The sequence below is a fragment of the Sus scrofa genome, chromosome 2, assembly GCF_000003025.6.
Source record: "Sus scrofa isolate TJ Tabasco breed Duroc chromosome 2, Sscrofa11.1, whole genome shotgun sequence".
NCBI lineage: Eukaryota > Metazoa > Chordata > Mammalia > Artiodactyla > Suidae > Sus > Sus scrofa.
The window spans coordinates 54464760-54608938 of NC_010444.4; the positions used below are offsets into that span (position 1 = coordinate 54464760).

General features: G+C 35.4%; 2 protein-coding genes and 3 pseudogenes across 2 annotated transcripts; 3 read left to right on the forward strand and 2 right to left on the reverse strand.

Annotated features, from left to right (window-relative positions):
• LOC110259593 lies at positions 15461-16425 on the forward strand (annotated as a pseudogene).
• Positions 22176-23466, reverse strand: LOC110259746 (annotated as a pseudogene).
• LOC100624443 lies at positions 30637-31636 on the forward strand (annotated as a pseudogene).
• Positions 40911-41870, forward strand: LOC110259747 (olfactory receptor 2T11-like). Its single transcript, XM_021085486.1, has one exon. It carries the CDS (start codon positions 40911-40913, stop codon positions 41868-41870), a length of 960 nt encoding a protein of 319 aa, XP_020941145.1.
• Positions 53471-83275, reverse strand: LOC110259594 (olfactory receptor 2H2-like). Its single transcript, XM_021085071.1, has 2 exons — positions 82460-83275; positions 53471-53602 (listed from the first exon to the last, which is right to left on the reverse strand). The coding sequence occupies exons 1-2, from the start codon at positions 83273-83275 to the stop codon at positions 53471-53473; spliced, it is 948 nt and encodes a 315-aa protein (XP_020940730.1).

The following is a 144179-nucleotide window of genomic DNA, read 5'->3' on the forward strand; positions in this document are numbered from 1 at the left end:
AAAGTCTGTCTTTTTCCCATTTTATATTCGTGCCTCTTTTGTCAAAGATGAATTGACTTGAGGTGTCTGAGTTTATTTCTGGGTTCCCTATTTTTCTCCTTTGATCCGTATATCAGTTTGGGTACCTATACCAGGCTGTATCTTTCTAGTATTGCCTGAAGTCTGGGAGACCTATGTCTCCTGCTTGGTTTATATTCCTCGGTATTACTTTGGCAATTCTGGGTCATTTTTGGCTCCATATAAATTTTGGATTGTTCTAGTTCTGTGAAAAATATCATGGGTTATTTGCCAAAGATTGAATCTACAGATTGCTTTGAGTAGTATGGCCATTTTAACAATGTTAATTCTTCCAACCCAAAAGCATGGAATGTCTTTCCATCTCTATGAATCCTCTTTAATTTCCTTGATTATGTTTTGTTATTATTTAAGTCTTTCATCTCTTTGGTCAGGTTTATTCCAAGGTATTTATTTTTTGGGGGGTGTGATTTTAAAAAGTGTTGTATTTTCATATTCATCCTCTTATAATTCATTGTTACTATACAAAAATGCAACAAATCTCTGAATGTTAATCTTGTACCCTGCTACTTTGCCAAATTCATTGATCAGTTCATGTAGTTTTTGTGTGGAGTTCCTAAGGTTTTCTATATATAGTATCATGTGCTCTGCATACAGTTACAATTTTGTATTCCTATCAATTTCTCCTATTAGTATTTGTTGTATACCTGGGTGCTCCTATATTAGGGGCATATAATTGACAATTGTAATATCCTCTTCTGCAAATGATCCTTTTACCATTAAATAGTGTCTTTCTCTGTCTTTCTTTATGGCCTTCATTTTGAAGTCGATTTTGTCTGATGTGAGTATTGCAACTCCTGCTTTCCTGTCTCTTTCATTGGCATGAAATATCTTTTCACATCCCTTTGATTCAATTTATATTTGTCCTTTGCCCTAAGGTGAGTCTCTTGTAGAAAGCTTATTGTAGGGTCTTGCTTTTTTTATTTTATTTTATTTTATTTTATTTTATTTTATTTTTTTCCTTTTCTAGGGCTGCTCCAGTGGCATATGGAGGTTCCTGGGCTAGGGGTCTAATTGGAGCTGTAGCTGCCAGTCTACTCCAGAGCCACAGCAATGTGGGATTTGAGCTGTGTCTGCGACCTACACCACAGCTCACGGCAATGCCAGATCCTTAATCCACTGAGCAAGGCCAGGGATTGAGCCCACAGCCTCATGGTTCCTAGTCAGATTCTTTAACCACTGGACCGCAATGGGAACTCCTTTAGGCTCTTGCTTTTTAATCCAATCTGTCACTCTCTGTCTTTTGATTAGGGCTTTCAGTCCATTGACGTTTAAGGAAAGTATTGATAATTATGTATTTATTGCCATTGTAGAGCTTCTTTTCCAGCTTATTCTGTTTCTCACTTGTGCCTTTCTTTCTCTGGTTGTTTGATTTCCTTTTATTTTATGATTATGCCCTTTTCTTTTTAGTTTTTGCGAATGTAATGTTAGTTTTTGATTTGTCATTGCAGTGTTTTTCATGTATGTTAACTCCTTCCTATATCTTCTTTCTTTAGCCTGATAGTCATGTAGGTTCAAACACATTCTAAAAACAAAAACAAAAACAAAAAAAAAAAGTCTAGATTTTCTTTCTTTCCTTCCCATTTTATGATTTTGAACTCTTTTTTAACAATTTCATTTTTTGTCCTTTTTCTGTTCCTTGTGTTGATCATCACATTTACACTTTTTTTCCTTTTAGATCTGTATACTGTCTAATTTAAGTGATTGTTCTCCAATTGTGATTTCCTCCATCCTATTTCTTCATACTTCTTTTTTATTTAGAGAAGCCCTTTAGTATTTCCTTTAGAATGAGTTTAGTATTTATTTGTTAGAGAATTTTTTCTTTTTTTGTCTTTTTAGGGCCACACCTGTGGCATATGGAAGTTCCTAGGCTGGGGTCAAATTTGAGCTACAGCTGCCACCTTATTCCACAGCCAAAGCAATGCAGGGTTGAGCCACATCTGTGACCTACACCACAGCTCAGGGTAATGCTGGATCCTTAACCCACTGAGTGATGCCAAGGATTGAACCTGCATCCCTATGGATACTAGTCAGATCTGTTTCCACTTAGCTATGATGGGAACAACTCTCCCTCTATTTTAAATGATATTCTTGCTGGGTAGAGTATTATAGGCTGCAAATTTTTCTCTGTTAGAACTTGGAATATATATTCTCACTGTCTTCTGGCCTGTAGCATTTCTGTAGAGAAATCAGCTGATTGTCTTATGGGGGTTCCCTTAAAATTAATACTTTTTTTTTTTACCTTGCTATCTTTTGAATCCTATCTTTATCTTTAACTTTTGCCATTTTTATTATAAAAAAATGTTTAGGTTCAACTTTTTTGGGGCCCTCTCTGCTTCTTTTATCTTGATGTCTGTTTCCTTTAGATTTGAAATGTTTTCAGCTGTAATTCCTTCAAATATATTTTCTACTGGGACCAGCTCAGCAGGTGAGGGCTGAAGAATGGGTGTTGTGGAACTTGAGAAAAAGTTAACATAAAACAAGACACAGAGACATTTATCTTAATTAAAGTTGGGAACTGCAGGACTCAAGGTCTCAGGGGCCAAGAGTGCCACCTCAAGAAACCATACTGTTTTTATTGTGCTCTTTTAGATTATGTCAAGTGAGGAGGGGGTTGTAGGTGCAGGTTTAGTTCTTTTTATTATTTTTAAAAGTTCTTTTATTATTTTAAAAGTCACATAGCTGGTAGATGGTTAAGCTTTTACTCTGACCTTTAGGCATTTAACAATCATTAGCATTGTGTCAGCTGACACAATCATTAGCATTGTGTCAGCTATTTATGCATAACATATAGAGAATCATTGTGCTTCTGCAAAAGGCATGCCTATCTGTGGCAACCCCTTTGCTTTGGTTTGCATCTCGTTTCTCCTTTCTGACACATATCCTGCTAACGACCCCTCATGGGACATGAGCCTCATCTTCCTCTTATTCTTAAGAGGACATATGCTGTGCAAACAGTGTGCCAAACTGCATAGGTCCAACATGCCTAGACCATCACATTATGTCCTCATCCAAGTGTCCATATGAGTAAGTTATGCCTTTAGGTCTTTGTTCTTAAGGTTAAGTCATTTGCCAGCACTGTGACTCTTTTTCAAGCAGGAATTTTGGGTGAAGTAAAGCAGGACACGATGGAGTTTTTAGCATAGAAAATAGAAACAAAGAGGCTAAGAAAAGATTGTAGAAACATGTCTCCTGACAATTTTTAATACACTTTTTTTCTTCTCCTTATGGAATCCCTATTTTGCTTAGAATGACCTGCTTTGTATTATCCCATAGTTCTCTTATATTGTTTTTTCATTTGTATTTCTGTCTGTTGTCCAAATTGGGTGATTTCCATTATTCTGTCTGCATTACTGTTTATATCTGCTCTTAATTCCATTATATTCACCTTTAATTTTTTCAGTATTTTCACTATCTCCTTTTTGTTTGTTTGTTTGTTTTTTGTCTTTTTGAGGGTCTCACTCACAGCATATAGAGGTTTCCAGGCTAGGGGTCTAATCAGAGTTATAGCCACTGGCCTACACCACAGCCACAGCAACACCAGATACAACCTGTGTATGCAAACTATACCACAGCTCATGGCAACACTGGATCCTTAACTCACTGAGTGAGGCCAGGGATCAAACTTGCCAACTCATGGTTCCTAGTCAGATTTGTTTCCACTGCACCATTATGGGAACTCCACTATCTCCTTTCTGAATTCAGTGTCTATTAGACTGCAAAGATCTGTTTCATTGTTTGCTCTTCAGCTGAGTTATTCTGTTCTTTTAACTGGGAATGATTCCCGAGCTTCTTCATTTTACTTATGTTTTTCTTATTCTTGAGTTTAGAAAGACCCACTACTGTAGTCTTGGATGGCTATTTCCATGCAATAGCACTCTTTTATATTTTGTGGGCAGTTGCTATTAGTTTTTGGCATTGGAGTTTGGATATTTGCTGTTTCTTTCTTCAATGTGAGCAGGCTGTTATCCCCTTGATTGGGTACTCAGTGTGTTTCCAGGGAGAAGGAGACAATGAGCAGGGCTAGTATTCAGTGCCTGGAAGATGGACTCTTTAGAGTAGCAAAGACCTGCAGGAAGGTGGTGCATGCTACTCCTAGTTGCAGGGCCTTGGGAAATGGTAATGAGACTCAGGAAGATTTAAGCAGTGACTAGAGCATTTGGTAGTGGCAGTGGCAGGGTGTGTGAGTTCCCAGGGGAGTGAGAACAACAATGGGTGATGCTCTGTTGCAGGGACCTCTTTTTATGCCAACCTCTAAGGTGACTAGAACTACAGGTGGAGCCTCTTCATAGACCCCTAGTGGTGGTGGGACACACACCCCCCTCTGGTTTCTGAGACAACTGTTGCAGTTTGTCCCATTACCTGTGGATCACGCCAGAAGGGCCACTTCATATTTAACACCCTGCTGCCCTTAGGCCACACAAGAGTTGCCCAACCACCTGTACCCCCCAAAGAGGCTTCCACCTCTTGGAGCCCAAGCAAGTGGTGTCTTACCACCCATAGCTTGCACCAGAGGTATCCCACCCTGTGAGAGCCTGCATGTCCACAGGGAAAGATGTTCCCAAGTGGTCCACCCCTCCCCTCTCACCATCCACTACAAATGGTGCCTTTCTTCTCCTGCTGGTCCAGACTCCTCCCAGGTTACCATAACTGTGGCATTCAGCTCCCCAGCCCTTGGTATAATCCTCTCTAACTCCCTCAGGTTGTCTCCACAGAGCCAACCCTGGTCATATCCATGGAATTGCCCCTGGACCCTAGTCTCAGCTCCCAGCCCCAACCCAAGCATCTCAGGCTGTGGCGACTGGGGCAGTGGTACAGATGATCTTTGTGGCTCTCACATTGCTTTGCCCTCCTCAGTCCAGCTGCTGTGCTTTTCATGACAACTTTGAGATCCCTCTGTCTGGGCTGATCCCCCCCATCAGTAAGGTGGCTTCCCAGTGCATGTATTCATTTTCTCTTTAACTTCTCCCTCTCAGGAGTTATAGTCCCATCCTGTTTCCCCCCCCCCCGCGCCTCTCTCTCTCTTTTCTTTTGTTCTACCCAGTTATGTGAAGGGTTTCATGCCTTTTTTGGAGGTTAATTTCTTCTTCCAGTGTTCAGTAGATGTTCTCTACAACTTGTTCTATATTTAGATGTGGTTTTTTGATGTGTTTATGGGAGAAGGTGAGTGCAATGTCTTACTGCTCCTCCATCTTAATCTTTCTCCATCAATTCAAGTTCATTCCTTTTAATTCATTTGAATCTCTGCCACTAATACTACTTCCTCCTCTATGCCTTTGTTAGCACCTCTCCTCATCTCTCTAGCCACAAAATCTTTCACTTCATAATTCCCATTGCCCTCCTATCCTGGACATGAGTGTCTTCTTTGCCATTTCCTCTGAGTTGCTTCTGCCAGACTTGAGTTGCCATATGGTTTTTGTTCTTACATTTCCAAGATGAATCATCTGTATGTTTAACAAGGATATTTAACATAAGTAGTTTGTAAATAAGTATTTTTAAAACAACCTCTAAGGGAGATTCATTTGCTTCCTAGAGACATCATAATCATGTCATGAGTTAATGATTGGGGCATCAAAAACAGGACTTTGTGATTAGCAGATACAAACTATTGCATTTAGAATAGATAAGCAATGAGGTCCTACTGTAAACCACAGGGAAATATAACTAGTCTCTTCTATAATGGAAGATAATGAGAAAATAAAAATTATATATATATATGTATATATGACTGAGTTACTATGCTCTGCAGCAGAAATTGACACAACACTGTAAATCAGCTAGAATTTAATTTAAAAAATTAAAAGAGGCAAAAAGAAGAGTCTATTCTGCATCTTACGGTTTATTGCATGGGTGTGTTCATTTTGTGATGATTTATCTTGCCACTTGTGATGTTTATACTTGTCTATTTCTGCTCTATTTTAATATGATTTAAAAAATTAAATAACATCATAAATAGTGCACATCCTCTCCTATCACTCAGGAGACACATCCTATTTTATAAGAATGACCAGGGATTTTTTTCTCAGTTATGGTACCAAATTCATATGAGAAAATTTGTGGTCATCACATATTGATATTTATTAACAATAGTATTTATTAATTCAAGAATGAAAATAAATTGTAATAATTTAAAATTAATTTAAAATACCAATTGTATTCTTTCAAGATGTCAGTTTCTACTCTTGATTATAGGGAGAAGCCTGGGCCATTTGGAAAGCATATTCAATTGTATCATCTGATTTTGATTCTCATCTTCAAAAAGTTCTACCAAGTATTTTTAGAAGGAATTTGTTTCATGGGAGATAGAGAAGTTAATATCCAGAGCAAAAAATTGCCTCTCCTAAGCCAAAAAAAAAAAAAAAAAAAAAAAAAAAAAGTGGCATAAAAAGCCTCAGGACCATGGTTTGAGATTTCTGGTCTTGTGATTTTATGCCATATTTTGTTATTAATTGATGGACAATTTTCAAAGGAGGGAACCATGTGGCACAATATGCAGCTGCCAGCTTGTTAATCCTGGTAATGACCTGGGGGAAAAAGTCCCTCTGAGAGTAACATGCTGATAAAAATCTATGTTCATTTTCTGTTGTATGCCAGCTAGGCTGATCTACCAAGGACCTGACTTTCCACATTGAGAGGCAGTTAGGTCCACTCTGAGGTCTCTCTACAGGTGAGGGATATATGCCTAAAATTAACTAAACCATTTCTTCCAAACATTTATTTCACTTACATAATAAATGAAAATTTATGTGTATACAATATAAAATTATAATAATGGATAATACAAAGTCTACTTGTTAAATGTTTTGTTAAATCATTTGTTGAATATTGAGAAAGGTTTCAGACTTAAAGGAATGATAGTATATACTGAAAATATTTAGATAATTATTTAGTGTGGAAAAGAGAATGCAAACCTCTATTGCCTAGAAAGTGACAGCACATCCTAGACAAGTAAAACTACTCAAAGAGGACAAAGTCCTACTAACAGCTCTGATAACTATGTGAGAGGAACACATTTAAAACTTCAGGTGATCTATAAAGAAGTGATTTACAAAAGGCAGAACAATTGTAATAATGAATAATTTAATAGCATTTAAAGGTAATTTAACTGAAAGGACAGGCAGATCCACATGTTTTTACCTACCACCACAAGTATTTGTATAATTTCTTCTCCCACCACCACCCCAGTGGCACTTTGTTAAAGAGAGGTCTGATTAAATCCCCATGCCTATCAAGGTCTTGCCAAATATTTATTAAACATCCAGTGAGTGCTTCCTTAAAAACCCAGAAAATTAAATTTAAAGAAAATATGTAAGGTTTCTGTTCTACTATATTACCTTGGTTTACATAATTAGATAAGAATATAATAAATAAATAAACATCTGTAGCTAAACTGTTGGTTTTACAATTTTGTTTAAATCCTTTTATTTAATTCAATTTTCAGGTTTATACCATTGCATTAGATTTTATTCATCATTAAGCAAGGACAGGGATCATTATATTGTTCTCTGATGCATCACAAGTACCAAGAAATTTTCATCATATAAAATAGTTTGACTAAATGAATGGCATTTCATTTTAGAAGAGATCACACTTGAAAAAAAATATTTTAATGTTTATCTAATTCTTCATTTTTTTTGGCCTGGGAAATCAGGTCTGAAGAGTTAAAGTGCAAATTGAAAATCAAAGACACGTAATTTTCATTGGCACACAGAATTGCCTGTCAAGGGTAAAGAATGATCTTTAAATTTGTTCCAACTTCCCTAATTCTGATATCACTCATATTTAAGCATTTAAAAGAGTGGTTCCTGCAAAGAAAAATTATTGATTTTTGCTAGATTTGTCACAGATATCCGATATCCGTTCCTCTTCAGAACAAGTAAGAGGTAAGTGTCACAGGTAGGTGTAGAAAGAGAAAGTTTTTTTTTGTTTTTTTTTGTTTTTTTTTTTTTGTTTGTTTGTTTTTTTTTAGCATTGTCTGAAAACCCAGATTTTTTAAAGCAAGGCTTAGGATTCTGTATATCTATTGACATTATTTTGTACCTTTCCTGAATTTCTATGGTGTTTACCTGAAATGAGCATTGATTTTAATCAGTAGCAAATAACCTTAAGAAGATAAAATAAAGAACCACACTAGAACATAGTTAATCCTTGTCTCTGGACCTCACCTTCTGTAGAGTAGGTGAAGTTGCCACAGAGACAGCTGTTTTTCTGCATCCCTGGAAAAAACTGTAGGAAAACATCTATGAAAGAAAGATGAACATAAATGTGGTGTATTTCAGGGCTCCCTGAAAATAATAGATCTTTTGTAATTTGAGAGATCGTGAAAATCTTTATCTCTGAGTAGTTTTAAGAACAATATTACAACATTTGCTGTGCATAAATTAAGTTGATTTAATCTCAAGATAGACTACTTGGGGTTCTTGTCATGGCTCAGTGGCTAATGATCCCAACTAGCATGCATGAGGATGAGGGTTTGATCTACGGCCTTGCTCAAAGGGTTAAGGATCCAGTGTTGCTATGACCTGTGGTGCAGGTCACAGACATGGCCCAGATCCCATGATGCTGTGGCTGTGGAGTAGGCTGACCATGGTCAAATTTAGAAACTAATACCATTTTCTCATTCTAGAGCCTGTCTTGTTTCTACAGTTACCACAATAAGGAATTATTTATTTTGAGTGAAGGAAGATCCTAAACATTTTCATAACATTACCAGATACCAAGTTACAATCATGAGGGCCTTTGACAAAAATCCTCCCAATAACTTTGAAAATAGAGGTTGCTCTGATAACATTTTGGCTAAACGCAATCCTGGAAGAGTGACTTTCCCAGGGTCATATGGCTATTCGGCAGGCCCTGGATTTTCACCAGGGCACAGAGATACAGATTCTACAGAGGAATCTGATTAAACTGTGTGAGGAGCAAAGGGTCAATTGACATCTTAGAATCTGAAGGGAATGTAGAAAACTGGGACATTCACACTAGCAAAATAGAGTTGTTTACAATAGTTAAGTGTTTATCACTTATGGGCATTTTTTGTATGTATTTCTCCCCGCTTAGCTAAAAAAGTATTTTACTTTTCTGATATGTTATATCTTTAAAAATTCATATTTTCTGATTTTTTTTGATGTGTGCTTGTGAGTGAATTCCTTCAAATTTATCTATGGAGTGCATTATCTTACTCTAGTGCATATCATAAGAAGAGAAGTACTTACTTCAGGTGACATCTTATGGTATGGAGGCTTAAGAGTCAGAATGAATCAGACAAATTCTGTTCTAGATTGCAGGAGCAGATGTGGACAGGATTCTGGTGTAAACTTTTGCCAGCCTAGGCATCCTACTGATATTTAAAGACTGAGGTGTGAAAAATTATATGTATTTATCATCCAAGTTGTGAATCTGAGATGTATTCTTTGACTGGAAATTAAATTATTTGCAAACATATAATCTATAATTTTATGAAGAGAGAAAATGGAGTCAAGAACTGATGTCCCTTGAAACTCCACCATTAGTAAAACTTTGATAACTTCATAATTACATATATATATATATGCATGTATACACTTATATATGCACATACATATATGTGCATACATATGCACATTAATTTATATATATGTATATTTGTGCATATACATTCTTACCAAATATATGTTAGTGATACATATATCCCTGCCATATAATCTATAATAATAATATATATCATATCACTATATACATATATGTGAGGAGATTATATCTATGCCATATATTTTGCTTGAGAATCCAATGAAACTGGAGTTCCCGTCGTGGTGCAGTGGTTAACGAATCCGACTAGGAACCATGAGGTTGCGGGTTCGGTCCCTGCCCTTGCTCAGTGGGTTGACAATCCGGTGTTGCCGTGAGCTGTGGTGTAGGTCGCAGACGCGGCTCGGATCCCGCGTTGCTATGGCTCTGGCGTAGGCTGGTGGCTACAGCTCCGATTCAACCCCTAGCCTGGGAACCTCCATATGCCGCGGAAGCGGCCCAAGAGATAGCAACAACAACAACAAAAGACAAAAGACAAAAAAAAAAAAAAAAAAAAAAAAAAGAATCCAATGAAACTGTCCTACAATAGTGATTATAGATCCATCTAATATCCTAAATGATGCATGGTGTTGGTGGCATAATGGTAAGCATAGCTGCCTTCCTAAATGACACATGGGATTCTGTTCCTATTTCTAATATTAAAGCTGAAATTATTTTGTATGTGTCCAATAGCAGATGCTAAAGTCACTTGGCTTTCTGACTATTGCAAACAATGACAAAGGAATAATTATTCAAATTGGCTCACTTATTTCTTAATTTCTATATAAAATTTCCTAGGATTGGAAGTTTATACACATTATTTTTAGAGTCCCAATATTAGCTTGTTGCACTAACAAATGTAGTACCAAGTCCAAATCCCACCAACAATGTATGACAGCCTTCCCAGACACTCAGTGTTGATACACCCCAGCTCCCAACTAGATATTCAAGTTGAGTAAGTTGGGCAGGTCAAGCCCCATTTCTTACTCCATGGCCTGTGCAGCAGAAAAGTAACAGTGCTCTCCAGTATCTAACTTTTTGAGGAAGCTAAGATGTAGAGCAAGTTAATCTGAGGCTCCAAAATTTTAACTTTGGACGTACAATCAGATTAACAGCTCCACATTTCATCGCATCTCATTGCCTCACACAGCACATGGATTAGAGGAAAGTGGCACCAAGTGTTGAGTGTTTCATTCATGTTCAGAGGAGAAAGTTGTGGAAGGTGTCTTTATAAAATCTTCCAGCAAAATCCAGAGGGGACTACCTGGTTGGAAATGAAGTTTGGGGACACCTTCATTTTCGAATATTATTTAATAACTTATTCTGATCCAGGTTAAATAGGGAATAATTGTATTGAAAACATCTGGTCCTACATTACCACTTCTAGGTGCAAAATTCTCAATGTACCACCACATGTAAGGAGGATTTGTTTTAAGAGAGTGATGCGTTGTGTTTCAACAACAAAACTAGACAAAACCGTAAGAATAATGAGTTCTGACTGCAGAGTTAGCATTTTACTGAGTCCTTTTAAAAATGCTGTCTTAAAAAAGACTCTTCCCTCCTCTCCATTTGGGAGCATTGGTATCTAGGTAAATACAGTAGAGAGGGGCTGTATATTTTAAAATGTTTGATAATTTAATCTATGTGTATAGATTTATAAATCACTGACGATTGCCCTAGGAATATTTCAGTTTATTTCACAAGTCTTAAGGTGTCAGTGTTTTGATGTGCTTTTACTGTTTATTCTTTACTCAACTTTAATAAAGTGGTTATTTATTCTAGAGTGAACTCTGCCACTTCCCCCTGACACACATTACAGAGCACTTTATTCAAACCTGGATTCAAAAAGGAAATATGGTACCATCTTTATGGGGCTGCTTATGTAATAGTGCTTATATTTGTGAAAGACAGAGAAGGACTTTTGGATGGGGCATTATTATGTCTCTTGGAGATAAGAAGTTGCCCTCAGCAGTGGATTTCGGCAATGAGATATGTGTCTTGTATTTGTAGGCTCTCTCTCATGGTACCTTTGGTGAGGACTTTTCTTTCTGTGGACCTCAATAGGAATCCAGGTATCTGCATGTAGGTATATGATTTTTAGAGGTTGTCCAGAAGTTAGAGTGCATTTTGAATTTCTGAAAATAATTCAATTCATTTTCCTAATTTGTGATTTTGTTGATAAGTTTTGACTAGAAATTCAAAAAATTTTTTGCATCCTATATCTATTTGCCTTGTTGTAGCTGGTTGTAAACTTAACCCATATCCTTAAAAGGACATTATGCATTTCTTAGTTGACTGTAGCTGTGGAGACTATGGAAAACAAAACCTAATCTTTGATCTGACACAGCTTTACCACTTTCCCTCTCTGCTACAATTTATCTAACAATAAGAAGGTAATAATCACAGTAATTTTCCCCAGAGAAGTCTTGTGAAGAGTGATTACATCAAAACATTAGAGCATGTGCATGTGGAAAGATACCTGGCACAGAATAACCATTGCATTGGTGTTTGCTAATTTATTATTAGAATCATACCTCAATTAGCTTATGCTGATAATCTAATGATGTAAGGTTTATTAACTTCTTTGTCTACTATTCAAATACCACAAATTTAGTGCCTTACACTGACACAAATTTATTAACTTATAGTTTAGGATGCCACACATTAGAAGATGGTCATGCTTGGATGAAATTAAGATGTCAAGAGGGATATATTTTTCTGAATGTGTTATGGTAGATTCCATTTCCTAGCCATTTTTGGATTCTAGAGAACACTCAATTCTTTGCCTCATGGTCAAAACCAGCATTTGAATTGCTGGACCTCTGTTAGGCATACCACAACTCATTTTCAGATCCCTGCCTCCCTCTTTCCTGACTCCCACTTATAAGGGCCCTTATATTTACATTGTGCACAAATGGGACATTTCAGTTAATCTCCTCATCTCATCATTCCTAACTTAATCACAATTTCAAAGTAACTTTTGATAATAAATGAACATATTTATAGGCTGGAAATTAGGATGTAGGTATTTTCAAGTTGTGGTGGGAACATTATATTGCCTTACACAATTATTTTGACACTAAGTTAAATCTATTATAGATTCCTTAATTTAATTAGATACCAAATTAATAGTAACATTTTTAATACAGAATTTTTTTGATAATATGTGGAAACTTTCTGATGGGAGAAATCATGTAAAATGATTTTCTGTACTTTTACCTTTGTAACAAAAGGGAAGTTCAAACTATATTATTAATACGTAATACAATCTCTTGGTGATTAATAACATCTGAAGCTGCAGTTAATTGTTACATAATGACTGAATATCTGTCACAACACACCAGATTCAGAAGAGAGATAAAGTAACAAATTCTTTTTTTGAAAAGAGAGTTGATTTCAGGTCACAGAGAGTGACTGTCTCGAATTTATATACACAAAAGCTCAATGATTGAGACGCAAAATTTGTGTTGCTGTTGGAACTTAGATAGTTTTGATATTTTCTGTTTCTCAGAACCAGTTCTTATTAGAAAATATAGGTAGGAGTTCCTGTCGTGGCGCAGTGGTTAACGAATCCGACTAGGAACCATGAGGTTGCGGGTTCGGTCCCTGCCCTTGCTCAGTGGGTTGACGATCCGGTGTTGCCATGAGCTGTGATGCAGGTTGCAGACGCTGCTCGGATCCCGCATTGCTGTGGCTCTGGTGTAGGCTGGTGGCTACGGCTCCGATTAGACCCCTAGCCTGGGAATCTCCATATGCCGTGGAAGCGGCCCAAGAAATAGCAAAAAAAAAAAAAAAAAAAAGAAAAAGAAAATATAGGTAGATCTTGTTTTATGATGATGTTACTTTAGATTGAAGATAAATACAAGGGCAGGGCATTTACATTTTATTTCATTTTATAGAACATATTTACATGCACTTTAAAGAAATCTACTAAAAATTCATCTTATTTATTTATTTATTTATTTATTTACTTTCTTTTTAGTGCTGAACCAACAGCATGTGGAATTTCCCTGGCTAGGCGTTGAATCCAAGCTACAGCCACAGGCTTACACCATCAACACAGCAATGCAGTATCAGAGACACGTGCAACCTACACCACAGCTCATGGCTCCAGGATCCTTAACCAACACTGAGTAAAGCAAGGGATTGAACCCTCGACCTCATGGTTCCTAACAGGTTCGTTAACCACTGAGCCATGAAGGGAACTTCAAAAATGCGTCATCTTAAAAAGCAAAAATGTATTTGATGGACTGCATATTTTTATTAATCATTCATTTAAATACTTAACAAAAGTTACCATGTGTTATATTTTACTTTATATTTTGGAAATGCAGAGTAAACAAAATAGGCAAACCTTCTTGCACATATTGATCTTTTTGTCCAGTGGGTAGAGAGTAACCCGAAATAAAATGATTAAGTATGACAGGTAGTATTAAGGAATATGAAAATATAAAGGTGTCAAATTCTAAATGAGTAGATATTTCTGATAAGTTGAATTTTGAAAAAAGACCTGAAAGACATGAGAGGATGACCCCGTGCAGGTGTGAGGAGGAAACCCAGGCCTGGTTACAGTGGAAGCAAGGACTCCCATAGAGTCAGGGAAAGGAGGCCATGAGAGCTGCAGCACCAGAGAAAATGCACTGGAAGCAAAGGAAATGACTTCAGAGGGTGAAAGTGTCACAATAAGATGGGCCTTGAAGTGGGATATGAAGGGCTACATCAGAGTTTTGAGCTTAAAATGACCTAGTCTGATGTAGGCTTCTCAAGATCATTCCATTCTGCTTAGATTGGACTAAAAGCATACAGAAAAGAAAAAGCAGATAATGGGAAAGCTCCTGGAATAACAATGAGAGAGCCTAAGAATTTTATTTGTGATGCTCTAAACAATTTTTTCTCATACCTCAATATATTGTGATGTGTAGCAAGAAATACATATATACATATGTATGTGTGTGTATGTATGTATATATATAATCTTTGTTCCCATTCCTGGCACAGAGGTCCTAAAACCCTGCAGAAGTTCCTAAATGAAAAGAGCCTTGCAGGGTTTTTGTTGTTCATCCAACTGCACCAGAGGTTATGCATTTATAGTTACTTAAGGGAAGCCTTAAGGATGGGGCCAGTAGCCAGAAAACTAACCCTATGATGAGGGGTTTGGAAGTTTTATATTCCCATCCCCTAGATTTCTAAGGAGAAGAGAAGCCTAAGGGGTTTAGTTAATCACAAAGACTAATGGCCTCTTCCTATATATTTGCATTTTGACTTATATATCTTTTCCACCTGGATGTTCCTGAGTTATATACTAGCCAGTTTAACAAGAAAAATATTTTACTGAGTTCTAGAAAACATTCTAGAAAATTAATTGAATTCATGGAGCAGGGCATGAGAAATTTCAATATAGAGCCAGTAGTTTAGAAGCACAGGTAATAACCTATACTTGCTTTTGGCATCTGAGGTAGGGTCAGACTTATAGGACTGAACCCTTAAGCTGTTGGATAAATAGGCTACTTCCAGGCAGATAGCATGCAAATGGAATTAAGTTGTAAGATTCCAAGGTAGAGACTGGAGAGTTGGAGATTGCTTGATACAGGGGAGAAACCACTACTTATTTGGAAACTGAGAGTGTCAGAAATGGATGTATTGGAGTTTCTGTTGTGGTTCAGATGAAACAGAACTGACTAGTGTCCATGAGGAGGCACATTTGAACCCTTGATCTGCTCAGTGTATTAAGGATCTGACATTGCCATATAGAAAAACTTTTGTCTTTCTTTGTCTTTCTTTTTCTTTTTTTTTTTTTAAATGGTGTTTGTGATTTCCTGCTGTCCTGGAGCTATCATAGAAGATGTCAGTGGAGAAGAGAAACTCATCCTCTGACTTTATCCTCCTGGGACTTCTGGTAAACAGTAAAGCTACAGACGTTGTCATTGCAGATATTTTTGCTATTTTTGTGGTGGCTGTAACTACAAATTTGGTCATGATATTCTTGTTGATATTCAGGTTGACTTTCTCCTCCACACACCCATGTACTTTCTGCTCAACCAGCTGTCCATCATGGACACCCTTTTCATTTGCACCACTGTCCCAAAGCTCCTGGTAGACATGGTTTCTAAAGAGAAGACCATTTTCTTTGTAGCCTGTGGCATCCAGATCTTTCTCTACTTGACCATGATTGGCTCAGAGTTCTTCCTACTGGGCCTCATGGCCTATGATTGCTATGTGGACTTCTGCAGACCACTTAGGTACCCAGTCCTGATGAATCGCAGAGTGTGTCTTCTTCTGGCTGCTGGTGCCTGGTTTGGTGGATCCCTGGATGGCTTTCTGCTCACCCCTGTCACCATGACTTTCCCCTACTGTGGTTCCTGAAGTATCAACAATTTCTTCTGTGAGATCCCTGCAGTTCTCAGATTAGCCTGTGCTGACACATCCTTGTATGAAACCTTGATGTATATCTGCTGTGTACTCATGGTGCTCATCCCTATCTCTATTATCTCAACCTCCTACACCCTCATCTTGTTAACCGTCCACCGCATGCGCTCAGCTGAGGGCCAGAGAAAGGCCTTTGCCTCTTGTTCTTCACACTTGACTGTGGTCAGCATTTTCTATGGGGCTGCCTTCTACAATTATGTGCTGCCCCAGTTATTTCACACCCCTGAGCAGGACAAGGTGGTATCAGCTTTCTATACCGTGGTCACACCCATGCTCAATCCTCTCATCTACAGCCTCAGAAATAAGGATGTCCTGGGGGCATTTAAAAAGGTACTTGCACAATACTTATCAATTCAGAAAGTATCCATCAGCATTGCTTAGAGATTGTAAAAGCTGGGCATAGGTTTTCCAAATAACATCCTCTGTAGGTCCTGTTTCACAAGAGACTATCTGATCAGATATCAGTGATTATTTATAGCTGGCAATTAAGTGGATTTATTTAGCTGGTTTCTTCCTCCCAAATGAAGGAAATCAAAAATGTTTCATTAGTTATCCAGAGACCTTTTGGCTATCAAAAACAATGTATTATTAAGTAAGTTAAAGAATTCCTCTAATCCTACTTCTTCTCTCTTGGGTGAAAAAAATCAGTTATTAGAGTTGAATGAAACTCATTTTTTCCCATTTGCATTTGCTTCATGATGAACCAAACCAAAAAACCTTCTAGCGTTACAAAATTTTGGTGCCAAAATCTGTGATTATTTAAGTATAATTAAAAAATACCAATTCACAAGTGAATAATATAAATCATAATTTTAATTCTGTTTTTAATTATTGAACTAGCAACAGTGTACAATAAACTGTATGATTGGAGTTCCAGTCATGGCACAGCAGAAACTAATCCAGCTAGGAACCATGAGATTTTAGGTTAGATCCCTGGCCTTGCTCAGTGAGTTAAGGATCTGGCATTGCTGTGAGCTGTTGTGTAGGTCACAGATGCTGCTCAGATCTGGTGTTGCTGCAGCTCTGGCATAGGCTGGCAGCTGTATCTCTGATTAGACCCTTAGCCTGGGTGCAGCCCTGAAAAGACAATAAAAAACAAAAAAATAAAAAAATAAACTCTATGATCACTTTCATATCACTTGTGCTAAAACTGTAACTTTCAAATACTGGCCACAGTGAAGAGTAGATGAGTGGAGCTATACTGAGTATGAATTTATGAATGTATGAGGGTTATACACCTACTGAAAGTGAATAGAGTCTAATATTTAACATCAAAGAGTTCTACTGTGCTTCCTATCATACACACACACACACACACACGTTTGTATTTTCTAGAGCTGCACCCGTGACATATGGAGGTTCCCAGGCTAGGGCTCTAATAAGAGCTGTTGCTTCTGGCCTTTACCACAGCCACAGCAATGCCAGTCTGAGCTGCATCTGAGAACTACATCACAGCTCATGGCAATGCCGGATCCTTAACCCACTGAGCAAGGCCAGGGATCGAACCCACAAACTTATGGTTCCTAGTTGGATTCAATAACCACTGAGCCACAATGGGATCTCCTACTTCCTGTCATATTTTAACAGTGAAGTTCTATGAAGGATGAAATCTGTGAGAAGAAAATATACAGTGACAAATTTGTGCAATTCAACAAAAGTACTTGAGGACATTTTTAGTTTTGCTCATATTGATATGGAAAGATCTTGAAATTTCTGTGGAAGTTTAACTTGGGAAGACATACATTTTTAGAAGGATGACTATGTCTATAGTTTGAGTAGGGCAGAGAAATGAATTGGGTACAGAAGACAACTTAGGATGTTTCAAATGAGAGAAAAAGGTAGAATGATTAAGGTAGTGGCAATTCAGGTTTAAGCTCATGGAAAAAATGACTGCTAGAAAAGAATATGGAATGAAAAATTAACTCAGTTGTTTTGGCTCTAGTGTAAGGAAAATGAATTTTCTATTTACTGAGATTTGAAAACTTCTAGAGTAGTAGGTTACAATTGGAGAAATCAAGAATTCAGTTGTTGTTCATACTCTTCAACGGCCTGTTAGATATGTGAAGACAATTTGAGTTTGCATTAGAGTTTCAGACTGAAGGTTTAAATCTGGTAGGCTTCAGAGTAGAATAATATTTAAAGATATAAAATGAGTTGAAATCAGTTTGATAAATTTTTGAGACTGAGACTTAAATCACCTGTGTTCAGTTGAGAAGCACGTGGGACAAGCAAGATATTATTTCTTACTCCATTAATAGGCACAGATGAATACATGGTTCAATGATGGAGAATATATTCAAAATCAACACGTAATTTTGTGTTAGATTATAAAAACTGAGAGTTGATCATTATAACTGACAAAAAGAATATCTCTTTTGGATGTAATAATACAATTTTAATGAATTTGTGCTAGAAAAAAAATCAAGGTAAATTAGAGGGAAATTAAGTGGACAAGATGAGTAGAGTTCATCTTTTTTGGGGAGAGGGGAATGAGATCAGAGAGATGGACCAGTAGCTAGAAGGATGTATGATTTCAATGTGACTTCTTGTTGTGAGATATTTCAGTTATGTTTAACGAAACAATCCTATACAAAGATGAAATTGATGATTATTGAAAAATAAAGAAAGTTTTTCCAGAGGGGTGGTCTTTGAGAGTGACAGAGAGCATAGAAAGCAATTTGGAAGTGAAGTTAATCTTTCCTGTGATCATGGCCCATTCATTGACTGTAGCAGGGGATAAAGCAGAGAAAATGTGATACAAGTAAATTTTCTTTTGATAGCTTCTATTTTCTCAGTGCATTTAAAATTGAGGAGAGTTTCTGTTTGTGAAGAACAAGGAAGATTGTTAAAAATTTGAGAAGAAATGAAAGACATTTGGGGAAGCCAACCATTAAATGAACAAGTAGAGGAGTTCCCATTGTGGCTCAGTGGTTAACAAACCCGATTAGTATCCATGAAGATGTGGTTTCAATCCCTGGCCTCACTCAGTGGGTTAAGGATCTGGCATTGCTGTGAGCTGCGGTGTAGGTCACAGATGAGTCTCAGATCCTGTGTTGCTGTGGTATAGGCCAGCAGCTACAGCTCCCATTCAACCCTTAGCCCAGGAACATCCATATGCCATGGGCGCAACCCTAAAAAGCCAAAAAAAAAAAAAAAAGTAGGATTTCCCTAGATGAACAAAGTAGAAATATTAAGATTGTAGGGAAGCCACAAGACCCATTCTCAGGATTGAATTTAAATTAAACATAAGCATATTTTTCAGGTTGTCCACTAGGTGTAATTCACATGGAGCACCTGTATAAATCAGCAGGCAGTATGTTACATACAAATAATTGTGACAACAATAATGACAAGAATGACAGGAAGAACAACTATTATCATTATTTCTACAGACTTAACATCTATTATGTAAGAAAATACAATGTAAGTTTTTCATGCCTGGAATTTGCAGCACAAAAAAGTTCTTCATAGTTTATTTCAATGGATTGTTCTCTGTGAAATTAAAGCCTGTTTAACATATAGTATTTCCTAGGTGGAGCTTATTGTATGACATGATGTGATTTGGAATCATAAAGTATCATCTTGTCCCTTCAACATGATAATTATTTAAGAGTTAATAACACTCCCCCAAGAAAACACACATACCCAAGCTTTATACTGGCCTTTATGATGACTTCTCTGATGACAAGACTAATTCCAACTTAAGGTGACATAGGATCACTAAGTTAAACCCTAAGACTTTCTGATTTTTTTGAATGACATTTGGTGCTCTCTAAAACATTGAGACTCTAAGAGATCTTATATATTTGGTCCTGTCCAAAATGTCCATTGGGATACTTGGTCCATGACAAAAAGTCTTTGAAAGCCATCGAGCCCATGATCTGCTGAATAAAACAAACATTTAAATTTTTCTCACATTATCATCCAATATGTGGATGAAGTTCCCTGTGCTATACAGCTGTATCTAACTGCTTATCCACTCCAAATGCAATAGTTTGCATCTATTAACCCCAGACTCCCAGACAATTCCACTCCATCACCCCAATCAAAAAGATTTGAGGCAATGTTAAAGCTTACACTTTAGAATAATCTGTGGAGTCTAATCTGAATGTTTGTGTGAAATTAAACCCTTTGGCTCATATTTTGATTGTAAAGCAACTTTTAGAATATAGGAATTTTTCAGAATATTTAGCTATTTCAGTTCTTCAGTTTATTTTAAAAATGACAATTAGGACTTGATCTGATAGTGTCAGTAAGTGACATATAAAATCTCTATGGTGTGTAACTGGAAAATAAAAAGATCATTGGTTAAAGCAAAGTTATTGTCTATCTGCATGAATATTTTATATCCAACCAGCTATTGCAGGGCCCTATAAATATAATTTTAATGGCAATATTTTAAATTTAGTTTCTTTGTTTCTGATTAAGAGCTGTGGCTGAAAGAATTAAAACTTCACATATTAAAGAAAGGCAGAATTAGTTAACTTTCATCAAGTTTGTTGAGAGCCAATACTTGATATTTAGGTAGGTTTTATTAAGCATACAGGCATTTGCTTTTCTCCCCATCAACTGATAAGTTATATTAAGTTTAAGTTTTAACGCCGACCAACATAAAATTGCTTTTTTTTTTTTTTTTTTTTGCCTTCTGGAATTTTACTTATCTAGAATATAACTCATCATTAAGTCCATCTTTGAATGACAGTCAGAAGAGAAGTTTATTGTTGCTGTTTTGCTTCAGCATAAAAGAGGATTTTTTTTCTTGATATTTAAAGACTATATATTTGAATACGCATTGCTAGGAAATACATTATATGGAACTATATTACTTCAGTAATTCAGTCACTGAAACAGGGAGTGATAAACTACAAATAAATAATAAGAATAATAAATTAATCTTTCAATGACCCTGAACATATCTAAGAATGTAGTAGATTTATGTTTCTCCAGATTAAAAAGTATAAAAATTTCATTCCATTTATTCAAGGGAATTTTAATATTACTGTATATTTCCCCCCTACATTCAGGAATCTCTTCTGTCTGGAGTTTCTTTTACAGATTAACATAAAGGATTGTTGATAAGGTAGAACAATAAATGAGGAAGTCTTTTAAAGGCAACTAGCAATGAATTCCTAGAACATTTTTTATAACATTTTGATAACTTCAAAATGTCAGAGAAACTCTCTTAATGTTTGACTGAACAATAATTTAAGAGTGACTTATGTCACCATGAAATGATATGAGGCCATCCTAAGTCATAAAATCTCAACCCACACAGTGGTGTCAATCAGAAAGGCCACCCTGGTGATGAAACCAAAGCCTTGCTTGTGTAATAAAGTTAAGGTGGTCCACATCTGAGATTTATAAACTGAAATGATCCTATGAGAAAAACAAATCCAAGTCCACATTGTGAACTGTGCCTTAAACTTGAGCTTCCTTGGTAGGACATCATGTGACCACAGACCAGTGTATCCTGACTCTTAATTAAATTTGTAGTACTTCCTTATAAATCCTGCTGGTCCAACCATTTGCAGAGCAGCTTAATAACAACAGAATCCAAAAAAGATGAAACTTATCTATACTTTTTGGCTTCATGTGTATTTTTAATCAACTTATGAAATCACAGATGAAGGAGATGAATGCCTTTATATTACATTTTGGCTTATTCATACACTCAAAAAACTTCTGTATTTGGAGGTCTTAGAACAATCATGTGATCTGAACATGGGGCATTTCACCAGAACTGTACTGACTTCTTCCTCTTGGGCCTCATTCCACATCCTTTATTCCCAGGGATCATCTTTAGAGTGGTCTTATCCATCATTTTGGTGGCTGTAACAGCCAATGTGGTCATGATTCTACTCATACACATAGAAACCTGCCTTCATACACCCATGTACTTCTTGCTCAGCAAACTCTCCATCATGGACACTGTCTACATTTACATCACTGTCCCCAAGATGCTGCAAGACCTCTTCTCCAAGGAAAAGACCATCTCTTTCCTGGGCTGTGCAGTTCTCTAGGTTGAGATATTTTACTGGCAAATTTTGTCTCTTGTTAGTGGGTGTAAACGCATGTACACTGCAACTGGTTGAAAGGCAGCCTTCACATCTGAGTATTCTAGTGTTTATAAATTTTAATTCAAATTTTAAAATGAGGGAACTTCAACATTATTTCACTACTTTTTTCATTCTTTGAACAATTATTTTTTGTGAGGTATGGTGCAGAAACATTTTAATAAGAGTTTGTGAATAACAGATTTTAGCAATCAACAGTTTGATTTATTGGTGGCTGCTTCATAAATAATCCCAAAGTTTGGAGATCCATAAGTATTCCAAAGTAAAATAGAAATGAGATATAGATATGTGTACATAACCTCCTTCAAGGAAATTTTGTATAAAAACCTTGTAACTCTGTATAGCTTTGAACTTTTGGGCGAATCAATGTAACCTTAATCACTGTTTAAAGCAACACACTGACCCATACATTTTCTGAGAGCTCCCTTGACCTCACTGTTCCTCAGACTGTAGATGAGGGGGTTCAGCACTGGGGTGAAGATAGTATAGATTGCTGACACAATCTTATCATGGTTTGCTGATCTGTATGATTTGGGTCTCATGTAGGTAAAAATGGCTGCTCCAAAAAAGAGTCCCACCACAGATAGATGAGAGGAGCAGGTGGCAAAAGCCTTCTTGCGGGCTTCATTAGAGCGCATCTGGAGAACTGTAGTAAGAATGAGACTATAGGAAATCAGGATGAGGGAGATGGGGACCAGGAGCATTAACACACAGCATATGTACATGACAGACTCAAAGAGAGACGTGTCAGCACAAGCCAAACGCACCAGAGATGGGGCTTCACAAAAGAAATGATTGATCTCATGTGAACTGCAGTATGAGAAGGTCAGGGTAGCAGCAGCCTGCATGAGTGCATCAGCTGCACCCAGGAACCAAGACCCCCAAATCATTCTCAGGCATATTTGCCAGCTCATGAGGACTGGGTATCTCAGTGGGTGGCAAATAGCGACATAGCGGTCATAGGACATGGCTGCTAAGAGGAAGCACTCACCCCCTCCCAAGGTGAGGAAGAAAAAGATCTGCAACCCACAGCCAGCAGGGGAGATGGAATTCCTGCCAGTCAAGCAGTCAGCAGCCATTTGGGTACCACTGTGGAAACCAGCATCATGTCCATGAGGGAGAGTTGGCTCAGTAGGAAGTACATGGGCCTGTGGAGTTGGGGGTCCAGGAGAATCAGGAGAAGCATGAAAGCATTGCCCACTAAGGAGGCGAAGGCTGTTGTCAGAACCATCATAAAGAGTAATAGATTTGCTCCTGTGTGGTTAAGGAGTCCTAGGAGAATGAAATCTGAAGTGAGATTCTAGTTTTCCATGATTTCAAACAAGAGTGACACTGAAAATGGAGAAATAGATGAGGATTACACATACATAACATACCAAAATTTATTAAATTTATTAAAATGCTTTAAAATTGGATAAATTTGTTGACATGCATTAATCCATGGAGGTATTATTATGTTCTAAACAACAAGAGGACTTAACTCTTTCTTCCTCCCCCCACATGAAGCATGTGTAAATTCCCAGGCCAGTGACAAAACTAGCACCACAGCAGGAACCCAAGCCACTGCAGTGACAATCTTTGATCCTTAACCTGCTGCACTACTAAGGAATTTCTTAAGCCTAGTAGCTGGAAGTATTGAGGCTGCTGGTAGAAATATAACTTACTTTGAAATTGTTAATGCATTTCATTTAAACTTGCCAAGCTATACATTGAGAATAAAAATGACCTTCTTAGAATACCCCCCAATGTAACGTTATGGTGCAAACTTTTATTAACCATAAAAGGCATTTTGTATAGAGAGAAGGTTTTCCTGCAAAGTAAGAGAAATACAGCTTTTATTGGGTAAAGAGGAAAAAAAATAAAACTCTTTATTTCTTCACCCAACCGTAGAGATAATAAACTAATCTCTTCTTTATTTCCAAGAAGTACTCAGTCCTTAGAGGCATTTTCAGCTCTGATATCCTGGAGTCAAAACTGTTCTAGTTTGTTAAATAAATACAACCATAGATGCAGAGATAAGATTATTAATTCACTCTCAAAGGTATGATATGATTCAATGAAGGTACATGGCAGAAGGAGTCCACCTCTTCCATGGTCACTCCCTTTACTACCACTTATTACATCCATCCCACACTAGACTGTCAATTAAGAATTAGATGAATCTTTGCTTATACCATGTAAGAGAGGTTTACATTTTTAGATAAAATTATAATTTACATAAATTTTCAGTTTACAAAATATTTTCTTAACATGAAATTTCTACTTGTGTTTTTCAAGTATTTTAAAATAGATTAAATCATTATCTCTTAACATTTCAACTGATGTAACTGTGCACTGGTTTTTTAGGTGAAAATAAATGTATGAAAAACAAGCAGTTCATCATGAATATAAATGACTAGTCAGCATTCTAATAGGATTTAGATTATTTAATGGAAATATTAGCTAAATAGGTCAATTAAACAAAATGAGTGGGAGATGATTTTATTTTCCTAAAATATGATAGGATTTTATTATTTGTCTGATTACAATTGCTATCTATCTTTCCACGTTACTTAAGTGAAACAGTTTGTCACTATTTAGAATGTTTGGAAACCTATGCAAAGAGGATTCTGAGGGAAAATTTCTACCAAAATTAATTATGATACAAAGTGTGGTGAAACTTTTAAAAGAGTAATTAACTCATCTTGAAAGTTAAATAATGAAAGCAACATTAGGTAGAAGTGTAAAAGCTCACTTCTATCTTATTAGAATGGGAGTAGGAATACTTAATACAGTAAAAATGAATATTTTCTACTTTCTTCACTATGGTTTCAGAACACTAGATATCTTCTATCTTTTCTTCTGTCTCTATAGTTGTTCACATAGGATGATGCTGAAATTGTGATATTTTTACTTTAAATTACAAACTCATCTCTTTTGCAATGCTACCAGAAGGTGTAAATATAACCCCTCTTTTTTTTTTCCACAGAGTAATCATAAGACTATTTAAAACTATCTATACTTTTTCTTTCTATATTTTTCTGATCCTTTTTTCCCTCACAATGAAAACTATAAATTTCCCCCCCAAATACTGAGATAATTAATCAACCTATTCTATAAAAAAAGAGACAAATCACTTATTTGATGGAATTGGCAAGTTATTACAAGTGTTTTAACCTGATGACTTGGTCAGCCAACTTTTATTTAAATCCTTCAGATTGCAGAATAGATAGTCCAATGGATTTTACTTGGAGGAAAATACAGAGGAAATGGTATAAATATGGACTTTCTAGAGTTCAAACACCATAAGCAAAACTAATAAATATTAAAAGATTAGTACAACTTACATAAGATGATGAACTCCAATAACTTGGATGTGAATCCCCTCTGTAGGACATCCTCCTAATGTGCCTCTGAGTGCACGAAGGCTCTTCTGGTCTTTCAGCCTCTGGTTTGCTCATATGAGTGTCTGCAGCGACCTCTTAAGGGGTGTGGCCTTTTGCCATGTTGTTCTAAAATTACTATCCTATTAAATGTCAGACCTGCATCAGCATGACTCTTTGGATTTCAGGGGTATTTAACTTTCAGGGATTTTTACAGATTCTTAACACTTCAAAATACAGCATTTCCGAATGTAATGATTCATTAAAAAAAGAGAATTATTTACAAAAAATGTAAATAAATATTTGGAAAGAGATGATGTTGTAAAAATACACTAAGGAGGGGTCTAATCTGATTCTGGCCTTAGTTGCTTAAACTTTGATAAGGGTTAAAAGTGTTGAAAGACAACATATTGTCAAATCCAGGTAGAATTCAGCTATTATTTTTCCTTTTTGAACTTTTTGAGAGAATTATTATATGTTATAAGTTTCAATTAGTTTGCATCTATATTTTATAATTTTATATGTATATATTTATTTGTGCTTATATAATAAAATGCATAAATAATAGCAAGGACTGTTATAGCAGAATATGTTTTCTTATACCAATAACTTTGTAATTTTATTCTATCTGGGATATTTTTCATGATTTTATTATTATTTTGCTTTACCTTTTCACAGTCCAGGAAAAGCATGTTTCTTTGGCTCTATTTTCTCACTCCTCTGACCTTGTCTAAGAGTAAACATAGGATCACCTTCCACAACTCTAAAATTATATATATCTTTCTCATGGAATAGTTAGTGGGAAAATGTGCCTCTATAAAAACATGAAATATTGTAATTACTTAATGCAAGTGAGATGTAGTGTAGTAATTATTATTTTGATTGTTTTTATTTTAGAAAGGGAGCACATCCTAGGATGTTGATTCTTATCAGAGTGTCAAATAATAATCTGATTTAGAACATAATTGGCCACCTGATGTTATCTATATTTAAAGGCAAGCTATATTATTTCCTGTGCAAAACCTCAGTCACCTAGCTAAGTACAAGCAGTACATCATGGAGAGGTAATATATCAGGTTTCAAATAATACCTTCAGCAACAGCTTTCAATAGACTGTCATACATCCTTTTTGAATATTGCTTTGATTTAGTCTCAGATTTCCCAAAATGATGGCCTACTAACACATGGTTGCCACTGTCAGGTGTTGTAAATAGAATTTAAGCAGTGTAGATCAAATGTTCTGTGGTTTGCCAGGGGTTATGCCAATCATCAGCAATACACATCCTATATAACTGGCAAAAATGGACATACCTCTCAGAAATCCATCATGAAACTGAAATTGCATTGAACCTCATTGTCATAATTGAGAGTAATATAGGACTACTTATAAATAGGTGGAAATAAACTAGGGAAGCCAAAGAAAAATTTATACCAGACCTTCATTTAGTAAGAACAGAATTTTTTCCCCACCTCCTCTCCAGGAGATATGTAGAAATGGAAGACTTTTCAAATTTCACAAAAACAGGCTATTTTGAAAAGGACATCTAACAGGTGCTCAAACTTGACTAGAGTGCACAGTAAAGAAGTCACACATGAGCAGGAAGGAAGTAAGGGAAATGAATATCACTCTTCTGTTGCCCTATCAACTCCCAGGGTTAAGGAGACACACTTGGTAAGTTGTGGGACATAGAGTCTGAGACAGAGATTGGCATGAAGTGAGTTTATTGTGGTGTGCCTTTAGGATTAACTCACTTTGAAATAAAGGAAACAGAATTGGGTAAGCATGATGTTGAACCATGATACAATCACAAGTTCTCAGCTAACCCAGGAGGAATTCAGACATGCCCTTATCAAGTCTCCTGCAGTAGGGTACATGGTCCCCTTGGTGTACTCACAGGAGCATTATTTGAATGTGACCTAACCCCAGGAAGGGAACATAGCTTTGGGCTAGATAGTTTTTCTCAACCAAGAGCAATGCAATGAGATGGAGCAGCTGATAATGTCTGATGCTAGCACTCCTAGGACCTAGAGAACAAATACTTCAGTACTGAAAGGGGACAGAGGGGGTAATCAATGGAATAATCCATAAGCCACACTGAATAATAATTCTAAGTGATTGCCACTCATAGAGGTTGGTTTCCTACAGCATATACCAGGTGAATCATATGATGGGGCTCACAGAACATACCTAACAAGTTGATGAGCTCAATAAAAATATAGTTTCCTTCCAGTATAAAATTTCACAGTAGTTTGCAACCTGCCCACAAGGAGCATGCTGGAATGAGGAGTTCAAAGCATCATCTGGCAGGCCTTGCTTTTGATTTAGAGAGACTGCTATGTTCCTCTGATAAGTACATCAGTCCTAAACTGGGAACCTGGAATACTATCCTACAGAGATTAAAGTAAACTTAATAGAAAGTACCAATTGTAGTGAGTCAGTAGCAAGGGACTGCATTTCATTATAACAGCACATTTTAGGGCTAATTAGACTGTAAACAATCGCTATCAAAATGTATGAGGATTTTGCTTACCCTAGAGTGTCCATTCTCTGTGCTATGGCTTGGATTTCATTACTATATTGGATATCCTAAACCCAAAACTTACCATAAAGATAGGTCTTTGATCTAAGAAGAAGGAAACCAGAGTTCACCCTTTCTCTCTCTTCACCAACATTAAGGAAAGACAATGTGAGGAAATAGAGAGAAGGAATGCTTCTATAAACTAAGAAGAGGTCTTACTGAGAACAAAGTTACCTAGCATGTTGGTCTTAGATTTGCAAACATCCAGAAGTCTGAGAAAATAAATATCTGTTTGCTTGTTTTTTTAATCTACCCTGTCTATGATATTTTGTTAAGTAACAAGCTAAAAAGCTGAAAAATCCACTCTGGTGTATGGCCATATTTTCTTTGAGAAGGATCAATATACAGTGAGCATATGAAATTATTGTTGAATTTTGACCCCTTTCTTCAGGTGAACTGGCACATCAGAAATGAATCTGACTAGTAACCATGAGGTTGTGGGTTCAATCCCTGGCCTCACTCAGTGGGTTAAGGATCTGGTGTTGACATGAGCTCTGGTGTAATTTGCAGACCCGGCTCAGACCATGCACTGCTATGGCTGTGGTGTAGGCCAGCAGCTGTAGCTCTGAATCCACCCTTAGCCTGGGAAACTCCAAGGGTGTAGCTGTGGGTGCAGCCCTAAAAAGCAAATAAAATGAAATAAAATAAAATAAAATAAAATAAAATAAAATAAAATAAAATAAAATAAAATAAAGAAAAATAAAGAAAGGCAGAAGTAGCTAACTTTCATCAAGCTTGTTGAGAGCCAATATTTGATATTCAGGTAGATTTTATTAAGCATGCAGGCATTTGTTTTTCTCCCCCTCAACTGAGTAAATTAAAGTTTCAGCATAGCCCAACATAAAATTGCTTTTTATTTTCCCCTTATGGAATTTTACTTATCTAGAATATTACTCATAGTTTGACTCCATGTTTGAATAACTCACTGGAGAAAAATGTCTATTATTCCTAACAGTTTTGCTTCAGCAAAAATGAGGGTTTATTTGTTCTTGATACTTCAATGACTATATATTTGAATATACCTTGGTAGGGAATGGATTTTATGAAAATATATTACTTTAGTAATTCAGTCACTGAAACAAGGAGAGAGATTAAATTAGAAAATAATAAACAATAAAATAATAATAATAATAATAAATTCATCCTTCAATGTCCCTGAATATATCAAATTAATGGACATTAAATTTCTCAAGAATAAAAATTATAAGAAGTATTTCAATTTATTGAAGGGAATTTTAATATTAATGTATTTTTCCCCTCTACATTAAGGAATCTCTTTTCCATCTGGAGTTACCTTTACTGATTAAATAAAGAATAAGTAACAAGGTAGAACAATAAATAAGGAATATTTAAAAGCAAACTAACAATGAATTCCTAGGACTTTATAACATTTTGATAACTTCATAATGTCAGAGAAACTCTCTTAATGTTTGGCTGAACAATTATTTATGAGTAGCTTAAGTTACCATGAAATGATTTGAGGCCATACTAAGTCATAAAATCTCAACCTACTCAATGGTGTCAATCAGAAAGACCACCATTATGAAGAACCCAAAGCCTTGTTTGTATAATAAAGTTAAGGTGGTCCTCATACGAGATTTATAACCACAAATTATCCTGTGAGAAAAATAAATCCAAGTCCACATTGTGAGCTGTGCCTTAAACTTGAGATTTCTTGGTAGAACAACATGTTTCCATAGGCCAGTATATCCTGCTCCTTAATTAAAGTTTGCAGTACTGCTTTGTTAATCTCTGATAGTCCAACCATTTGCAGAGCAGCTTAATAACAGAAGTCAAAAAAGATTAAATTTATCTATGTTTATTGGCTTTATGTTTCTTTTCTTTTTTAATATATTTTAATTTAATTTAATTTAATTTTTTATTTAATTTTGTTTGATTTGATTTGATTTGATTTGATTTGTCTTTTGGCTCCTTAGGGCTGCACCTATGGCATATGGAGGTTCCCAGTCTAGGGGTCAAATTGGAGCTGGACCTGCTGGCCTATACCACAGCCACAGCAACATGGGATCCGAGCCGCATGTGCAGTTTACACCACAGCTCAGGGCAACACTGGATCCCCGACCCACTGAGCAAGGCCAGGGATTGAACCTGTGTCCTTATGGATGCTACTCACGTTAATTTGCATTGACCCATGGCAGGAACTCCTCCTCATGTTTATTTTCCATCAGCTAATGAAATAACAGATGAATGCCTATGTATTATATTTTGGTTTCTTCTTTTTTTTTTTTTTATCATTTTCCCTTTTCTAGGGCTGCTCCCATGGCATATGGCATATGGAGTTTCCCAGGCTAGGGATCTAATTGGAGCTATAGATGCCAGCCTATGCCAGAGCCACAGCAATGCAGGATCCAAGCCATGTCTGCAACCTACACCACAGCTCAAGGCAACGCCAGATCCTTAACCCACTGAGCGAGGCCAGGGACAGAACCTGCAACCTCATGGTTCCTAGTTGGATTTGTAAACCACTGAGCGATGACAGGAACTCCTATTTTGGCTTATTCATTAACTCCACAACTTTCTGTCTTTGCAGCTCTAGAGCTAACACGTGATGTGAACATGGCAGTATTTCACCAGAACTCCACTGACTTCATCCTCTTGGGCCTCATCACACATCCTACATTCCCAGGGCCTATCTTTGCAGTACTCTTCTCCATCTTTTTGGTGGCTGTAACAGCCAATGTGGTCATGATGCTACTCATACACATAGAAACCTGCCTTCACACACCCATGTACTTCTTGCTCAGCAAACTCTCCATCATGGACACTGTCTACATTTACATCACTGTCCCCAAGATGCTGCAAGACCTCTTCTCCAAGGAAAAGACCATCTCTTTCCTAAGCTGGGCATTTCAGGTCTTCCTCTACCTGGCCCTAATTGGAGAGGAATTCTTCCTCCTTAGGCTCATGGTCTATGACCAGTACATGGCTGTGTGCAACCTTCTTCCATACTCTCTCCTCATGAGCCACAGGATTTGCTTGTTTATGGTTGTGGGCTCCTAGGTTGGCAGTTCTCTATATGGATTCATGCTGACTCACTTTACTATGCTTCTCCTACTGTGGGTTCCCAAAAATCAATTTTTCTGTGAGATACCAGTAGTACTGAAGCTATCATGAGTTGACACATTGTTCTACAGCAACCCTTTTATATGCCTGCTGTGTGCTGATGCTGCTCATCCCTATATCCATCATCTCTGTCTCTGACACTCTCATCCTGCTCACTGTGCATCAGATAAACTCTCTGAGGGCTGGTACAAAGCCTTTGCAAACTGTTTCCCCATATTATGTTGGTGATGATATTCTATGGGCAGCCTTCTACACCAACTCACTGCCCCATTCATATCACACACCAGAGAAAGACAAACTTTTATCTGACTTCTATGCCATCCTCACCCCAATGCTCAACTCTCTCACCTACAGCTTAAAAAGTAAAGATGTGACCACAGCTCTAAGGAGAGGAATGGGGAGATATTTTTCCTCCCGGATAATCAGTGGAGGATGTGCACAGGAAGTACAAAAGGAGATCAGGTACAAACATCCTTTATGCTCTGAGCAATGACACAAATTCATTCCAGAGAAGATGTTCTTAGTTCTCAAATATAATAATTTTGACAATCCTGAATTACATCAGGCAAAATTATCTGTCAGCATCATTTAAGAACTATAGCTGAAGACAGACAGCATCTGAGGATCAGCCAACTTGCTTGTCTGGATTCATTGGCAGACAACTCCCAGAAAGCATTTTCTTCAAGTAGCACACTTTAAATTATCCCAGGCCTGGAGTTCTCTGGTGGCCTAGCAGGTAAGAACTCAGTGTAGTCACTGTCATGGCTCTAGTTACTACTGTGGCTTAGGTTTGATCTCTGGTCCGGGAAACTTCTGCATGTTGCAAGGCATGGCCAAAAAATATCCCAGGCAGGCCAAACATACCTTTGAATATTCTAGGTAGATATGTTTTATATGTTACATGAGTTCATGTACCTTTTGTGCCTGCATTACTAACAAATTTTTGAACAGAAAGTGCAAAGAATAACTCATGTCCTTGCTGATGTAATGTCAGACATCCAAAAAATTAATTTTTTTGTCTAATGATAATAGTAGAATACCTTTATACTCAATTCAATTGAGTTTGGGTTCTGTATTTTTATTTACATGTTATGTAAGCCTGAGTCCTCTAACCTCTGAAAATAAACCATAGATAATTTTTTACATGGAGTCCACTATTTGCCTGGAAATCAGTAAATATGTACTGACTGATTAAAACTGACATATTATTAAGATAGTAGCATTGCTGCAATCCTTAAATAACTTCAATTTTTTCCATAATAAGATGAATATAGATGAACAGAGAATTAATAAGCCGAGAGCTTTCATTAGTTAACTCAACTCTCTTGGTCAATTCTCCTGTCCTCCAACACTCCATCAAGTAGACTGGTAGACAAATATTTTTTCTCTTAATTAGCTTTTGGTTAACTCTGATGAAAGAATATTTACTAAACAAAGACTGCACTCACTGAGGATTCTCTATCTAGTTTTAACTTCATACTGTGTGTAAGATATTGTAATATGACAAAGAAGTTTTGATTCACTTGAAATTTATTTTGTCTTTCATTGGAGTTAGAATATGTTGGATTCACTTTTTAGTGGTTTTGCAGTTGACAAAAGATTATGAAAAGTTCATCCACCGTTGCATTTTTCAAGAATCAACACAGAGTGAAAAATGTTTCCACCATAGATATTGATGCACATCAAACATCCTCTCATCCAGATGTTAATCACAAGATTAGTTTTGCCTGGGAAGGCTCCCCTAAACATGATCTCACCTTAAAACAAATAGAAAATAGATGGAAGAATGACTGGTATGAATTGATCTCCCCAAGTAGAGTAACTAGCCAGGATTCATTTGTAAAATACCCACAATATTGCAATTCAAATTTCATACTCTTAATTCCTTTGAATTTCTGCTACTCATACTTACTACTTTCTCCTCCCTGTCTTTGTTAGCACTTTTCCTCATCTCTCTATCCTCAAAAACTTTCACTTAATAATTCCCATTTCCTTTCCACACTGAGCACAGGTTTCTCCTTTTTCATTTCCTCTGAGTCAGTCCTGCCAGACCTGGATTGCAATTTGGCTTTTGTTGTTACATTTCAAAGATGAATCAGGAGTTCCTGTCATGGCGCAGTGGTTAAGGAATCCGACTAGGAACCATAAAGTTGCGGGTTCGGTCCCTGGCCTTGCTCAGTGGGTTAAGGATCAGGCGTTGCTGTGAGCTGTGGTGTAGGGTGCAGACGCGGCTCGGATCCCAAGTTGCTGTGGCTCTGGCATAGGCTGGCGGCTACAGCTCCGATTAGACCCCTAGCCTGGGAACCTCCATATGCCACTGGAGCGGCCCAAGAAATGGCAAAAAGACAAAAAAAAAAAAAAAAAAGATGAATCATCTTTAACAAGGACATTTAATGTGGGTTATTGGTAAAGAAGTATTTGAAAAACAACATGTAATGGAGATGTATTTGCTTCCTAGAGATATCATAAAAGTTAGGGATTGGGGCATAGGAAACTTTGAGTTTACATTTAGAATGGATAAGCAATGAGGTTCTACTATAAAGCACAAGGAACTATATCCAGTCTCTTGGGATAGACGATGATGCAAGATAGTATGAGAAAAATTACATATATATATATATATATATATATATATAACTGGGTCACTATGCTCTACAGCAGAAATTGGTACAGCATTGTAAATCAACTATACTTTAAAAGAAAATAATTAAAAGAGGCCAAAACATAGTCTATTCCACATATTAGTGGTTGTTGCATGGGTATGTTCATTTTGTGATGATTTATCTCACCACCTGTTGTGTGTGTACTTGGCTATAGTACACTATACTTTAATACAATTTAAACAATTAAATCACACCATACATATGATGTCCTCACTTCTCACTCAGGAGACACATCCTATTCTATAAAAATGACCAGGGTTTTTTTTTCTCAGTAATGGCACCAAATTCATATAAAAGAAAATTTTTGGTCATCACATTTTGATCTTTATTAAAATAAATGTATCAATTTGAGAAAGCAAATAATAAATTCTAATAATTTAAAATACCAATTGTACACTTGCAGGATGTCAGGTACTATTCTTGATTATACAGGAAAGTCATTTTGCAAAGTATGTTCAAATGCCTTATCTCATTTGGATTCAGATCTTCAAAAAGTTCTACAAAGTACTTTGAGAAGGAATTAGCTTCATGGAAGTTAGAGAAGTTGATATTTAGAACAAAATTGCCTATCCCAAGCAAGAAACAGGCTGATGAAAACCTCAGACCCATGCCTTCAGATTCCTCGTCTTGTGCTTTTCTGCCAAAACTTGCTATTAATTAATAGACAATTTCCAGAGGAGGGAAGGATGTGGCACAATATGCAGCTGCCAACTTGTTAATTCTGGTAGTGACCTGGGGAAAAAAGTCCCTCTGAGAGTAACAAGCTGATAAAATCTATGTTCATTTTCTGTTGTATGCCAGCTAGGCTGGTCAACCAAGGATCTAACTTTCCACATTGAGGGGCAGTTAGACCCCCTCTGGGGTGTCTCTGAAGGTGAGGTATATATGCATAGAGTTAATTGAACCATTTCTTCTAAACATTTATTTCACTTACCTAATAAATTGAAAAATATATGTAAATATAAAATTATAATAGGGATGATATAAATTATACTTGTTAAATATTTATTAACTATTTATTGAATATCAAGTAAAGTTTTAGACATAAAGGAATGTTAGTCAATAATGAAAATATTTAAAATATTATTTAGTGTGAAGGAGACTATGAAGATCTGTATTGTCTAGAAGTGACAGCACATCCTAGACAAGTAAAACTACTCAAATAGGAAAAAGTCCTGCTAACGGCTTCGATAACTGTGTGAAAATAAAACATGTAAATCTTCAGATACTCTATATAGAAGTGACTTATATAAGGCAGGATAATCGTAATAATGAATAATATCATGATATCAAAAGGTAATATAACTAAAATGATTGGCTGATTCATATATAATTAATAACTCCAGAAGCAATTCTTTGTGTTTTTTGGTTATTTTGTTTTACTTTGTTTTGTATTGTTTTATTTTCAGGTTGCATTTTTTGAAGATAGCTCTGATTAAATCCCCAGGCCTAGCAAGGTTTTCCAAAATATTTACCAAACATCCAGTAAGTACTTCTTCAAAAATCCCAGAGAATTAAATTTCAAGAAAATATTTGAGGTTTATTTTCCACTATATTGCCTTTATTTACATAATTAGATAAAAATATTATTTGATAAATAAATATCTATATCATAAATTGTTGGTTTTTAATTTCACTTATATCCTTTTATTTAATTAGATTTTGATGTTTATTCCATAACCTTAGATTTTACTCATCATGTAAACAAGGTCATGGATCTTGATTTTTTTTTCCCTGATGCCTCTCAAGTACCAATAATTTTTAATCATGTAAAATAGCATAAGTTTTTAATAAATGAATGGCATTTCATTTTAGAAGACCTCTTCATTTTTTTTTTCCCCTGGCAAATATGGGAAAAACTGAAAATCAAAGAAATGAGGTAACTTTCATAAGCTCATACAGAATTTCCTGTTAAGGGTGAAGCTGGGACCAAAAGAATCATCCTTAAATTCTTTCCAATTGCACCAATTCTGATTTTATTCCAATTTAAGTATTTAAAATGGTGCTTTTCCTGCAAAGAAAAATTATTGATTTTTGCTAGCTTGTCACAGATATCCATTCTTCTTTGGAGCAAATAAGAGGTAAGTGTCACAGGTAGGTCTTTGCTCAGGTGTAGAAAGAAAGATTTATTTTTTTTCATAATGAGTAAAAACTTCATTATTAAAACAAGGCTTAGGATTATATATACCTGTTGATATTGTTTTGTACCTTTTCTGAATCTATGGTGATTAACTGCAAAGGGCACTGATTTTTATCATTAGCCAATAAACTTAAGAAAATAACTAAGGAAGCATATTTGAGCATCAATCCTTGTCTCTGGACCTCACCTTCTGCAGAGTGGATGAAGTTGCCACAGGGTCAGCTGCTTCTCTGCATCCCTGAAAAAACTGTGGGAAAACTCCCATGAAAGAAAGATGAACATAAATTTGGTGTACCTCAGAGCTCCCTGAATATAATATGTCTTTTCTAATTTGAAAGATTGGAAAAATACTTTCTCTCTGAGTAAAGAACAAGATTACAACATATGCTGTGCATATAATAAATTGTTTCAGTCTCAAAACAGAGAACTAGTCAGTGCTATTTTTAATAAAAAATAAATGCTTTTATAATCTTAATTTATAATCTAAAAATTATAAATTTTATAATTGTTCTTACTATCATGTTTGCTTTAAATATAGGGAAAATTTGCTAAAGGGATTAAAGTAACTAAAACAAATTTATACGTGCTGACCATGTTCAAATTCAGAAACTAATACCATTTTCTCATTCTGGAGCTTGTCCTACTTCCACAGTTAGCAAAGTAAAGAGTTACTTTCTTGAGTGAGGGAAGATGCTTAAACATTTTGATAACATTATTGGGTACCAGGTTACAATAATAAGGGCCTTCGGAGAAAATTCTCCCAATAACTTTGAAGAAGCGGTTGCTCTGATAACATTTTTGGCAATAACACATTTGGAAGAGTGACTTTTCCAGGGTCATACTATTTGGCCAGCCCTGGATTTTCACCAGGGCACAGAGATGCAGATTCTAAAGAATCTGATTAAACTGTGTGGGGAGCAAAGGGTAAAGTGACATCTTAGAATTCAAAGGGAATGTAGAAAACTGGGACATTCACTTTAGCAAAATAGAGTTGTTTACAACAATAGGTAAGTCTTTATCACTTTGGGCATTCTTTTGTATGTATTTCTCCCCCCATAGTTAAAAAAGTGTTTTACTTTTCTAATATGTTGTATACTTTCAAGTTCATATTTTCTGATTTTTCTTTTTTGGTATGTGAATGTTTGTGAGGGAATTTCTTAAAATTGAATTACAGAGTGCACTAACTTACTTTAGTGCATATGATAAGAGGAGAAGAACTTACTTAGGTGACATCTTATGGTATTTTATGGAATGGAGGCTTAAGAGTCGAAAGGAATCAGACAAATTCTTCTCTAGATGCAGGAGCATATGTGAACAGGATTCTAGTGTAAACTTTTGCCAGCTTAGTTATCCTACTGATATTTAAAGACTTAGGAGTGTAAAATTAGATGTATTCATGGTTAAAGTTGTGAATATGAGATGTATTCTTTGACTTGAAAGTAATTATTTGTATATATATAATCTATAATTTTAGGAAGATAGAAAATATAGTCAAGAAACTGACATCACTTGAAACTCCACCATTAGTAAAACAATGATTAACTTCACAATTACATATATCTATATGCATGTAAACAGTTATATATGCACATACATATTATATGCACATTAAATTATATATGTTTGTGTGTATATATATCCTTATCATATATATATTAGTAATACTTATATACTTACCAAATATATATTATACTATATATCATATTGCTATATATGTATACAATGTGATTATATCTATGACACTATTTTATATAAGAATACCATGAATCTGTGATACCATGGTGACTATAGATCCATATACTATCCTAAAAGATGCTTGGTGTAGGTAGCATAGTGTTGAGCATAGCTGCCTTCCTAAATGACACGTGGAATTCTGTTACTAATCCTAATACTAAAGCCTAAATTATTTTGTAGGTGTCCAATGGAAGATGCTTAAGTTGCTCTGCTTTCTCACTATTGCAAACAATACCAAGATGAATATTTATACAAGTTTTGTCTTATATTTCTTAAATTCTATGTAAAGTTTCCTAGGAGTGGAAGTATATACACATTATTTTTTGAGTCCTAAAACTGGCATGCTGCACTAACAAATATAGTACTGAGTGACATTCTCACCAGCAATGTGTGGCAGTCTTCCCCAACACTCAATGTTGATACATCCCAGCTCCTAACTAGAGGTTCAAGTTAAGTAAGATGAACAGTTCAAGCCCCATTTCTTGCTCCATGGCCTGTGCAGCAGAAAAGTACCAGTGCTCTCCAGTATCTAACTTTTTGAGGAAGCTTCTTTGTGCTTATGCTATAGGAACGATTTAGAGCAAGTTAATCTGAAGCTCCAAACTTTCAACTTTTGGCATCCAATAAGACTACCCTCAAACTAACAGCTTCACATTTCATCACATCTCATAGCCTCATACAACACATGGATTAGAGGAAATTGGTACCAAGTGTTGAGTGATTCATTCATGTTCAGAGGAGAAAGTTGTGGGAGGTGTCTTTATGAAATCTTCCAGCAAAATCCAGAGGGGACCACCTGGTTGGAAAAGAAGTATGGGGACACTTTTCATTTTCAAATATTATCTAATAACTAACCTTGATCCAGCTCAAAAAGGGAATAATTATAATAAAAATATCTGTTCCCATGTAACCACATCTAGATTCAAAATTCTCTAAGTACTACCACATGTAGGGAGGGTTTGGTTTAAGAAAATGATGAATTGTGTTTCAAAAACAATAACAAAACTAGGAAAAAAACCATAAGAATATGGGTTCTTCTTACAGAGTTAGCATTTTATTGAGTCTTTTTAGAAATGCAGTTTTTTAAAAAAATCTTCCCTCCTCTCCATTTGGGAGCATCAGTATCAAGGGACACACAGTAGAGGAGAGGCTTTATATTTTTTAAATGTTTGATAATTTAATTTATGTTTATAGATTTATAAATCACTGACATGATTAACCTTGAACATTTCAGTTTATTACATGAGGCTTAAATTGTCAATACTTTGAAATGGCTTTGCTGTTTATTCTTTACTCAATTTTAAGTAATATTTTTGTCCACAGCAGTTATTTATTCTAGGGTAAACTTTGCCACTTCCCCCTGACACACATTACAGAGGACTTTATTCAAACCTGGATTCAAAAAGGAAATATGGTACCATCTTTATGGGACTGCATATGTAACAGTGGTTATATTTGTGAAAGACAAGAGCAGGACTTTTGGATGGGGCATTATTATGTCTGCTTGGAGATAAAAAGTTGCCCTCAGCAGTGGATTTTGGCAGTGACATTAATGAGTTTTGTGTTTGCAGGCTTTCTCATGGTAACTTTGGTGAGGACTTTTTTGTTTTTTTGGACCTAAATAGGATGCCAAGTATCCACATGTAGGTATATGATAACTAGAGATTGCCCAGAGTTAGAGGGCATTTTGAATTTCTGAAAATAATTAAATTCATTTTCTTAATTTGTGATTTTGTTGATAACATTTTTCCCCCAGAGTGAACACTGCAAGGCTGTTGACTATTTTGTTTTTAGCAACATGCCTCAATTATGCTTGTGCTTAAAATATATTAAAGTGATGTATGGTTTATTAACTTCTTGTGGCTACTGTTAAAATACCACAAATTCAGTGCCATAAAGTGACACAAATTTATTATCTAACATTTCTGGATGCCTTGCATCCAAAGTGCTCATGTTGGGATAAAATTAAGATGTCAGGAGAGCTATATTTTTTCTGAAAGTTATAGGGTAAATTCTATTCCCTAGACTTTTTAAGTTTCTAGAGACCAATAAATTCCTTGCCTCATGTTCCCTTTCATTTTGAAAACCAGCATTTGAATTGCTGGACCTCCTTCTGGAATGTCATGTCTCATCTTCTGATCTCTGCCTCCCTCTTTCCTGCCTCCCACTTAATAGAGTACCTATATTTACATTGGGCACAATTGGAAATTGGGTTATTTTTAGTGTTATTATAAAGGGCTATTAGGCTATTTCAGGGTTGATAGTGTGAGAATTGAATTAAGCTGTAAAATGTCAAGCTACACTCTAGAGAGTTGGAATTTGCTTGGTAAAGGGGAGAAATCCCTACATATTTGGTAACTGGAAGTATTGGAAATGGAAGTATTCATTTCCTGTTGTAGCACAGTGGAAACAAAACTGACTAATATCCATGTGGATGAAGGTTTGATCCTTGGCACTGCTCAGTGTGTTAAGAATCTGGTGTTGTTATGAGTTGCAGTTTGGGTCACTTATATACCTTGGGTCTGGTATTGCTATGGCTACATTATAGTCCTGCAATTATAAGCTCAGACACAAACACTACACTGGGAACTTCCTTATACCACAGATGTGGTGCTAAAAAAGAAATAAATAAATAAACAAATGGAATTGTTGAAAGCAGAGAAGAAATACACGAGGTGTATTTTTTTTTTTTTTTTTTGGTTTCTTTTTACTTTCCACACCTCACTTCCTAAGTTATTCATTCTGGTCACATTCAGGCATCCAATAACCAATAAATCAATCATCCTTTCTCCATCCAAAATTTACTTAGCTTTATTATGTGTTGGACAGCATTCTGAAGACCAAATATGCAGAATAAATAGAACAGATAATAGGTAAAATTACAATCCAGATACAGTAAACACCAACCTCATTATGCCATTAGCATTACATTGCAGCATAAACATGAACAAACTAAAAATATGGTTACAACCCAAAAAGAAGAATCAGAGCTATACTTACTGATTTATGGTGTAACTCTTTTTTTTCCCTCTAGAATTATGATTATGAGTTGGAAAATTTTATCTGAAGCAGTAGACCCTGAGGTCTGACATTTAAAATATGCATTGTGAATTTCTCCCATATAGAAAGGGTTTTCTCTTTCTCTCTCTCTCTCTCTCTGTCTTTTTTTTTTTTTTTTTTTTTTTTTTTGGTGTTCGTGGCTTCCTGCTCTCCTGGAGCTGTCATAGAAGATGTCAATGGAGAATAGAAATTCGACCTCTGACTTTATCCTCCTGGGACTTCTGGTACACAATAAAGCTATAGGGATTGTCTTTGCAGTTATTTTTGCAATTTTTGTGGTGGCTGTAACTACAAATTTGGTCATGATATTCTTGATTCAGGTGGACTCTCGCCTCCACACTCCCATTTACTTTCTGCTCAGCCAGCTGTCCATCATGGACACCCTTTTCATTTGCACCATTGTCCCAAAGCTCCTGATAGACATCATCTCTAAAGATAAGACCATTTCCTTTGTAGACTGTGGCATCCAGATGTTTCTCTGCTCAACCATGATTGGCTCAGAGTTCTTCCTATTGAGCCTCATGGCCTATGACCGCTACATGGCCGTCTGCAACCCACTTAGATACCCAGTCCTGATGAACCGCAGAGTGTGTCTTCTTCTGGCTGCTGGTGCCTGGTTTGGTGGATCCGTGGAGGGCTTTCTGCTTACCTCTGTCACCATGACTCTCCCCTACTGCAGTTCCCGAAGTATCAACCATTTCTTCTGTGAGATCCCTGCAGTTCTCAGATTAGCCTGTGCTGACACATCCTTGTATGAAACCTTGATGTATATCTGCTGTGTACTCATGGTGCTCATCCCTATCTCTATTATCTCAACCTCCTACACCCTCATCTTGTTAACCGTCCACCGCATGCGCTCAGCTGAGGGCCGGAGAAAGGCCTTTGCCTCTTGTTCTTCACACTTGATTGTGGTCAGCATTTTCTATGGGGCTGCCTTCTACAATTATGTGCTGCCCCAGTTATTTCACACCCCTGAGCAGGACAAGGTGGTGTCAGCTTTCTATACCATGGTCACACCCATGCTCAATCCTCTCATCTACAGCCTCAGAAACAAGGATGTCCTGGGAGCAGTTAAAAAGGTACTTGCACAGTGCTTATCTACCCAGAAAGTTTCCACAGTTTATGCTTAGAGATTCAATAGGCTAGACATAGGTTTTCCAAATAACATCCCCGTATATCCTGTTTCACAAGAGACTATCTGTTCAGCTATCAGAGGTTATTTAGAATTGGCAATTAAGAGAATTTACCCTGACTGGTTCCTTCCTCCCAGATGAAGGGAACCAAAAAATATTTCATTATTTATTAAGGACGTTAAATAATTCCTCTTACACCAGTTCGTATCTCTTGGGAAATAAGGGGGAAAAAAAGATCAGATATTAGAGTTCAGTGAAACTCTCATTAGGTCCCATTTACATTTGCCTCATGAACAAGCAGACCAAAATCAATCCAAAGCTACAGAATTTCTGTGATTATTTAAGTATGAATAAAAAATAATAAATTTACAAATGAGTAATGTAAATCACAATTTTAATCCTGTTTTTAATTACTGGATTAGCAACAATGGATTATAAACTTTATGAAAACCTTCATGGCACTTGTCCTGAAAATAGTGACATTTGAATACTGGGTACAATGGAGAGTGAATGAATTCAAACCGAGTGTGAATTTATGAGTCTGTAGTTTATACACCCACTCAAAGTGAATGGTCTCCAATATTTAACAGCAAATAGTTTGCTTTCTACCTTGTTATTTTAACAGTGGGATTCTAAGGAGAATAAAGTCCATAGGAAGAAAATTTACAGTGCCCAACTTTGAGTGATTCAGGAAAAGTACTCGAGTGCATTTTTAGTTTTGTTCAGAGTGATATGGCATGTTCTTGAAGACTTTTCTGTGGAGGTATAACTTTGGGAGCCATACGTTTTTAGAATGATCACTATGTCTATAGTTTGGGTAGAGCAGAGAATTAAATGGGATACAGAAGACAACTTAGGAGGCTTCAAATGAGAGACAAATGTAGACTGAGTAAGGTAGTGACAAAACAGGATTAAGCTCATGGAAAAAAATTACTGCTAGAAAAGAATGTGGAATGAAAGATAACTCAGTAGTTTGGGCTGAAGTGAAAAGAAATGGAATTTCTATTTACTGGGTTTGAAAACTTCTAGAGTAGCAGGTTACAATTGGAGAATCAAAAATTCAGTTGTTGTTGAGACTCTTGAATTGCCTTTTTGATATGTGAAGCCAGTTGGAGTTCACATTAGAGTTTTGGACTGAAGGTTTAAATCTGGTAGTCATCACAGTAGAAAAATATTTAAAGACATAAAGTTAGTTGAAATCATTTGCGTAAAAGTTTGAGAGAGAGATCTAAAGCACTGGAATTCAGTTGAGAAGCAAATAAGAAAAGAGATAGGGATTAATGGAGAAAGAATTAATATCTCAGATATAGATATTACTATATATTACTGGATATATAGTGACACCCAGTTCCAAGATGGAGAATGTATTCAAATTCAACATGTACAGTTTCTTACTGCTTTATAAGAAGTGAGTTGACCAGTAAAATTGAATACATGAATATCTCTTGTGAACTTAATAATAGCAATTTCAATGAATTTGTGCTAGAGAAAATTCAAGATAAATTAGAGAGGAAGGACGTGGACAAGATTAGTAGAGTTTGTCTTTTTTTTTTTTTCTTGGTAAGTGATATCAGAGAAATTGAGCATTTCAATGTGTCTTCTTGTCTTGTGATATTACAGATTTGTTTAAGGAAACAATTCTATACAAAGATGAAATTGGTAATGGTTGAAAACTGAAGATAGTTTCTTCCAGAACAATGCCCTTTGAGAGTGGTAGAGAGCATAGTAATTTGGAAGGGAAGTTAATCAGTCCTGTGATCATGGTCCATTCATTGACTGTAGCAGGTGGTAAAGAAGAGAAAATGCAATTCAAGTAAATTTTCTTCTGATAGCTTCTATTTTCTCAGTGAATTTAAAATCGAGGACAGTTTCTGTTTGTGAATGAGGGAAAGGTTAAAAATTTTAGAAGAAAAGAAAGGCATTTGGGGAAGCAGAGCAGTAAATGAACAAAGTAGAAATATTGATTGTAGGATAGTCACAAGACCCATTTTCAGGATTGAATTTAAATTTAGCATAAGCATATTTTTCAGATTGTCTAACAGGTGTACTCCACATGGAGTACTTATAGTAATATAAGTGAGCATGCAGTATGTTACATACAATTAATTGTGGCAACAACAATGACAAGAATGAAAGGAAGAACTGTAATCAGCATTTCTACAGACTTAGCATCTCTTAGGTAAGAAAACACATTATATTCATATTTTTTTCCAATGCTTGGAATTTTCAACATGTAAAAGTTGTTCATAGTTTGTTTCAATGAAATGTTTTCTTTGTGGAATTAAAGCCTGTTCAACAAACATTCTTGCCTTTTGGAGCTTCTATAACATGATGTAATTTGGAATCACAAAGTAGCATCCTGTCACTTCACATGATAATTATAAGTGTTAATAACACCCAGCTGCATACACACATATATCCAAGCTTTAATCTGGCATTTGTGACAGTTTATTTGATGACAAATTGGAGTCCCTTTTAAGGTGACATAATATCTCTAAGATAAGCCTTAAGTCTTTCTGAGATTTTTTATTTTTATTTTATTTTTTAAGACGTTTGGTCCTGTCTAAAACATTGAGACTCCAAGAGATCATATATATTTGGTCCTGTCCAAAATATCCATTGTGGCAAAAAGGACTTTGAAAGTCATTGATACATTCAACACATCATCTGCTGTATAAAGCTATTGTTTAATTTTGTTACTATTTCTTTATGTTATTCTCATTGTAATTCGTGATGAATTTTCCCATTGTCTCCACCATGAAGTCTGGCAGGGTCTGTCTTAAGTTGACGAGCAATTGCTCTGAAGTATTTATCAACCTGATTATTTGCTTTATGTATGCTAACAATTCTGGTTACAGACATTTTATTTTAGCAATATCGTCATGAATTTGCTGGCCAAATTTGATGGTGATCATCAAGAACCTGGCTTATAATTTGTTTGCTGCCTTGTCATTTATCTGTTAACACTTCAATCAAACTCCATATTGAAGAATAACGCAAAATCTTCAGCTTTTGAAATTTCCCATTCCACTGCATTTTTCACTCTGTGATGAGCATTCAGTACTGAAGTGTAAACATTCTGAGATTCTGGTGGAAATCTTGGAGACCCCGGTCTTCTTATGCCTCTACCACTTTCCCATGGGCATATACTTTCTCACCATAATCCATTAAGTCATCTAAATTTTCTTCTGCATTCTCCACAACATACTCAAAAGTTTCACTTAGATCTTCCACATTGCAAATGGAAATCCAAACAACATGGATGCACAACTCATGAGTGTTACTTTTTGTTGTCATATACTCTCATCTCAATATTTGTTGTCACGATGATTGTGAAAAGTGAAACAAGTATCTTTTTACTTGTGCATTTGGTAGGAGTAGACAAATTGCATTAGTATTTGGAATTTCAAAATACTCATGCATAATAAATGATAAATGTTGATATTTCTTTCCCATGTAAATGCAAATATTTTTTCATCTATATGTAAGTGTCCTCTAGCCTCTTCACTGTTATTGCATAAACCAGTGGCATGATATGTCCCATTACTACATCATTTGCGCAGTAAAACCCTGAATGAATTATGTTGGTGTTGTCTTAGTCAATGACCAATGTGGTACTGAAAGTTAGGTATCTAATATTGGTATAATTTGTATAAATAAGAATTTTTCATGAACTTGAAACACTAGAAAAATGCATAATAAGTAATTCTATGTGGCTGGTTACTTCATGGTTCTCTGGAACTTCAACTGTATGCAATGAAGTTGGCTTTGGAGGCAGATGTCTGTTTTGACTTCTATTTACTTGACTTTAATGAGATTGTGTCTGACACCATTAATAAGACATCATAAATAAATAAATAAATAAATAAAGTACTCAGAGATTTTCTTACTTCTCCTTTAACTAAAGTACTGTGCTGATTTTTGTTTTTTTGTTTTATTCTGTCACGTATTAAGGTTTCCCTAATCCTGACTTGTTGTGCATGAAGCATTACAGGTTCTTTTCTTTTCATAGCACCAGCAGCTTTTCCTCTTCTGTTTAGAATGAGGCTGGAGATAGATGGTCTCAGGTAGACAATTGCAATTAGCCACTTTACACATCCTGAGGCAGGAGATGGGTACAGCTAGCCTCTTGTTTATAATTCCTGAGACAAGAGATAGGAGGGCTCCAGCATGAACCTTTACAGCATATATAACCAGCAGCTTATCTGAACCCCAATATATAAATAAAAATGGGTACGAGGCAAATAACTCATCCTTATCTTCTGTGAACTGTTAAACAATGGTAATAACAGGATCAAAAGAGGGGCTAACCCTGCTTGGACATAAGAACAAAGAGGTCACATACTTCCCATCCTGAGGGCCTGAGAGACCCCTAAACATACCTGTATAGAAAAACCCTCCCTCAGGTCAGAAAGGGAAGGGTTTACAGACTATAATATGTCTAAATAACTTTCCCACAGGGTCTTGCTTTGGAATCCATCTTGACCAAAAATCTCACAGAGAAGAGGAGGGGGTGAACCTGGGTCTGGTCAGGTGTGAGAAATGAAACAAGATAATTGTCAAAGGAAAACAAAGACCCAGAAGAACTTCCCCATATAAATGGTTTAATTCACCTCTGGCATGCTCCTCATTCAAGGGCATGCCAATACTCTCATTTTCCTTTGGGTGTGTATTATTGTTTTGATTCTGCCTTAGATAAATAGACTAATTCTCTCTCTGCTTCCCACATAGTGTATTGTGCCTCCAACATTAAACTTTAAATCTGTTTTTACAGTCTTTGCCTCCTTGAAACATTCTTGCTTTCAGTGTAGGCAGGGATCAGAGCAAATCTGCTTCTAACATCTAGCTGGTCTAGTGACTAGACTTCCTGGTTTTCGTGCAGGCTGCCCAGATTCAATTCCTAGCAGAGAATTAAGATCTCACTTTAAGCCATCACAAACTTCTCTTTCTCAAAAATCGAGAGGAATAAGAATGATTTTAAAACATTATAAAATATTATTGACTTTATTTTAATGAGTATACTATTTCTGCCATATTCCACTTTACATTTTCAAATAAAATAATATCATATTGCCAAGCAACAGAAGAATCATGTGTGTGTGTGTGTGTGTGTGTGTGTGTATTCTTTGGTAGCCATTTAACTAACAGCCACTAGTTTACTGGTAGGGAGGCCCTTACTAATGTCTTATGGATTCGATATTCTGTTTCACCTGGCTGGATCAGCCAGATTAAGCACCGGCCAAAGCCGCAGTAATCCACACCAATTGGCAGATAACTATGGGAATCATACCCACCAAAACCTCTCTAAATAGTTGGAGATGCTGTTTGGAATCTACCGCAATCATATGTCTAAAAAACGTTTATTCAAGGAAAGCATTTCCAGTTGACCCATGGCTCTCTGATAGCTGTAATGGGGGTAAATTTGATGCTTGGCAATCTTCCTTGTAACTAATTGTATTCAATGAAAACTTCTGGGTTCTTATAGGTTATATTTAAGTATTCAGACTTCTATCTTTGTATATACCCAATAAGTGATTGTTCAGCTCTTGATCTGATAGATTTTTCTAATATTTTCTATTCTATTTATGTTTATATGTTTTTAAATTCTTCCAACTCATATACGAATTTCAGCAACAAATTAGTGTGGCTTTAAGACCATAGACTTGTAGTGAAAATCAATGGTATTTAATCTTGGCTTCTAATATTTTGGGGCCGAGTATATTTGTGTGTATGTTATCTGACTAGAGCACAGTTTCCTCTCTTGTTAGGAGTTAATATAATAATCAAGTAGAAAAGCTTCTTAAGACTAAGGTTTTCCAAGTCTGTCAACTATTACCTTTTCAGGTAAAGGAAGTTCAGCTTTTGTCATCTGTCATTTAGCATTCTTTTGATTTTTAAGGCACAGCTCTTAGAAGTTTCAATTTATTTATTATGTAAATTATACCTCAGGGACTGAACTCATAGCCATTTATGATGGTATCTGAGACTTTATATTTCTCCCCTTTATCCCAAGATCTGCTGGTTTATTTCCATAGGAAAGAGAAATCAATGAGTTTAAAAAAAATACAAACAAACAAAAAAACAAGTGATTATTTTCAGATTCTATTTAGGTCTCCATTTGGTTTAACTATGGGACCAACTTGCCATAGTTCTTCAGTCACCATGTGGATAATTAACAACGTGGTATTATTCTAAAACTGCACTATAGCCTTTGGTGTATTCTTTAATGCAGCATAATACATGATTAGGGGAACAAAACACGCAGAAGGGAAAAAATTGCAAAAAATAACATTAAAGGGTAACTTTGAAATGTTGATATTATTTTACATATTTTATTAAATATTTTCTGCATTGAGGAGTTCCCATTGTGGCACAGCAGAAATGAATCTGACTAGGAACCATGAGGTTCATTCCCTGGCCTCACTCAGTGGGTTAAGGATCCAGCATTGCCATGAGCTGTGGTGTAGTTGGCAGATACAGCTCGGTTCTGGGATTGCTGTGGCTGTGGCATAGGCCAGCAGCTGTAGCTCCAATTAGACCCCTAGCCTGGGAACCTCCATATGCCATGGGTGTGGCCATAAAAAGACAAAAGATTAAAAAAAAAATTCTGCATTGAACAGATTTTTATTAAATCCTCTTCATTATAAGTCAATATTCAGTATTTAAGAGCACTAATAAGCATCTTAACCTCAACTTTACCACTTATGACCTGAGGAATAGCAAAAATTAATCTCTTGGTGAGTCAGTCTCATTTTCTTAAGCATTAAGTGTGTAACATATATTTTGTTTTAGTTATTATCATCAACACCATCATCATAATATAGACAACATTTGTATTATATATTCAAGCTCTAGAGTCAGACATCTGAGTGTGAGTCTCCTGGGATATGGTCTGTTTTATTGTTCTGGGTGCCTGAACACTTTATATAAACAGTTAGTTCACTACAATATCATTTCAGTGGATAGGGGAAATAATTAGTTAGAAAAGTGATATTCTTAATGGTGGTTCTGTATTAGAATCTTGAGTTGTAAACTGTTGATAACCTATTATAATTATGTGTGCAACTACCCTATCCAATAGGGTATCCAACATAATTCTAGAAGAAATAAGGAAGCTATAATAAAATGCTTTTTTATTTAGATATATTTCTGAAATTATTCATTTAAGTTTAGTTTATTGGGTTAGTATATTTCCAAGGCTTTATAAAACTAAAAGAAATATAGTTATCCAAAGTCCTAATCCATCAGGGAAGAAATTTTGGAGCACATTTATTTGTGGCTCTTCTCCACAAAATTTTTAGATTTTAAATTTTTTTCTTGAAAGCTCCATATTTATTGCATTGTTTACCATTTAGGACATCATTAAACATTGCTTATAATTTTGAAATGGATGTATATTATTTCATTTCATGAAAAATACCCTATTAAACTCTAAATTTTTTCCTCATATATTATAATTTGTCAATGATTAATATGTTTTACTTAAATATAATTATTTGTTAAATAAGTTTTACCTACTTGACACCAGGAGTCAGTAGTCTAGAATGGAGACTATATCCCAGCTGATAGCCAGTCTTGGAAAAGAAGATTCACAGACCCTGTTGCCACAACAGGCATACTCTGTGAAGGTGGCAATGGGGCAAGAGGGATGCAATATACACACGCAGGCTGCATGGCTCACTTCCTCTGGCATACACTGAGATAAACAGATAGGTATACAGAGCATAAACCAAAGCACACCACTTAGAAAGACAGGTTAGAAGTCAGGATTATAATGATCTTGTTGACTAAACTGCACATGAGCAGAGCTTCTGTGTGTTGTTAATATTTTCTTTCTTTCTTTTTTTTTTTTTTTTTCCTTTTTACAGCCAAACCCTACAGCGTATGGAAGTTCCCCAGCTAAGGGTCAAATCCAGATCCAAGCTGCATTGGTGACCTACACTGCAACTACAGTATAGTACCTACACTTTACCACCAGATCCTTAACACACTGGGCAAGCCCAGGGGTCATCAAATCAACATCTTCATAGACACTATATCAGACTCTTAACCTGCTGAACCACAAGTACTACAATATTTTCTTTCTTTATTTAAAGCAGTGAATAAATGAGTGTGTATATTTTCTTTTAATTTATATATATAACCAAAATATTTTGATTTTTTACAATGTACATTATATTTTGGTAAAAATTTTATATAAAGAATTTTTTATATGAATGCATAGTTTAATACCTTAGAGTACATGTACATTGTGTGCATCATAGGAAACAGTAAATCTCATTCTGGTTTTCATGAAAGTTCACACAGCTGCCTTTGACTAAGATGAGGAATACTTGCTCTAAAAGTACTGGAAAAGAAAGAATAAAGTATATATATGTACAGTATAAAGTATATTAAGTGATATCTAGACTACAAAAAGCAAGACCTAGGAAGTGACTGTAGGGATCTAAATCCTCTGGGAAGACACAGAAATCTAAGTGGAACCATTTATCATTACAAATCTTGGGAAACCAGTGATTTTAATTTATTTTACTTTTTTCTTTTATGACCACAGCTGTGGCCTATGGTAGTTCCCAGGTAAGGAGTCAAATCAGAGATGCAGCTACCAGCCAACATCACAGCCACAGTAATATCACATCAAAGCTGCATCTGCCAATTGTGCTGCCGCTTTTGGCAATGCTGGATCTGTCATCCACTGAGGAAGGCCACGGCTCAAATCTGTATCCCCATGGATACTACTTGGATTGTTAGACTGCTGATCTAAAACAGGACCTCTGGAAACCACTGGTTTTAAGTCAGCTTACCTAGATATCAAGAGTTGGCATATCTGTGTACTTACATGAATAAAAATATATTATTGGAACCAGGAGCTATTTTGCAGTAGTCAGTCTGTTGATAGTGGATATTTTGAGAGTTTTATGAAAGCATTCAAAGAGTGTGGGTATGAGGTTTATTAGTGCATTAGTCAGGGTTCTCCAAACAAACATAGCCAATAGGTGTAGATAGATGGATAGAGACACAGATATTATAAACATACATAGATAAATATTATATAAATACATATATATACACACACACACATAGATATTACATACATATACATGGAAAGAGACCAAAAAAAGAGTTAGTACAAGAAATTTTCTCACATGACTGTGGAGGCTGAGGAGCCATATAATCTCTTATTTACAATGCAGAGGTCTTAGAGAGCTGGTGGGGAAAATCATAGTCCAAATATAGGTGGATACCAATGTCCTGAATCAAATAGTCAGGCCGTCTCAAGCTCTGATTCTCATTTTTCCCCCAATAAAAGTTAAGTCAGAACTCTCATGATGTGCATTTTTTTAAGTCAGCAGTGACTAGGAACAAATAATTCTGCATGTAGGATCAGCTATTTGGACATGCAGATTGCCCATTAGCACAGTTTTCCATTACGAAGAGGTCCATTCTTGCCTAAATGACCTACCATCAATATCTCTAAATTATTAACAGTTTTTATTTTATTTTAATTTATTTCATTTTATCAGCTGCAACCTTGGAGTATGGACATTCCTGAGTCAGGAAATTGAATCTGAGCTTCATCTTCAACCCATGCCACAGCTGTAGAAACAAAGAATCTTTAACCCACTGTGCCAGGCTAAGGATCCAACTCATGCCTCAACAGCTACCCAAGCTTCTTCAGAAACTACACCTGATCCTTAATCCAGTGTGCCACATCAGAAACTCCTAATAGTTTTTTTTTAAATCAAGATATTGTTTATTTACAATGTTTCTTCAATTTTTTTATTTTTTACAGCAGAGTGATGCAATAACACACAGTTTTTTATTCTTTATCTCTGAGGAAATATTTTCAAATTTTCAGCTTTGGGTAGTTCCCATTGTGGCATAGCAGAAACTAATTTCACTATTATCCATAAGAATGCAGGTTTGATCCCTGGCCTCACTCAGTGGGTCTGGGATCTAGTGTTGTCATGATCAGTGTTGTAGGTAACAAATGAGGCTCTGATCCCACATTGCAGTAGCTGTACATAGGATGGTAGCTGTAGTTCCAATTAGATCCCTAGCCTGGGAATTTCATATGTCATGGGCGCAGCCTTAAAAAGATATATATGTGTATATATATTCACCATTTCATATGATGCTACCATGGCTTTGTCATAAATGGCTTCATTATGTTATAATCCCTCTATGCCCACTTTCTGGAGAGTTTTTATCAAAAATGGATGTTGAAATTTAGCTAAAGCTTTATGTTCATTGATTGAGGTGATCATTCTCCATATGGTTTTCATTCTTCAAGTTGTTATAAGGTGTATTGCACTGATTGATTTGCAGATATTGAAGAATCCTTGCATTCCTGGGATATATCGTAGTTGGTTAAACAACTCCCAAGCTCAACATCAAAACTAACTAACTAAATAAATAAAATACAAACAACTGAATTAAAATGGACAGAAGAACTGAATAAACATATCTCTAAAAGGAAATGCAGATGGCCAACAGGCATATGAAAACATGCTTAGCATTAAGCAGTACTTATCACCAAGGACATGCTCAGCATTAGGAAGCACTAATCCCTGGGGGCATGCAAATCAATACCACAGTGAGATATCACTCCAAATGTGTCATAACGTCTATCACCAAAAGAACACAAATAGCAAATGTTGGTGAGAATGTGGAAAAAATAGAATATTTACACTCTTTTTGTGAATTAGTCCTACCACTGGAAATCACCATGGTTCCCCAAACAAACATGATATTTGTCAAAAAATTAAAAACTGCACTATTATATGAACCAGCAATTCTACTACTGGTATATATCTTGGAAAAAAACAAAAACACTAATTCAAAAAGATGCATGCATCTCAATGGTCATAGCAGTATTGTTTATAATTGCCAAGACAACTGTCCATCAACAGATGAATAGGTAAAGAGGTGGTATAAATCTATATAATGGAATATCACTCAGCTATAAAAAAGAATGAAAATTTTCAATTTGCAGGAATATAGATGGACTTGGAAGGCCATTTTTCAAAGTTAAATAAGTCAAATAGAGAAAGATAAATAATGTATGATTTCACTTATTATGGAATCTAAACAAATACAACAAAGTAGGTAACGTAACAAAAAAAAGATGTAGGCTCACAGATATAGAAAACACACTAGTGGTCACAAGTGGGGAGAGATGGAGAAGGCGTAAACTATTGTTTGTAAGATATGTTCAAGGACATAGTGCACAATATGAGAAATATAGCCAATAATTTGCAGTAACTGTATAGGATGAGTAACCTTTCAAATTTGTATCAAAAATAAAAATTTAAATGAAAAGATACTAATTAGTAACATAATATCATGAATGTATCATATTGACTGATAAAACTTAATATATAGCCAAGTTTCAAAGACCCTAACTCCAGTGATGGTGTGTATATTATTTAGACCCTACAATACTGGTTAAAATGAGAACATGTTGAGAATAGCTAAAAAAGGCGATTATATCAATAATACACAATATAAAGAGATTTAAATTGATATTAGAACATAAATTATGAGAGAAAAAGAAAAGATATCAATTGTTTTATGTAACTGAAGATAAGTTCTCATTAGCTAAAAATAAAGAAGTACATGGGGGTATAGTGTCGAGGGTCCACGCAAGAGATGAAGATGATTGTCAAGTTGGAGACAATGATCATGGTGTACAGGGTGATCACTATCCAGAAAAAAGCCACTTCTAGCTGAGGAAATTCAGAGTAGCCAAGAAAAATAAATCCCACTAGGAAGCTCTCATTATTTTCTGTTGCTTTAGGTATTGGGTTTTGGACATAATTATAAACAAGATTTAGTGAATGATTTCGAAAAAAATTTACTTCAATTTATTTATACATGGTAAGCATTATTAGTTTTCCAAAAGGTCTTAGGAAATGGGAAATATTTGTGATTTTCCTTACCTTAGACCCATAGGATAAAATCTCTCTTCCATAAGGGTGTGAGTTCAATATGAAAGGGATATTTGTAAAAAATTAACTTTGAGATTTATCTCCAGAATCTGTGATTACGCCATACCCAGTTGACACTCAAATAATCACTTTAAATCCTGTGCATGTTCCTTTCAGATTGTCCTTTTACCCATGTATGCAGTAGCTGTCTAAAATATTTGAAATAAAATTGAACACCAAGTTTTAACTTTGAAATGTGTAGTTCTCTAGTTTATGAGGGTACAGCTTACATTGTTCGGTGATGTGAATAGGAAGGCATGACATGGAGGATTTTTCAGAAACAGGGATCTTTTGTTCTCAAGTTTGGTTCTAAAGAGTGAGGCCTTGAACATAAATAATTTTCTAGTATCTGAAGCTAACTTTGGGATCTGAGGAAGTTTCTCTTGTGGCTCAGTAGTATAGAATCCAACTAGGATATATGAAGATTCAGGTTTGGTCCCTGGCCTCACTCAGCTGGTTAAGGATCTGGCATTGCCATGAGATATGGCATAGGTAGCAGAGGCTACTTAGTTCCCTCATTGCTGTGGCTATGGCAGAGGCCAGCAGCAATAACTTCGATTCAAACCCTAGCCTGGTAACTTCCATATGCCATAGGTGCATCCCAAAAAAAGAAAAAAAAAAAGAAACAAGAACAACAAAAATGTTTCATGCCTTTACGGAAAGTAAAATAAGCATGTGAGTAGCCCATCTATTTTTTTTTTAAATTTTTAAGGTATTATAGGTATATAAATTATGTATATATCTTATTACTTTTATTTTTTTATGACTCAAATGAATTTATCACATCTGTAGTTGAATGATGATCATAACAATCCAATTTCACAGGATTTCCATCCCACAGCCCAAGCACATCCCCCCACCCCCCCAAACTGTCTCCTCCGGAGACCATAAGTGTTTCAATGTCTGGGAGGCAGCATCTGTTCTGCAAAGAAGTTCAGTCTGGCCTTTTTTCAGATTCCACATGTCAGTGAAAGCATTTGATGTGGATGTCTCGTTGTATGGCTGACTTCACTCAGCAAGATGGTTTCTAGGTCCATCCATGTTGCTAAAAATGCCAGTATTTTGTTCATTTTAATGGCTGAATAATATTCCTTTGTGTATATGTACCACATCTTCTGGATCCACTCCTCTGTCAATGGACATTTAGGTTGTTTCCATGTCTTGGCTATTGTAAATAGTGCTGCAATGAACATTGGAGTACATGTGTCTTTGTGAGTCATGGTTTTCTCTGGATAGATGCCCAGGAGTGGGATGGCTGGATCAAATGGTAGTTCTATTTTTAGTTTTCTAAAGAATCTCCATACTGCTTTCCACAGTGGTTGCACCAATTTACAATCCCACCAACAGTGTACTAGGGTTCCTTTTTCTCCACACCCTCTCCAGCACTTACTGTTTGTAGACTTTTGGATGATGGCCATTCTGGCTGGTATAAGGTGGTACCTTCTAGTGGTTTGCATTTCTCTAATAGTGAGTGATGTTGAACATCTTCTCATGTGTTTCTCGGCGAACTGTATGTCTTCTTTGGAGAACTGTCTGTTTAGATCTTCTGCCCATTTTTGGATGGGGTTGTTTGTTTTTTTGGTATGGAGCTGCAGAAGGTGTTTATAAAATTTGGAGATTAATCCCTTGTCAGTCTGTTCACTTGCAAAGATTTTCTCCCATTCTGTGGGTTGTCTTTTCATGTTGTTTAGGGTTTCCTTTGCTGTCCAGAAACTTTGAAGTTTGATGAGGTCCCATTTGTTTATTTTTCTTTTTATTGTCAATACTCTGATAGGTGGATCTGAGAAGATGTTGCTGTCATTTATGCCAGAGAGAGTTTGGCCTATGTTTTCCTCTAGGAGTTTGATAGTGTCTGGTCTTATATCTAGGTCTTTAATCCATTTGGAGTTGATTTTTGTGTATGTTGTTAGGGAGTGTTCTAATTTCATTCTTTTCCATGTGGCTGTCCAGTTTTCCCAGAACCACTTATTGAACAAGCTGTCCTTTCTCCATTGTATATTCTTGCCTCCTTTGTCATAGATGAGTTGGCTGTAGGTGCGTGGGTTTAATTATGGCCTTTCTATCCTGTTCCACTGATCTCTATTTCTGTCTTTGTGCCAGTATCATGCAGTTTTGATGATTGTTGCTTTGTAGTATAGTCTGAAGTCCATGAGCCTGATGCCTCCAGCTTCATTTTTCTTTTTCAGGATGTCTTTGCCTATTCTGGGTCTGTTGTGATTCCAAACAAACTTTAAAATATTTTGTTCTAGTTCTGTGAAAAATGTCCTTGGCAATTTGATAGGGATTGCATTGAATGTGTAGATTATCTTAGGTAGTATAGTCATTTTGATATTAACTCTTCCAATCCATGAGTATGAAATATCTTTCCATCTATTTGTGTCATCTTTGATTTCTTTCATCAGCAGCTTGTAGTTTTCAGAGTACAGGTCTTTTGTCTCTTTAGGCAGGTTTACTCCTAGGTATTTTATTCTTTTGGATGCGATGGTAAATGGGATTGCTTCCCTAATTTCCTTTTCTGCTCTTTCATTGTTAGTGTATGGAAATGCCGTTGATTTCTGTGTATTGATTTTGTATCCTGCGACATTGCCAAATTCATGGATGAGCTCTAAGAGTTTTCTGGTAGTCTTTAGGATTCTCTAGATGTAGTATCATGTCATCTGCAAATAGGGATAGTTTTACTTCTTCCTTTCCAATTTGTATATCCTTGCCTCCTTTGTCATAGTTTAGTTGGCTGTAGGTTATTTCTTTTGCCTCTCTGATTGCCATGGCTAGGACTTCCAGAACTATGTTGAAGAGTAGTGGTGAGAGCAGACATCCTTGTCTTGTTCCTGATCTCAGCAGGAATTCTTTCAGCTTTTCACCATTGAGAATAATGTTCGCTGTGGGTTTGTCATATATGTCCTTTATCATGTTGAGGTAGGTTCCCGCTATGCCCACTTTCCAAAAGGGTTTTTATCAGAAATGGGTGTTGGATTTTGTCAAAGGTTTTTTCTATGTCTATGGAGAGTATCATATGGCTTTTATTCCTCAGTTTGTTAGTGTGGTGTATCACACTGATGGATTTGTGGATATTGAAGAACATTTGCATTCCTGGGATAATCCCAGTTGATCATGATGTACAATCCTTTTAATGCATTGTTAGATGTGGTTTGCTAGTATTTTGTTGAGGATTTTTGCATTGATGTTCATCAGTGAAATTGGTCTATAGTTTTCTTTTTTTGTGGTATCTTTGTCTGGTTTTGGTATCAGGGTGATGGTGGCCTCATCAAATGAGTTTGGGAGAATCCCTTCCTCTGCAATTTTTTGAAATAGTTTCAGAAGGATAGGTATTAACTCTTCTCTAAATGTTTGATAGCATTTTCCTGTGAAGGCTTGTGGTCCTGGACTTTTGTTTGTTGGAAGGTTTTTTTTTTTTTTTTTTTTTTTGTCTTTTTGCTATTTCTTTGGGCTGCTCCCACGGCATATGGAGGTTCCCAGGCTAGGGGTCCATTCGGAGCTGTAGCCGCTGGCCTATGCCAGAGGCACAGCAATGCGGAATCCGAGCCGCATCCGCAACCTACACCACAGCTCACGGCAACACCGGATTGTTAACCCACTGAGCAAGGGCAGGGATGAACCCACAACCTCATGGTTCCTAGTCGGATTCGTTAACCACTGTGCCACGACGGGAACTCCTGTTGGAAGTTTTTTACCCACAGTTTCAATTTCAGTTCTTGTCCATTCATCTTTTCTATTTCATCTTGTTTTAGTCTTGGAAGATTGTACTTTTCTAAGAATTTGTACATTTCTTCTAGGTTTTCCATTTTATTGGCATATAGTTGCATATAGTAGTCTCTTATGATCCTTTGTATTTCTGTGATGTCCGTTGTTACTTCTCCTTTTTCATTTCTAATTTTATTGATTTGAGTCCTCTCTCTTTTTTGCTTGATATGTCTGGCTATGGGGTTATCAATTTTGTGGATCTTTTCAAAGAACCAGCTTTTTGTTTCATTGATCTTTCCTATGGTGTTCTTTGTTTCTATTTCATTGATTTCTGCTCTGATCTTTATGATTTCTTACCTTCTACTAACTTTAGGTCTTGTCTCTTCTTCTGTCTCTGGAGCTGCTTTATATGTAAAGTTAGCTTCTTTATTTTAGCTTTTTCTTGTTTCCTGGGTGGGCTTGTATTGCTATCAACTTTCCTCTTAGAACGGCTTTTGTTCCATCACATAGTTTTGGAGTGTTGTATCTTCATTGTCATTTGCTGCCAGGTATTTTTTAATTTCCTCTTTGATTTCGTCAGTGATCCATTGGTTGTTTAGTAGCATGTTGTTGAGTCTCCACGTGTTTGTGTTTTTTGCAGTTTTTTTCTTGTGGTTGATTTCCAGTCATATAGAGTTGTGGTCGGAAAAGATGCTTGATATGATTTCAATTTTCTTAAAGTTACTGAGGTTGGATTTATAGTCCAGGATATGATCAATCTTAGAGAATGTCCCATGTGCATTAGAGAAGAATGTGTATTCTGTTGCTTTTGGATGAAATGTCCTATAAATATCTATTAAGTCCATCTGGTATAATGCATCATTCAGAGCCTGTGTTTCCTTATTGATTTTCTGTCTGGTTGATCTGTCCATTGCTGTAAGTGGGGTGTTAAAAACCCCCACTAATATTGTGTTATTGTTGATTTCTCCCTTTAAGGTTGTTAGCAGTTGCCTTATATACTGTGGTGAACCTATGTTGGGTGCATAGATATTTAAAATTGTTATATCATCTTCTTGGATTGATCCTTTGATCATTATGTATTGTCCTTCCTTGTCTCTTAAAATATTCTTCATTTTAAAGTCTATTTTGTCTGATATGAGTATTGCTACCCCAGCTTTCTTTTGATTCTCCTTTGCATGAAATATTTTCTTCCATCCTCTCACTTTCAATTTGTATGTGTCTCTAAAAGTGAAGTGGGTCTCTTGAAGACAGCATATATATGGGTCTTGTTTTTGTATCCATTCAGAAAGTCTATGTCTTTTGGTTGAGGCATTTAGTCCATTAACATTTAAGGTAATTAAAGATATGTATGTTCTTATTGCTATTTTATTCATTGCTGTGGATTTGGTTTTACTGCTCTTTCTTCCTTCATTCTTCTCTTGTTCTTTTCTGCCTAGATAAGTTGCTTTGGTATTTGTTGTAAGGCTGGTTTAGTGTTGCTGAATTCTCTCACCTTTTGCTTATCTGTGAAGGTTTTGATTTCTCCTTCAAATCTGAATGAGAGCCTTGCTGGGTAGAGTAATCTTGGTTGGAAGTTTTTTCCTTTCATCACATTAAGTAAATCATGCCACTCCCTTCTGCTCTGCAGAGCTTCTCCTGAAAAATCTGCTGATAAACTCATTGGGGTTGCCTTGTATGTTACTTCTTTCTTTTTCCTAGCTGCTTTCAAGATTTTCTCTTTGTCTTTAATTTTGGTCAGTTTGATTAATATGTGTCTCAAGGTGTTCCTCCTTGGGTTTATTTTCTATGGTACTCGTTGTGCTTCCTGGATTTGAGTGAGTGGTTCCCGCCCCATGTTAGGGAAGTTTTCAGCTATTATCTCTTGGAATATTTTTTCTGTCCCCTTCTCTCTCTCTTCTCCTTGTGGCACCCCTATAATACGGATGTTGGTGTATTTAATATTGTACCAGAGTTCTCTGAGACTCTCTTCATTCGTTTTCAGTCTTTTTTCTCTTTCTGCTCCACATCCTTGATTTCCACTAATCTGTCCTCCACCTCACTTATTCGTTCTTCTGCCTCCTGTCTTCTGCTGTTAGCTGCTTCTAGTGAATTTTTTACTTCAGTTATTGTATTTGGCATCTCTTCTTGCTTAAGTTTTATATCTTGTATCTCTTGGGTCAGTGTTTCTTGTAAATGGTCCATCTTTGCCTCCAGTTTATTCCCAATGTCTTGCATCATCCTCAGCATCAACATCCTAAAGTCTTTTTCCTGGAGGCTAAGAATCTCCTCCTCACTTAGCTGATTTTCTGGGCTTTTTCCTTTATCCTTCATATGAGTTATAGTTCTCTGTCTTTTCATTTTTATAGGTTTTTGGTTTGGTGACCTTTTTACAGATAATAGAGTTGTAGTCTCTCTTACTTCTGGTGTCTGACCCCTTGTGGCTGAAGTCTGTATGGTGGCTTGCTGTAGGCTTCCTGATGGGAGGGGCTGATGCCTGCCCCCTGGTAGGAGGAGCTGATTCCAATACCTCTGGTGGGTGGGGCTTAGTCTCTGGATGAGATTAGAGGCAGCTGTGTGCCTGAGGGTTCTTTAGGTAGCCTGTTAAGTGAGGGGTGGGGCTGTGATCCCACCTAGATTGTTGTTTGCCCTGGGGCTTCTCAGCATTTGACTGATGTGTGGGGCCAGATTTTCCCAAAATGGCCACCTCCAGAGAAAGGCACTGCTGCTGAATATTCCCAAGAGCTTTGCATTCAATATCCTTCCCTCACAACAAGCCACATTCACCCCTGTTTTCCCAGGATGTCCTCCAAGGACTGCAGTCAGGTTTGACCCAGATTCCCATGGAGACTTTGCATTGCCCTGGGATCCAGGGCACATGAAAATCTGTGTGTGCATTTTATGAATGGGGTCTCTATTTTCCCCAGTCCCATGGAGTTCCTGCACACAGGCCCCACTGGCCTTCAATGCCAGATACTCTGGGGCTCTTTCTCCCCATGCCAGATCCCTACACGTGAGATTTTGTTGCGGGGCTCAGAACTATCACTCCTGTAGGTGAGTCTCTGTGAACCAGTTAGTTTTCAGTCTGTGGAGCTTCTCACCCAGAAGGTATGGGGTTGTTTATATTACAAAATCACCCCTCCTGCCTTTTCATGTGGCCTCCTCTTTTTCTTCTGGGGTAGGATATCTTTTTTAAGGTTTCTGGTCCATTTGGGTGAAGAGTGCTCAGTCTTTAGTTGTGGATTTCCTTGTTTTTATGAGAGAAGTTGAGCTCCAGTCCTTCTATTCCACCATATTAATCCCTCCCTGTGTACAGTTTTTATGTAGACAAGCTCACATAGGGCTGGGATATTGTTAACTTTTGCCTTGTTCAGTATTGTTTGGTGTCTGCAGAGAGCGGATTCTTTCAGTGGAGTCCTATTCAAAATACAGTGGATAGCTTACAGTTGGCTGATCACATCTAAGTTCTAGATGTATGTATTCCTTGATTATATATGTGTAGTGGCCTTTTCTTGTTCCAGCATGGATTTTTTTTCAACACTATTGGATTTTTCTCATAAAATAGTGCACACTTATTAAACTTGTCTTAAATCAACCATCCTTTAAAGATAAGTATTTGATTTTCCTTTGAGGCTCTTTGCTCTGCAAATTCCAATTTGTTGTAAAGTCATTTAAATTTGTCTCATTAGGAGTTGATGGTGTGGCTCAGCAGAAATGATCTGACTAGTATCCATGAGGACTCAGGTTTGATCCCTGGTCTTGCTCAGTGGGTTAAGGATCTGGAATTGCTGTGAGCTGTAGTGTAGGTTGCAGATGTGGCTCAGATCTTGCATTACTGTGGCAGTGGCATAGGCCAGCAGCTGTAGCTCTGATCCAACCCCTACCCCAGGAACTTCCATATAACACGATTACATCCCGTTCAGGTTTATTTACAGCTTCCATCAGGAGAGACGTGACTGACAGGCTTTGCTAAGCAGTTTTGTTCCAACAACAAGACTTAGTTTTCCTGTCTGTTGTCCAGCTGATCTGTGGGTCTCTGGGTCTCCACACACTCGAAAAGGCTTCCAGTATATTTCCAGGCAAGGATTTGCCCCCAGTGTTTTTTCTATCACCTGTGTCTGGGTTCACTGAGGTTTAGGTTCTTCTGTCTCCACACAGAAGGAATTCAGGAATTCAGTGAGAGACAAAGTGATAGGCAAGAAATAGATTAGCTTAGGTCACTGATGAGAGAAGTAAGCAGGAAGGCAAGGAAGCTCTCTCTATATCTTATTAAACCAACTTCAGTCAAATACAGTTTTCTTTTAGAAGTTCCTGGCTAATGATGTGCATTTATGTATTTAATGATTAGTATAAATAAAAATACTTAATTATGAATAACTTCTCTTAAATAGTTGTTAAAGTGTCCCTCCTCTTCTGTGGTGAATAAAAATTAAAATAAAATTAGAATTAGTACCTTTTAGTATATCCATACATTCACTGTCACTGTCTTGATAGCTGAGAGCAGTCCATACTTCTTCATATAAGCAAATAATTTTCTGAGTAAATTTCTTTAAAAAATTATACACAAATACACACATTAATATTTTTATCTCTATAGTTTTCATTTTGAAAAATTTCATGGAAACTCAGGAGCAGCAGTAATTTAATTCTAGTCTTTCTTTACTAGGAGGTTCAATTTAAACCCTTTTTTCTTTAGACACTTAGGAATGTCCATATGTCCACAGAGATTTACTTAATGTAGTTTAAGTCACTAATAGCCCAAGATAGCCACAAGCCAAGGTTGGGGAAACTATTCTGATAAGTTCTGTAGAAGATTTCTCTGGTGTGATTAGGGTCAATTCATTGAGGAAATGAACATTATTTATTCAGAATCTTCCAATATTATATGTCTTTAAAATTTTTGGATCATAAATTTTATGTGTTGTTGTTCAGTAAATGTACAGTAAAGATAAGCCTGCAAATGTTAATTTATTTCTGAGTTCTGATTATTTTGGCCAAAAAATTACAAATCAAATGGAATGTGGTTAATTTAACAAAAAAGATATGAGCAGAAATTCTTAAAACACCTAACTTACGAGAAGTCAACTAATTTATTTTAAGTTCACATAATTTCAAATGTCTTCCATTTTTTGGAAAAGTACATTAAATTATAACATGGATTTTCATGTATTGATCTAAACAGTGAAAATGATGGTAAAACTTACCTTGGTGCAATAATATTTAGCGAATGTTCAACAATGCAATCATAATGCAGATTATAACTTAAGGTTCTTATATTTCTCAAAAAATTTTTATGAAGTGAATTCATTAAACCTCTTACTTGGGAAGGTATACCATTTATCCAGTTTACATTTTAAAATGGTATTTTAAAAATATATGTTTTTTGCAGTATTTTGCTTTAATTTAAGCCTGATACCCCAAATAGATGTCCAATTAAAATTTCTTTGTACTAAAAGTGTGTATGCATTTTGATAGCTTCCAGCAAAAAAAATATATATATATATTTATATACACACACACATATATATATATACATATGGTTTTTGAATTACAGTGTGTCTAATTGAAGACCTCTTTAAGTTGTTTTGTTTTCATGGGTCTGGACCTTCATTTCCCATCTCAGATTTGGTATTTTGTTGTTGCTGTCATAATATTTCTTCCCTCTTTCTTTTTCTTTGCTCCTTCTGGGATTCCTTTAATGCATAGAATCCTGACTTATAAAATCACATAAGCAGTAGAGGGTTCTTCCATTCTTTTTAAATTTTTTATTGTTGTTACTCTAACTGGATAATTTTAAATAATTGGTCTTTGATCTTACAGTTTCTTTCCTTTGCTTGATCAAGTCATCTGTTTAGTCTATTGATTTTTTTTTCTTTTTTATTTCACAGTGTTATAGAATTAGAATTTCTTTTTGGTATATTTTTATGGTTTCAAATTTTGTTAAGCTTCTCATTTTGGTCTGATATTGTTTCCCTGATTTTGTTTAATTTTTTGATCCTCTTTTAGCTAAACTTGTTTGAGATAAATATTCTGAATTCTTTGTCAGGCATTGTTCTTTTTAAAAAAATTTTATTATAGTTGATGTACATGTTCTGTCAATTTCTGCTATATTGCAAAGTTACTGATTTATACACACATGCACACACATATATATATACACACACATTTTCTCACATTATCTTCCATCATGTTCCATCACAAGTGACCAGATATAGTTCCATGTGATATAGGGCAGGGTCTCATTGCCTATCCACTCCCAAAGCAAAATTTTGCATCTACTAACCAAAAATTCCCAGTCCATCCCACTCTCTCCCCATACCCCTTGGCAACCATAAGTCTGTTTTCCATGTCCATGAGTTTATTTCCTTTCTGTGGATAGGTTCATTTGTGCCATATGTTAGATTACAGATATAAGTGATGTCATATGGTATCTGTCTTTCTGACTTACTTCACTTAGAATGAGAGTCTCTATTTCAATCCATGTTGTGCAAATGACATTAATTTGTTCTTTTATGGCTAATTAATATTCCATTCTGTGTATGCACCAAAACTTCTTAATGCAATCATCTTACAATAGATATTTAGATTTTTTTCCATGTCTTGGATATTGTGAATAGTGCTGCAATGAACTTAGGGATTCATGTATCTTTTTCAATGAAAGTATTTTTAAGATATATGCCCAGGAGTGGGATGGTTGGATCATATGTTAGTTCTGTATTTAGTTTTCTGAGGTACTTACATATTGTTTTCCATAGTGGTTGTAGCAATTTACATTCCCATAAACAGCTAAAGAGGGTTCCCTTTTCTCTACACCCTCTCCAGCATTTGTTATTTTTTGACTAGTTAATAATGGCTATTATGACAAGTGAGTAGTGGAACCTCATTGTAGTTTTGATTTACCTTTCTACAATAATTAGTGATGTGGAGCAGTTTCTCATGAGCCTGTTGGCCATCTGTATCTCTTCTTTGAAGAAATGTCTATTCAGGTCTTTTGCCCATTTTTCAATTGGATTACTGGGTTTTTTTGCTGTTGAGTTGAATTATGTTGTTTGTATCCTTCAAAGATTAAGCCCTTGTCAGTTTTGTTGTTTCAAACTATTTACTCCCATTCTGTAGGTCGTCTTTTTTTTTATGATTTCCTTTGTTATGCAAAAGCTTGTAAGTTTGATTAGGTCCCATTGGTACATTGGTTTCTATTTCTGTTGCCTTGGGAAACTGACCAAAGAAAAATTTTTATGGTTGATGTGAGAGAATGTTTTGCCTATGTTCTCTACTAATTTTATTTTATTTTTTTGTCTTATGTTTAAGTCTTTAAGCCATTATAAGTTTACTTTTGTGCATGGTGTGAGGTGTATTCTAGTTTCATTGATTTAGATGCAGCTGTCCAGTTTTCTAAGCACAATTTGCTGAAGAGATTGTCTTTTTCCCATTTTATATTTTTGCCTCCTTCATCAAAGAGTAATTGGCCATAAGTGTCTGGGCTTATTTCTGTATTCTCTATTGTGTTCCATTGGTCTGTATGTCTGTTTTTGTAATAGTACCACACTGCAGCTTTATAGGATGGTCTAAAGTCTGGAAAAGTTATACCTCAAGCTTGGATTTTTTTTTTCCCTTCAGGTTTGATTTGGAAATTCTGGGTCTTTTATGGTTCCAAATAAATTTTTGGATTGTTTGTTCTAGTTCTGTGAAAAATGTCATGGGTAATTTGATAGGGATTGCATTGAATCTACAGATTGCTCTGGGTAGTATGGTCATTTTAACAATATTAATTCTTCTAACCCAAGAGCATGGAATATTTTTCCATTTCTTTGAATCCTCTTTATTTTCCTTGATTAATGTTTTACAGTTCTCAGCATAAGGTATTAAACCTCCTTGGTCAGTTTGAATCCTACGTATTTAATTTCTTCAAATGCAGTTCAAGAATTTTTTTTCTTGTTTTTTTATTTTTTAGGAAAGGGCAGAGTGATGGATATGGATATACTGGTTTTGATTTCATGTAATTCTAACATTTTATTTCCCAAAATTCCTACTCATTTGAGCTAAGGAGAGGGAAGGAACAAAAATTGTTCATGTCCACTACACTGTTACTATACCCTGCAGACCTCTGCCTTGACAACACAGCAGAGAAATATCCAGCAATAGTGGCTGTGACAAGATGTGATCAATGTTTGTTCATTCCTATATGCAGTATTGCTATTTTCACTGTGTTAGAACACACAGCTTGTGCATTTCAATAATAAATAATTTATATATTTAACCCATGTTAATAAAAATCAAATATAATTTATTAAAATTTTTAAGAAACATTATTCTTATAATAATAAAATTATATTAAATGCATACGGTAAATAATATTCAATATAACACACTTAAAAGTTATTCTTTTAATAATAATAATACATTTAATTATCTTCTTTTTGCATTAAGATGTAATAGACATACAACATTGATTACATTAATTTTGGAACATGTTATTTTGATACATGTGTATATTACAAAAATTATCACAATAAATTTAGGTGAAAGCCATCACCAAAAATTATAATGTTATTCCTGAGAATTTAAAAAATCTACTCTTTTAACAATTTTCAAATATACATGATCTCATTTTTGGTTATAATCAGCATGCTGTTCATTATATCCCTAGTACTTATGTATCTCATAATGAGATATTTGTAACTTTGAACAACTTCACCTATTTTGCCTATGAATTTTCATAAAATTTTCATACCATTTTAGTTTTTTAAATATAATATTATGGTTTCATAAAAATACAGAAGTTATGTGGAACTCTCTCTCTCTCTCTCTCTATCTATCTATCTATCTATCTATCTATCTATCTATATCTATCTATCTCCATCTCTGGATTTGATATAATGGGAGTGTATTATAAAAGAAATTTTTTTTGGATTTCCTGTTGTGTCTCAGGGGGTTACAAACCTGACTGGTGTCCATGAGGATGCAGGTTCAACCCTTGTCCTGGTCAATGGGATAATATCAGGTGTTGCTATGATCCGTTTTAGTTGCAGAAGTGGTTCAGATCCCACATTGCCATGGTTGTGTCATAGGCCAATAGGTGCAGCTCCAATTCAACCCCTAATCTGGGAACTTACATAAGGTACAGGTGTGGCCATAAAAAAGAAATAAAAAGATAATTTTTACAAATTCTTTCAATTTTAAAGGGAGACATTTTGAACCTGTTGGTCATCTTTGATTTTCTGGCAGCGACTTTGGTGATTATAATTGATACCATGGAGAGAATGGTATGTTTGGAGATATATATCTTTATAAAACAATTATCTGTGATAATGTTTTCAAAACTCTGAAAACAGTAAATAAAATTATCACCTTCATCTGCATGGATACTAGTCAGTTTTGTTTCCACTGTGCTACAACAGAAAATGAATACTTCCATTTCCAATACTTCTGGTCACCAAATATGTAGGGGTTTCTCCCCTTTACCAAGCAAATTCCAACTCTCTAGAGTGTAGCTTGGCATCTTACAGCTTAATTCAATTCTCACACTATCAACATGGAAATAGCCTAATAGCCCATTATAATAACACTAAAACCAAAAATAACCCAATGTCCCATTGTGCTTTGTGCAAAAATTATTTATTATATTCAGTTTTGAAAACATCTACATCTTTCCCCATTTGAAAAGATAACATTGTTTATTTTCTTTTGAGAGATATGAATAACATCATCTATATACAAATATGGAAATAAAGAACATGCATTCCAAGCTTTTTTTTCTGTAATTTTTTTGGAGAAAATTACTTTTGAGCATATTTTTCAGTGCTTCTAGAACATTTTTATTTCTAAATCTGTAGATAATTGGGGTGAAAGAGGGTGTAGATTTGGTATAGAATATTGGCAAGAACTTGCCTTGGAATGTGGAACCTCTTATTTCCCATATATGTGAAAATAAATGGCCCATAGTACATGAGGACTACAATCATGTGGAAGAAACAGGTAGAAAATGACTTTTTCCATGCTTCTGATTACTTCTTTTGGAGGACAGTGAGGAGAAAAGACATGAGAGGAAAAGATTTGGAGAAAGGGATGAGCAGGAAAATGATGTGACTTACATAAACTCCTGGTTCATAGTGTGTTGTGTCCAGACAGAGCAAGACCAACATGGCTGGGGCTTCACACAAAAAGGGGTCAATAACTCTTGAGCCACAGAAGGGAAAGTGCAGTCTGTAAGTTGTGTGAACAATGGAGTTGACTGTTCCAATAAGCCAGGACCTTCCAGCCATGAAGATTCTGATAGAGTCATTCCTAGGAATGGGATAGCACAGTGGGAGAGAGGTGACTACATAACAATCGTAGGGCATTGCTGCCAGGAGAAGGGACACTGCTCGAGAGGGTGAAGGACAGAAATATTTGGAAGCCACAACCTGCAAATAAAATAATTCTGTTGTCTGAGTGAAAGTCAGTGATCGCTTTGGGAACAGTGTTTGAAATACCCAAGATATCCATAAAAGAAGGATCAGTGAGCACGAAGTACAGCAGAACATGGAGTCATAAGTTTCTGAGGATAAGGAGAATCATGACTGCATTTTCTCTTACAGTGATAAAAATATGATGACTTTAAAAGAGAAGAAAATCAGACTTGTTTGGGAAGAATAGAAGAATCCCAAAAGAATGATGTCACTACTGAAAATGTGATTCTCTTCTCCCGTAATGTATTCTTTCTTTTACTGATGAATACATACATAAATAAATACTCAATTAAAAGCTAAATATAAAAGAGAGAAAACTAATGAAAATCTCAAACTCCTTTGATATTTAGCTACATACTAAAATGAGAGTTAGTGACATATATCTTCAATTAAAGGTAAAGGACATTCAGCCAGGTTTTACATATTTTTGTTTTATAACATGGGCATTTATCTGTTGAATCAATTATTTTATTTCATTATGAAATGAAGAAACCCCTTAATTCTATATTTAATTTCCTGGAATATTAACTACCACCCTTTTGCTGTGAGTTTGCAAAGTTTAAAACCCTATGAATGAGTTTTGCAGGATGTTTGGATGTGAAATTGGTCCCTGTCAGTTTTGACTACACTTCAGTAAAATTTGCTGTAGTCATAGATTCGGACTTCAGGCAGTGGTGCCTCGCATAGACTGAAAGTCTCTAAAATCAATGATGACTGATAGCTTTAATTCCATATACCTGCATACAATGTTATCGATGCTTTCTTTCTGTCTGGAATAATTTTGTCCATCTGATTTTTCTTTTTCCATTAATGATGCACTTTGCTATAGCCATCCTGATTCAAAATTTAAACTTCCATTTTAACAGTCATAAGTATGGACAATGTTTATTCACACTGAATCCCTGGACCATTGTAGGATCTTAAATGCTTATTAAGGGAATTATTGCTTTATGTTTGCATGACCTCTGATATCAAAGGTTTCCAATGATGCATCTACTAAATTTACCTTTTTAGATTGTTTTGCTCTCTCCACAAGATTATGTATTATTTTGTCTTCAGGTATTGGAAGAATACCGTCAGTCCATCAAACTTTCCCGAACTCCCTTATCATCTTACTTCTAACATATTTTCCCAATTTCTATGAGGCACTTAAAGTTTTGACAACTGTCTTTTATAACACTTTGTCTAATCAATCAATCAAGCACGTGGAACATCCTCCCATAACACTGAAATGATGCACAAAATACCTTCAGTGACATTCAGGATCTTGAATTAAATCTATTCTTGTTGCAAAGAGTAATGATTGAGTTTAAACTTCCTAATTCTAAGTTAAAAAATGACGTGAGAAAGACACATCACACACCACATAGCCTCATCCACATTTGTGCAAATCTTACTCAACATAAAATTCATTTCTTTCCATCTATCATCATTTCCTTCTTTAATAACATTAAATGTCAGAAAAGAGTTGTAAGATGTAGTTTACATCTCTCTATCTTGTAGAAAAATCTTGGAGCCTAATGAAAGAAAATGCTATCATTTTTGGTGTTATTTTGAGTTACAATCACCACCATATCTCACTCCTTTCTCAAAGGAAATTGAAAGACTTTGTATTTTTTACTTGGTAAATGTACTGCTGTCTAATCATTTTTATCATTTTTCAATTACCAAGATTCTCAAAATGCAGAATATATGCATTAATTTTGATGTATCAAAATTCAAAACAATTTTCATTTTTCTACTAAATCAGTAATTATGTAAATTAATTGAACAGAATATTATTTCAAATTTAATTCAACTGTAGGCAAATTATTAACTAATCTTGTAAGACTGCATATTTATAGGTTGAGCAAATACTCATATTCTAATTTTTGTCTTTACATTAAAGTTTTGACCTTAAGGCATACAAGAAAATAAAAAAAACAAATAATTTTCTTTCTGAATTTATTTATTTATTTATTTATTTATTTTAGGGCCATGCCTGTGACATATGGAAGTCCCAAGCCAGGGGTGGAATTGGTATCATTACTATTATTTCTTCATGTTGAAAACATGCATTTAAGCTATTATATATGAAAGAGACAAGAGAAGGGACAGAGAAAAATATGTGGATATTAGAGAATATAAGCAGGGACGTAGGATTAAATTTCAATAAGGTGAATTCCAAGTTCAGTTGTACTCACTATGAGCTTAAATTTATCTAGAAGTCTCTCTGGGAGAGACACAAACTCAGCATGTTGATTAAGAATGGTTGGATTGGTTTCCTCACCCATTTTACACACTTAGAGTAGGGTGTGTAAAAGTATAGCAATGTTCCTTGTTGCTTCCTATTCTAAATCAATCAGCTTTATTTTATAATAACCATGATGTTTCATTACAAATCTCTTGCCTTTCAAACTTCAAAGTACATGTCCAAGGGAATTATTGATGCTTGATTAATTAGCTGAAGCTAAAAAAAATCCACTCTGGTATATGGCAACAGTTTCTTTGAGAAGGATTTATATACAGAGAGCACATGAAATTATTGCTGAATTTTGAGCCTTTTCTTCAGGTTGCCTAGTGTCTTCCATTGGATGAATTCTGAGACTGAATTAATTCAAAACAAGAGAAATATTGATAGATGGTACTTTTTTTTTTTTTCCTGAGTTTGGCATCAGGTTTTTACTTCCTATGCCTCTTTTTTTTGCCTGTTTTTTTTTTTTTTTTTTTTTTTTTTTTGTTCACACCTGCGGCATATGGAAGTTCCAAGGCCAGGGATTAAACAAGTCCCACAGTAGCAAAGCAAATGCTACACTGACAACACCAGACTCTTAAGCAGCTGAGCCACATGGGAACTCCATTTTCAAAGTCTTTATATTTGTTGGTTCTGTAAATTAAGCAATACCTCTGGTGGCTACACATATGCCTAACTTCAAGAGAGCCAGAGTCGATGGACATTCTGTAAATTATTCACCTTGCCTATGAAGTGTTTGTGGCATGGTGTCTGTTATCACTGTATTCTTTTATTTCCAGTTATAAATGCATCTCTGGTTACACAGCATTATCTATGATCACTGAACTTGGCAAAAATGGCAGCCACTGATGAACTTCTCTGTGATGCTTTTGCCCTTCTCCAGAGTTCATGCCAAAACACTCTGGGATCTCTTGAGTGTCATGGTCAGATACTATGCATAATATACTGCTACCAATATATTATCTGCTCTCTGTTTTTTCCTCTCTTACTCAACAGTCATCCATGATGAATGAAGCATTGTTATCTAACCTATTATAGGTCTTATGACATTTAGTTTTATAGCTTAACTATGGTACAGAGTTACTTTATTCACACATAATGCTAATTTTTCCAGTTATATTGTAATATAATTAACATATAACGCTAGAGTGTATATGGTGTAGACGTAATTAACTGATCCATGTATATATTCCAAATATTTATAGCAATAAAGTTTATTAACATATCCTTCACCTCACATAAATATCATTTTATTTTGGTTATTATGGGAATGTTAAAATTCTACTCTAAGCACATTTCAAGTACACAACTCAGTAATTTTAACTATAGTTACCTTGCTGTACATTAGATTATAGAAATATATTTTAATATGCTAGTCATGAGGGCTCATACTCTTTATGGATAAAAACTGGGACAAGCAAATGATCACCTTTCTAGTATAGAAATTAACTCTGCTAATCAGATTGTTTCTGTGGTTATTAATAGTATTCATGTATATTTCTTAAATTTCCTTGAGAATTTAGGGGTTTACTACAAAATAACTGGTTCACTTGGATTTTTCCTTTCAAGAAGTACATTCATAAATATTATTGTAAACTTCCACTATTTTATGATGAAAATAACTCTTACAGAAAAAAGTAAAATGCACCTCCTAGAGTAATGACAATAAAAACAAAAATAAACAAATGAGACATCATTAAAAGTTTCTGCACAGAAAAGGAAAGCCTAAACCAAACAAAAAGACAACCCATAGAATGGGAGAAAATATTTGCAAATGAAGCAACTGACAAGGGGTTAATCTCCAAGACTTATAAACACCTCCTGAAGATCAATACCAAAAAAACAAACAACCCCATCAAAAAATGGACAGAAGATCTAAATAGACAATTATTTAAAGAAGACATACAGATGGCCAAAAAACACATGAAAAGTTGTTCAACATCAGTCATTATTAGAGAAATTTAAATCAAAAAACTATGAGATACCACCTTACCCTAGCCAGAATGGCCATCATCAAAAACTCTACAAACAATAAATGCTGGAGAGGTTGCATAGAAAAGGGAACCCAATTACACTGCTTGTGGGAATGTAAATTGGTTCAAATACTTTGGAAAACAGTATGGAGTTTCCTCAGAAAAATAAAAATAGAATTACCATTTGATCCAGCAATCCCACTCCTGGGCATCTATCCAGAGAAAACCATGATCCGAAAAGATACATGTACTCCAATGTTCATTACAGCACTATATACAATAGCCAAGACATGGAAACAACCTAAATGTCCATCGACAGAGGATTGGACCAAGAAGATGTGGTACATATACACAATGGAATATTACTCTGCTATTAAAAGGAAAGAAATTATAGCATTGACAGAAACATGGGTGGACATAGAAATCATCATGCTAAGTGAAGTGAGTCAGACAGTGAGACAACATCATATGTGTGAGAATTAACACATGCCTTTTCTATCAAAGGAAGCCTTGGTTACTCCATTTTGTTCCTGCTTTGTCTGAGACACCCTTCTCCATTCCCCTTTTTCCCTCTTCTCCCAGTAACAATTTGTTTCAAATTAGTCAACCAAGAAGAATGTGGGCCCTGACCTGACCAATGGGAAAGGGACAGATATACTAGTGAAAATCACTTATGTGGAATAGAAAAGAGAAAAATGATTGAAAAGAAATGAAGGCAGTGTTAGAGAACTCTGGGACAAACTTAGATGCGCTAATGTCCATATTATAGGGGTACCTGAAGGAGAAGAGAGAGAAAGGGCCAGGAAAAATATTTGAAGAGATAGTAGCCAAAACTTCCCTAACATGGGAAAGGACTTCCTCCTCAAAACCAGGAAACAAAATGAGTTCATATAAAATAAATCCAAAGAGGAACATCCAATACACATATTAATCAAACTGTCAAAAATTAAAGACAGAAAATTTTGAAAGCAGATAGGGAAAAGAAACAGATAACATACAGAAGAACTGCAGTAAGTTTAACAGCAGATTTTTTTCAGCAGAAACTCTGCAGGCCAGAGAGAGTGGCAAGGTAAACTTAAAGTGATGAAAGGAAAAAAAAAAAACCTAGAAAAAAATGAGTGAAATAGGGAAAGACAAATACTGTATGATATCAATTATCCATGGAACCTAAAAAAATACAACACAGTAATGAATGTAACAAAAAAGAAGTAGGCTCACAGATATAGAAGACACATTAGTGGTTACTGGTCAGGAAATGTGGAGAAGGCACAAACTATTGTTTGTAAGATATGTTCAAGGATAAGTTGCACAATATGAGAATATAGCCAAAAAATTGCAGTAACTCTGAATGGAAAGTAACCTTTCAAAATTGTATTAAAAATGAAAAAATAAAGATTAAATGTAAAGACACAAATTAGTAACATAATATCATGAAATTATAATATTCAATGTTAGGAATTAATATATAGTCAATATTCAAAGACTTTGATACTCCAATGATGATATGTGTATTACTTTAACATCTAGAATATTGGTTAAAATGAAAAAGTGTTTGGAATAGTTATGACAACTCAATTATATTAATAGATACACAACATAAAGAGATTTAAATTGAGAATACAACATAAATTATAAGAGGAAAAAGAAAATATGTCGTTTTATGTAATTGAAGATAAGTTGCCATTAGCTAAAAATAAACTGTTATTACTATGAGATATATTATGAAAGCCTAATGGTAATTATAAAACAAGTTTATAATAGATAACCACATAATTAAAATTACAGAATCAAAGTATGACACTAAATAAAAATCATCTATTCACAAAGACAACAAAAGTGAGCAAAAGGAAATAAAATACAATGCAATCAGAAAAAAATTAATTAAATGATGATAGTAAGCGCTTAACTACCAATGATTGTTCTAAATGCAAATGATTTAGATTCTCCAACATTAAAAATGTGTACGCCAAAAACTAGTGTAATATTGTAATTCAACTATATCTCAATTTAAAAAAATTCTTTAAAAAGAAAAAAAACGTGGCTTAGTAAAGAAAAAAAAAGGATTCAATACAGACTGCCTTCAAAAGATTCACGTAAAGTTTAAAGGAAAAAGTGAAGGGATGGATAAAGATACACAATGCAAATGGAAAAAGAGCAAAAATATCTTGTGTTATTTCATAGGAAGCATGACTTTAAGTCAAAAGATGTAACAAGTGGCAGAGTTCCCATCGTGGCTCAGTGGTTAACGAACCTGACAAGTAACCATGAGTATGCCATGGGTGTAGCCCTAAAAAGACAAAAGACAAAAAAAAAGTAACAAGTGGCAAAGGAAGTCATTATGTAATGCTAAAAGGGTCAATCCATCAAAAATATATAAAATTGTATAAAAATTAACATATCTGAAGGAAAAAATAGACAGCAAAATATAATAGTACAGGATTATATCACCTCATTTTCAACAATGGAGAGATAATGCAGAGTGAAAGTCAATAAGGAAGTAATAATCATAATGTACACTTTAGATAAAATGTACATAACAGGTGTATACAAAGCAAATTGATCCAAAACAAAGAGTATACATATACTTTTCAAGACAATCTGATACTAGCATAAAAACAGGCACATATTACAGTGAAATGGAATAGAAAGCCCATATATAAATGCATACATGTGTGTGCAACTAATTTATTTTAAAAGAACACACAATAAGGAAAGCATAAGCTCTTCAACGAATGGTGTTGGGAAGATTGAATACTCTCCAATTACACCACTCACAAAAACCAACTGGAAATGCATGATAGACCTAAATGTAAGATGTGAAAATATAAAAATACCTAGAAGGAAACAAACCAGAAAATATATTCTTGACATGGTTCTAGGCAATGATTTATAGGGTAATAAACAAAAGCAAAAGCCAGCATAACCAAGTAAGACTTCGTAAAGCTAAATAGCTTCTGTACAGCAAAGAAAACAATAAAAAAGATTTAAAAAATACTTGAATATCTGCTCAATGGTAAAATATATTTGCAAACAATATATTTGCAAACAATTGGTAATAGGCTAATATCCAAAATACAGGAATAACATATATACAGATGAAGAGCAAAATGAAAAATTATCTAGTGAGCAGAGAGGAATTCCCATTGTGGCTCTGTGGGTTGAGAATCCAATTAGTATCCATGACACTGTAGGTTGGATCCCTGGCCTCACTCAATGGGTTAATAATCCGGTGTTGCTGTGAGTTGTGGTGTAGGTCTGGGACATGGCTTGGATCCTGCATGGCTGTGTCTGTGGCTGGCAGCTGCATCTCTGATTTGACACCTAGACTGGGAAATTCCATATGCCATAGGTGAATTAAAAAATAAATAAATAAATTAAAAAAAGAGAGAGAGAGCCAAGAACCAGTATAGACTTTTTTTCCAAGGAAGACATAAAAATGTCCAATGAGTATATGAAAATGTTCTGAATACCACTGATAGTCAATTAAGTGCAAATACTCCTGTTGGTAGGCCATTAGCAAAAAGACCAATGACAACAAGTAGATGGAATGAAAGTGGGTAGAAAAAGTTAATCCTGTACACTGTTGTTGGGAGTGTAAATTGGTGCATCCATTATAGAAAATAACACTTTTTTTTTTCAAAACACTTAAAAACTGAAATACCATATGATACAGATATCCCATGTCTAGGTATCTATACAAAAGAAATAAAATCAGTATCCCAAAGTAATATCATGACACTCATGTTTTTTACAGCATGATTTACAATAGCCAAGATTTGGGAACAACCTACATGTCCTTTGACAGATGAATAAAGAAAATGTGATATGCATTTATAATATAACATAATATAACATAAAATTATATAACTAATATATATTAATGTTATTGTATTACATATATAATAATATAATGACAATGGGCTGGAGATAATGGAAAATGTGGTAATGACTCTTAAAATGATCAAGTTTTCAGTTTTAAGGCAATATGAGGATCTAATATATTGCATAGTAAGAATAATAATATCACACTATATACTTGGGAGCTGCTGACAGTAGATCTTAAGTCTCAGTACATATACACAAAGGAAATACAGGTATGAGCTGAGGGATGCATTCATTACCTTGAACTCAGAAATGCTTCCACAATGAATAGGTATCATGCATTATGACATTGTACACTTCAAATATTTACAGTTATGACAGAGATAGAGTAGAATAAAGAAATAGTTTTTTTTTTTTAATTCCTTAAAGACAGAATTTTAAGTGAGGTTAGGAGACTGTTGTAAGGTAATGACTACTCAAAATAAAAATCCAATAACCTAGAAATAATCTACAATACCTTGAAGGAAAACCAGGTGGCTCTAAGAATCAGGCACACTTAATCCTCAAGTCCTTCTAGTTAAAACATAAGACAATAGGTATGTGGTCTGAATCTTGTTACATGAAGTCAGGAAGTAAATAGTCCTTGTACATGTAGCCAGGACGGAAAAGTAGGTGAAAGGTGAAAGAATCTAGGTGAAAGTGGGCATTATAGCAAAACCTGAGATGAGTTACCATACTTTAGTATAAGTTGCCACACTTTTGCTAATACACATATGATTTAAATAGTGCCATGACAGTATTGGTTAAAACATCTAGGGTCAAAGGAGGAAATAGGAGAATCCCATCAAGGATTCTTATTTATTTATTTATTTATTTTGCTTTTTCTAGGGCCACTCCCATGGCATATGGAGGTTCCCAGGCTAGGGGTCCAATCGGAGGTGTAGCCACCGGCCTATGCCAGAGCCACAACAACGCAGGATCCGAGCTGCGTCTGCAACCTATGCCATAGCTCACAGCAACACCGGATCCTTTAACCCACTGAGCAAGGCCAGGGATCGAACCCGCAACCTCATGGTTCCTAGTTGGATTCGTTAACCACTGCACCACGACGGGAACTCCCTATCAAGGATTCTTGATATCTGCCAAAGAATGAGAATGGTAGTGGTCTTCTCTACCACCTTACTTTTCTTTTGTTTATAAAAACAGAGTCCTCTCAGTCCTCAGGTTAGAACCCTCTTGCCTGTCCATTTGTATTTCTCATGAGCATCCGATGCTAATAAACTTACTCTGCTTGCCACTTTTCCCCTCACTGAATTATTTCTGCACCACAACAAAATCAGCAAACTTCAGTAAGTCCTGACACTTAGTGAGAGGTTTTAATAAAAAGACTGTGGATGTGAGCTTCCTAATAAGTCAGGGAACATGGGTTCAAGTTCCACCTAAGAAATGTGGTTTCAGTTATTCCTCAACAAAGTTAAAAAATCAATACGATTAAACATGTTGGAGTTCCTGCTGTGGTGCAGCAGGAATTAATCTGATAGGAACCATGAGGTTGCAGGTTCAATCCCTAGACTTGCTCAGTGGGTTAAGGATCTGGCATTTCTGTGAGCTGTGGTATAGGTCACAGACAAGGCTCAGATCTGGCATTGCTATGGCTCTGACATAGACCAGCAGCAACAGCTCTGATTAGACCCCTAACTTGGGAACCTCCATATCCCACAGGTGTGCCTTTGAAAACAAAAAATAAATAAAAAATAATTAATTAATTTAATTAATAGACATGTTAAGCTAACTAAAAATATTTTTAAAAATTCTAGTGCTCTTTTGTTCACATCCTGTTCTGGTTTACTATCTATTCTCATGTTTTTGTCTCTCAGAATAAATACATCATAGTTCCCCTTGAAATAACACTTTTGTTCCCTCTTTATTTTTTCCCCTCTGTTTGCTATCCGTATTTTCCTTTAGACAACTTCTAAGTTGGTTGATCCCTGACATTCTGTTGTTAGGAAGGACTTTGGACAAGAGCAAATCTTAATAACTGTAAGTTTTACTGACCTCTGGTAAAAATAATCTGTTCATTTGGGAAACTATATTTTCGCATCTTCCTTGGACTCATTACCTATGAAAATGCTCTAACAGGTGTTTGAGGACATAACTGGCTACCAAATTTCTGACAGCAAAAAAAAAAAAAAAAAAAAAAAAAAAAAAAAAAAGAGCTGGAATTTTTCACAATTCATTTTGTAGACATTTCACTCATTCACTTATATTTTTCCCAAATCTAGAGTCCCTTATGATCAACATATCCATAAACTAAACGACTAGTGCTAAACAGAGGGAAGTCCAGCTAAACAGAGTAGGTGCGAATATCTAGGGCTTAATAGCCTTAAATACAGATTTTTCAGCCAAACCCCTGTTTTAGAACCAAATATTGTGGACACAAATGCCTGGTTTTGCACACTGAGATATACGGAATGATTGGTCAATGAGGATCTGCTGTATAGCACAGAAATCCCCATCTAATAATATTCTGTTATAATCTCTGTGGGAAAATAATCTAAAAGAGAATTGATGTGTGTATCTGTATAACTGAATCATTTTGTTGTACAGCAGAACTTATCACAACCTTCTAAATCAACTATATTTCAATACAACTTTAAAAAAGGGTCATATGATAGTTCTGTGTATAGTTTTCCAAGGTACCTCCATACTGTTCTCCACAGTGGTTGTACCCACTTACATTCCCATCAACAGTTTAAGAGTGTTCCTTTTTCTCCACACCCCTCCAGCATTTGTTATTTGTGGACTTATTAATGATGGCCATTCTGACTGGTGTGAGGTGGTATCTCATGGTAGTTTTGATTTTCATTTCTCCAAAAATCAGGGATGTTGAGCATTGTTTCAAGTGCTTATTGGCCGTCTGTATATCTTCCTTGGATAACAGTCTATTCAGGTCTTTTGCCCATTATTCAACTGGGTTGTTGGCTTTTTTTCTGTTGAGTTGTATAAGTTGTTTGTGTATTTTAGAGATTAAACCCTTGTCAATTTCATCATTTGAAACTATTTTTTCCCATTATGTGAGTTGTCTTTTTGTTTTCTTTTTGGTTTCTTTTGTTTTTCAAAAACACTCTTGGGCATATATCCAGACAAAACTCTACTTTAAAAAGACACATGCACCTGCATTTTCATTGCAGCACTATTCACAATAGCCAAAGCATGGAATCAACCCAAATGTCCACTGATAGATGATTGGATCAGGAAGACATGGCATATATACACAATGGAATACTTCTCGGCCATAAAAAAAAAATAATGCCATTTGCAGCAACATGGATGGAAGTAGAGATTCTCATCCTGAGTGAAGTAAGTCGGAAAGAGAAAGACAAATACCGTATGATTATCACTTATATCTGGAATCTAATATATGGCACAAAGGATCCTTGTCACAGAAAAGAAAGTCACGACATGGAGAAGAGACTAGTGGTTGCCAAGGGGAAAGGGGAGGGAGTGGGAGGGAGTGGGAGCTTGGGGTACATAGATATGGAATATTGTCTTCAGGATGGATTAGCAATGGGATCCTGCTTTGTACCACTGGGATCTGTCTAATCAATTATGATGGAACATGTAATGTGAGAAAAAAGAATGTATACATGTATGTGTAACTGGGTCACCATGCTGTACAGTAGAAAATATATATAAAAATATATATAAAAAATCATATAAAAATAAATAATAAAAAAAAAATAAAAAAGGGAAAAATAAATGCATTGTTATTCCAGTTTCAAGCTGCTTGGGGGCTTCTCAGGGCATCATTTATTTTGCTTCTTATATCTTCTCATTTGTAGTTTAATTATCTGCTTTTTAAAGTCTAATAACTTCAATACTGGTTATTCTTTTACTTTTCACTTCCAAAATATTATTGCTGTGGTCTTCTGGCCCAGTCTCTGGATCCTTGTGAATTTATGCCTGGATTTAACAGTCCTTCATTCAGTGGTAAAAAATTATGTCCAAAAACATAATCTCAAACTGTCTTTTTCTCAAAATATTTGTTTTTCTTGCACTTGATGATAGTTTAGCTTTATACAGAATTTAGGAGTAATAATTTTATTCTAGGAATTTTCTTTGAAATTCTTCTTTAACCTGGATTGCTTAAGTTTATATTTTTACATTTCCATGTGTTTAGAGATTTTCCTGAAAAGGAATTAGTATTCATCTTGAGTTTTACTTCATTATTCATGATAATGCAGTCTATATGACTTCAGCACTTTAGAAATGTTTTTACGACCCAGAAAGTTATCTACCTTGAACAATATTTTTGAATGCTTGAAAATCTGTGTACTCTATTGTTTTTTTTGGTGGAATTTCCCAGTTTACATTGCAGCAGGGTTATCTTTTTTCTTTGCCCTATTGAGTTTTTTTCCAATTGTTTGAGCTTTACAGTAAGAAAAATTCAGTGTCAGTTTGAACAGGGCTACTTGAAACATATTGCTCACTGGGCTTATTCTAAAAAGCAATAATAATCAAACTTTATCTGTTGAAAATTCCTGACCAATAACCTGCTCCTGCTGCTTATTAATATAAAATGCACTGCAAAGCATCATTTTACACAACTTACAAGATTAACAGGACATGTCCAGTTATTGAAGATGAACATATTTTAAAATGGAAAGAAGATAAATAAACACCAGAACTTATTTTTAAAAAGGAGTTGATTTGGATGGTAGGAGAATTAAAAGATAAATAATAAGAAAAATAATAAGGGGAAAAACAAAAATAAATAAATACAGAGCAACCACTTCATCCTGTCAGCTAAGAGTACAAAAAGTAATGTTTCCCATAGTCCCACAATTATTTCATCTGTTAAGTATTCTTAGGCTTTAACAACAACAACAACAACAAAAGAAAAATACCCACCATTTCCATACCCATATTTTGAAAAAAAAATTTCACATCACAAATACATAAAACCTTCTCTTCCATCCTCATCATTTTCAGCTACGTCTCTTTTCTGTGTGTGATATGTATTGCACTATTTACCAATACTCTGTTCTGTTCCACCTGACTGACTAATGATATCTAGCAAGCACTATAAATACTGTGATAAATCAGGGCATTCCTGTCTGTCTCACGATTTCCTGTAATTACATGGTATTACATAATAGCACAAGACCCATGAAATATTCAATAGGCCTCAATCAAAATTGCCAATTCAATTTAACGGTGCTAAAAATTGCTGGGAGCACCATTTAATACCTGAGTTCTTTTTGTGAAAATCCACTTGTATTTTGGCTGAGTTGCATTTGTAAAAATTTACAGGAATGAAAACACAGGAGAAACAATTTTTAAGTATTATTTTTATTTTTATTTATTTATTTATTTTATTTTCCCACTGTACAGCAAGGGGGTCAGGTTATCCTTACATGTATACATTACAATTGCATTTTTTCCCCCACCCTTTTTATTTTTATTTTAAAATAGCCTCATTTTTTGTTTGTAGGATGAAGAATAGATTTGACTACATATTTAGGAGAACTATAATTTACATAAATTTGTAATTTAATTTGTACATAGATAATAAATTGAAGAGAGTTCTCTTGTGGTTCAGTATGTTAAGGATCTGGTGTTATCATAGCAGTGGCTTAGGTCATTGCCATTGCATGGGTTCAGTCCCTGGCCCAGGAACTTCCACATGCTATGGGCACAGCCAGAAAGAAAAAAAAGTTAAAAAAGAATAAATTATGTATGGGTTAAATTTAAAGGTGTGTCCCATAGGTTAAGTGTACCTACACATTGTGTGCATTTAAACACCTCAGAGGCACCTCACTGTTCTGAGTTCATCTTACAAAATTCCACATAAAAAGGAAATATAGTACAATATATGCATGCAACACTTCTTTATACCCAAGATATCATTCTCATAGTCAAATTAAAGAAAACAGGCTGCATGGCTAGAAAGGACATAGGAAAACTCTAGCAATATTTCCCTTCATCATTTTAAACATGTCTAGAAAAATTTGTGACATATAGTTCTTTTATTTTTTTAATTTTAAAACACATAAAATATAAATCACGTCACTACTTTTCTAATTTTAAAATGTTTAGCTCATGCTGTCTAAATTTTTTAAGAAATATAAATTCTTCAAAACAATTTTTCAAATAGTGTACCTCCCTAGAAAAATCTATTTTGAGCATTTAATACATAGACAAAACATTGATTTATACAGATTTTTTAAAAAAGTGACTTATAAAACAATAGGCATAAATAATAATTCATAAAATTCTATCTTTGACCTAAACCCTCCCAGTTTTAATGCTAATCCAAAGACTCTCCTACAGACAGTGGGTGGATCATTATTTGCATTTACATTCTGGTTCAAAAAATCAGTTTACTTTGTTTTCTTATGCTGAATCCCTTCCTCAGCAGTCTTTGCAAGGCACTTCTCACATCTTTGTTCCTCAGGGTATAGATAAGAGGGTTCAACAATGGTGTGACCACAGTGAAGAAGAAGGTGACCAACTTGCCACATTTGGAAGCAAACTGGTTCTTAGGGTCTGTGTAAACCATGGCCACTGCCCCATAAAACATGAAGACCACAGTAAGATGGGAGGAACAGGTGGCAATGGCTTTCTTCCTTCCCTCCTCAGATTGGATGTTACCTAAAGCTTGGGCTATGTATCCATAAGAAGTCAGGATCAATCCCATGGGCATGATGGTAAAGAGAATAGCAGAGACTGTCATCTGCCACTCAGTAATGGCAGTGTCTCCACAAGTCAGCCGTACGAGGGATGGGACCTGGCATAGAAAGTCATCCAGACAGTGGTTTGCACAAAAGGGCAGCCTGAATGTGGTAGGAGTTTGGGTAACAGATTCTATCAGGCCAGACAGCCAGGACAGAAGCACCAGCTTCCAACAGAACTGAGGATGCATGATGATAGGATAGAGCAGGGGCTGGCAGATAGCAACATAGCGGTCAAGGGCCATCACCACCAGCATGACACCTTGTGTGGCACCAACACAGAGTGACATGCCCAGTTGGATGACACAGCCAGTATAGGTGATGCTCTTATCTGGCCCCCACAAGTTGAACAACATTTGGGGTACAACAATTGTGGTGAAGCAGAGATCCAAGAAGGAAAGATGGCTAAGAAAGAAGTACATGGGGGTGCAGAGTCGAGGGTCCACACAAGAGAGCAAGATGATAGTCAAGTTGGAGAGAACGATCATGGTGTACATGATGATCACAATCCAGAAAAGAGTCATTTCTAGCTGAGGGAATTCAGAGTAGCCAAGAAGTATAAATCCCACTGGGAAGCTCTTGTTGATGCATTCTGTTGCTATTGGCATTGGATTTTAGACATAATTGTAAGTAAGATTTAGTGAATGAGTTTAAGAAAAACTTTACTTCAATTTATCTGAGATGGAAAGAATTAGTTTTCCAAAGGGTGTTAGGAAATGGGACATATGGGTGCTTTTCCTTACCTTAGACCAATAGGATAAAATCTCTCTTCCATAAGGATGTGAGTTTATGCAGTAGCTGTCTAAATTATTTAAAATAAAATGTTGAGGAGTTCCCATCAAGACTCAGTGGTTAGTGAACCCAACTAACATCCATGAGAATATACATTCAATCCCTGGCCTCACTCAGTGGGTTAAGGATCCAGTATTGCCTTGATCTGTGATGTTGGCCACAGACGCAGCTCAGATCCCGTGTTGCTGTGGCTGTGGCATAGGCCAGTGGCTACAGGTCCTATTGGACCCCTAGCCTGGAAACCTCCATATGCCATGGGTATGGCCCTAAAAATTCAAATAGACCAATAAATAAATTAATATTAATAAAATTAATTAAAATAAAGTGTTGAATACAAAGTTTTAACTTTGAAATACGTGGTTCTCTACTTTATCAAGGTAACAGGTAACATTCATATTGTTTGGTGTGGTTAATAGGAAGGTGTGAAATGGAGATTTATTCCCCGGTAACAGGGCTTTTCAGTTCCCATTGTAGATTTGAAAGTGTAAGGCCTTGACCATAAATAATTTTCTAGTGTCTGAAGAAGAGAATATTGGTATTTGAAACACCAGTTTTAAATGAGGCAAAACTTGGTTGGATATTATTTTCCAAATATGTTTAAATTTATTTAAGTAAATAAAAATATGAGCTAATATTCTTACATAAGAAATGGCTATAATAAATCCTACAGGTGAATAAGGCCCAAATTATGTGAATAATTTTACAATAGCGCCTGCTACAACAAAATGTTAAGCATTATAGAAGTGGTGAAATGAAAATATTAAAAATATTCTCTGGTAATTCCTAGTGGCTAAGAATCTGGCATTATCACAGCTGTAGCCTGGGTCACTGCTGTGGCTCAGGTTTAATCCCTAGCCGAGGAACTTCCAAATGTTATGGGCATGGCCAAAAAACAAAAACAAAACAAAAAGTATTCTCTGATTCTTGCTTCGTAAATGTTCACTGTTGTTCTCCTCAATAACCTCTTGGACATAACAGTGTTTTATATAGAGCTAGAATTTAACAATAGAAAAATCAAAGTGATAAATATATAAAAATATATATTTTAAAGCTTTAAATCATGGGCAGAAAAAAAATGAAAGATGATGCAGAGGCATTCACTAAACTATAGTAACCTAGGGCATTATATTTGGGAATAGCTGTCCTCGAATATTAATATTCTATTATCTAGAAACTTTAGAACTATTCAGAGGATAACAAGAATGAGTGGCATTGGGAACAAAGAATGCTGTTAAGTATATAAAACTGATATCTAGATTATAAATATTAAATTTTTAGTGGCCAAACAATGCAGAAACCTGAGGAAAATTACAGTGGTCCCCTTCTACTTGGTAACAATTTTATGTGTATTTATTAAAACTTTGCATATGCCAGGAGCTGTGTTATAACATGGGAATATACTCTGAAACAAAGAGATAAAATCCCTGATTTACAAGAAAGACCATAGGATAAAGGGATAGAAAGTGAAAAAACAAGCAAGTAAATCATAAGTATTCAACTGTTTTAAAGATAATTATTAAAAAATTACTTCAAAAATTGGGGTATTATGGTTGAGGATAAAAATGGAGGAGGCAAGAATGGAAGAGCATCTTTTTATTTAGGGGAAACAGGACAAGTAAGCAGTCTAGTGCTAAGGAACTGTGTCCACTACAAGAGGTCTAACTGGCTGAGGAAATATGAGAGCCATGTGTGTTGGATGTGGTCAGATATGTCAGCTGAACTCAGCTTCTCTATGCTAAATTCTCATGATTTTATCCTGAACTGACCCCATTTTTTTCTCTCCAGGGATTCCTGAGTGAAGTGTAGAGTATCCACGTTACATCAGACTGTATCACTTCCTCAGTTCTCTTACTATTCATAGTTTTATTTCATGTACTTACCTTTACTTGGCTCAGATGCATCATAATTAGCATTTAGACAAGAATGTTCTAGTTCATTTGGATTTTGTTTAAAATGATACTATGGGCTTGTTTGTCTTTATGTGAATAAAATTAGATTTAGATAAATGGCATTTTTTTACTAAAATTTCCTTGAATTACTTTTAAAGATTTTTTTTTTACTTTAAAATATTTCAAAGAAATTGAATGCATATATTTCATGTTATGAGCACTATAGATAATTTAACATATTTTATGAAACAAAAAAGAAATAAAGTCCCTTCTAATCCATCAAACAAAAGAAAATTCTGTAAAAGTTTGTTTTCTTCTTTTCTTCTTTTAAATATATATTTCAGTAAATGATTTGCATAGATATATTGACATAGTATATAAAATATATACCTACAGAATATAATTAAAATATGTATATCTCTATATTTACCTATATTATTATAATTGTTTATATAATCTCATGGCTTTAACTATTTTAGAAATGTAACCCCTTTGAGTATAATTTAAATCTCCACTCCATAGTATTTTATTTTAGTAATTGATTTTATATAAAATATTCTATTATTTTAAATGTAAATTCTTTTGAATTTTTTGATAACCTAAAACAACACTGAAGTGGCTGTTTAAGAAACTATTCCTTTATCCTGCCTAAGAATATATTTTTATTAAGGAAAAATTGGCTCTTTCATATTCTGGTTGCTTTACATGATTTTCCCTGATCTACCACAGAAAGCAGTCTTGGTAATTTACTCTTTTTTCTTAATTTTATCTTATTTATTTTTTACTATTTTTGTTTTTTCCATTATATCTGGTTTCCAGTGTTCTATCAATTTTCTACTGTAAAGCAAGGTGACCCAGTCACACAAACATCTATACATTATTTTTTATCTTATTATCATGCTCCATCATAAGTAACTAGACATAGTTTCCAATGCTATACATCAGGATTTCATCGCTTATCCATTCCAAAGGCAATAGTTTGTATCTATTAACCCCAAATTCCCAGTTCATCCCACTTCCTCCCCCTTCCCCTCCCCCTTGGCAAACACAAGTCTATTCTCCAAGTTCCATGTATTTCTTTTCTGTGGAGAGTTTCATTTGTGCCATATATTAGATTCTAGATATAAGTGATATCATATGGTAATTTTCGTTCTCTTTCTGACTTAGTTCGCTCAGTATGAGACTCTCCCATTCCATCATGATCAGTGATAATCACCCTTTCCCAACCTGACATTTAGCAAGTAAAAGAGTGGGTCCCTGTTGTGGATTGAACTTGTGTTTTTGTTATCATATGTTCATTTGTTTCTGAAAATTCTTCACCAAAATGTTTATGAAATTTTAACTTGATATATTTACCTTTTTCTAATAAATATGCCAAAGATTAATACACCTTATTTTTAGATTTTGATATATGTCCACATAAATTCTACAATTTTAAATATTTTAACATAGTTTATATCTTTCTTATTCTCAGTTTGTTTTTGTTTTTGTTTTTTTATGGCCATATTCACAGCATATGGAATTTTTTAGGCCAGGTATTGAGTCCCACATCAGTCAGATTCATAACCACTGCTCCAGAACAGGAAATCTATTTTTTTTTTCCAAATCCTATTTTACTTTCCATAATACTTTAAAGTGTTATTTGTTTATAGTTTATGTAAAATTTTTCATATACAATTGCCATGTTGTTTTAAATATTTATATCTAAAAAGATATTTAGATCTAAATCTTTAATCAACTTAATTTTTAAATATGAAACATATCTAAATTTTATTTCTAATTGATTACTATATCATCAGAATATTTTGTTAAAGATTCATTTTTCAGCTCACTGAGTCAAATGACAATTTTGCTGCATTTGTTTGCCAAGAGATCAGCTATAATCATGGTTGGGGACCACATATTCTATTGTCATTGATATGGCCCAAAATTAACCAATGTGTTAGGAGAACTCTTACTTTTTTTTCTTTCTTTCTTCTTCTTCTTCTTTTCTCTTTTGTCAAAGGAACATAAGAATGGAGTTAGCATTGCTAAAAGATTTATCCAAAATGGAGTTGGGAGACAATTGAGGAAGTTAGACTTAAGCACATCTCAGCCTCTATGGGATCTGATCTTTTGAATACTTATTATTCTAATAAAGGCTTCCAGAACATCTGTCAGAAACTCAAGATACTTATCAGACCCTTAACCTAAAACAACCCATGACAACCTAACCCTGAAGGACAAATATTTCTTGTGTCAGAATACAGCCTCCTGGCTTTTACCTTTATTAACCACAGCTCTTTCTTTTCTTCAGCACACTCAGTTTTGCTCAGATATGTGGCTCCTGAAATGCAATCCTTCAGACCCCAAATAAATCTCTTTCTTCTGTGCAGCCTCAATATTGATTATGGTTCAAAGTTCTGTTTTATTTTTATCAGATTATGATGTTGGAAACTTTTTGTGATGGCACTAGTTATATCTAATAAATATCTTTCTATGTAGATTTTAGTCTTTATTATATGCAATCTGTACCTTTCTTAAGGATGATTTGTTTCATATTATTACATGTAGAGTGTCTAAAGACATGAAATCATTAAAATCTAGGGCTTATTTTAAATTATACTAAACAATGCACTATTTAATCCTGTACCCCTTTTAATATGAGGGAGTTTTAAAATGTATTACTGTAACAAGATAAAAAAATAGTGTACAGTAAAATATCTGCCAAAAAGCATTGAAAGAAATCAGTTATACATCTAAATGTAGGAATGTTTTAACATACAGTCTCTACATAATTTACAACACGGGATTGTTGAGGCTGAAAAGAGCACAATGATAACCTCACTATATTAAAATATATCATTCTCCATATATTTGCATGTTTTCCCTTAGAGGCCAAGAATATCTCATAACTGTCAAATTTACATAAGTATGGTGATTTTTCTTAATTTCTAACTGTTCCACCTCAGACGTGTAAGTAGCTTACCTGGGTTGGAAGGCAGGTCAGTGGCAGAATGTGGAAAATCTAGGACAGACTTTCTGAAAGCCATCCAGAAGTCTTCCTCGCTTTGAGTTCTCATCAAAGGCACACCTGCTGTCAGTGACTCCGCAGTTAAATATATGGCACTGTATAGTCATTAGAAGATGTGACAAAAGGGCTGAACATTTTCATTCTTTTGAGAAAAAAAAAGCATAAGCTGCATAGAGGGAACAGGGCTTCTCAGGAGGTCTCTGGGGCATGATCACTGCTGGCAATTAGTTGCTAACCCAGAGAATTTCAAAAACCTATATTTAAAAAAAATCCTACTTATGATGGAGCATGATAATGTGAGAAAAAGAATGCATATATGTTTTTTTGCTGTACAGTAGAACATTGACAGAACACTGTAAACCAGCTCTGATGGAAAAATAAAAATCATTAAAAATGAAAGTAAAAAGGCACAGAAAAAAAAGAAAGTCACATGACACTTGGTTCCCAGGACTTGAAAAAAATGAAAATTACGTTTTAAAAAGGAAATACCTATTTTATCTCCATTAAAGTCCCCACGTAGTTTTATTGTTTCTTAGAAGGATTACATTCACAGTATAATGGTCTTGTTATATAATTTTTTAAAATAAATACACTGATTAGATCAATTTCAAAATTTAAACTAGTCAGAACATTCAGATTCTAATTAGGCATCAGGTTACTCTGTGTTTATGCACAGGAGTGTGGGTATTTACATGTAACAGGATATCATATGCATATATCTATAAATATCTATAACACAGCTATTTATGATCTGATAATCATACCAGCAAATATAGATACTAGACTAGACTTAGCTAATCATTTTATCCATTTCCTTTGTATGCCAATTTACTGTATGATGCCAATTGGATTTAATATAATATAAATCTCATATAGATATGCTAATAAATAATGCACATAATATAAAAGTCCTTATTTAATTTATGAACTGAGCAGAAATTGGATATTGGATATTTCAAAGTAGTATTTACACAAGAGGAAAGAAAAAAAATTAGAGACTAAGGATTAATTAGAAGATGAAAATAACACAGTTTTATCTTAGGCATGCAATGATAGGTAATGGAAGTATACACTGGATTGTTTAATACTTCGTTAACTGTTGTACCAGGAAACATAATATGTATAATAGATCTGAAAGTCTCTAAAACAATATCTATGGTTGCTGGTATGATTATCAGATCATAAATAGCTGTGTTATAGATATTTATAGATATATGCATATGATATCCTGTTACATATAAATACCCACACTCTTGTGTAAATACTACTTTGAAATATCCAATATCCTCTAACATATGCAATCAATTTTAACTTATAAAAAGTTTTGTTTTAATGCTTTCTGATTTTCCTTCATCTCTATTATATTTCCAAAGATTTGTATAGGTATAGGCAAAAAATTGGGCATTTAATGAACATTTATGAGTTGAGTATCAATGCTTTATGAATCTTAGCATACATAATAAATTAATTACTTAATATTGGGGGACCATTTAAAAATAGCTCATTGACAACCGTTAAATTTCTGCTCAGGCAGAAGAATATAAACCAGATGAGGGAATTAGAGAAACACTCAGAAAAAGAGTGAACTGGGTATTAGTAGCATGCATGAAAACGACTTTATAGTAATGATAGTAGAAATGATAAAAGATCTTCGAAAAAAATGGAGGCAAAGATTAATTAATCACAAGAAACTTTTAACAAATAAATAGATTTAAAGATTAAGTAAGCAAAGATCCCAATTTCAAAAACCAAAATAAAAAAAAATCACTAGCAGAAACCAATAGCATATTACAGAAGGCAAAATAAGCAAGGTGGGAGATAGACTGGTGGAAAACACTGATGTGAAAAAGTATAAAGGGAAAAAAAGAAAGAAAAGAAAATGAGGAGCATCTAAGGGAACTCTGAGTAACCTTAAATGTACAAATATTCACACTATAGGGGTGCCAGAAAAAAGATAGAAAGGCCCAGATAAAATATATGAAAAGTTAATAGCCAAAGACTTCTCTAACATGAGAAATAAATAATTCACTCAAATACAGGAAGCAGAAAAAATACCATATAAAATAAACACATTGAGGAACACCCCTAGACACATATTAATCAAATTGACCAAAATTATTGACAAAGAGAAAATATTGAAAGCAATTATGGAAGAACAATAAATAGTATACAAGGTAACCCCAGTCAGGTTGTCAGCTGATTTTTCAGTAGAAACCCTAAAGGCCAGAAGGGAGTAGCCTGATACACATAAAGTCATGAAAGGGAAGAAACCTCCAAACAAGAATATTCTGCCCAGGCTCTCATTCAGATTTTAATAAGAAATAAAAAGCTTTACAGACAAGAAAAAGCTAAGAGAATTCAATACCATTAAACCATCTTTACAGCAAATACTACAGGACTTCTCTAGCTGTAGAAGAAAAGCCACAACCAGAAGCAAGAACATTAAAATGAGAAGGCTCACCAGTAAAGGCAAACATACAATAAAGACAGGATATCAGCCATACACAAATATGAAATAAAAACTGGCAATTGTGAGAAGAGGTGGATACACATACATGATACTGGAGATGCATTTGCAATTAAGAAACCAGCAACTTAAAATAATATTGTATGTATAGATATAGATAGATAGATAGATAGATAGATAGAGAATAACTCCTATATCAAAACCTCATAATAAAGGCAAAACAAAAACCTTCAATAGATACACACAGAAATAAGAAAAAGCAAAACATATGCAACTCTAAAGGGAGTCATCAAACCAGAAAAGAAAAGAACAAGAGAAGAAGGAAAGAAAAAAGACCAACAAAAAAATAAATCCAAAGCAATTAACAAAATGGCAAAAGAACTTACATATCAATAATAACTTTAAATGTAAATGGACAAAATGTTCCAAACAAAAGAATAGACTAGCTGAATGGATACAAAAACAAGAGCAATATATATTCTGTCTACAGGAAACCAACTTCAGCTCTAAGGATACATACAACCTTAAAGTGGGAGGATGGAAGAAAATATTCCATGCAAATGGAAATCAGGAAAACTAGAATAGCAATATTCATATTAGAGAAAATAGACGTTAAAATAAAGACTGTTAAAAGAGACCAAGAAGGTGAGTACATAATGATCAAAGGATCAATCTAAGAAAAATATGTAAAATTATAAATATGTATTTATCCAACATAGGATCACCTCAATTATATAAGGCAACTGCTAACAGCCTTAAAAGGAGAACTCAACAATTACGCAATAATAGTGGGGGAATTTAACACCACACTTAGAGCAATAGACAGCTCCTCCAGAGGTAAAATCAACAAGGAAACACAGCCCTTAATGATGCATTAGACCAGATGGACTTAATAGATATTTATAGTATATTCCATCCAAAAGCAGCAGAATGCACATTCTTCTCAAGTGCACATGGGACATTCTCTAGGATAAATCATATTCTGGGAAACAAATCAAGCCTCACTAAATTTTTAAAAAATATTGATATCACATCAAGCATCTTTTCTGACCACAATGCTATAAGACTAGAAATCAACAACAAGAATAAAAAAAAGCTTCAAAAACCATGAATGTGTGGAAACTAAACAACATGCTACTATACAACCAATGGATCACTGAAGAAATCAAAGTGGAAATTAAAAATACCTAGAAGTAAATGGCAAAAAAGATACAATGATCCAAAAACAATGGGATGCATCAAAAGCAGTTTTATTTATTTTTTATTTTTTATTTTTTGTCTTTTTAGGGCAACACCCACAGTATATGGAGGTTCCCAGGCTAGGGGTCTAATCAGAACTGTAGCTGCTGGCCTATGCCACAGCTGCAGCAATGCCAGATCCAAGTAGCATCTGCAAACTACACCACAGCTCACAGCAATGCCAGATCCTTAACCCTCTGAGCGAGCCCAGGGATGGAACCTACAACCTCATTGTTCCTATTCAGATTCGTTTCTGCTTCACCCTGATGGGAACTCCCCAAAAGCAGTATTAAGAAGGAAGTTCATAGTAATACAAGGCTACCTCAGAAAACAAGAAAAATCTTAAATACACAACCTAACTTTGCACCTAAAGCAACTAGAGAAAGAACAAACAAAACCCAAAGTTGGCAGAAAGAAAGCAATAATAAAATACCAGAGCAGATATAAATGAAAAAGAAACAAAAAAAAAAAATAGAAAAGATCAATGAAACTAAAAGATGGTTCCTTGAAAAGATCAACAAAATTGATAAAAAACTTAACCAGACTCATAAAGAAAGAAAGGGATTCAAATCAATCAAATTAGAAATGAAAGGTGAGAAGTTACAACAGACATCACAGAAATACAAAGAATCATGAGACTATTGCAAGCAACTGTTATGCCTATGACTTGGACAACCAAAAAGAAATGGACAAATTTTTAGAAAGGTACAATCTTCTAAGACTAATCCAGGAAGAAATGATAAAAAAAGATAAATGGACCAATCGCAAATACTGAATTTGAAATTGATTAAAAAATTTCCAACAATCAAAAATCCAGGACCAGATGGCTTCACAGGCAAATATATTAAAAATTTAGGGAGTGGGAGGGATCGGGAGCTTGGGCTTATCAGACACAACCTAGAATAGATTTATAAGGAGATCCTGCTGAATAGCATTGAGAACTATGTCTAGATACTCATGTCGCAACAGAAGAAAGGGTGGGGGAAAAAACTGTAACTGCAATGTATACATCTAAGGATGACCTGACCCCCTTGCTGTACAGTGGGAAAATAATAAAAAATAAATAAATAAATAAATAAATTTAAAGTGTCAACAGTACACTTCTGAGACTATTCCAAAAAAATTCTGAGGAAGGCATGTTCCCAGTCATTCTATGAGGCCGCTATCACCCCAATACCAAAACCAGACAAAGTAGCACACACACACAAACACAATTGTAGAACAATATTACTGATGAAAATAAATGTAAAAATCCTCAAAAAAAATACTATCAAATGTGATAGAAATCCCAGAAATAAACCCAAGCACCTATGGTCAACTAATATATGACAAGGGAGTCAGGAGCATACAGTGGAGAAAAGACTATAACTTCAATAAACGGTACTGGGAAAGCTGGACAGGTACATATAAAAAATGGAATTAGAACATTTTCAAACTCTATACACAAAATAAACTCAATGAATTAAACACTTAAACATAAGGCCAATTACTATAAAACATCCAGAAGAAAACATAGGCAGAACACTCTTTGACATAAATCACAGTTATTTTATTCACCTCTTCAAATAATGACAATACAAAGAAAAGTAAACCAATGGGAACTGATTATATTCAAAAACATTTCACACTAAAGGAAACCATAAACAAAATGACTACACACGGAATTGGAGAAAATATTTGTAAATGAAGTGACTGACAAGGGATTAATCTCCAATATATATAATAAACTTCTTCAGCTTAGTATAAAAAAAAACATGAAAAGATGTTCAACATTACCAATTATTAGAGCAATGCAAATCAAAACTAATATGAGTTAATACCTTACATCAGCCAGAATGGCTATCATCAAATTGCCTATAAATACTAAATACTGGAGAGTGTGTGGGGAAAATGAAACCCTCTTACACTATTGGTGGGAATGTACATTGGTGTGACCACTGTGGAAAACAGTGTGAAATATCCTCAAAAAACTTAAAATAGAACTCACATACAATACTGCAATCCCACTCTGGGGCATCTATCCAGAGAAAACCCAATTTGGAAAGGTACAGTCACCCCAATTTTCACTGAAACACTATTTGCAATAACCAAGACATGAAACAACCTAAATGTCCCTCAACAAAGGAATGTAAAGAAGATGTGGTACATATATGCAATGTAATATTACTCAGCCATAAAAACAAATGAAATAATGCCATTTTCAAGCAATATGGAGGGACCTAGAAACTATCATACTATGTGAAGTTAGACAGAAAACAAACATCATTTGATTTCACCCATACGTGTAATCCTTAAAAAAGTATACAAATGAACTTATTTGCAGCACAGAAACAGTCTCATAGATTTTGAAAAACCTATGGTTAACAAAAGGGACAGGTTGGAGTGTGGGAGGGAAGGATCAGGGTTTTGTGATTAGCATATGCACACTGAGGTATATGAAACAATTGGCCAATGGAGACCTGTTGTATAGCACAATGCATCTACTAGTATTCTTTGATAGTCTATGTGGTAAAAGAATCTGAGAGAGAATGGATATGTTTGTACATATGACTGGATCACTATGTTATACAGCAGAAATTAGCACAGACTCATAAGTTAACTATACTTCAATAAAAATTAAACAAAATAAGTTGTCCTTATCAATGTAAAATATAATCTTACATCTGTAAGATGTGTTATGAAAGCCTAATAGTAACCACAAAGGAAAAATCTACCAAAGATGTGCAAAAGATAAAGGAATCAAAGTGTACCACTACAGAAAAGGATCTTTTTACAAAAGAAGGCATCAATAAAGGAAAAAAGGAATGAGGCAACTACAAAACAGCTAGAAAATAGTCAATAAGATGTTATTAATAAGTCTTTACATATCAATTGTTACAATAAGTTTAAGTTGATTGAATTCTCCAAACAGTAGGCATTGAATAGGTAGAGAGATTGGGAAAAAAAAAATCTATGCTATTTATCAGAGATGCACTAAAGGTTTAGGAACACATGAAATTCCAAAGTTAATGGATGGAAAAAATATATTCCATACAAAAAAGAAACAAAAACAGTAAGAGTAGTCTACTTACGTTAGATAAAATAGACTTTCATCCCAAAGTGTTAATTAAAGCTAAGATCTACCTATAACGATAAAGAAGATTAACTCATCAAGAAGTAACAGTCATAAATATATATGTGCCTGGCATTGGAGGTCGTTAATATATTAGGCAAATAAATAACATGGGATAAATGGACAACAATGAAATAATTATAGAAGACTCTAGCACCACAAGTTAATAGTGGATATCATCTGGACAGAAAATCCACAAGAAAACTTTAGACTTGAACTATTCTGTACACCAAAAAAACTTATAGACATATGAAGTGCATTCCATCGAACAGCAACAGAATACACATTTTCATAGGTCATTAGCTTGGTCACCCAAAAAGTCTTACACGTTTAAGAAAACAAATCAGACCAAGTATATTTTCCAATCACAATGACATAAAACTAGAAATTGATAATAGAAGGAAAACTGGAAAATTTTAGTAATAACGCCTATGTTAGTAAAAAATAAATAATTAAATTAAACAATCTAAATTTACACCACAGAAAAATCAGATAATGAAAAAACTAAGCTCAAAATTAATAGGAAATATTTCCTATAAATGAAGGAAATAAGTATTAAGACAGAAATAAAATAGAGATCAGAAAAATAATAGAAATGATTAATACAACTAAGAGCAGTTTTTTGGAAAAAAAATAAATTTGGCAAATATTTTACCTAGAAAATTAAGTGGATGACTAAAAGTAGAAGTTTTGGAACAAATGTCCCAGAATATTCTAGGATATTTTCTATAAGGCAGGGAACAAAATATTTTATCTTGTATTTCTCATCATGAAGAAGAAGGAATAATACTGAATAGCCCTCTTTGACTTGGAGGCAACATTTTCCACCTCTAGGAGTACTTCTGCTGATAATGTAAGTGTCATAGAATGTGACATATATGATGGGGCCAAGAAGGAAGTCTGTTCAACAAGTCTTGACTGAATTGCTAGTAGCCCTGATGTTTTTGCCAGTGTTTAGTAGTCATTGGTGGGAAGAGATTCCAAGTGCAGTTTCTGGTGAACAACAGTAAGAGAACCACAATGGAGACATCTATACTTTTGGAAAAAATAATGTATTCATGGAAACAATATGATATACAGAAATATCGGGCATGATTTTGCACTTAGGTAGAAATGGAGTATCTGATTATAGTAACTTGATGAATATATATATATATATATATATATATATATATATATATATATTTCATGAACCCATTCTTATGCCCAAAGGAGAGATTCCTTATAATTAGGAGGTGAAGAATAAAAAAATAAACAAATAAACAAGTGCAAGTTTGAATTCTTGATGCTATAACTTCGCATGAGGTGACTGAAAGACAATAGGTGTTTGAGATTTAAGTCCAAGAGTCAGAGTTTTGGGTAATACACCTTATTATTTACTTTATATGGAAGTATAGATGCTCCAAAGTTCTAGTATATGCCAACACATATGCAGCAGCAAATGAATTGGCAGTTAGGTCAAGGGTCACAATGAAGAATAATTAATATATTGGGGAATAGAAGGTTTTGAGGGACATAGAAGTGGACACTGAATGAGAATATTTAGATGATGCATTATAATGCCTACCAAAGAGAACACAACACAGATGAAATATTAAACAAATTCATAGAAAAATAATTCTTCTAGTTGATGTCCATCAGTATATATTATGAGCTGGTAATAGTTACGTAATAATGCAGTACTCATGTTACAGAGTAGGGGTTTGTGCATTTATCCTACATTATGGACTTCTACTCACCAAGGTTGTTCTATATAGAGTTACTATGAATTTTTCAACATGTCATTAACAGAAACAATTACCCTGATAGGGAATAATCCCTGGGAAAAACCAATTGGCCAACTGGTGGAAAGTTAATTATACTGGGCCAATTCCTCCTGGAAGATATTCATTTTGACTGAATATTCTACAAAATTCTAGGAAAAAATTCTAGAAATGGGATTTTATTTACTGCTCCCAAGTTACTAGCCAGAACCACTAAGAGCTTTCAATGCATTCAATCAATCAATATGGAACCCCATATAAAATTAATCTGACCAACTGTTTTACACCACAGCACAAGATGTTTAGTGAATATATATAACCATGAGATCCACTTTTGTATTGCACACTCAACTGCCCAAGACCTGCCAGTCCAAATGTGCAATGGAACAGCCTGTTGAAAACACAGTTGAGGTGACTGGTTGAAATGATACTACAGGAGGATAGGATGCCATACTCCAGGATGCAGCATCTATTCTAAATAGATAAACATAATAGAGTTCTCTATTTTCTTGAACATATGGGCCTTGTTATACAGAAACAGAGGCATGACAAATTTAAAATTACCCCTAGTGACAACTTGGAGAGTGTGTCATAATGTTTCCTCTTCTTTTGGGTTCCACTGGTTAAAAATAATTATTTCCCATAAGGGGAAAAATACCACCAGGGTATTTATAAAACTACCACCAAGTACCATAAAAGTTCCATTGAATTTTAAACTACAGTTCCCCCCTGGGAATTTGTGTTCCTCATGCTAAATAACAAGCCAAAAATGATAGAAATCACCATCCTATATGTATGTAGTAACTACCCTTCTCATTGGGAGGTGTTAGGGAGATGTTTTACAAAGAATGCAGTGATTAATTTGTTTGATACTCAGGTGATCTGCTTGGGTATCTCTTGGCACCTTTTTGTTCAATTATGTCAACAAATCTGTAAGTGTACCAGATATAAGAATAAGATTCTCAGTCACACTACCACATAGACTATCTGCTCATTGGTTGGATACCTCATCAAATTGTTTCATCATCCTTCCTTTTAGAGTTTTTCTAGTGAATGAATTCTGGACCTCTCCCTGACAATCTATTATTCTGATACATTAATTAGTATTTTACTATTTACATTTCTAAAATTACATTATTAAAAGATAGATTCTCCAAAAATATACATGTAAGTGTATCCAAGTGGCATAAATTTTGATGTGCCATGCACATCATTTTTGGAGAACTAATGAAATGATTTCCTCAGTGCTTGAGAATTCTGCTAGCATGTCATTTACAGCTGTTGGCCTTCTCTAAGGAATTGACATCAGATGTAGAGAATGGCTTCATCCAAGATCGCCCCCACTTCCTGGGTGCAATGTGCATTGTGTGATTGTATGGGATTATAAAACCTCTTCCAGTCATCTCAATTTAGGAAAATTCTGAAGGATTACCTAAATAAGAACTGTCCTTGAGTCCAGAGAAGGTCCCTATAATGTCTATATTGCAAACCAATTTCTCCTTATTCCCACCTTTTCTTTTTATCTCCAACCTTGGGTCAAATTTTAAGAACTCTAATCTCTGAATCTGCACTTTGAAACACACTATATATATATGATGGAATTCTCAATCAAAAAAAAAATTCTTTCTCCATTACTACCAGTGATTATTTGAAGGCTGTTGATAAGGAATTGTTATCTAAATAAGATCTTAGCTAATACTTATTATGTAAACAAGTGCTAGGCAATATTTGTAGGGATGCAGTTCAAATACTTTGATGATGGATTAAGATAAATTTAAAAATTAGTAACAATGAGCAGTGAAAATATGGATAGAGTATCATTTTTACATGACTTAAATTTACAAATGAACATTTTAATTGAACATTTTAAATGTTCTCTTTATTCCCTTGTTAGAATGATAGACAAAAAGTCATAGGTGTCACATAAACCACAGCAATAACTTCTCAGATCCGCCTCCTAGAGTAATGACAATAAAAACAAAAAATAAACAAATGGGACTTACGTTTCTGCACAGAAAAGTAAACCCTAAACAAAACAAAAAGAAATAGAACATATTTGCAAATGAATTGGCTTGCAAAGGATTAATCTCCAAAATTTGTAAACACATCCTGCAGTTCAATACCAAAAAATCAAACAACCTCATCAAAAAATGGGCAGATGATCTAAACAGACAGTTCTCCAAAGAAGACATATGATGGCCACAAAATATATGAAAAGATGTTCAACATCACTCATTATTAGCGAAATGCAAATCAAAGCCACTATGATGAACCACCTTACACCAGCCAGAATGGCCAGCATCAAAAAGTCTACAAACAGTAAGTGCTGGAGAGGGTGTGGAGAAAAGGGAACACTGTTACACTGTTGGTGGGAATGTAAGTTTGTACAACCACTGTGGAAAACTGTATGGATATTTCTCAGAAAGCTGAAAATAGAATTACCATTTGATCCAGCAATCCTACTCCTGGACATCTATCCAGAGAAAACCATGAGTCACAAAGACACATGTACTCTGATGTTCATTGCAGCACTCTTTGCAATAGCCGAGACATGGAAACAACCTAAATGGCCATTGACAGAGGAGTGGATCAAGAAGACGTTTTATGTATACACAAAGAATATTGCTCAACCATTAAAAGGAAATATACCAACATTTGCAGCAACATGGATGCACTTTGAAATTATGCTAAGTGAAATGAGTCAGACAGTGAGACACCAATATCATATGCCATCACTTACATGTGGATTCTAAAAAAATGACACAATGAATTTCTTTTCAGTACAGATATTGACACACAGACTTTGAAAAACTTATAGTTTCCAAAGGAGACAGGTTTGGGGGTGGTGGGATGGGCTGGGGGTTTGGGATGGAAATGCTATAAAATTGGGTTGTGATGATCAGTGTACAACTATAAATGCAATAAAACTCATTGAGTAATTAAAAAAAAATAATAGGAGTGCCAAAGAGTAGATGACTATCTGTCTTCACAGTATCATTCACACAAGGTTATGCTTTTCAATTATTTCTAATTTCCATTGGTTAAAATTGGTAACTTCTTATTCTTTTTTTTTTTTTCCAAATTCTGGGAATCATAAAAGTTCTGTACTGAAAATCTTTTTCATAATTTTAAGCAAATAGGGTTAAAAATATTGAATAAATTTAAAATAAATTGAAAGATAGACCTTAACTCACAAAGAATAATCTGACTGTATATATTTATAATATATAATATATGCAATAGATAACAATTATACAATTCTCTGAATCAGCACTTAGAGTTCTCTGAATGCACATATGCATATATGTGCTTTGAGAGACAGAGACAGAAAAGAAAGAGGGATTTAGAGAGACTAAGAGACACAGAGAAACAAAGGAGGGTGGGAAAAGAGAGAGTGTGAGAGTGAGAGATATATTATTTGGTTTTTTTGAGATGTAAATTTTACTATGGCATTGATGCAATTTATTAAATAAACAGAAATCAGTATATCTAACAACAATTTAAATAAATGCCACAAGATTTACACTTCTTAAATTTGTTTATTCACTTATTCACAGTGATGTTTACATTCTTTATGGAAAGTCAGAAAAAATGTTTTATCATCAATGTTCTTTATTTTATGCCAGGCATCTTTAGGGAATGTGTTACCAACTAGCCTCTGTTTATATCTCTGTTTTCAGGACATCAAATGATAAGTTTTGGAGTTTATGTTGGGTTTATGGGGTGAATTCCATAATGAAAGAGAGGAATTTACTGTGGTGTTTAGAATAACTCTCTGGGGATTGTAGTTAACTACAAGTCTCTAATCTAGAGATATGCACCACCAGATGGAACCAGTTCTAGGGGGACACAAACTGGATTGACAAATTTCTGGAGCCTCAAGGTATTTTCAAGAATAACTTGAGAAACCAAACTCTGGTGGACCAATTTCAAGGGTATCCACACAAGTATGATTTTCACATCCTGGAGTTCCAGCATGTTTTCACTATAATAAAGAGTGAAAAATTCTCTTATGGTTTTGAGAAGAGAAAATTAATCATTTGAAATATGCTCAGAGCTCTTTTTTCCCCTATCAAAAGCCTGTTCTCAATAAAAGACTATTTACCAGAGTTTAATCTATTTGTTTTACACAGTGTAGCCAATCTAAGGAAAGGAAAAAACTAAAGTCCAACCACTTATAGCCCTCCACTTTCACTTAAAGGAAGAGGGGAAGTTGAGAACAATCTGTGAATGTTACAGACTGTGGACACATGCTGGCTAAAGGATTAATACATAATCAAAGGTCTACAGAATGCACCAACTCCTGTCCACATTATTAAAATTAAATGCAGTAAGGAAACTGGACTTGGGAATTCTCTGAGCAGACAAAACTATATAAGGCACATAGCAAAGTTAAATGTAGCTTATTCTATGAACATAAAATTTAGATTATTTCTTGAAAATATTCCTGATAATTATAAAAAAGTCTAATTTGTAACAATTATGGTTGAATTAACTTCTAATCTAATAACCTAGAAAGGAAAAAAATCTGTTGCGGCATGGTGAAAAAAAGATTTTGATTCTCACCATTCTGTGTATTCCTATGAAACTAAGTTAGATTCCAGGTTTCTTTTGTTTTTTTTGTTTGTTTGTTTTTTTTAATTTATTTTTTCATTATTATTTTTAATTACAATAATAATAAATACTCCATTAATGAAGCAAATCTTGTTAGAAACTAATAAAGAAAACTTGGTAGAATTCAAATTGGAAACAGTTTGAACTGACAATTCTGAGTGCATAGTGGTAAGTAACTACTATCATACAGTAATTAAAGAACATTTTAAATCTTACCCTTCAGCTGTATCTTCATACCTCTTAGCTAGTTAACTAATTCCAAAGCAAATATATTCATCACTGTATACAATTTTCTTTTCATGTTCAATAATATCTAGTGATTGGTTTGCATGGTTTAGGAAGAATGTCTGTTCTTTAAATTTTTTTTTTTTTTACAAAATAAAATACCTATATTTAAACACAATTACATTCACACAGATTATTATATCATGGATCTTAAGAAACAGATTAAGTGACTCCCTTTGGAGAAGTGGAATGGAAAATATGCTGAGACAAATAGGAAATTTATTCTATACTTTATCCCATTTTGTATGGCTTTCATCTTTACTATTTAGTAGTATCTACTACGTTTCAATTTTTCTTTAAAAATTAGCATTATATTGTATTATGCAACTAAAATTTATAAAGAAGAAAGCCTTATATACCATTAAATATTTTATATAGCCTAATAAAAAGAATAACTGAACTGGTAAGAATAACAAAATAATATATCCTCTGAAAATAAGTAAAATATAAAATGCATAAATTGGTTAAAAAACAGTGTAACTATATAAATATGTCCTCACAATTTGTTACATCTCATTAGTTCTTCAATAAAGGCATTACACCATTCTAGGTGATGTGATAAGACATTATACACCTTACATTGTACCATGGAGAGAAATGGTTATTAATAATACAATTGTAGAACTGTATTATTTAATTATACAGTTGTATTTTTTAATTATAATTATCATAAATTCTTTGATGGAGAGGAAATCAGAATCAGATGTAAGAAGAATTCAGCATTCCAAGAAGGATGTCAAATGACCCCCTTCATGGTGGATTATGCACTTATTTACTATGAGATATATTTCTTCTCCAGAGATTCCTTTTTAGTGTATCAATTGTAGATTTTTGGTTTGCAGTTATTCTGAAGTTTTGATATGAGTCTATATGTATATGAGATTGTTTTAAGTTGTTGTTCTCTTAATTGCAAGTTCATCTCCAGTGTCCTGAATTTGTACCCACCTCTTCTCATGATTTCTGATTTTGGTGGTATAAATGTGCATGGATGATTTCGTATCTTTACTGTATATTTATCTTTACCGGTGAGCCTTGTCATTTGTGGAAATTTTGTTTCCTGTTGCAACCTTTTCTTTTCTGCCTAGAGAAGTTCCTTTAGTATTTGTTGTAAGGCTGGTTTAGTGTTGCTGAATTCTCTCACTTTTTGCTTATCTGAGAAGGTTTTGATTTCTCCTTCAAATCTGAATGAGAGCCTTGCTGGGTAGAGTAATCTTGGTTGGAGGTTTTTTCCTTTCATCACATTAAGTATATCATGCCACTCCCTTCTGGCCTGCAGAGTTTCTGCTGAAAAATCTGCTGATAACCTTATTGGGGTTCCTTCATGTGTTGTTTCTTTTCCCTAGCTGCTTTCAAGATCTTCTCTTTGTCTTTAATTTTGGTCCGTTTGATTAATATGTGTCTCAGGGTGTACCTCCTTGGGTTTATTTTATATGGTACTCGTTGTGCTTCCTGGATTTGAGTGAGTGGTTCCTTTCCCATGTCAGGGTAGTTTTTGGCTATTATAACTTGGAATATTTTTTCTGTCCCCTTCTCTCTCTGTTCTCTTTCTGGAACCCCTATAATACAGATGTTGGTGTGTTTAAGGTTGTCCCAGAGTTCTCTGAGACTCTCTTCATTTGTTTTCAGTCTTTTTTCTCTTTTCTGTTCTGTATTCGTAATTTCTTTTAATCTGTCCTCCACCTCACTTATTCGTTCTTCTGCCTCCTGTATTCTGCTGTTAGCTGCTTCTAGTGAATTTTTTATTTCAGTTATTGTATTTTGCATCTCTTCTTGTTTAAGTTTTATATCTTGTATCTCTTGGGTCAGTGTTTACTGTAAATGGTCCATCTTTGCCTCCAGTTTATTCCCAAAGTCTTGCATCATCCTCAGCATCAACAGCCTAAAGTCTTTTTCCTGGAGGCTAAGAATCTCCTCCTCACTTAGCTGATTTTCTGGGCTTTTTCCTTTATCCCTCATATGAGTTATAGTTCTCTGTCTTTTCATTTTTATAGGTTTTTGGTTTGGTGACCTTTTTACAGATAATAGAGTTGTAGTCTCTCTTACTTCTGGTGTCTGACCCCTGTGGCTTAAGTCAATATGGGGGCTTGCGGTAGGCTTCCCGATGGGAGGGACTGATGCCTACCCCCTGGTAGGTGAAGCTGATTCTAATCCCTCTGGTAGGTGGGGCTTAGCCTCTGGATGGGATTAGAGGCAGCTGTGTGCCCGAGGGGTCTTTAGGTAGCCTGTTAAGTGAGGGGTGGGGCTGTGATCCCACCTGGATTGTTGTTTGTCCTGGGGCTTCTCAGCAGCTGACTGAAAGGTGGGGCCAGATTTTCCCAAAATGGCCACCTCCAGAGAAAGGCACTTCTGCTGAATATTCCAGAGAACTTTACTTCCAATGTCCTTCCTTCACAACAAGCCACATTCACCCCTGTTTTCCCAGAATGTCCTCTAAGAATTGCAGTCAGGTTTGACTCAGATTCCCATGGAGACTTTGCTTTGCCCTGGGACCCAGTGCATGTGAATGTCCGTGTGCGCCTTTTAAGAATGGGGTCTCCGTTTCCCCAGTCCCATGGAGCTCCTGCACACAAGCCCCACTTGCCTTCAATGCAAGATGCTGCAGGGGCTCTTTTTCCAAGTGCCAGATCCCCACATGTGAGTTTTTGATGTGGGGCTCAGAAATCTCACTCCTGTAGGTGAGCCTCTGTGAACCAGTTAGTTTCCAGTCTGTGGGACTTCCCACCCAGGAGGTATGGGGTTGTTTATAGCATGAAGTCAACCCTCCTACCTCTTGATGTGGCCTCCTCTTTTTCTTCTGGGGTAGGATCTCTTTTTTAAGGTTTCTAGTCCATTTGAGCGAAGATTGTTCAGCCTTTAGTTGTGAATTTTGTTGTTTTTAGGAGAGAAGTTGAGCTCCAATCCTTCTATTCCACCCTCTTAATCCCCAGTTTGGGGTTATTATTCTTATCTGACTACTGGTTATAATAAAATGTTGAAAATAAAAATGTTATAAATGCTAATTTTTACCACACAAAATTTCATAATTTTTCCATCAAAACACACTTAAGCATGATAAACAAATTTAAACCAAGAAATCTAATTTAATAATAGAGATAGATGGAGGGATCATGATGGTGGAGTAGAGGGATATGGAGTTCACTTCTTCCCAGATATACATAAGGATACATCTACAAATGGAGTAATCCTCACAGGACATCTACTGAACACTGGAAGGACTCAATCACATGAAATTATAAGAGGAATCTCCATGTAACTGGGTAGAATGAAAGGGGAAAAAAAGGATGTAGAAGCAGCTTGAAACCCATGCTCCTTGGAGGGATCTGAAGGAGAGGAGGGGTTGCCACACCTGGGGGAGTCCCTTCACCAATAGAGAGGTCACCTGGGACAGGAAAGGAACTTTAAAGGATCAGAGGAAAGCAAAACAGCTTGTTTGTGTCAAGCAGGACAGAATGAGACATACACCAATAGTCAATGCAAATGCCAAGCATTCCAAGTCTGAGACACATATCCACAGATAGAGTTGGGAACTGAGTGCTTGCTGAGACCAGCTCAGCAGGATGGGGCTGAAGAACAGGTGCTGTGGAACTTAAGGAAAAAAATTAACATAAAACAAGACAGAGAGACATTTATCTTAAGTAAAGGTGGGAACCAGGGGACTCAAGTTCTCAGGGACCAAGAGCACCACCTCAAGAAACCACACTGCTTTTATTGTGCTCTTGAGGATTATGTCAAGTGAGGAGGGGGTTGTAGGTACAGGATATAGGGGTTTTTATGTTATTTTAAAAGTCACATAGCTGGTTGTTGATTAAGCTTTTATTCTGATCTTTAGGCGTTTAACAATCATTAGCATTTGAGGAAGCTTGGTGTCAGCTATCTAAGCATAGCATTCTAGAGAATCACCATTGTGCCTCTGCAGATGGCCTACCTATCTGCAGCAACCCAGCATGCCTAGGTTTTTCACTTTGGTTCTTCTTGCTAATGCATATCCTGCTAACAAGCCCCTCATAAATCCCTTGGGACCATGAGGCTCCTCTTTCTTTTATTCTTAAGAGGATGTAACATGCTATGCAAATGGTGTGCCAATCTGCACAGGTCCAGTGTGCCTAGACCAATGCAATATGTCTCCATTCAGCTGACCCTATGAATAACTTATGCCTTTAGGTCTTTGTTCTTAAGCTTAAGTCATTTACCAGCACTGTGACTATTTTTCAAGCAAGAACATGGGCTAAAGTAAAGCAGGACGAGATGGAGTTTTCAGCAAAGAGGCTAAGAAAATATTGTAGAAGCATGTCTCACAACAGGTGCTGGAGTGTGGGGCTTGGAGAACAGACCTGGGGATCAGATTGCTGTTCATTATGCAAGACAGCCTGGAGGAGTAGGAGGGTTGAATTCTGCAACCAAGAATATTCACAGAGGAGGCCTGAGTCACCACAGAGGTCCATGTGAGGGGTGGTGATTCCATTATAACTGCCTTCTCCACCCAGGCCCTGCATATGTTGTTAGGTGGCATGTGAGGGGTGGTGATTCCATTATAACTGCCTTCTCCACCCAGGCCCTGCATATGTTGTGTCTGAGAGAGGCTCCAATCTCAGCTGTACTGCACTCAGAAGGAAGAACTGAATTATCTCCTCCTAGCTTCACAAATCACAGATTCACACCTCCATTTACAGCCTTATAAATTCAGTACTGGAGACCATCCGAATGGACAATGAGTGCTCCCACAGCTGAAAGGGGTCTAGCTTTAGCATCTATGGGCTTTGTGTCTGTATACATGTGGGGATTGGAGAAGGCAAGAATCTGACCTCCCTCCTTAACTCCCATAGTGGGTCCAGGTACATGGATACTATAGCTTTAGGTCCTGACCTAAATGAAACTGCACTACTGGCTAGGTGAAAACAATACCTGAAAGACACCTCGGAAATTATAAACATACCCATTGTTAAAGTGGGATGTATAGCAGTGCCAATAACAATGTAGTTTGTGAGCCTGCACCATGGGTGAAAAGTGACACAACTGAGCACACTCACAGGTGATCAGCTCCAGCCACAATCCATCATATCTGACACCATAGATAAGAAACACGGCTCAGAATCAGATCTGGAAGTTCTATTACAACAAATAGCAACTAGACACTGCCTTTTACAAGGCTGAGACAACCACAAATCTAATAGGAGGCCTTATTCAATATCTAGTGTATGCCCTGGTTACCACAACTTTAGTAACATCTCCTATCAATGGAAAAATGGCCATCATAGACTGATGAAAGTTGTGGCAGTCATCCAAACTAAAAACAGCTCTTGCACTGATAAATAAATAAGTAAGCAATCTAAACCACTTTACATGGCCCTGTCCACCAGAGGAACAAGACCCAGCTCCACCAGCAAGTGGGCAGGCACCAGTCTCTCCAACAAGGAATTCTGCACAAGCACCTGGATTAAATTTACCTAGAAGAAGGTAGACATCAGAAACAAGAGGAACTAAAACCCCAGAAGCCTCATATAGAAAGACCAGAGAAATTTAGACAAAATGATGCTATATAGGAACATGTTTCAGACAGGGAACTATGATAAAAACCCACAAAAACAACTAAATGAAAAGGATATAGGTGATTTATCTGAAAAAAATAATTCAGAGTGAAGATGGTAAGACTAATCCAAGAATAATCCAAGAGCTGGAAGATTTACAGAGCAAGCAAACAAAGATGAACAATACAATAACTGAAATGAAAAATACACTATAAGGAGTAAATAGAAGAATTTACAGAGGCAGAAGAATGAAAAAGTTAAGTGGAAGACAGTAGTGGAAATCACTACCATGGAAAGAAAAAAAAAAAAAAAGCTGAAAAGAGATGAAGGTCTTATAGGCTTCTTGGACAGCTTTAAATGAACCAGCATTTGCATCATAGAGTTCACAAAAGCTAGAAGAGTTAGAGAAATGACCTGAGAAAATATTTGACAAGATTATAGCCCAGAATGCACCTAATATAAGAAAGGAAACAGTCACTCAAGTGGAGATAGCTCAGAGAATCCCAGGAAAGTAAGGGGGAATACCTGGAGACACATGTTATCAAACTGACAAAATTCAAAATAAAGAAAAAAATATTAAAAAGCAACAAGGGAAAAGCAAAAAATAGATACAAGGAAATCGCCAAAAGGTTACAAGCTGATTTTCCAGCAGAAAATCTAAAAGCCAGAAGGCAGTGGCATGGTAATTTTAAAGGGGGAAAAAAAATTCAACCAAGAATATGAATACTCTACTCAGCATGGCTCTAATTCAGGTTTGACAGAGAAATTAAAAAAAATTATTGACAAGCAAAAACTAAAATTCAGCATCACCAGCTTTACAACAAATCCAAAAGGAACTTTTCTAAGTAGAAAAAAAGGCTACATCAAGAAACAGGAAAATTACAAAATGGAGAAGGTCTCCAGTAAAGGCATATATGAAATGAGAGTAAAATATCATTCACAGACAAATATTATACCAAAAACCAGCAATCTGGAGAAGAGGAGAAATCAAGTGTAGAATTTCAAAAATGCATACGAAAATAAGAGCCCATCAAAGTAAAACAATTTTGTATTTATGTAGAATGCTATAGGAAAACCCCATAGGAACCATACACACACACACATAAAGAAAAATCAATCCAAATACAACAATAGTCATCACATCACAAGAGAAGTGAACAAAATATAGAGGCAAGAAAAAAGTCCAACAATAAATGCAAATCAATTAAGAAAATGATAATGAAAGCCTACATATCATAATTACCTTGAATGTAAATGGATTAAATTCTTCAAGCAAAAACATAGACTGGCTAAATGGATACAAAAATAAGATTCATATATATGCTGTCTACAAGAGACTCACTTCAGATTGAGGGACACATAGTGACTGAAAGTGAATGTAGGAAAGAAGGTATTCCATGCAAATTGAAATCAAAATAAAGCTAAAGTAGCAATAACCATATCAGGAAAAAAATGGCTTTTAAATGAAGAATATTATGAGACAAAAAAAGACACTGGCTAATGATCAAGGGATCAAACCTTACAAGAGGGAGATATAACAATTATAAATATATATTCCCCCAATAAATTTGAACCTCAATATATAAGGCAACTGCTAAAAGCCATAAAATGGGAAATCAACAGCAATACAATAACATTGGAGGACTATAACAACCCTCTTACATCAATGGATAAATCATCAAGACAAAAAATCAATAAAGAAACATATGCTGGGAGTTCCTGTTGTGATTCAGTGGAAACAAACATGAGTAGTACCCATGAGGACATGGGTACAATCCCTGGCCTTGCTCAGTGGGTTAAGGATCTGACATTGCCATGATCTGTGGTGTAGGTTACAGATGTGACTTGTATCAAGCTTTACTGTGGCTGTGATGTAGGCTGGTGGCTACAGCTCTGATTTGACCCCTAGGCTAGGAAATTCCATATGCTAAAGTTACAGCCCTAAAAAGCAAAAGGGAACAGGCAAAGACAAAAAATAAATAAATAAATAAAAGGAAGAAAAGAAAAGGGAGGAATAGAAGCTTTAAATGACACATTAGACAAAATAGACTTAATTGATATTTATAGAATATTCCATCCCAAAGCAGCAGAACATATATTCTTCTCAAGTTCACATGAAACACATTAGCCAATAGAAATAATATATTGGGCCATATCACACCTCAGAAAATTTAAGAAAATTGAAATCACAGAAATAGTTTTGTTCTGACTGCAACACTATGAGACTAGAAATGAATCACAAGAAAAAAAATTGCAAAAAAAAAAAAAAAAAATCTGCAAATAAGGTTGAGGCTAAAGAACCAATGGATCACTGAAAATAACTAAGAGGAAATCAAAATATATCTATAGATAAATGACAATGAAAACCTACAGGGCAAAGCAAAAGCAGTTCTGAGGGGACATATACAGCATTAATTTTATCTCAGAAAAAAAAAAATAAGTTTACTCCTAAAGGAACTAGAAAATAAAAGAACAAATTAAATTCAAAGTTAGTAGAAAGAAAGGAATTATGGAGATGAAAGCAGAAAAAAATAGTTGAGAAGAAGAAAAAAAAAGATATCCACAAAACCAAAAGTTGGTTCTTTGAAAGGATAAAAAATAAATTGATAAAGCCTTTATCTAGAGTCATCAAGGAAAAAAAGTGGGAGGTATCAAATTAATAAAATAACGAAAGAAAAAGGAGAAATTACAACTAGCACCACAGAAATACAAAGTGTCATATGAGACTAGTTATAACTAAATATATGCCAATAAAATGGACAAAATACAAGAAATGAACAAATTCTTACAAATGTACAAACTCTCAAAACAGAACCAGGAAGAAATAGCAAATATGAATAGACCAATCACTAGTACTGAAATTGATAGTATGATTTAAAACTTACAATAAACAAAAGTCTAGAACCAGATGGCTTCACAGACAAATTATATTGAACATTCAGAGAAAAGTTAAATTCCAACATTCTGAAAATCTTCTAAAAAAATGCAGAGGAAGGAACACTCCAAAACTCATTCTATAAGGCTACCATCACTCTAATTCCAAAACCAGACAAAAATAACACACACACACAAAATTACCATCCTATATCCTTGATAAATATAGACACAGAAATTCTTAAAAATTGTTAGCAAATTTAATCCCACGGTCTGATACTGGCACAAAAACAGAAATATAGATCAGTGGTTCAAGATATCCCAGAAATAAATCCATGTACGTATGGTCAATTAATATGACAAAAAAGACAAAAATACACAATGGAGAAAAGAAAAACTCTTTAATAAGTGGTGCTGGGAAAACTGGACCATTACCTGTAAAAAATGAAATTAGAACACTTTCTAACACCATACATAAAAATAAACTCAAAATGGATTAAAGCCCTAAATGTAAGTCCAGATACTATTATACTCCTAAAGGTAAACCTAGAACACTATTTGATATAAATCACTTTTTCGATCTATCTCCTTGAGTAATGGATCTAAAAATATAAAATAAATAAATGAGACCTAATTAAATGTAAAAGCTGTTACAGAGCAAAATAAACAATAAACAAAATGAAAATACCAACCCAGAGAATGTGAGAAAATCTTTGCAAACCAAGGACCAATAGAGATTAATCTCCAAATATACAAACATCTCATACAGTTACATATATACATGTATGTATATATATATCTCCAATCCAAAGATCTAAATAGACTTTTTTTTTGGTCTTTTTAGGGCTGCAGCCACAGCATATGCAGGTTCCCAGGCTAGGTGTCTAATCATAGCTGTTTCTGCCAGCCTGCACCCGATCTACAACAACCCCAGATCTGAGCCGCTTCCATGACCTAACACCACAGCTCATGGAAATGCAAGATCCTTAACCCACTGAGTGAGGCCAGGGATTAAACCACAACCTCATGATTCCTAGTCAGATTCATTTCCTCTGCGTCAAGATGGGAACTCCTAAATAGACATTTTTCCAAAGACAGACAGTGGCCAAAAAGCACGTGAAAAGATGCTCAATATTGCTAGTTATTGGAGAAATGCAAATAAATACTACAATGAGGTATCACCTCACACCAGGCAGTATAGCTATCGTCAAAATGTCTACAAAAAATAAATGGTGAAGTAGGTGTGGAGGAAAGGGGACATTACCCCACTCTTCTTGGAAATGTAAATTCAAGCAGCTACTATGGAGAATTAGTGAAGATTCTTTAAAAATCTAAATAAAGAACTACCATATGATCCAGCAATCCCACTCTGGAGAATAAATCCAGAGAAAATGATAAATCAAAAAATACATACACACCAATATTTGTTGCAGCATTATTTACAATACCAAAGATGTGGAAGCAAAATAAACGACATCCAACAGAGGAGTGGATGAAGAAGATGTGGTACATATATATAATGGTATAAACTCAGCATTCAAAAAATGAAATAATGCAATTTGTAACAATATGGATGACCTAAAAACTACTATACTCATTGAAGTAAATCAGAGAAAGACAAATATCATATGACATCACTTATACATGGAATCTAATAAAAATGATCTAAAAGAATTTATTCACAAACAAACAGATTCAGGGAATTTGAAACAAAACTTAATGATTATCAAAGGGGAAATGATGGGATAGGGATAAATTTGGAAGTTGGGACTGAAATATTCACACTACTATATGAGGAATCAATGAGTAACAAGGACATACTCTATAGCACAGGGAAAACTACTCAGTATTCTGTACAGACCATATGAGAAAAGAATATGAAAAGGAATGGATATGTGTATATGTATAATTGATTCACTTTGCTGTATATGTGAAACTAACACAACATTGTAAGTCAACTATACTTCAATAAAATTTAAAATGTAGGAAAATAGATATAAATCAAAACAACAAATTTATAAAGTATGTGATTATAAGTTTTCTTCATATGCAAGAGCAAAATATGATGCAGAGGCATTAGATAAGTAACACTAGTTTAGGGACTTGGGTTAGGTGACATTTTCCTGGAGTATTAATTTTCCAGGAACTGTAGACTATAGATCAGAGGATATAAGGATAAGGAGATATTGGACACAATTTTTTTTTGAAATTTTTGCTAATCTAAAATTTAACATATTATATATTTAACATATATATGTATATATATATGTATGTGTATATGTGTGTATGTTAACTTACAAATTCTACAATAGGAGTTCTATTGTGGCTCAGCAGAAACAAAACTATTATCTGTGAGGGTGTGTGTTCAATCCCTGGCTCCACTTAATGGGTTAATGATCTGGGGTTTCCATAATCTGTGGTGAGGATCACAGATGTGGCTCAGATCTGGTGTTGTTGTGGCTGTGGCATAGGCTTGCAGCCATAGTTCCAATTTAACATAGCCTGGGATCTTCCATATGTTGCAGCTGTGGCCCAAAAAATGTAAGTAATTTTTAAAAAGCTACAAATGTGGTACGGGCCCTCCCAGAACAAAGGGAAGGCAACTGCACAACCAGCATCTGTGCTCATACATGCAACTTTGTGGCAGTATGACATAATCAGTATCCATGTGCAACTTTGTAGCATATACCTTCCAACCAGAATTTACAGAATGTATGTTACATTATAAGGGGGACAAATGGACCAAAGTGTAAAAGAAAAAATAATGGAGGGTATATAAGAAGCACTCTGCTGCATTTGGGGCTCAGCCTTTGGATATGAATCTGCTGAATCTTGCCAGCACAAATAAACACTTCTCCCTAGCAAAAAGGCCTGTGTCCTGTCTCCCTGTACATAAGTCCTGCAACATTTATTGGGGGCTAGTCCGGATTCAGAGACACTGATTTCACTTCCTTTGTTTGGAGTGCAAACCCCAGGACACCAGGAGAGATGATCTTGCCTGACACCAGTGGACCCATTGATCCATAGGTGACTAGCCCTCTCAGTATGCCTGGGTGAGGACCTCGGGAGCACAGTAGAACCTGGTGAGGCCCAGGAACCAGCCAAGAGAGTGCTGCCCATCAGACTGGTAAGAACCCAGGTTCAATTTTTTGGCCTTCCCCTAAGAGGCAGAAGGGGAACCTGATCACCTCACAGAGTTGCCCAGGTAGTCTCACAGGAGATGAAACCACAACTCTAAGGTGGGGTTGGAGATGTAGTATGAATATGAGTGAATGAGACAGATGACAGGACAGTTCTGACACAACCACTGTTCTGTGGTGATCCTCATATGGCTTATGGTGGCTGTCTTCAGAGAGTTCCTGACATTTGGGTTTATACAGTCCCACCAATGCTTAGAGGCACCTGAAATATCTCCTCCAGGAGAGCAGCCAGAGATGGAGGAGATACTGCTTCCCTTTCCCTGCTTGTGTGTGACTGTTGTCTATTAGGGTGAGGAAACAGGTGGAAAACAGTGTAAATATACCCCCTTAGAGTGTATGATTTAAAAAAATAAATAAATTCAAGAGGGAGATTACAGTATTAAGTTGACTCCTGGAAAACTCTGAATGTTCTCTGAGATAGATTGGCCTTCATTCAGTTTGGGTTGGCCTTCCAAGGGATCACTAGAAAAAGAACTAGTTAGCAAAGCGTTAGGAAGGCAATAGGAAATTCAGGCCAGCAGTGAGAGCCCCTCTTCACCATAGTGCCAGGGGCCCTGCAGATGCCACTGAGAGATAACAGAGGGCCTGTTTATTTTGATCAAGAAGGCCAAATTCAAGGAAGCAAATGTATTTTTGTGTACCAACACTTCACCACCATTGATCTCCTAATTGGAAAAATCATACCTGCTCCTACAAAAAGAAGCCTCAAGTGATGATTGATCTAATGAAATCTATCATCCAGACCCACAGGCCCATTTGGGCTGATTGTTGCCAACTATTCCTGACCCTACTCAAAACTGAGAAATGTCACCAAATCACTAAGGCTGCTTTAAAATGGCTAGAAATACATGACCCAGCTGGCATAATAAATGCACGGCTTACTCCCAGAGCTAATTCCCTGTGGAAGATCCTCACTGGGACCCTAATGATGCCTGAGGATTTAAAATGCTCAAGCATTACCAAGAGGCTCCTTTAAACAACATGAAGGAGGGAAGAAAAAAAGGCTATAAACATGAGCAAAACCTCAGAGGGTCCTGATGAGAGCACAAGCCAATTCTATGAGAGGCTATGTGAGGCATTCTGTCTCTATACCCCCTTTTACCCAGAAGCAACTGAAAACCAGCAGGTGGTCAATGCAGCTTTCATGAGCCAGGCACTAGGGGACATCCAATGCAAGCTTCAGAAATTAAAGGGGTTTGCAGGCATGAATGCCAGGCAGTTGCTGGAGATAACAACTAAAATGTTTGTCAATCATGACCAGGCAACATTAAAGGTTGAAAACAAAAAATCCAAAAAAAGGCAAGCCTACTGACAGATGTCTTGGTGAAGCAAACAAAAGATGCCCCACAGGGCTGAGGTCAAGGCCAGAAAAAGGGGCAACAAGGGGGACCATCTCACCCAGGGCCAAAGCTGTGATGAAATTAATGTGCTTACTGTCACCAGAAAGGCCACTGAAAAAATGAGTGCCCCCAATTGTCAGATGATCCCCAACTGTGTTCCAAGCTGAGGTGAAGAGGCCAGGTTGTCTGGGGCTGATATCAGCTGGACCAACAGCCACATAGGGCCCCCCCAAAATGATTCTGTTGGGAAGACTATAAGAAAGACTAGTTCCAACAGGGCTCTATTTTGCTAGGCCCCCAAAAGCCTATGGTCCAAATGAACATTGGGGGCCAAGCCATTGACTTCATGGTAGCTACTGGGGCAGAATACTCAGTGGAAACTCAATCTGTGGGCCTTCTCTTGCAGAGGCAAACCATCATCGTAGGGGCCACAGGCAACCAAACACAGCACCCCTTCTTGCAGCCTAGATGATGCAACTTATGGGTACATGAAATTATTCATGAATTTATATACCTCCCCAATTGTCCTGTTGTTTTTATGCATTGGGACTTATTGGGAAATCTACAGGCCCAGATAACTTTCAACTCCCACAGCCCGATAACTTTCAACTCCTAGGGTGGGGCCCATCTGACAAAAGCAATATTTCAAGCCTCCTAAGGCCCAGATATGAATTCAAAGTCACCTAGAAAGGCTCCTAAAGTATGGAATTCTCTGGCCTTGCTATAAAATTTCAAGAATGAAAGCCCAATTTTGTTGAGAAAACAGTCAAATACCTTGGTTTTTACCTATCCCAGGGACAATGTCAACTGGGCCCAGAAAGAAAACAGACTATCTGTTCAAACCTGGTTCCATCCACCCAATACTAGGTCAAGAATTCCTTGGGGCCACAGGTTTCTGTAGAATCTGGATACCTAACTTTTCTGTCTTGGCAAAACCCCTTTATGAGGCCATAAAGGGAGGAAAATGAGAACTCCTATGTAGGATAAAACATAACAAAAGACCTTTGAAGAAATTAAGTGGACCCTCACCAATGTACCTGGCCTAAGGCTCCTGGACACGGCCAAGCCCTTCTTGTAGGTGCACAAGTGCACAAGTGCACTGCTGTCATGGTAGGGGTCTTAACTCGGATGATGGATTCATGACAACATCCAGTGTCATACTTTCCAAGCCACTTGACTCCAGTGCCCAAGGATGGCCATCCTGCCTATGGGAACTTACAGCCACAGATATTGTAGTGTCAGAGGCTGATAAATTGATTATGGGACAAGAATTAACAGTCTGAGTGCTACACTTGGTACTAACATTAATGGAGTATAAGGCACAATACTGGCTAACTAACACCCAGATAGTCAAATATCAGGGCATGTTATGTGAAAATCCATGCATTCACCAAGAGGTAATAAGGACCCTAAATCCTGCAACCTTACTACATATCAGGCTGGACCAGCCAGATTATGCTTGTGTCGAAGTCATGGATAAAGTATTATCCAGTCAACCAGATTTAACAGATCAGCCCCTTGAAGGCCTAGATGCCAAATATTTCACTGATGGTCACAACTTTGTAAAAGAGGGAAAATGCCTTGCTGGCTATTCTGTGGTGACCCTACATTCCACCACTGAAACAAAAGCTCTACCAAAAGGGACTTCCACACAAAAAAGTAGAACTCATCACTCTAACCTGAGTCCTCCAACTGGCAGGAGGAATACATGTCAATATATACACAGACTCCAAGTATGTACATGGGGATTTATATAAAGAAAAGGGCCTAATCAACTCAGGAGAAAAGAACATAAAATATGGCAAAGAAGTCCTTGGACTCTTAGATGCAGTGTGGGCCCCTATGAAGGTGGCAGTCATACACAGTCAGGGACAACAGAGGTGAAATACCACAGTCACTAGGGGAAACCATAAAGCAGAACAAGAAGCAAAACTCACAGCCTCCAAGGGGACAATAAAATCAGTGGCCCTGATCACTGCACTCCTCCCTAGTCCATTTGCAGAATAAGATTGAAACTACTCACAGCATGAAAACACCTGGTTCAAAACTGAAAATGGAAACTACTTCCTGGGTGGATGGTAGAAATTTGAAGACAGCCAAATAGCAATTCCTGAAGGCTTAGCCCCAGCCTTCGTCAAACAATTTTACCAGGAAACTCACCTTGGCCGAACAGCTCTCGAGACCACATTGCACCCACACTTCTACATCCTTTGGCTTTCCAGTGTATCCTGGGTAATATGTGAAAAATGTGAAACTTGTGAGAGAAATAACCAACATCAGGGGCTTAGGGCTGCCCCTGGATAGAGTGTTGGCAGGGCCCCATGCAAAAATACAGTTGTGGACTTCACTGAGCTTACCCATGTCTGAGGCTATAAATATCTGTTAGTCTTCATATGTACATTCTCAGGTTGTGTAGAGGCTTTCCCTACTTTCATGGACAAGGCACATGAGGTGGCCCAATTTCTCTTAAAAGAAATCATTCCCTGATTTGTGATACCTATTACTATTGGATCAGACAACAGACCAGCATTTGCGGCTGAGGTGGTACAGTTGGTGGCAAAGGTATTGAAAACCACCTGGAAGTTACATATGGCCTATCGGCCCCAAAGCTCTGGGAAGGTGGAACAGATGAATTGGACTCTGAAACTGCAATTAAGCAAACTGTACCAGGAGACTCACTTACATTGGGATGAGCTCTTGCCAGTAGACTTGCTAAGAATTAGGTCCAGCCCCACTACATAGAGTTTTCCCCTTATAAAATTATCTATGGGAATCCCCCTCCTCTCATTAAGGGTATAAGGGGGTCTTGAAGGAATTAGCAAACCTCACCCTGAGTAACAGATGCAGGTGCTATGTTCCACCCTGGCCACCCTCTATCAGCGGGTCAGGGAAAGGTTGCCTGTAAGACTAACCACAGACACCTACCCCTTCAGACCAGAGGAGGCTGTATGGGGAAAAAAAAAAAAAAGACTATCCAGCCATTAAAACCTCTTTGGAGGGACCCATTTACTGTCATTTTATCCACCCCTACTGCAGTACAGGTGACAGAAGTGGCTCCTTGGATTCACCACAGCAGAGTAAAACTTGCTTTCTAGGGCTGGGAAAACACTTCTGATCCATCAACACCATGCAAGCTGACCATCCAGAGGAAACAGATTGCAACCCCAGAGAACCTTGAGGACTGCAGCCCTGTTTTAGTTACTCCAGAAGCTGACTAATCTACACATGGCAGAAGCTTGAGGAATTAGGTACCTGACAGGATAAATACACTGATTTTTCTTTTCTATTTCCATCCTCTTACTGTAATGCACTGTCACACTTGTCCCTGTCTGTTGATGTGATCTTCACCCTAATCTTTGCCATAGGGTTGGTGAAAACTGCCCCAGCTGACTGGAAATGTGACAAAAGGCCTGGGATGAGGTCAACACAGATATCAAATGGAGGGCCCCAGGTGGATATACTGGATATGTGGGATAACAGCCTATACTGTACTTCCCCAAAACTGGTCAGGATTTTGTGTGTTGGGATTGATCTACCCATCTTTCTTCTTGCTCCCATTTGCCAGAAGGGAACATTTGGGAGTCCAAGTGTATGAGTACTGGGAGAAACAGATAAAATGACATGCCCTACAAATTGGCAACTAAAAAGATGACAAAGGGCTGCCTGAGCATATATCCATTACTACAGTCCAGCCACCTGGGCAGAGGACAGATCTTATGGATATCGTACTCCCATCTATATGTTAAACTGCATTATCAGGTTACAGGCAGTTGTTAAAAAATTTGTTTGGTGAATGGTTTTCAACTTTTGGGGGATTTAAAACCCTCATAGGTGTTGTGTTTTTATTTTGGGGGCTTGTCTAATCCTACCATGTCTAGCACCTCCCAGTTATGAGGTGTGTCTCCAGCCTCATTGAAGGCATGGTCAAAGAAAAACAGAACACCTGTGATGATGCTATGGAAATATAAACACCTAAACCAAGATGATGTTCTTTGACCCCCAAAGTGGAGTCTGAGCATCAAAGGGGGGAATGTGGTAGGGGCACTCCCAGAACAAAGGGAAGGCAACATGCACAACCAGCATCTGTGCTCATATGTGCAACTTTGTGGCAGTGTGACATAATTAGTATCCATGTGCAGCTTTGTAGCATAGACCTTCCAACCAGAATTTACAGATTGCATGTTACCTTATAAGAGGGACAAAAGGACCAAAATGTAAAAGAAAAAATAACAGAGGGTATATAAGACAGTGCCCTGCTGCATTCGGGGATCAGCCGTTGTATATGAGTCTGCCGAGGGATCAGCCGTTGTATATGAGTCTGCCGAGCCAGTGCCAGCCCAAATAAATGCTGCTTCCTGGCAAAAAGGCCTTGGTGTCCTGTCTCACTGTACAAGTCCTGCAACATAATAAATTCACAGCACAAAATCATTGAGTCTGGGAGGAATATAGTGATGATTTGTGTGTCTTAAACTACAACCTGTCCCACTAACTTTCACAGCACATAGCATAAGTATCTTTAAAATTTAGGGAAATGTTATACACTCAGAATTTATGTAAGTCTGATCTTCTTTCTTTTTTCTAACTTTTCTATCTTAGAAATCTGAGTAGCATATCTAGTTGGAAAGCAGCTCAGTGGAAGAGATGAAAACAAATAAATCATCTGAGGAGCTGCCCTCACATTTCCCTGCCCTGAGCCCTTATATTATGGAGCTCCATTCTTAGTGACTCCTGACTTAAACATACAGCATTGTGTAGTCATTAGTAAGTGTCAAGAAAAGTGAGACTATTTTTCTCTGTTAAAGGAAATAAAAAGAGCACAGAAGGAAATGAGCTTCTCAGGAGGCCCCTTGGGTTTCTGTTTATAGGTAATTAGCTGCCAGTCTGAAATGTGGTAAAAAATACAGAATTTTTTCAAATGCTTCCCTCATTTTCAATAAATTAACTGACTACCACTTCTGATAGTTTTCAATTGATTCCCCATTAACATAATTTTAAAATTTGATCTACTGATTATGTGTGTTAAAATTTCCCATAGTCACTGGTTAGTTACCAACAACTGTTCTTGGACTCCTTTTACAAGAGAAATTGATAAGATGCCAGACGAGAAATTCTGTCAAGATTTTTATCTGGAATCACTCATGGTGCAGAATGAGAGCATGAAAAAAAGTATTAACTTCTCTTGTTTGCTCCTTGGGGGTGGGAGGGAAAATTCTTTATGGGGTGAGGGTTGGGGAGGACCTAGAAGTCAGGCCAAATAGGTGGCTTGGGTGGTCTGCCTATGTCTTTGGGCATGCACATTTCCCTGCTTTTGCTTTGGATGTCTCAGAAGTAGCAGTTGGATTTTTGGTCTTTTTGTATCTTGTTCATTATTTGTCCCAACTGAATGCAGTTATTTTTAGCCTATTTTAGAAACTACAAGTTTCTTTGTATTCTGTTGCTCTTGGAGATGTTTTTCAGGAGCAAGCACCGCAGCAAAGAGTCCTAGGTCCCATCTGATCCCAGATATACTTACTAACTCCACAAATGTTCATTTAGTGAATTATGTGACCATCTTTATGCTAGTCATTAGACATAACAGGTTGAAAAAAATACAGAAATAATTAAGATGATATTCTTTATTAGTCTGAAACTGATTGCATACACTTTTACATGACTAGATATAGTTAGAAAGGATTGAACAGTTCAAAGCAATGTTTACACAATGTTTTCAAAGAGAAAACAATTTTACAGGTAAAAATATAACCATACTAAAAAGAATGAAAACAAATATCCAAATGCATGTTTTACAATATGAGATAGTCTTTACTACATCTGAAAAAATATTGAGCTATAAGTGTAGAGAAATCCTTGGAAATCTGCGGAAAAACTTCCTGTTGCATTATGCAGTTGCAAATATCATTACCATTTTATTTACCTCTTTATTTCTTTATTTACCTCATTACCTCTTTATTTCATAATAATAAATAATAGAAAAATGGAAAATATTTACAAACTTACAAGTGGAATATCTTTTAAATAGTAAACATTTTCTTTATGTTTTAAGAAAATGGAAAAGAAATTTCAAATAGGAGATACTTTAGGAGATAGAGCATCAATATGTACTTCATAATAAAATTGGCTGAGAAAAAATCTTAGCCCACTAAGTAACATGTGGGAAAACATGTGGGAAATGATTCATGATGAGACAAAATCATTTCATTGTAATACATGAGAAAATATGAATATATTTGACTGGATAAATGATGACATCACTAAAACCAAAATAGAAATGACAGAAATCACTACAACACAGAATTAATGTAAGAAACACGATCCAGATATTCATGTAATGGATGTGGGAATAGGAAGAACTACTTCCACCAATATATACGAGTCCTGTTCCTTTACATCTTCACAAAAGCAATAGCTTTCTTTGCATGGTAACTAATTCACAATGTAAAGCTGATGAATCAATTAATATTGGAGCTATTATAGCTATGACTATTTGATCAAAATAATTCTATATATATAAGGATATTCTTAATGTTTTTAATATCAATAACTAAACAACAAACCTGGTGTAACATGGGGGGGATAGTGACAAAATAAATGTCTTTTTTTTTCTTAAGTGTTACACAGATGCTGTAGAAATACTGAAGAAGTAGATATTTAAATATAATATTTGAACTACCACAGTATTCAAAAGAAATGAAAAACTCTGAGTTTCAAACATAGTTTGAAAGGGTAAACAAAGTAAGTAAAAAATGAAGGAAGAACCATAGAAATAAATATATGAAAGGAAACCAAATGATATTTGCACTGTACTTGAATAAAAATGTAACAGGAACAACCATTTAAAAAAGAAAAGACAGAGTTTCCACTGTGACTCAAGGGATTAAGGACATAGCATTATCCTGTGAGATCTGGGTTCAATCCCTTGCATTCCCTTGGCGAGTTAAGGATCTAGCATTGCTGCAAGCTGCAGCGAAAGTCACAAATGCAGCTCAGATCTATTGTCGTCAAGGCTGTGATGTAGGCTGCAGCTGAAGTTTTTACTCAAAACCTACCTCAGTGGTTTTCTTATTCTTCAGGTGTGGACATTTAAAAAAAGAAGAAAAAAAGGATAATATATTGAGTGAATGGCGAAATCTAAATTTATGTTTCAATAACAAATGTTTCATTAATGGCTATTGTTATTAGTTTACTTATCTTCCTTTCCACATCCTTCAATTATACTTTTATTCACTGTTAGAGCTGGAAAGGTAAAATTTTAAAAATACATACTCCACTGTATCTGAGATTTTACCTGTGATTTAGGTTCTACTAACCCGGTGCACGTGAGATTAAAATGGTGGAAATGTGGAGACTGTCTTGTTTGGCATTTTTCTGTGAACATGGGACTTTTTTTTCTTTTTCCTGCAAAGCATTGCATTTTCCATAAAACTCAGAGGCAGGAACAATAGAACCATTAAAACAAGAACAAAAAAAAATCAGCACGGGTCAATAAAAATCATGCTGAATTATTTTAAGCTTGTCAATTTTTGGAAATCACCATTCTCCAGATTTCCTTCTGGCTTCTTTTATCCTCATTTGCGGATTGTGAAATGCTTCATTATTAACATTGCACATTTTATGGATCTTTTTTCTAAACATTTTTACATTTGCAAAGTTTGCATTTTAGATGGGCTGTCTTTTTATTCTATTTTGTAATTGGTTGTTTTAGACCCAATGAGAAGATACCGATTAATGTTAATCACTTAAACACCTCGCTGAAATCTATTTTTTTTTTAATTGACTTTGTTTTTCCTGTTATGAGGTTTTATGGGAGACTTCTCATTTAATGCTTTTAACAACCCTATATAATAGATGTGGTTTTTGTCTGAACTAAGACCTCTAGTGTGTAACCTTGTTTACCTCTCCAAATATATCTTTGACTTTCTCCATTGAACTCTTTGGGCTTCTAGTGCTATTGTATTTCTTTCTATTTGAGAAAATTTCTATATTATTGTTTTGTTTGTTTGTTTTAGAAACCTAGCAATTGCTGCTTCCCTTTCCTGGATTACTTCTCCCACCAATATTTACAAGTCTATTATTTACTTTATGATTCCACAAAAATAATGCCTTCTCAAACACTACATTATATGAATTAGTGGGTTTTTTTTGTTTGTTTGGTTTAGTTTTGAAAGATGAGTAACATTACTGCTTCCTCGACTGTTATTTTATTTAATAGATATCATATAATAATCATATAATAATATGCATGTACAATATGCATTATGTATGCATATATACTATATTTATACAATTTATATATTATATAATATGCATTATCTAAATTCATATATTTTAGTGTTTATATATGTGTATTTTTTTTCCTTTTTCACAATATTCAGGGCACAATTCCAGACTTAATCTTTCATTTGATAAACATTTTTCCAGCTGTGTTCAATTAAAAATAACTCTTTTTTTCTTCTAAATATAATATTTGTTAAAGGTTACATATTTCCAGCTGTATTTATACTTCCCACTATTTTTGAAGGAATTTTAAAATTTCCTCTCACTTTATTTAAAAACATTACTCAGCATTTAGGAATTCTTTTTCTTTTACCTCTCTCCTTTTATTGTTTTTTTACTTAGAGAGTTTCTTTTTTGAATTTGATTTTGCTTAATATGTGGAAATCACCCACTATTTTTTTTTTATACTTGAGTATGTATTTTCTTGAATGCATTCTTTTTTGAGACTCCTTGTATCAATGGAGACATGACTATAATTTATCTTATGACTATTATCTTCTGAGCATTATGGTGATTTTTTTCTTTCATTTTCCCCTTGGATTGAATATCTTTTCTTGTTACATATTAGGGATGAGAATCATCATCCTCAGCCAACTCAACAAATTATCCTGAATGAACTGCTTTCTAATTCCCATATCTGTATCTATAAACTTCAAAATGTTTCCATTTTTTTACTTACCATTTGGGCTAGACTTTGTGCTGTGGGTTCCCTCAGTTTTTTTTCTAAAATATTATGTTTTCTCTTTCCTTTGAATTCTTCTATATATGTGTGTGTGTATATATATATATATATGTAATAAAATTAAATTTTTTATTTAATAAAAATTCTATATGTAATAAAATATTAAATGTTTAAAATAAAATATTATGTTTTCTCTTTTCTTTGAATTCTATATATATGTTATTATTTTATTATAGTTTAATAAAATAATAAAAAATTTTCTTTGAATTCTTCTATATATATACACATATATATATATATAAGTTTTTAAGTACTTTATTATAGTTTTTATTATTATTTTGAGACATTCATTTCTGCCATTCCATGGAGGGATGGTGTAAATATTTATACATTACATGCACTATTTTAATTGTACAGGTTAAAAACCATTACAATGTTGAACAATCACACAAATAGGCAAGATTGCCCCTTCCATGGGGATAAAATGGAAAAATGTTTGGAAAGCAAATTGATAATGTGTGTAAATTGACATATATATCCCTGATTTTTCTTTACTGATTGTAATTTTAAAAATACCTTATAAATATATTGTAGTAGATATAGACTACAAACATGTATGTAAGTTTAATGAGGTTATTAAATAACAAAAAATGTGAACAGAGTATCCAACTGGAGGAAATTTAAAAAATAAATAGTGTATATTTTTAGAAATTACACAATCACAACAGAAAACTCAGAATACTGTAAATAAAAAAGGTAGTATGGACTTGTACATGCACTATAATTGCAAAAACGTTGTCATCAGGAGTTCCCGTCATGGCGCAGTGGTTAACGAATCCAACTAGGAACCATGAGGTTGCGGGTTCGGTCCCTGCCCTTGCTCAGTGGGTTAACGATCTGGCATTGCCGTGAGCTGTGGTGTAGGTTGCAGACGCGGCTCGGATCCCGCGTTGCTGTGGCTCTGCTACAGCTCTGATTAGACCCCTATGCCTCAGAAGCGGCCCAAAGAAATAGCAAAAAGACAAAAACAAAAAAAAAAAACAAACAAAAAAAAAAAACGATGTCATCATAGAAAAAACTTCATTAAATACAGAAAAAAAAAATAGTAACATATTTTCCTGAATATGTTTACATCATCATCTAAGTCTTTTCATTCAGCTTGTTTTCCATGTTTGCTGCTCCTCTTATGTTAATTATTGTCATCTTTTTGAAGGGATATACCTATTTTTTGTTTTATTGTATAGAATAGCATATTTATCTTTATTTTATTCTACCTACTCTTTTCTCCTGCATTATGTTAGCATTTAAATTGTTGTGTACGATAATAATTTTTTTCCAATTAAAACTTTTTCATATTAGCTCTAACTAGGTTTTTATTTTGTTCTTTTTTGGGGGGAGTCTCTTATCATAGGTTTTCTTCATATTGTTTTTTTTTTTGTCTTTTTATTTCCTAGGCCACACCCATGGCATATGGAGGTTCCCAGGCTAGGCATCTAATCAGAGATGTAGCTGCCAGCCTACAGCCACAGCAACGTGGGATGAGAGCTGTGTTTGCAACCTACACAACAGCTTATGGCAATGCCAGATCCTTAAACCATTAAGCAAGGCCAGGGATTGAACCCACAACCTCATGGTTCCTAGTTGGATTCATTAACCACTGAGCCATGATGGAAACTCCTCTTCAGATTGTTTTGTTTCCTTTACTTCATATCCTGTTTTTGTTTTTAGTTGATTTTTCTTATTTTTCAATCATTTAAAAAATTGACCTAGGATACTCACCAATTATTTCTTTATGGTCATTTGTTTCTGGTAGTGACAGTGACTGTCCCCTAAGATCCATCCAGGTGGCACTTGAAGAGGAGTTCTGAGTCATCCACCACTCTGCCACCACCCTAGGTGCAGGGAGCTGAGAAGATACAAGAAGCCGTGGAGGGAGCTTGCCTGAACAGTGCAATTCTGAGGGCAGGCTCCTAATCAGAAAAAGTGGCCTGCCTGAACGGTGCAGTTCTGAGGACAAACTCCTAATCAGGAAAAGGGGCCTGTCTGAATGGTACAATTCTAAGGGCAGGTCCCTAAACAAGGGGATGCCTGCCTGTATGGCACAATTCTGAGGACAGGCCCCAGAAGACAATAAGGCTCGCCTGCTGACATAGGTGGAAAACTAAACTTCCCAGGAAATAATTTCCATTTTGTGTTGCTGAGTGGGGATTGTTCCATGGATAACTTAGTCTTTTCTGTTATTCACTTGATATTCAGTTTTCCTCAGTCTTTCCTGATTATTTACTTATTATTCTTATTTCCCATTCTTATTTTCCTGTGGTGATTTGTGATTTAACAAAATTACAACAATAATATAATAAGAATTTCATTCTGAAGGACTTTCCCCTATTTTAATCCAACCTAGTTAAAACATAGTGTTTATCTATTAACCAGTTATATAGTAAACTTTAGAGTTAGGATCTTAATGAGGTTCATAAAAGTTAGACATATATTATCCAAAAAGCCTAGCTGTGAGTTTTGTCCTTGATTTTAAAAGCTTTTAAGTGATAGCTAGTTTAATTAAGTTGGTTTATATTTACTTACACTATCTCCCTGCCATAATGCTTCGAAGATAAGCACCAGTCTACAAAAAAGGTTTGTGAATGCCAAATTCTTGTGTCTATGGCCTCTTCAAAATACTCACTAAGTTTCGTTAAGATAGAGATCTTAAAACAGGATGCATAGCTGCTATACCATGTAATAGTTAACCAATGTACTTTTAACACTGTGATGTAATCTGTAGTGAAAAACTGTCTATATAATCGACCACTGTTGCCAATAAAGTTTGAGCAGTCCAGCACCCTGAAAGAAGGGACAAAGAGGCTGTCTCCATACTGTACATTTCCACCGACGACATCCATCTCCTATCGGGAAAATGTGTACACTCCCTGGCTGCTGGAGCTGGTCTCCGGCACCTAGGTTTTTAAGCAGGCCCTTGGTGACAAGGATCTACAGATATTTCCTGGCAGACACCTGGCCAGAATTTTTTGCAGGCCTTGTTAAGAATCTCATGGATCGGAGTTCCCGTCGTGGCGCAGTGGTTAACGAATCCGACTAGGAACCATGAGGTTGCGGGTTCGGTCCCTGCCCTTGCTCAGTGGGTTAACGATCCGGCGTTGCCGTGAGCTGTGGTGTAGGTTGCAGATGTGGCTCGGATCCCGCGTTGCTGTGGCTCTGGCGTAGGCCGGTGGCTACAGCTCCAATTCAACCCCTAGCCTGGGAACCTCCATATGCCACGGGAGCGGCCCAAGAAATAGCAACAACAACAACAGCAAAAAAAAAAGACAAAAAGACAAAAGACAAAAAAAAAAAAAGAATCTCATGGATGACATCTCTCTCCTCTCCAGGGGAGCTGAGTACATAGGTGTCTCTGGCATTTCAGAGTACTAGATATCCTGGAGAAGATTTACCTTTTTTCTTTTGTTTTGTTTTAAATTAATTATGGTGTTTTCTCTCATAGAGACTTTATTTAATTTAAATTGATTTAGATTCTGACATATGTTATGTCCTTTCCTATTTCATGCTCTTCTGAGTATGACGAAGTGATGTATTTATACCTGTGAGGTTTCCTGTAGAACTTCTCTCCTTGGTTATTATAAATGAAAGCATGCATTTCTAAGCATAGTCAGTGAGGTTTACAACTCTTCATCCCATTATTGAGTGGGAAATTCACATAAGAAAATTCTAGAAGACAAAATAAGTTTTTATGGTTCCTCTTTATATTAAATTAAATAGTCATCATTACAATTGTTTTAAAGATGTTTAATAGGTTTGGAGAGGCATGCCTGATTCACTCAAAAAATTCTCCTGATACTTTTTTTTTTTCCCTTATGTGTGTGGCTATTTTGCCTTCAATCTGGTATTTGGCATAGAGATAGGTCTAAACATTATCTTTAACATTTATAGATTGACAGCAACATTCTTGTACAAATTGAATTTAAATGTCTCAGTTTTTGGTTGTCATAATTCTAAGTCACATAAGAATTTGACTGTTTCCACTGGTATTTTCATGTTCATTCATTTGTTTGTTTTTCACTTGTGGGTATTTAATGAAAAATGGAAGTAAAATTAAGATCAGAGGCAGAGAAAATGACACTCTGTCACTTTCATTCAATTTCTAATACCTTTAAAGAAAAAGGGAATTAATCTAAGTAATACATGGATTTATATGTTTCATAAAAGCTTACTTTAATAAAATAAGAAAGTAAAAATTTACGTCACAAATGTTATCAATGTATCACAATTTTGTCTTATATTTGTGTTTTTCATCATATAAATGAGCCAATACAGTGAAGGTTGTCCACTCTCCATTTAAATTTACCTTGTTGGAGAATGGTCAAATATATTATTTCCAAGTTTATATACGTATAGAGAGAGTGAGTATGTTTCATGCTCTCAGGAAATATATATTTTGAAATAATTACTTTTACCTAGAGAGTGAGATAGATCATGTCTCAAGAAAATTAAAGAATATAGGTAACATTTTGAGATTTTAGGGGAAAGTAGAGATTTATCACATAGAGTACTATTCCAGGGTAAAATAATTTGTGTGTGAAAGTTGATGCATGGTTGAGGAAGAGCAAAGAATTTACTGTATATAGAGCATAGAATCTTGGACTTCATGAGAAAGATGTTTGGAAAGAGTGAAACTATTGTACTTAGTCATGTTAGTTAATTAGATAGTACTGTGTCCTTAATTACTCCTTACAACATTGAACAAGAAAATAGTACTTAAAGCAAATAATCTGTAAACTCAAAACAACCCAATAAGATTATACCTACAGCTCATACCAATTCTGAACACAAAGTATTTCCCATTACCAGTGTCCTCATGGCTAATTTCACATCTTTGTTTCTCAGCGTATAGAAAATGGGGTTTAAGAGTGGGGGTGACTATGGCGTAGAAGAGAGAAAAACTTTCCCTGGTTTTTGGAGCTACTTTTAGCTGGATGAACATACATGAAAAAGATGGTCCCATTGAAAATGATGACCACAATCAGATGGAATGAGCAAGTCCCACAAGCCTTTTGGTGCCCTCTAGCTGATTTTATACTCAACACAGCTTCGTTATAAAGTCATAGGAGACTAAGATGAGTGACACAGGGACAATTAGAAAGATTACACCGGCCACAAAGTTTTCTACCTCATTGACAGTTGTATCCACACAGGTAAGTTTGATAAGCACTGGCACCTCACAAAAAATGTGGTCCAGTTTGTGGTCACTGAATAAGGGAAGTGATGAGGCCACTGAGCCATGCTATGCTGGCCGAGGATACACAGAGCTGAGGATGCATAATGGTTGTGTATTGCAGAGGCCAGCAGACAACAGCATAGCAATCATAAACCATGACTTCCAGGAGAATACACCCAGAGGACCCCACCCCATGGCCACATAAAACTGGGCGACACATCCACCATAGCTCATGTTCTTGTCTTTCTTATTCATGGTAACCAGCAACTGTGGGGCAACACTTATGGTGAAGCAGATGTCTATGCAAGAGAGGTTTCTGAGGAAAAAGTACATGGGCTTGTGGAGTTTGGGGTCAAGACAAGACACCAAAATGATGGCAGTGTTCCCCAGGAGGCCTAGGATGTAGAAGAACAAAATTATAACAAAAAGGATTCTCTCTAGCTGGGGCTGATCAGAAAATCCAAGAAGAAGAAATCCCTTTTCAGAGCTGTTGTTGCTTTCCTCCATTATCTGCAGGGTTCAAATCATAAAATAATTTATATTCTGGAGATAGAAAGTGATGAGGTGAACATTGGTAAACTGTGACTGTTTCCATTATGACTACCTTTCTTTGATAACATTCAGCTGTGATGTGAAAATGGTAACACTTTCTTCAAGTTATGTCCTTTGACAGAAAATACCTTTCCATTGATTCCTTAAAGCAGATTTTACTCTTTCCAATTGGAGGAACTTTAATACAAAAACCATCACAGTGCCATTTTCTTTTCATTCCTAATCCAGGAGTGTATCATCTGCTTTTCAGTCTTCCTCTAGGAGAGGAAATTAAGTGATGTCCATTTGTGAGACCTATTCTATCAATTTTGTGAGCTACTCCTAGAAGAGTTTGCTATAAATATCTAGTATAAATATACTATATATATGGTATACATACATTAATATATATATAATTTATAAATTATATTTTATATATGTTACATGCATATTAAATGTTCATTGGGTACTGTCTTATCAAAGTAACATATAAGTTACTCTGAGTTTAGAGTCTGTGGAATTTTAAGATTTTCCTTAATGTAAAGTAGAAACAAAATAGTACAAATTCCCTCAGTAATCAAAGCACTATACTGTTACGGTTTTTGTTTAAACTAGAATAATGTAAAAGAAATAAGGAAAAAAAAAGTCTTTGATTCTAGAAGAACTTTATAGTATTAGTTATTTGTTTTGCTAATAAAGAATAGTCTAAAAGAGAATTTCCAGGTCAAATTATCTATATACATTCTAATTAGTCATAAACAATTTTTTTCTATAAATTACATACATATATACAAATATGTGTGTTAGGGGTCTGGGTTTGTGTGCCAATATCCCTTTATTACCTTCTCCACCATGGTCCTGTCTACAACCCGGACCTCTAATAGAGCCCTCTAACTGAAAATCCTTTGCATCCTTGCCCCAAGCCTCTCCTTCCTCATAGGGGCAAACAAAGCAAAACTTTTCCAAACATAAATAAGGATGTTCTGGGATCTGATACACACCTGGAAGCTGGTAGAATTCTGATCTTAATATTTCTACTTTTATTCTGAGAATATATATTAAACATCCAGGAAGATGAATAACAAAAGAAAACACACATTCATTATTACCAGGAGACAAATAAATAAACAAAACTTCATCAAATTACATGTAATGGAGATGAAAGGGACTGAGACTCATCAGAATTTTTGGGGAAAACTCAGAATGGGACCAGGAGGTCATGAAGAGAAGAAGAGGAGTTTTCAAGGCCACTGGTAGTGGCAACCCCCACAAAATATCAAAAATAGCTTCCTTTCAGTGATAGGTTCCTACCAGCAGTGTGAACAGCTGTGCACAAATCTAATAGGTAAGGAGGCAGGGGGGCAATCAGAAAAGGTAGTGAGAAATGTTTGAAAAGATCCTGGGGGGAATGTGATAGAGCTAACAAAGCAGGATTGTCTAAACTGAGGGGATTACCATCCTGGTCCTGGAAGAAGATGAGAAAGTGATAAGAAGTGGGACAGAAAAGAGTGTAAATATGAAACCAACAAAGCAATAGAGCCTGAGAAACCAGGACAATTCCCCAATAATTGCAACCCCATAGAATCTAACTAGTAATAATTGGAAAAGAAAATTAAAGCCTTAAAAATAACATAAAAATGCAGTGCCATTACAAAAATGCTATAGATAAAAGAAAACAAAAATAAGTAAAAAATTTCTTCACAGAATAGGTAAATTGACCTGAAAAGTTTTGTCATAGAGCAGATCAAGATCATGATGCAATGTTCAAACTTAATTTACAATAAAAAATTCTTAATAAACCACTTTTATCTATGAAAGAACATCATGAGACAGATACACAGTAATTCAGAGATTTTATAACCAGTAAAGAGGTGGCAATAGAAGATTCCCACTGTGGCACAGAGGGTTGAGGGTCTGGCATTGTTGGAGCTATGGTGAAGTTCACAGCTGCAGCTGGGATTTGATCCTTGGCCCAGGAACTTCCATATGCCACAGTTGCAGTAAAAATTTCAGAAAACAGAAAGATATGAAATAGGAATTGACTTAAGTCAGGAGGAAATTTGAAGAAAATGATAGATATTAAGTGGAATGATTACTTCATGATTTGCTTGTGGCGATAAATAATATTTAAAGTTGATTAATCAAGTAGTGAGTGATAAACCATATTTAAAGATACAGTAATAAACAGAAAGAAATATTAACTAAGACTAGATAATGAAGGAAGGGAAGATAGGGAAATATTCTAGCAAGTCTTTCATTCTTGACTATGTTAGGGAATCAGTAGACACTATATACAGAGAAAGAAGACAAAGGGTATTTTACTCTCTTTTTTTATTTTTTGCATTTTGCCTTTTTTTTAGGGCCACACCAGTGGCATATGGAAGTTCCCAGGTTAGGGATCCAATCAGAGCTGTAGCTGCTGGCCTACACCACAGCCACAGCAATGTGGGATGCCACCCATGTCTGTGACCCACACCACAGCTCATGGCAATGCCAGATCCTTAATCCACTGATCAAGGCCAGGGATCAAACCCACAACCTCATGGTTCCTAGTCAGATTGGTTTCCACTATGCCACAGGGGGTACTCCTAAAGTATCTCTTCTACTCTATACAAATATTGTTAAAAGATCAATGAACTATGAAAGTATTGTTAAAAATTAATGAACAAAGATACAAATTTTGGTAAGTGGAAAAATAGTAGGGCACATAGTGAATGACTTTTTAAAATAGACATGAAGATATTATAAAATCATATATAATGCAAGAGAATATAATATCAACTTAATAGACATGCCAAAAAGTATCATTGGGTGTGACATACTTATTAAGGGAAAAATATTTTCCCTACCTGGAAATCTATATCCCCAGATAAATTGTGGCCTATTTTAATTCATTCAGGTATCTTTTCCACAATTTGATTACTGGAAAAAACTGACAAGTCAGTATTAAATAATCATATGTTCCTTACCCTGTTTTCTTTTATTCACAACATTAACTACTCATCATTTTTTACAATAATTTTTTTATTCTCTCTCTCTTCTATAATAGACTGTAAATCCAGGAGTTGTGACATATTATTCTATATTATCACAGGTGTCTCCCCAATTTCTAATGCAGTTTCTACTCCAATGTAGATATTTAAAAATCATTGTTTTATTAAAGAGTTTGCTAAATCATGTAGGAGTGGAATCAGCAAGTTGGTAGAATAGTTTATCCTTGACTTTATTCTCCCTCACAAAAATACAAATTAGCTACTATCTATAGACAAGAATACCTTTGTGAAAAATCCAAATGTTGGTGGTGAGGCCAAAGCACTCCCCTAGAGCACAAAATTCAAAATAAACTATATTAGATGGAAGGATAGAAGGAGTTATTTCACTTTTAATGAATCACCCACCTCTCCATGTAGCAAAACACTGCCCTGAGAGGGACCCATTGACCTATGGATTTTTCAGTGGGGAAAAGAGAGCCCAAGGCATACATTCAACTTCCCCAGAATTCTGGGGCACTTCCTAGGAAGCCCACTTCAGTTTTGGGTAATGGAGAACACTGAAGGAATTAGCAGAGCAGGACCACCTAGGGTCAAACTGGAACAAAAAATGGGGTGAGGCTTACCTACCAGAGCAAAGATATTGATTATAACACCATATTCTTCTTGACAATAATACCTGACCAGGAAGCCAAGTCAGCAGCTTCATGCATGTATGGAGCACAACTGCAACCCCATATGGCTAGTAAACACAGTCAAGAGTTCTTCATGCTTAAGGTCCTTAAGCAGTGGTCCAGCCTGGCCATGGAGTCAAGCCTACAATCCCACCTGACTTTAGAGCAGAGAGATGAACCCTTCTCAAAAACCTATCCCAACTTGTAGACCTATTCAAATGTGGGGCATAGCCTGAGACACCATCCTACCTGGGACTCCATTCAGTGATTTCACCCAACCAAGCACAGCCTGTGGATTTACCTGCTAATTGAATCCAAGTTGTCCTCTCTTCAAATGTGGAGTACAGTGTACAGCCCTTTTGAAAACAGTCCAGACAGTGGCATCATCTAGCCATTGAGCATAGCTTGTGGAATCAACCAATCAGGGGTGATTGCAGGCTACTGTTCAGCATGATCACAGAATTAAGCCAGCAAAATTGCCTAATTACAGAGCTCAGGCTGAAGTCTCATCCAGTTTCAGAATCTAGCCAGTGGCACTGCCTGGTGAGAAATTACATGCATTCCATTCAAGGAAAACTACTCAATGGCTCCACTTGAATATAATGCCAATTCAGCTGCTGCTCCCTATTTTAGAACCCAACCAGAGAACTCACATGATTATGGAGAAGAGACAGTGGGCCCACCCACATAAAGTGCTGAGACAGAGACCCCACCTTGTCATTGAGCCCAAACAGTGGAACTGCCAGATTGCAGATATCAACAAATTAGAGCTCTTGCAGAGGTCCTAGCTGACCTCAAAGTCCAGGCATTTGTTTCAGCCAACCAGAGACTTTGGCAAAATTACCCACTTCCCTATGTATGTTATAAGCTAGCTTGGCTAGAACACGAGGTTGGGGTATCTGGTAAAGTTCTTTTGATATTTGCTGAAATTAATCTGTAAAGAATGGAAGAAATGAGCCATTTTTCAAATGGATAGACATCAACTTAAGGATACAAGGATCGTGAAAACAATGGGATCGAGGTACAAAAAGTTCAAAAGTCTCTAAAAAGACTCAACTTAAAGAGATTGCACTGAGACACAATATATGAATGAAAGAAGACAAAGAAAAGATAAAGTTCTGAAAGCAACAGGAGAAAAAAAGAATCATCACAGAGAAGAGAATCCTTATAAACCTATTTGCAGATTTCTCAGCAGGGGCCATGAAGACCAGGAGACAATGGGATGATATATTCAAAATACTGAGACAAAGAAAATACCAACAAAGAATACAGGACAAATTGTCCTTCAGAAGTGAAAGAGAATTAAACCCCCCCCCATTGTCCATCAACAGAGGAATAAATAAACAAGATGTGGTACAAATACGCAATGGAATATTAGCCCTAAAAAGTAAGGAAATAATGGATACGTGTAGAGATTATCATGATAAGTGAAGTTAGTCAGTGAGACACCAATGATCATATGCTCACTTACATGTGGAATCTAAAAAAGGACTCAATGGACTTCTTTGCAGAACAGAAACTGACTCACAGACTTTGAGAACTTATGGTTACCAAAGGAGACAGATTGGGGAGTTAGGGGCAGATGGGCTGGGGGTTTGGGATGGAAATGCTATAAAATTGGGTTGTGATGATCCTTGTATAATTATAAAAGTTATAAAATTCATTGAGTTAAAAAAAGTATGTAAGATATATATTTTTCTTTCACAATAATGACATTATAAGTTTAATATATATGACACATTCCTTCAGGTAAGAATTAATAAGTAACAACAAATATAAAAAAAATTAAAATAATCCTCTCTCTCCACCTGAAAAAAAGTGGAGGGAGTTCCTCATTAATAGAACTGCACTATAAGAAATGCTAAAGGTAATCCTTCAGTCCATAACAAAAAGACGTAAATAGTATAAAAATATTTTAATATATAACCTCACTAGAAATGGTAAATGTTATCAAAATCAGAATTCTTTGATATTGTAATTAGGGTGCATAAAAACAATTTTTTTTTTGGATTCTTAGGGACACAGCTGTGACATATTGATATTCTCAGGCTAGGGATCTAATTGGAGCTACAGCTGCCAGCATATGCCATAGCCACAGCAATGCCAGATCCAAACCATGTCTGTGACCTACACCACAGCTCATGGCAATGCCAGATCCTTAACACACTGAGCAAGGCCAGGGCTTGAACCTGCATCCCATGAAAAATAGTTAGATTTGTTTCCACTGAGCCACAACAGGAACTTCCAAGAATGCATAAAAACTGAAATTTAGGAGTTCTTGTTTTGGTTCAGGGATAATGAGCCTGACTAGTATCCATGAGGACACAGATTTGATCCCTGGCCTTGCTCAGTGGATTAAGACCCAGTGTTTCCGTGAGCTATGGTATAGGTTGATGATGCAGCTTGGATCTGGTATTACTGTGGTTGTGGTGGAGGCCAGCAACTGCAGCTCCAATTTGACCCCTAGTCTGGGAACTTTGATATACTGTAAGTGCAGTCCTAAAAATAAATAAATAAATAACAAAAATATAACCTTTTAAATTTAGTACAAAACTAAGGGACAGATATTAAGATAACTTTATAATAATCTGATAATGGATACAGAATGTAAAAGATCTAAACTGTAACAACACTAACATCAAATGTGAGGAGGAAGAAGTAAGTTATAAACTCTTTGTATTTGGTCAAGTTAAATTGTTGTAATTGACCTGAAGTAGTGTGTTATAGCTGTAATATGTTTAATGTATTTGCAGTAGATACAAAAATATAAAAAGAAAATAAACAAAGCACACCCCTACAAAAGTGATCACATCACAAAGAAAGGCAGCAAAGAAGGAAGAAGAAACAAGGGAATTATAAGAGTTAGAAAACATTTAATGACATGGCAGTGGTAAGTCCCTACATATAAATAATCATTTTAAATATAAATTGACTAAATTAGACCAAAGACATAGAGTAGCTGAAAGGACAAACAAAGGGTATCAAACTATAAGCTGCCTAAAGGATTTACTTTAGCTTTAAGGACAAACATGAGCTGAAAGTGAAGGAATAGAAAAAGACATCCCATGAAAACAATAACCAAAGACAGCAGAGATGGCTTTATTTATATCAGGCAAATTAGACTCATCACAATAACTCACAAAAATAAAAAAAATGTTGCATAATGATAAAGAAGGTCAACTATTCAAGATGATTAATTGATTATTATATTGAAAATGTTTTATTTATTAATTTTTTTAGGGTGACTCCTTATGACTTATGTAAGTTCCCAGGCTAAGAGGTGAATCAGAGCTGCAGCCTCTGTCTTTTGCTGTAGCAATATCCAGATCCAAACCACATCTGCAACCTACACCACAGCTCAAGGCAATGCTGGATCTTTAACCCACTGAGCGAGGCCAGGGATTGAAACTGTGTCCTTTTGGATACTAGGTGAGTTTGTTACTGTGGAGCCACTATAGTAATTCCTATATTGTAGATATTATATATGACCCAGTACTGGAACAGATAAATGTATCAAGCAACCATTAATAGGTCTGAAGAGAGTAATATACACCAATATGATAATAATAGAGGACATCAATATCCAATTTTCAACAATTCTAATAATAATCCAGAGAAAAAATCAATAAAGAAAATATTGACTTGAACAATACCAAATGGGTCTTATGGCAGATATATACAGAACATTCCATCCAATAGCAGAGGCATACGCATTTTTCTGAAGCACACACAAATTGTTCTCATACCCACTCCTGGGCATCTATCCAGAGAAAACCTTGACTCGAAAAGATACATGTACTCCAATGTTCATTGCAGCACAATATACAATAGCCAAAACATGGAAACAACCTAAATATCCATCAATAGAGGAGTGGATAAGGAAGATGTGGTACATATACACAATGAAATATGAGCCATTAAAAGGAAAGAAATAACAGCATTTGTAGCAACATGGATGGACATAGAAATTACCATGCTAAGTGAAGTCAGTCAGACAGTGAGACACTGATATCATATGCTATCGCTTACATGTGGAATCTAAAAAAAGGACACAATGAACTTCCTTGCAGAACAGATAATGACTCAGACTTTGAAAAACTTATGATTTCCAAATGAGACAGGTTGTGGTGTGGGGGGATGTTTTGAGGGTTTGGGATGGAAATGCTATAAAATTGGGTTGTGATGATCATTCTACAACTATAAATGTAATAAAATTCACTGAGTAATTATAAAAAAACAAATTGTTCTGGTAATTGATTCTATGGAGAATATAAGTCTTAACAAACTGATGAAGATGGAACTCATATCAACTATTTTTTTCTGACCACAATAAAAATTAAAATTAAAAACGAGGAAAAAATTGAAAAATTACAAATATGTAGAAATTAAACAAAATATTCCTGAACAACCAAGCAGGCAAAGAAATAATCAAAAGAGAGATCAAAAGATTTTTCAGGGAAAAAATGGAGATAAAATACACCAAAATTTACAGGATAAAGAAAACACAGTTTCTGGAATTCCCTTCATGGTGCAGTGGAAAAAGATTCGACTAGTATCCATGATGATAAGGGTTCGATCCCTGGCTTTGCTCAGTGGGTCAGGGATTGGGCATTGCCCTGAGCTGTGGTGTAGGTCTCAGATGCTGCTGGATCCTGCATTGCAGTGGCTGTGGTGTAGGCAGGCAGCTGTAGCTCCAGTTCAACCCCTAGCCTGGAAACTTCCATGTGCCAGGGATGTGGCCCTAAAAAAAGGAAAAACAAACAAACAAAAAAAAGCAAAAAGAAAGAAAGAAAAAGAAAACACAGTTTTAAGAGGAAAAATTTTATTGGGAAGAGAGACTGGGCCAAACAAGAGTGTTAAAACTAAGAATTCTTATTACTTACAGAATGATAACTAAAAGAAGGTGTGTATTAGTGGTATACGTACAGTAAAACAATCAATATAGGAAATATTTGTAAGTTCTAGTTGAAAAGTGTTATAAAGGTCACACATTTACTCAATATTGGTCAGAAATTTAAACTTCCAGGGAAATTAATCTCTCAGGTGACTTAAACATATTTGTTTAATTTTCTTAAACTTTCAAATAATCTTTTTGAATTATACATAGTATATATTTCTGTATATTATTTTTAAAAGTGATGTAAAATAATTCCTCCATTTTACACTTGATCTTAGCCAAAACGCTGAGAAGTGATTATTCCTCCATTTTATATTAAGAAATTAGATCTCCAGATATTGCATAAACTGTCCTTACCCTTTCTTGCTTTCTTCTTTTTTGGTTGTACCTATGGCATATGGAAGTTCCTGGGCCAGGACTGAATCCAAGCCTCAGCAGTAACCTATGCAATGCCAGATCCTTAGCCCACTGCACAGGGCTGGGGATCAAGCACACACCACCTCAGAGACAATGCTAGCTCTCTAACCTACTGTGCCACATCAGCAAATCATATAGAATAATGTCTTTAAAAAGAAATGCCCCATACTCCATTCACACAACATCTCTCTCTGTACTTAATGTTTGTCTCTGTCTTTCTCTCCCTCTTTCCCTTTTCCTCCCCCCCAAAAAATGTTTCCTAATTAAAGAGAAACTAAAATATAAAATATAAATGTATTCTTTCCAGTCTTACTGCTTATAAAATCATAAACACTAAACATATCTTGCATAAAGTTCTATATAACATATTTTTAACACTTGGATGGATGCTTTTATGTCCTGTGTCTGTATATTTTTTAGGTAAGAGACATGTTGCTTCACTTCATGGGTACATTTTCTTTATTTGTCTTTAAAATGCATATATGTTCAATTTTTATTTAAATAGTATTCCTAAAAATAAACATTCTTATTTACAGCTATTTTATATTTCATATAATGTCAAGCCTATAACATTTGCCCACAGTAAAATTTAATAAACACACTTGAAATTACAAGAATCTATTTCCTCACATTCCAACCCCTTCCTCTCTCCCCACCATTAAAGAACTTTATTATTTCCTTAAGCTTGATACAAGTTTGGTGCAAAACCATGCTGAATGGTTATCATGTACTTTGTATATGTATAAGTAGAAGAATTCTTTTTTTGCTTTTTTCAGGCCATACCTGCAGCAAATGGGAGTTCCCAGGATGGAATCAGAGCTGCAGCTGCCAGCCTATGCCTCAGCATAGCAACTCAGGATCTGAGCCTTGTCTGTGACCTCCATTACAGCTGATGACAAGGCCAGATGCCCCACCCACTGAGTGAGACCAGGGATCAAACCGGCATCCTCATGGAAACTATTCAGATTATTTTCCACTGCACCACAAAGAGAATGCCTAGATAGAATAATTCTAAGATGAGAAGAATCCTAAAATGACATCACTCTTTATTCATGAATCTCACAGCCTCTAATCTTCACTTTGTTTGCAGTCAGGTATTTTCAAAGATTAAGCCTGCCATCTAAGGGTGAATTTATTAGAATACCCAATTTACTGATGACAAAAATAGTTTCCTCTGGCATCCTGTAGAGTGAAATAACCTTATTTCTTCACATAAATTCCAATTATCAAAATCCATTATTAGCCAGGTACTGAGTTTAGTCCTGGAGATAATGTGATGATAAAAATTATATGCAATAACAAACATGGAAACAAAAGGTTTAAATGTCACATCACTGTTGAAACTTGCAATAGCAAATAACTACCTGAATAATGCCAAGGCTCTTTTTATAATGCAATGAGACAGGACATGAAAGGGATGGTTCCGGTATTGTATTTCCTCTTTTTATGAAAATACTTATATGTAGTAAAAACAATTGATTGATAGATCATTCCATTTTTTGCTACTTTTATGCTTACCAAAGTCTGTTCTTTAAAATAAAGAATAATTGTGGTCCAATCTTTTTGATATGGTTCTAACCTATAATGGCATTTAGATAACATTTAGAAAAGAAAATTATATTTCAGTGCTTCAAAGCCTATAATGGCCATAAACACGGATTAATTTGCATAAGATAAGGGTCAAAATTAGGGACATATTTAAACTATACTGTAATTTCTGGCTGCAATAAGCAAGTTTAAATCTCAATCTCAGTTCAACTTTCTATTTCTAGGAATAGTTTTAAAATTATGTGGGTATTGCTACATGCAAGATGCTGTGATTTTTTTTCCTTTAAACAATTATAATTCATACAGCATTTTTTGCAATACCCGATACTGTGGATGATCCAATCCTCTTCTTGGATGGTTCCTACTGGCTTAGTATTTTTGTGTGATTCTGGTTATAATCTTGGATAATCCAGATAGTAAATTTTAAATTTGATGAGGAAAAAATAATGTAAAATTGCCAATTAAGAAAGAAAAGTTAGGAGAGGCAAGAGTTTGGATCTTGGCTTGCTTTCCCTGAATTATTGATTATTTGGGGGTCAGGAGATTAAAACTACAGAATGACAATAAGTATAATATTTTGAATCTAAAACAACAAGTAAATCTGAAAATAAACGAAGGAGGACAGGTTTATCCCTTAGGGATAAAGTGCCTATATTTAGAATATGGCTTGTTTATACTAGTAACACCACAGGGACTATGATTCTCAATCTACCAATTAAACTCAGAAAGTCAATGGAAATTAATAGTCCTAAAATCACTTCTTACGTAAAAATAGTTTTACCAACTGACCTAAGTACCCAGAGTACAATTATAATAAGAACATATTCAATTAATTTTATGTATCTGAGCTAGCATTTTTAATTTTTAATAAAAATAATCACTACACCTATTAATCCCTCTAAAAATAAATGAAAAATTAAAATTTTATTTTTATTGAATAAATGATAAAATATAAGAGACTTCACATTTGGAAGAAAACAAGAAAAATAAAGTTAAGATTAAAAAATGTTCCTCAAATTTAAAATTATATTGAGCCCAGGATTTTTAAAGGTATGTACGTATTTGTCTGGATCTGTGATTTTTTATTTTCTCTAAGAGATAGGGACAGTGTAAATGGACAAAATAAGGGATTAAATAGTTAATCTCGCTAGGAGATTATCAATTTAAAATAATTATGGGAACCCTTATAAGTTAATGACCACTCAAGTAGGCAGGTTTGCTTAACAATAAAACTACCATGCAGTGGAAATATGAGACTTCCCACAAAACAATAAAACGATGGTGGAATGGCATCCACATCCTGCCCAGGGAGGATGAACCTATGTTCTACTGTGTCTTGAAATGCATTCTATACTCTCAGTTGTTGGTAGAGAGAAAAAAAAATACTGAACCAGAAGACACCTTCCTCAGTCTTCTTCCTGAAAGTTCCACATATTAAACCAGTTCAAGTTTCATAGGCCAAAAACAATCATATGTCCATGACTATGTTCAACAGAGTTGAAAGTTATAATATTTTGTTACTTATTAATACAATAATCCTATTATTAAGGTAATGAACATGCTATTTAAAAATTTTCATTTTATTGTTTATTTTGATTCGCTGACTTTCCAGAGAATGTTGGACACTTGGGAGAAACTCTAGAAATTACATATTCCTTGCTATAAGTTTTCTTGTGGGATTTCTCTTGCTTTATTTTTCTTTAAAACTCAAAAATCTATGCATACTAAACATAAAACACTCAGGATCATCATGGAGATTTCCCTCAAATCTTCCCCTGGATAACTCAGGTTAATTTCTATTTCAATCCTAAATATCTATTTATAAGAAATATTTCCTTATACCAATACTGTGCTGAGTCTCCCTGATATTTTTTTCTACAGCTTTATATATATTTTTGAAACAAATTAAAATTATATCAATAAACTATATGATTATTCAATTGATAGGAAATAATTTATCACATGGTTATTTCCATGAAATAAGGATCTGTATGTCTTTTTGACCATTATCTTTGTACTAGTACTTTAACTACTGTGAAAAAAAAAACTTAGCTAAATACATTGGCATTTGGAACTTACCACTGGAAATATTTAATATCAGTCAATACTATTATTGGTCATTTTACTTATTAGTTGTCACTCAAGTTCTTCCTCTGTGAACATTTCTGTCTTATCTATGCCACATATTTCTGTAATGTTATGTTTGATAAGTTGGCTTTCTATCTTTTTAGGCCTCAACATAATAACATACTGTTGAGTTGATGTGTAAGATCTGGTGCTCTCCTTGTTGTAAGGTAGGCGTTTTTGGGGGAGGCAACTTAGAGTTTATTTAATGAAGTACAGAATGGAATTGGAGAATTTTTGGTTACTTTGCTTTTCTCTTTTTTCCAGTTTTATTGAGATATAATTGACATGCAGCACTATATACATTGAAGGAGTAGAGTATAATGATCTGACTAACATGCATCATGAAATAATTATCATAAATTTAGTGAACATCCATCATCTCATATAAATGCAAAATTCTTTTAAAAATTTATGTTGATAAGAATTAAGATTTACATTCTTAAAAACTTGCATATATAATATAGAGCAGTTTTAATTTCAAAGAACAGCATATTTGTATTCTATATCTGTGTTATATTAACAAGATCTGTTTCTTATGAAATGAAAAATAATCCTGATACCCTTTGAAGATATATATGGCATAGGTATGTCAAATAGCTAATCATGCCAAGAGCAGAGCAACATAAACCTCAGCTTCTATTAATCTGGAAAATGCACTATTTTCCATTGCTTTCAGAAAGAAGGAAAAAACTTACACACTTTGGATGGTTCTGATAGATATATCATGATTTCTTGGGGCAATAATATTTTTCTTATCTTTCATAATAATCTGTTTGTAAAATCAGATAATATGAACAATTTATATAACATCACTATGGTCAAATAAATCAATGATTTCATGCAAATGACAAGGGATGAGAAAAATTTTTAATTTTATGAAGATTCTAGATGTGCTCAGTGGATGTGAGATAAACAGGATTTAGTGGCTGACCACATCAGTAAAATATTTAAGAGTATAGCATCTTGAGGTATTCTAATACATACCTTCATACACAGGGGTTGAATTATTACTTTCCACTGTCATAAAGAAAGGACACCACCTGTTATGACCTTTTCATTTCTAAGATAGCATTTCCCACATTTGGAATGATTTCTATATCCAGTTATTTGAATGATATAGGAGCCAAAGCAGGAAACTGCTCTACCACACATCTAGACTGAAATGCTCGTGGCCTTGATATTTGTGCTAGTATTAATAAAGCCCTCCAATTTTTGAGATTTCAGTAGTGGAAAGAAATACTAATGCACGTTGTAAGTTCAGACTGGAAAATTGGAATGTTAGCTCTAGGGTTCAGGAGAAAGTCTTTGCTTATGGTAAAGTGTATTTTTCAATAATCTCCCAGAATGCTAATGCACCCTGGTAAAAATAGTTTCTGACCATGTCGTAAAATAACCATGACATCAGAACTGCCCATAATAAGCTTGATTCTCTCATATACGTAAAATATCAAGATTTAGTGTGGCCAATAGTGGATAAAATTGGGCATCCATGGATGAAGTTGTGACCTTAACTTTTGAAGAGGAATTGGTGAGAGTATATGGAGACATGGATATAACAGGATCATTCTCTGACTAATGATGTTGTACAATTACTTTAATTTTATTTATTTATTTAATTTCTTGTTTTTTATGCTCACACCTGCATCATATGGAAGTTTCTGGGCTAGGGGTGAATCAGAGCTGCAGTTGAGGCTTGACAATACCAGATCCAAGCCACATCTGTGACACTTACCATAGCTTACCAGATCCTTAACCAGGGATTGAACATGCGTCCTCACTGAGACAATGTCATGTGCTTAACCTGCAAATCCATAACTGGAACTCCACTGTAACTGTCAGCTTCAATTAAGTTATGTTCATTAACAAAATATGACAGGTTAAGAATAGCTTAGAAAAAAAAAAAACTCACATTACATCATGACCCCTTAATGATTTTGCTATGTCT

What these genes read in the sequence shown, in the direction of transcription:
- LOC110259747 (XM_021085486.1), top strand. Translation starts at nt 40,911, where the DNA reads ATGTCAATGGAGAATAGAAATTCGACCTCTGACTTTATCCTCCTGGGA.
- LOC110259594 (XM_021085071.1), bottom strand. Translation starts at nt 83,275, where the DNA reads ATGACTCTTTTCTGGATTGTGATCATCATGTACACCATGATCGTTCTC. An exon ending in ATACCCTGAGGAACAAAGAT is followed by an intron (nt 53,603 to 82,459) that starts GTGAGAAGTGCC and finishes GAATTTCCTCAG; the next exon opens with CTAGAAGTGGCTTTTTTCTG.